Here is a 144,179-nt window from a genome sequence, read left to right as displayed (position 1 = left end):
TGGTAATATTAATATTTAATATTATGAAGATATTTTGTATCTAAACAGATTTTCCCTAAGTTTCCATAATGTAATATGATGTAACTTAACATTATGTAAAACATTGCTATGCTAAATATTTTTTTTAAGACCCTCAAATGGTATTAAAGGAAACACAAATATACAGTATGAAGTTTTGGCTTTTAAAAAAAAAACTTAAGAAATGCTTTAGCAGAATAGCATGACATCACACATCTCATATTTCAATATTAAACAGGTCTTGCGGTACAGCAAGTTTTAGTTCGTCACTAAGAAGCCTACAGGACAGCTTCATTTTATATCTCTCTCACAAGAAGGCTTGCCTAACATAGTGGCTTTGAACAAGAATCAGCACATAGGAACGATAGCAAAATAGCCCCCAGTGACAGCAGGCTTGCTTTTGAAATAAAGGATAACTCTGTTTTACACTTGTAACAGTGCCATTTCTGGGCTTATAATAAGATTGAAAATCGTCCAATTTATTCCCTGCGCATAAAACATGGACTTTTAACAACAGCCAACCAGAAGACTTAAAAGCCTCAAAGGAACACACACAGACAATGTTTATAATGGCTTCTCGGCACAATTGTGTTGTCCATGTGGAGGCATTCATCTCTTGATTGTCGGCTACTATTTGAGCGCTAAGGTAGCAAGGTACTTTAAAGTATATGGATTATACATATGGTATTCTATAGTGTCAGAAAAACAAAATCAGCTGACATCCTTTTGATATTGTAGTGATTTCTTCAAATGTTCCTTCTAGTTTCGTGTTGATATTCAAAGTGGAAACAGGGCATTTAGAAATCAATGCAAAATGATGCAATCAAAATGCAAAAAAAAAAACAAATACAACCCTAAGAAAAAGGTAGATTATTGTTTTTACATTTTATAAAGTATCTCATCGAAACTTTAAGATCTTCATTGAGTAAGAAGGCTTTCTCATTTTTTCTTAAGGTTGTGGTTTTATGCAGTTAAACTGTTTTCAGGGTGATCAACAGGTTCATAATGGTGAGTTTTGTAAGAAATATTTGTTTCACCACTTGCAAATAAGATTTTAATTTTTCCAACACACTACTGAATTTTTGAACATGTTAAAGTTTTAATATAATTTTCAAACTGATTTCTCCATTGCCAAGTGCTGAACAAATCAGAAACAGAGTGAAAGTAACATTAACAATAGGAATATAGGTAGTGATTTGTTCAGGTTGTGATTAATCTGGATGGCTGTTATACAGTACATTTCAGTTCCAAGTGTGGAATTCTTTCCATGCGGTGCAAGTATCCCTGGACACAATGTGTCTTTTTGTATTCAAGGTGGAAAACCTTACCTTTCAGGGTGCAGTGCTAGCCAAGGTCTGCTACAGTCTAGACAGCCAATAAATGTAGTCTACTATTCCATATCAGATTAGATGTTTTCAATCAGCCTAAGCCAGAATATTTTAGAGCAAACCTAATGCACTTATTTAAAAGCATTTTAAGCCTTTTTAAAACGGAGTGCCTTTAAAAAAGTACAGCACAGCAGAAATGTTTATTCATTGGTACTGGACACTGAGTTCAAACCAAAACATTGTAGCTTTCCCGTGCTCCCATTTACAGAGGTTTAAGGTTTGGTCTTAACTTTTCATCTACTGCTCCATCGTTTTGAATTTCCTGCCTAAAGAAAGCCATACACTATCAGGACAAACCGTTCCTGCATTTTAATAAATTTTCTAGAAACCTACTGTAAATCAAGTGTGTTTGGATTCACATAGACGTCAGCTAAGAGCCCAAAGAAAGTGCTTCCCTAGGCCTGAGTACGTGAATTTGTTGTTAGTCAGAAAGACCCTCTTTCAAAACCTTATGCTTAAATCCACAGCCTGCTGGGGGTTGGGGTTTTTATTTTTTTACAAGGATGTGTGATTTACTTCAGGTCACTCTGAGTAATGTGGTTTCCCGGTGATGCCTCTCAGGGAACATAATAGAGGAGTAGGTGTTTCCATAGAGCTCTCCCAAATCTGGCTGTTATTATCCAAGCTGAACGCACTCTAAGATTGGAGAAGGCTTTAAAACACTTCGTGGGATTGCTGTGAGTCTGTAGTTTATTAAACTTTGAGAATGTGAATGGAACTTTCTATTAAGTAGTTCTTTTTGAACAGAATAATCATTCTGTGAAATTTTTAAAAGGGCATTTTATTTTTTTTAAATAAATGTATTTGATTAAAACTTGCACTGCTTTCCAAAATATATAAACCACAAAAGTAAAACTCTAACCCATCAGAATCTCTTAGTTGCATAAAAATACTGTGATTACAAATTCTTTTTGAAATCATTATTCAAAGATAATCACGGGGGTGGGGAGCAATTTAAATATACAATTGCACGTGCATAGATATATTCCAGAACAGTAATCCTATGATCCGTAGTAATATTATCCATTAATATTGTACAGTACATTCATTATGTCAGGCGTGTTTGTAGAGGAACCCTGCAAAGCCTTTGTCTTTTGGGCTGCTCAGGGAAAGTGAAATTGAGAACAATCACAGTCTTCAGTCTGACAGGCTTGAATCCACAGCAAGCGGTGACTTGTTCCCATGATGTGTCTGAGAGGTATCGGTTCTGCTATATAAGGAAAGGGGTTTGCATCGCAGAGAAAGGGAATGTTTAATAAAGACCCATAAAAATGTCTGCTACAGTCTTGCCTTTTTACCACTGACTTACGAAACTGTATGGTTTTACAAAGATTGAAACAGCTCTGTTACGCTCTGTTTGAAAGCAATGGTTTTGCTATTGTACTTCTTTAGTGTTTGTGTGTTTGTACTGTATATACATATGAAAACAATAATGCAAAAGAACTGCTTTGGAAAAATGACTGTTGTGGATTATTGTTTGCTTATCTGCTGATCATCATGAAGCTTAGGCAACTTATTTGCTTTTTTGCTTTATAGAAAAGATAAAAATGCAGAATTGATTTAGGTGTGCAAAAGTAAAACAGAGGACAGAAATGATGCCTGGTAGAGTTGGAAAACAAGAGGATCCTCATACTTTCCAAATAGAAAGTTTAAAACCTAAAGTGTTCCATGACACCAAAAAAACCTTTTTAAATCCTTTTGGAGGTTTGTGACAGATGTTTGGTGGAGCCGTACAGTAGAGCCTTACTACAGATAGAAGAGTCGATATTCTTGTTTCTCTGGGGTCTAAAATATTCTTGTGTCTGTAATCTTACTAATATAACATTTTCTTTAAGACTATTTTTGTGCCCTTTTATAAATGTGAATGGGGTTTGTATTGATTGCATAACTAATTATTAGCTTTGGTTTTTATTTAAGAAATGTAGCACTTTTCTTTCAAATTCTTTTACTGAAGTTTTACAAGGCAAACAATATTTCAAGATAAACAACAAAGTTTCCAAGTTGTAAATCCCCTAGAAATTTTGCATTTTAACAAAATTTTTCTTTTAACTTTTCCTTTGATTGAAGAACCTTCTTTCCCTTTCATGTTAGGACAAATAATATTCACACTGGCTGTTGCTCTTGGAAGTACAGAAGCTTCAATATTGAAGTGAAAAACAGTTGTATTTTCTGAGAAAATAATCTAACAAAATTATACTTGTTTTCATCACACACAAAATATTCAATATCGCTTGGTTAACCAGCTGCCTAACTGTGATTTAATTAACTACTTTTTTAAATGAATGTTTTATGTTTTCTGAATGAATGCATTGTTGGTGTAAAACCTCCTTTAAAGCAAATCTCTTTCAGCTTAAATCCTTTATACTTCAGCCAGGAAACCTCAGTTGAGCAGCTCACGATCAGCTCAAGGATAATATAGTAATGTTCTCTAAGTCTGAATTGAGAAGACCACCCTTTTAAAATCAGTTGGCATTTCATCTTATTCAATCCAGACGCCTTTTAAGTAAAAGCTGGCAACAGTTTAATAAACTATGCCAGTGTTTTAGAAGTATCTGTTTCTAAAAATGTTTCTTATTAAAATCACAACCCAGTAGTATTAAATTTAGTTTTGAATTATGCAGTGGACGTTTATAAGGAGACTGACTTTAACTAAACTAGGCCTTATTAATTTTGCTCAGACCAGGAAGAAAAAAGTTTTCGGAACATTATTTTGCCAAAACGCTGAAATAAGGATTAGTTTTAAAATAATAATTCAAATTAGGTAGTTCTTTATTTTTAAACATTTATAACCCCAAATCAGATAACAGCGGTGATGAATGTTCCAAGATCGCCACTGTTTCACGTGATGATGTAACCGAAGGTTTTGTTTGCCTCTTGTCCTTGAAGAACTTGAATTGCCATGTTTCTGTCGCTTCTGACAAGAGCACGTCCAGAAGAACTGCATACCAGTGCCGCTGTTTAGAAACCGGGGTCTTCCAAATGGCTCAGCAACATGATGAACACAAGCCGGGGAGTTACTGCATACTGCAGACCGTACCCCACAGTGATACTGCAGTGGTCAGCTGTCTGTCTGTCCTTCCCAGGCTCTGTGCCTGGGAACGCTGAGCTACGCTTGAGGAGAGGGGCCTGGGAGTTGGCCCCTTCGACACCAGGGGGTGCCAAGGCAGTTGGTCCTTTTCTCTAACAGTCTGCCACAATAATCTGCTGAAATGAAGAAAGCTGCCACGTTATAAGTCAACATCACCCATTCTCCACTGATGTCAGCCATTCCGTTGGCACGCGAGCGGGGCATCCTGTTTTTGGTAACAGCGACTTTTGTTTTTCAGTGCAAAGGCCTGTACAGCCATGAAACGTCGATACATTAAATCATAGAATCTCTCATTCGTACCCGGAAGACTCTAGAGCAGTTTGCCGTTGTGCTTCCGGTCTGGGCCTTGCTCAGCCTCTGACTCCAGAGCGCATGTAGTCTGCTGTCTCCTAGCAGTGAGGGGGAGCAGAAACCGTCGCTTTCCCAGTCACGGGGCATTTTCACAGCGCCTTGCAAAACCAAAACTCACTTTCTGTGTCGACATGCAGTAGAACAGGGATGGGCATTCCTGCTCTTGGAGAGCCGGTGTAGATTTTCATTCCAACTCTGCCCTCAACGACTTACCTGTAAATCAGCGCATGTCTGGCTTGCAATTTATCAGCTTCTCCCAGCTGGTGCTTTGAAGAGACTTAGAAAACCCGCAGAAGCACAGATCCCCCAGGACCAGGACCAGGACTGCCCATCCCTGACCCAGACCATGTTTGGCGTCACCCAGACATTTTATTATTAATCCCACCCACTGACAGCAAGAATCAAAGGCGGACTGGAAAGTGGAGAAAGGCAGGCAGTGTGCCATATCTTGTACTTTTGCGAGAGACCTTGATTGAATGAGTCATTCAAGGTTCCTAGTAGAACAGTACATTTGAAAACTATTTTTATTTAATACATTTCCATAATTGTGCATGGCAGTTAGAAATTCTATCTGCACATAATGAAAAGCATGTGAAATCATCGCATGAAATGTATTCCAAAACTCTATAAAGCTGAAATGAAACATGCTCAAACTAAAGGCTTGACATTCTGGAAATAGGTATGAGATATAGTTATGATGAATTATGATTGTTCAGAAACTCTTTCATCTTCTCAAAAGCTATCAAAATGACTGTTTCTTTGATTTTTCTTCCAAAGAGGCAGCAAACAGAAACCTGCAGGCTTCATTTTAAAGAAGGATACACAGCATAGTACATGTATGTTGCTTGTGGGACTTACTGTACTGTATATAACATGTCTGGAGTGATTGAAGACCCCTGCACTTCTTTTTCCTTTTATTTTTAACTGCCTTTCAAGAACTTACAGAAAAACAAAAACCTCAAATCAAACATTTGTATATGAACAAGGAGCATGAAACAAAGCTTTCTGGCACAGTGTACCTCCCAAGACATGATGAAATTTAAAACTTGGCAATGAGCAATCTATAGCCTTTTCATCAAGGTTCAGTCTAATCTAAGGATCTAATGATCTGAGGCCATAGCTGTTAACCTTTCCCTTGCCTGAGTATGTTCTACAATGGAGTGCTTCTATTCCATGTTACCTTCTATTAATGCGACTTGTATCCTCTGCCTTTGTAAGCGTATCAACAGGATATGTACAGTACATACTTAACAAGATTGCAGTAACGAATGACTATCCTGTATAGAAGGTTGTACAATATGCTCATGCTTCTTTTACTGTTCTGCTGTAAACATGTTTTTCATGATTCACTCAGTCAAATAAATGGTAAGGCATACTGCACCTTTGTATAAGCAGATCATGCTTTACAGGCTAAATATTTTAATAGACCTTTTGAAGAAATATAACTGCAAGACAGGGAGAATAAATGAGGAGCACATAATGAGATGTGTTCAATCTGTTTTATATGTATAGTTATTTATATTTATATGAATGAAAACTGTGCAAAATCCAAAACAAGTTATTTTAATGAGCAATGAAAATGAAGTGCTCTTTATGGCTCTCAACTTCACTCATGCAGTTACACAGAGAGACAGACAGATCTCCCAGAAGCCTTATTACATTTATTCTGTTTGCCATTTTTTATTTTATCCACATGATTTCTCTGGCTATGTTTTGGCAGAGAAGGCAAATTCTTTCTTTCCTTGCTTTGACTTCTTTTCTTCAGAGGTGAAAAGCGTCTTGATCAGGTCATCATTGTAAATGAGAATTTGTTTTTCAGCAGGCAAAATCCTGACCAGGTCTAGTGCAAACGATCACACCTATCCTGGAGTCCTTGCACTGGCTTCCGGTCAGATTCTGTGTAGACGTTAAAATCCTCATGCTCACCTATAAGGCTCTGCATGGCTTGGCACCTCGGTACCTCTCTGAACTATTATCGCCCTACTCCCCACCTCGCAACCTTCGCTCTTCTAATTCTGGTCTCCTAACTGTCCCCCAAGCCCGTCTACACTCTAGGGGTGACAGGGCCTTCTCCTGTTATGCCCCCAAGCTCTGGAACTCTCTGCCCAAGGATATCAGAGAGTCACCTTCTCTAAACTCCTTCAAATCCAGACTCAAAACCCTCTTCTTCAGAAAACCCTTTACTGAACTGGTTCCGTTCTTCACCCCTCTGCTCTTCTTAGTACCACCTTCCACAGTCTCCTCTATATATTGTAATTGTGTTTTATCTTGTGTATTCTTTTTATTTATTGTTGTCATTCTGTAAAGCGCTTTGAGAAGCCACCTTTAAAGGTGCTATATAAAATAAAGTTTATTATTATTATTATTTGTTTCTAATTAATTTGTCAGGTAAATAAATCTTTATGGCAACAGTTTTTCTTTCTTTGTATTTTTAAATTAATGCAAGTTTTTCCTTAGTAATCCCATATTGCATGATGGATTCCAAACACTGCAAACATTATAGATTGGCCAAACTACTGAAATGTGATTTGGATAAAGTAAGGGGAACACATCTGAAGCTTTTCTGAGCAAAACAGATATGCTCATACAGTACTTCATCAAGAGCTGAAGCCATGAAAGCCAAAAATGCTGATTGAAAAACACTGCAACAAGCCTCAGAAAAATGTAGGACAATATCCACTACAGAGTTTCCTTGGTGTACTTGAAAGCGTTCCAGCATCAGGAGGAGGAAGGCAAGAAAAATTAAAGCAAGGTGACAACAATGCTCAGATCAACCAGTCCTTGTTTTACTTTCGCTTTTTTCTCTTTACTCAGCTTGTTCAACATTTCAGAGGTCTGAGAAATGCCAAGGATAGTTTTCGCTGACAAACATCACAAGCAGCCGAAAGGGATAATTAACTTTTTTGCCCTATTTCTTTTTCATATCTGACAAAGGGGGTCTTCTGTTCAGATTAGATTATTATCAGTTCCACTGTTTTTTTCTAAAATAATTTTGAGTAAGGATTATTAACAATCATAGTATGAGTCAAAACGTTAAACTCACAGATGAGACATGAGGCATTAATAATTCATTTCCTCCTATTCATTGGTAAGGAATTTTTTGTAGGTGGGTTTCACTTGTGGGTTTAGTGGTAAATGGCATTTGGCTGTATGCGGTAAAAAAACAGCTGATAATAATAATCAACACAAAGAAAACAGCAAATGGTAAAAATGTAATCATTAATTCACAGTTACTTACGATAACTTTTGTAAAGATGATGAGCCCATGCTGAATGTTTGTTTTTCTGAAATACTGTATGAAACTATTCTCGGTGATGCCGGATAGTATGAAAAATAACCTAAAAAAAAGCGTGAACCTCGAAAAAGCTCTTTATTAAAAACGCAAGCTCTCTAAAAGGAGACGGCGAGTCGCGGGCTCTCATTCCCCTGCCCTTTCTGCAGGCTGGCCCGTTAGAGATTGGCAGAGAGGAGAGAAAAGGCGCTGCAGGAAGTTGTCTACAAGAGAAAACTGGAAATCTGACAAAACTGAAAGCTGTTAAAACACTAGGAGCATTTCTTGAGTTGCTTTATAAAACACATTGTTTTAATGTTGCTTTAAAAGTAATCTGCCTGATGTCATAATATACAGAAGTCCTGTTAGAAATGCTTAGCTTGACATTTCAAGCTGCTTCTGAGAGCTCAGAATTGGCTTCTATTGCTGTTACATTTTTATATCACTTTAATTCATTCAGCTAATCCAGGCAGAAACTCAGTGTGTGCCGTCTAGCAGAATTTATTTTGGCTGTCTGTCACAGGAAATGAAATTGCATTTTGGGGCTTCATGTTATCATTAACATTTAAAGAAAAAGGCTGATTTTTTATTGATGTTGAGTGAAAAGAATGATTTTAAAGGAACAGGGCGAGTTGTGTATGTCTTTCAGTTTTTTTCATCCAAAAAGTCCAACTCAGGAAATTTCCAGATGGGAGATCTGTGAAAATATCACTGCATGAGAATGGGCACATGTTGTATAACATCAACAACAGCAAAAAATATCATTTTTAATTAGGATCCGAATGGGTCATTGAGCAAGAATAGAAACTCCTAGTGTGAGATGCGATTAATACAGTATATCAAAAAGTGTCAACCTAGTTAGGTCATCTGAAGAAGGAAAATTGGGCATTCCATCAAGAGCATCTTGTGGAATGTAGGAGGAATGATCTCATGTTGGTGTTTTCCTTTTGTTATCAGCTTCGGTTACTTCTAATCATTAATATGTATTGAAACAACCACACAACCAAATATTTTTTACAGTAATGTTAAGGAGTGGATGAACAGAGGTAGGGAAGTATTTCGGCACTGTACGGGGACAACAGAAATGTTTGTGTGGTGTGGTTCTGCCATTCTTACAAGAGAACCGAGCTGGCTCTTTTGAAACAGTGATGTGACCATTGGATTTATTTAGTTGGCACTAAGTCCATAGTGCAAAAGTTACACTTTCCTTTGTGATTGCCTCATTAGCATTAGTATCCATTGTGTTTTGCTTAAATTACTTGAAAAGTAAAAGAAGAAGCACAAATTTTGTCAATACCGTAGGTTGAAAGGAACTGTGGCAAAGTACTGTAGAATCCCTTAAATTCAATATTAAATAGACGTTTCATAGTACCAAGAAATACTGCTCTGTGTACTGTACAATGTTTCATTCTTTCTGATACCAGCTCTGAAATGTACAGCACTCAGCACACAGCTGCCTTTTCTGGACAGGTTCCGAAAGACAACAACCATTTTTGTGATAAATTCCAAATCTGATTGGAGCGCAAATTGAAGGTCTATAAATAATATATGAGCACTGCCTTTCTGTATTCTTTTCATTTACTTTAAGCACAGAGAATGGTCCGGCTCTGAAAAATAAATGATTCTGGCCTGAAAGGTACTGTATAGTAGGCTTCCATTTTTACGAATCTTGCTCTGCTCAGTCTTGAGCTTTTTTGCACTGCCACAGGTCGAGCCAAGAAAGGGGTTGTTTGTCTTTGCCTGAAGGATCTTCGGTTTATCTTTCATTGCCAGAGCGTGTGAACTTGCTTTTTGTTTTAGTGGAAGCTCTTAAGAAATGAACACATGTTGTTTGGCAACTCTTAGAGCTAACGTGTAAGTGCCAGTAAGTGCCTCCATGAGCCAGCCACTCAGAAGAATAGGCCTGTGTTGCAGCAGTGATCATTATCTTGGTTTCCAGTAGAGGCCTGTCTGTAACAGCAGCCTACAGTATGCTGTGCTTTGATTTGATTAAAATAAATCTGGGAGAATAAAGGCAACACCAAAGTAAGCCTACATTACAATACTTTGATTCATCTTTCCTCTGTTGAGTCTGGGGGCGTGAAAGAGATTTATGACACTTGCAAGTATGACAAATGATAACAGATTTTTCTTTTCATTTTATGAGTCTACTTCCCATTCCTGAGAAATACACTCCGTCCCCCCAGAAAGATGCCCCCGACACTCAGAGGGTCTGGAGGGGATACATGCATTGTGGAGAAATATGGTGCTTTCAGATGAGAGGCATCTAGGACTCAATGCAAAATGTGAAGAAAAAAAACATCTCAAAAATGGAAATTTCAGTACACATACAGTGATAATGCAATAATAGAGTGTATTGTAAAGTATGCAATCCCTTGCAAAGCTTTCACATTATGTTGCTATAAAGCCGACTGTAAGCCGACTTTGAAATAGCAGTTAATACTTGTTTTGCACACAAGCTACTCCATACTGTATGATAAGAGCAAAAATCAAAAAGAAGTATAGATATAATTGTTACGAAGGAAAAATGTAAAAGTCCTGATTGCATACTGTATGTATTCAAATGCTTTGCTGTGTTAGATTTAAATTAATTTAGGTGCACAAAATTATATTAAGGAGCACCACAATTAGTTGAGTGGCTTCTGTGCCCGGTAATAGTGGATCTCATTTTTGATTTCTGAATGAACATACTTCTCTTTCTGATCTCCCTTGATCAGCTAGTGAATTTCACGGAGAGATTCAGCCATGAAGACCAAGGAGCTTTTCACACAACTCAAAGATAACATTGTATAAAGGCAACGAGCAGAAGATGGGGACAAAAACAACGCCAGGTTTTCTCTGAGCCTTCTGGTCTGGTTTTGGACTTGAATAACAGAAGGGTGAACTCTGTTCTTCTCCAGAACATGAAGATAGATGTCTGAGACAGTATTCAGAAAGACACTTAAAAGTCCAGATGTGTCCTGTATAAAGAGTTAAACAATCAGAATTTTAAACAATATCAGTTACTGTAACTTAACTAATTTTACAACACATTACAACCTCTACCATAGCCTTTTAATATTTAATAAAGAAGGCCTCATCTAATCCAGTGTGACCCACTTTATGGAACACAGTCACTGCCTTTGATGATTGTCTTTTAGCTGAGCCCAGGTCTTACACTGATTCTCTGGGAAAGGGTACATTTCACTTGGTAGAAACAGAGACTGTTAGGGGCTTTGAGAAACAGAGCCGGGATTAAAGAACAGAGAAGTTCACACAAAAGACAGCACTGTGTCTTTTCTATAAAGAGCGGACAAAAACAAAGGTAGCATTTTTATAGCTTCATTTTATAATGTTTTTAGATGGATACAAAATTTAGTTCACAAAATGTAGTTACTTCGGTTAAATTTAGTTAAAGCAGTTACATCACAGCCTTTAAAAGAGTTGTTTTCTCTACAAAGCTAGGAATGCTTATGTAATGTTTTTTGACATATTATTCATACAATAAGACAATGTTTGACATCCGGCATTTAGCTTTACAATCATATTCTTGTGTACAATATGCCCTGCTTATAGAGAAAATACCTACCGCTAAACAACACTTGTCAACCTGTCAACTTCGCTATCCAATCCACTTTCTCTGTCTTTCTATGCTGAAAAGATTGAGGAGCACAGGTTTAACAAAAATAATCTGAAGTGTGTATTTTAGTAATAGATGTTTTTCCTCTCTTGGAAATGAAGGCTAAATGTGTCCTGCAAAGTCAGAATTGCTCATTGAGTGTTAAACGAGCAGCTTCTCTTATAAGAGTTTGTGTGCCTTTCCAATTATAATGTCAAAAGCAATATTCATCCACATGTGCAATGCAGATAACAAGGTCTGACCCATAGATTCTCCAGTGACTGTAATAAACATACAATGAGGAGGCCTGTTCCACTGCACTTCAAGTAACCCCTGCAGTCTGCAGCTCTAGCTGGGATCACAGTGACTCAGTTACTCTGAATCCTTTTAGCACTCTACCTGGATAGCTAACATCGATAATACCTGGAAAATCCTACAGCCCCCATGTTATTGCAACAGCAAAATCGCCTTTAATGGGACAGTATGTCACGTTAGATCAGCTCTTATGAGGCTAATAAATTAAAAGACTCCTAGTGGAAGTGGCTGAATTAGGGCTGACTGAATGACTAGACGCCTCTCGTGTCTCACAGCCCTGTTGCAGAATACAACAGCTGAGGAGGAAGACCTGTCAGGGAGCGGTCTGAAACACACGCGTATGTGACAGACATGCACGTCACCCAGTGAAGCATGTTGCCTGCTGATAATGATAATGCACACCTGCATGTAGCGGCTATCATCAGGCATTATCTCAAACGTACACCACTAAAGAGAATGAATTAGCCATTCCACCCTTAGTCATGTCTGTACATCACTGATCATGCGTGTAAAAACAGAGGAAGTCAGGCTTTAAAAAAATGCCCCTGCCTTTGTGCTACTTTTGTAATGGCTTTAAATGTGTTTCGTTCTAAGAATCATAATGCACAATTTCCCACAGGCTAAAACTAAATTGAAGCAATTACTGTATATATCCAATACGTGTAGCAGCTAAGAAATTTTCATTTCTTGTCATAATGGATAGTGGGTTATTTAAATGAAACTCCTCAGGCGTTCCTAGAAAAATAACTCTTAATTTGGAATTATGGTTGAAAATATGCTGTTTTGACCATTGTTAAGCTGCCTGTCATGTCTAATGTGCGTTATTGACCAGCTGTGGGCTAAGAGCAGCTACTTGCCATCAGCGCGCTCTTGAAGAGCCCCTGAAGAGAGATGCCGTGCCACATCTGGGGTAGCAACAGAGAAATGACTGACCTAACAGATGATGAATCAGGACCATCGCCATGGCGTTCTCTGAATCAGATCATCTCCATCTAGAGTATCAAAACAAATTCAGATATTAAGATTAGGTTATTTAAATGCATCAAATAGCATAACATGTCCTTCAGTGTTTTTATTTCTTCTCTAATACAGTGATCAGATGGTGCTTTCATGCGTAACCCTACTTATGTTATTTATATTAAATAAGCCTATATTAGTGGGGCCTTGAGAGAAGATCTTACCTGGGAGATGACAAAATCTTCAGAATCCTTATTATTATTCTGTCATGCTTGCCCCAGTTAAAAATTCAGGTAAAGGCTTAATGAAGACCTTAGTCTACCTTATGCTGCTAACAAGATGTATTGAAAAATGATATTTTTCATCTTCATTATTTTCTGAAGAGTAGACTATTGTTTAGACTGCAAATTATACAAATATCCGCTAAACCAACAAACATGGAGTAATATCTAACTATGCATTTTAATTATTTTTTTATTATATCGTCTGATTCGACACGTAATGTACTGATATCCTGAACACATTTCAGGCTTTCCTCTTGAAATGTCATCATTTTGTGACCCGGTGGGGAGGGTGCATTTGCGAAAGAAAGTCACCGTTGTGAGGGAAATAACGGAACAAGCAACAGTATATAATAACGTCTCTGATAAATATCACTGTGGCCGAGTCAGCACTTCACAAGCGGGCAGTGGGTTTTGATTGATTGATCTAAACAAGATTCTGCCTTTGCCAACTTGATGCCAACACTTTAAACCAGGTAAATAAAAAAACATGAAAGAAAGAGTCTGTTTTGTTGTCAGTGACCCCCTTAAATTTAAGATGCCTGGGCACATGTGCTTTTTCCATAAAGCGCAAAAGCAAATGACCGAGCCCGTGGATGAGCACATTCTCCAGTCCCAGCCGGAGTGAGGTGTGGAGGTGGCACGGCTCACTGGCACGCAGCCTGTTACGGACGTGCTGGACAGGGTCGCCTTCTCCCGCGTCAGGAGAGCTGGCCTGGCGTGGCAGGGGCAGCGGGGTGGCAGCTGTCTCGGGGGGGCCAGGGTGCGGTGCTCAGCTGACCCCGATCACATCCCTGCAGGGCAGAGCAGGCCTGCTCCCTCCACAGACGCGCAGGACGTCTGTCTCGGGGGAAGGAGCTCCAGGGAGCGGAAGTAGGTGCAGCAGTGGCCGTGTTTACGCCAGGAGGAGCTGGCGCTGAGGCAGGGAAACAGAGGTGGTCAGGCCCAGCCGGAGTCCGGGTTGACTTACCTGGGGGTAGCTCTGGATATGTGAAGCTTTACGAGCTGTTGGGATTCTCTGATTTATAGACAGCCTGGTGAGTCAGCAGGGGGGCCTCATTCAGGCCACATTTTAAAACAGATGAAGTAAAATATTGCAGTGCTATTTGTGATGCAAAATGTGTTTCCAATAAACACAAAGAGCTCTGTCATCTTGAGAACTAGGGAGTTCTAAATCTGAGGCATGGAAGCATTTAAACAGTCACACAACTTGTAAAAAAAAAGGCACTGTATTTCAAAATGCTGTTATGAAAAAACAAAATCGGTGTAGATTTGTGCTCTGTTGAATTTCCTGTATGCTGTTGTGAAAGTTTAAAGGTGCAAATATTCTAATAAACATTTTTTATATATATTTTATAGAGCTTTTAGAAACAAGTTGGAATTTATAATGGAAAGGACAGAAGTTTTTGGAAAGAGCAACACTGGAAACTGTTATATTTATTTGTAATCGTGTGGGTTCTTGTTACATATTTCCTGGTTTTCGCGTGCTCCTTTAATGACAATAATTGTGTCCAACCAAAGAATACAACTCACTTAATAATGTATTTTTGACATTTTTTGCAACAATTTTCATTTTAATGCTTCCCAAGAATACAGATTTTATCTAGAAAACAAGCACTCCTGCAGCAGAAAGGAAATGAAAAGTTCTCTCAGAACTTCTGGTGGTTTTACTCTGGATTTTATACACTTTCATAGGTGAAAAGCAAAAGATAGAACGGTATAGAGACACCTAGCAATTTAATCTATAGTGATTTACTTTGCTTTAACTGCTTTTTTGTGTGAATTTAAATTAAGTTTGTGTGAATTCAGTTGGTGTTTAACATGAGAAAAAGCATTATTAGAGTCTATATAAACTATTCAGATATATGTAATTATATGACCTTATATTGACCTTATATATTAAACCTTAACTGGCAGGCATCACAATTAATTACATATATAGATACATGAAAGTAATAAAATGAAAAAGGAAAATAAATGCATTTGAAATCATAATTAACGTAGGTCTACATTTCTATTAAATATCCTTATTGCAATTAAAAAATGTATGTTTCCATATAGCTGTGCTTCCTTCAACATAATTCAATACCAGTTATAGATCCTTTTCTATTGTAAGTAGAATGGCCCGGGGCACATTTTGAGAGCAGCCAGATGTTTTAAGGCATGCATGTTTTTTTTTCCTTTGTGCAATGACAGACATGCTTTACGAGCACACAGTTTGAAAGGCGGGGGATTGCCATTGAAGATCAGGAAATTTAATTTGTTTTCTCCAAGGCAGTGCCCGTGGGCAAAGCCTGTAAATTCACTACATAAACTTGAGGCTTTCTTTTATTATTTACCGAGACTGTCAGTCCTAATCTGCACTTCCTCGGCGTTGGAAATTTAAGCTAACACAGGTCTTCCCAGAAAGAACTCCTGCCAGAAATGCTCCGTCCATCCATTACGAGAAAGACACTCATGTCTGGTGAGGGTTGCAGGAAGCTGGAACGAGACCCAAGGTAAAAGACAGGGCAGCACCCTGGACAGGAAACTAGTCCATTGTAGGCCACTCAGACAGACAAAGACACAGTGTCACGATTATAGTCCCCCCTCCTTAAGGGTGCTCCAGCCCTTTCACTAAAGACTTCATTCTGTGCACCTGATCCCTTTTACCTAGCCCACCTTAAAAGCCAGGCGCTGACGCTCATCCGGGCTCTGCACCTGATTTCCATATCGTGCGAGTCCGGGACCAGGAAGCGCCTGGTCCCGTTAAGGTTTTAACCTCGGTTCCCGTTCCTGTTCCCCGTCCGCCGGTTCCGACCCGGCCTTCGTGGTTTTTAATTCCTTCCTCTGATGGATCTCCTGGTTTTGGACTTACCCTTGCGTTTTGGATTTTCCCTAAGGATTACTCTCGGATTGTTCGCCTCGGCCACACCTCCCCCGTGCACCAGCGCACCTTGGACACGCCCCCCTGTCTTCAGCCCCGTATCCCTGCATGACGTTTCCTCAGTGTTTCCCCACTCCGTCTGACTGTGTCGTCCGCATAGGGTCCGGAAAGAACTGTTCGTTACACACAGGACATTTAACAGACCGCGATCAAATTATCCCACATGCCTCTGGATAGTGAAAAGAAGCCCAAGCACCAGGAGACCATAGAGACTCCACACAGATGGTGGTTCAGTCTGGAAGCTACAATGCTGCCACAGTGCTCACCAGATATGCTGAAAAAACATTTTCTGTCTTTGCCACCACATGCACTGTAGGTGACACCAGACTGCAGGTCTTCTTTTAATAGCTTTAATTCCAAGAAGTATTCAATGGTCATGAAGTTAATCAGAGCAGCCTGAGGTAAATCAGCTTAAGAAAAGAGCATAAACACCCTTTGCATATTCAGGGGCTTTTTGCTGTTCAGTGTGTCTTCCTGCTTCAATAGTGGCAGCTGACTTCTTGTCCTGTAGTCTATAGTCTAGTGCGTGTGGAGTCACTCAGTCCTTCCTGCCCTTGGCTGTGAACCCTCAAATGTCATCTTACAAATAACCACTATTTACAGAAAACACATTAAATACATTGAAGCTTTTCTGTTAGCACTAACTCTTCTTTTAGACAAAAATAGCTATTTGGATGCAGTGATAAATGCTTTTAAGCGCTTTGGTTAACAAATGTAGATCTTGCAAAATATGGTTTTCCCTTTTGCAAGTTTTACATTCCTGCTTATTAATTCATAATTATTTATCACACTGTGTCCAACTAACAAACCCTTTGTACTTAGTGAGCAGTTTGTGTGCTAGCTTTCTGTGATTCCCTTGAGAGAATTCTGACTCAATTTTTACGTTGTTTTTATGAAGAAAGATTTCACAACATGTTTTCCTAGTTATTCAGTTAGACAAATCCAACACGAATGAACGTTACATCACTGGGCTTGTTTCATTCTGGTAAAAAATTCAATGGACTGCTGTGGAGAAAACAAATGACTGTCAAGACATTGCAGCTCAGTCTCCTTATCTAGGCTTTTTCTGAGACATCCTAAAAACTCAGGTAGGTAGCAGCATCAGCATGCAAAGGAACGAGTAAAGGTTTATTCCATGCTGAAAAGAGAAGAAAGAAAACACAACGTTTCGGCTGTGGAGCCTTCTTCGGGTGTGAAGATATCTCCTGAAAGTGTCTTCTAATGTGAGTTGTACCCACATGATGTTATGCTTTAGAATAGAGGTTCCCAACCCTGGTCATGGAGGAATACTACGTCTGCTGGTTTTTATCCACCTCTAAATCCCCACTGCTAGATAATGACTTAATTGATTTTCTTGCTTGTTTAGACTCTTATTTCACTTGTTAAATAGTAAACAGTCAGTCGTGATCCTGCAGTACTTAACCTACCATTTCAAACACTTTCAGAACTGTACACAGCCTCTCCTCAACTCGCTTTCTGTTAGTACAGGGTTGATACCAATTACAGATCCTGTTTGACCTTTTAAGAGTTGAAAGCAAATATACAAATCTGCTACAAACGGAAAACTGAAATCAATTAGCCTGTGATTAAAAACTTGGCTGGAGCTCAAGCCAGTAGAGACCAGGGCAGGGAACTGCTGCATTAGAAGACACCATGCATCTAAAGATAGCACAGTTATCACCAATTACATTCGGTTTTGTTTCATCATACACTTTAACTGAGCTGCTCTTGAGCTAACTAGGCAATTTAATACAGATGACATTGTTTATTCTATTCCACCAATTCTGAAATTGAATCACTACTCATTGCAAGCCCACTTTTTATCCACTCTATTTTTCCCTTTCAATTGAAATATTGCTATTTTTTGTACAGGCACACACCAATGAACTGCAGGAGCAATCAGACTTTTCTTTGTTCAAATAGTTATCCAAGGATAAAAAATATTTCCAGGTTTGTTTGTGATGGACCCATGTAATTTGTATCTAGAAAAAAAAATCTAGGTTCTTTAGCCTGTTATTTTACTGCATTTTAGATGTATGAAAATGCATGACGTATTATATTTATTAGTCAGAGTGTAGATGCTTGAGTTTTTTTTATTTTTGTGGAAAACTACTGGAACTCTTAATGTCAGCAGGTAATTGATTCCAGACAGAAGCATATGGGAAAATGGCAGGAGGTCTGTGCTGTAAGATTCTGTGTACTTTGTGACTTACTGCAAGGAAAAGCGCTGTTTACGAATGTGTCTCTTGCACTGAAATAGTTTGTGGGTATAGCTTGACCTTAATGGCAATTTAGCTTGGAAAATAAGATCTGAAGAGAGGCGCATTTATTTATTGTGACATATTCTGAACAGCACAGCACATTCCATTTTGACAGATCAGGGACAGAAGATTGCACAAAAAAGCTATGTAAGTGTCAGTGACTATAAGTTTGCACTGAATGGCCAGTGGCTCCTCTAAGGTGGTGCATTTGTCTTCCCTTGTGTTGAGCTTCCCATTGATCTAAGGTCCTCCGCCCAGGCACTCAGTTCAGAGGTGACCTGTGGGACTGAGAGGCAGGTCTGACTGGGCCGCAGCTCTGGACCAGGGTTCGAATACACAGAGCAATGTTACACCTGCTCCTCGATGAGCCCTGAGCAGTTCGCTCTGCACACACCCAGGACATCAAGGGACACGTCCACCCCCATGAAGCTGGTGGTGGTGGTGGTGGGGGGAGGCACAGTGCAGTGTTGGACCGAGGAGAGGGCTCAGACACCTGGCACCCCAATTTTGTCTCCCCCACCCCACCCCACCCTACCTGAAGCCACAACCCAAGACCCCAGAGTTTCATCCCTTCCTTTAGTGTAGTGGACAGAGCCACACCAGGTCACTGACTGGCTCTGGTTTCAGAGAATAATGCAGCTGGACTTTTCCTCTGGTCCGCTGGTCCGCTGGCTTTGGTAACGGGGGTCTGTATGGTTCTTGTACTGTTCTGTGAGAAAGTGCCTTTGGTGGTTCTGCGTGTTGGGTGGGCAGTTATAGAAACGGGTCCTGTGTGATGGGTAGAGTGATGAACTCTAATAAAAAGTGTAATTATGCAGGATGACTGTCTCGTCTGCTCTGTGAGTGCACTGGTGGTCCAGGGAGATATAAAGAGCCTGTTATGTGGGGAAAAGGGTCCTAGTATGCTGAAAATGTCTAGGTGGAGAAGTCGGCTACAAAACTTATTTTTAAAGCAGTTCCTGCATTTAGGGGTCAACATCTGTGACATAACCAAGATGCAAAATAGCCTAGCCAAACAATTAATGTGTATTTTAGAAAGCTTCATATATTTTATTGAATAATGGTAACAAGCTCAATACCATATCTACTTCCTATGGTAAAGATTTTCACATTTAAAATTGACATTAAAATATACTGTAGGTAAAATACTGTGCTTACCAACACACAGTTTTGAACTGCTAATACGTTTATCTCGTTAGAATAATATCTTTTTAGGAGTACTGAAAAAATGTTCATCTTATTTTAATAAATGTATCTTTGTTTTGGGAGAAATCTATGGCAGAGAGAACATGCAAGAAAATATCTAAGCAAACAGATTCCACATGTCCGTGCTGAATCGATTTCCTCTGTGGTATATAAACCTTACTTCATTGTGGTTTGGATCGCAACGGCTGACAAGATTTTAACTATGTTTTGTTTTTTTAAATATATGTAAAATATGTGGGACCAGTGCAAGCATGAACAAATTAAAGCACAAGAAGATAAAGTATACACAGAATTTTTATTTCTGATTTTATTGCGTGACAGTAATATAACCAGTTTGATCAATTCAAACTTGTCACCTGTGAGCAAATGTTGATCCAAATCAGTATTCCTCAGTCTTTTCTGCCCCAAGATACACTCATTCCTCATTAACATAAAGACTCTGCAACTCATTGCCCCTCTCAACACACTTAACACACACCTCACTGGCTGAACACATTGTTATTATTAATATTAAAAGCAGAACATATTTCCTCAAACTGTATAGTAGTCTTATCCAGGCAGGAATCGATGGCGATATATCTCAGGCACTCTGCCGGTGCAGCTAGACCAAGTTCTAGCTCAGACCCTCTCAGACATTTTTCGGTTTTGGGTTTGTGATGTCTGGCGAACTTGGAAAACCAAAGTCGCAGTACCGTACAGTGTACAGTGTTGGAACTTGGCCTCCGTCTCGCGCGTTTGTTCCTCACATGCAACACGACACTGGTTACTCCACAAAACCGGTATAGATCGTATAAAAAACGTTTCTTATTTTCCCAAATTCCATGGAACCCTTGTTAATATCCGAAGGTGCGTCGGTTGAGAAATTCCAAATTTAAGCCCGATACACGGGGGAAATCTTTTCCCTTACTATGCATCTAGCCAGTGTCTTTAACTGTGCCCCAGATAGTGACCTATGGCTTCTGATTTTGGGTAATAGCTTTTCCGTAATCTGGCAGACTGGGGTTTTGTGAACACTCACTGCTACTGTGGTGGGAGTGAGATATTCTTCGTTTTTGGTATAATATTGCACCAGAATAACTGGAATTTAAATAGAACTGATGAGGTTCTGCCATTATTGAGCCTGATCTGGTCGGATGTCAGAAGCTCAGCAAGGCTCTGGGCCTGGTCAGTACTGGGGTGGGCGACCTCCAAAACCTGGATGTTTCTGATCGTAATAATCCCGACCAGCAGGTGCCCTCTTTCCTCTGGACCAGAACCCCCCCACATGGTGCCTGAATATGCTTTAGGAGGTGCCTCCCCTTGGATGAGGCATTAAACTGAGGTCCTAACAACCTGGTTGTTACAGAACAGTGTCCTCACTGAGCACTGAGACCCTAGCCTGGCAAAAGCCCTCTCTCAGGGAAACTGGTGATGGGAATTCCTCACTCTTTCATCTGAACCACTGTGCAGCTGGGATGTTGACTCCTTTCAATCATTTCGAAAGTCTCAAATATAAACTTAGGGCAGCATGGTGGGGCCACACAATGCAGGGGCCCTGGGTTCAATTCCAGACCTGGGGTGCTCCAGTTTGTCCAGAGACATAATAAACTTTATTTTATATATAGTTTCTTTAAAAAAGTAGTTTTTCAGTGCACTTAACAGTAGGGAAAAAAAAGATAATATACTGTACTGTAGATACTAGTAGGTAATTTGGCTTCTGGGCAGATTGGCCCTACAGTAGGTGTGAGTGTGTGCATGCCTGTACTTGCTGTATGTGTGTGCCCTGAAAAGAGCTGGCGTCCCATCCAGGGTGTATCCTGCCTTGTGCCCATTGCTTGCTGGGATAGGCTCCGCCTCCGCCTTGAGCCTGAATTGGATGGAGCAGTTTGAAAATACACAGATCGTTCCTATACTGTTGAAAATGAAGCTGGCTTTGACGTCCTGAGAACAACCATGAATGAAGAGACACATGAAGAGTCAGAGTTTGTTTTTGTCTTGGTTTAATATAAGAACGAATGTCTGGGTTTCTTTATGTTTTATTGTTACAAAGTACAAAGTCATCATGGGCCTTTCATGTCTGCTTCAGATATTTTTTTGTGCGGTTACCTTTAATGTAATGAGGTAGAGAGCGGATCCTTAAAAATATGTAAGGAGTCAGCAGTTGTAAAAACATTTAACATCATAAGAATAGAGACAAAAAACATCACTAACACCCTGCAAAGTTTGTCTGTTTGTGGTTTAATTTCTGGAAGAGGTACAAAAGAGATTTTAATTTATTTTGTCCCTTATGAAGCATAGATTGTGTATTTTCAAGGTCACTGAGTTTATACCCATGTGAAGTAGTATATATTCTCATTTTCCTCTAAGGGGGTTTAGCCTCATGCCAGATTCTAGATTACCATTGCATAAATACTTGACCAAGTACATTTTAATCAGTCCATCTGTTACAGTCATTGACCAAACCTTGTTATCACAGTCAGTCTGACATAGCAATAGAGGCAGATTTGAAAAGATAATAACCCATATTGTTTTCCTGTTCTAGGTGATGAGTACTTACTTCTTTAGCTAGCGTAGAATAATATATCCATCCTGCTTTTTGGGGGTAAGCTACCCTCACACCTCAGAACAAAAAAGCACTGTTTCTGGATAATAAAGCACAAACCTGCTGCTATGGAGTTTTCTCCCCAGTTCTTGCAATTAAACCCTGCATAGCAATTATTTTCTACCAAGAAGCAAATGTAATCAATATGAACATTTCAACTAGTGACACCCTCTGCTTTGCAGCTGTAACATCCAGCCAAACATCCACCCATCCAGTTTCTAATTGCTTTATCCAATGAAGAGTCTTAAGGAAGCCAGAAACTATGTTGGCAAGCAACTGGAGGAAAGTGAGATACACCCTAGATGGAACGCCAATCCATCACAGGGCAGACACAGACACAAATATGCGCACACTGTCACCAGGGCCAGCTTTCTCAGAAGCTGATGAATAACAGTGGGTCATTGTCATACTGCATGACGAAACGCCACTCAGTAAGCAAGGAAGCGTTTGCTTCTACATACATGAAATGTTTCAGGAATCTTTAGGTTTCATGCTGCTACAGCCATCATTACAGACCAGTGAGCCTGTTCCTCAGGCAGGCCATGACATGACCTCCCCCAGGCTTCACAGGTGAGGTGGTGTCCTTTGGAGAATCTGCAGCTGCTTTCTTTCTTTACACTTGACCCTTTTCCATCTCTCTGGTATTGGTTTACTTTGGTCTCAAATGTCCATACAATTTTGTTCCACATCCTCTCTAAGTGTATCTTTGTGCAGCTGACCAAATTCTGAAGCAAGGTTTCATGACATGGGCAATGATGCCATTGATGATGGCAATATATTTGCCTCTTTCTGAAAAGGGGTGATTTTAGTTTGTCTTTATTTTTTGGATGGTGAATTTCTTAGTAATCATTTCGGTCCATTGTATTTTTTAAATCTCCATCACAATTGTTAACATCACTTTGCTTTCACTTTCACTGAAGACATTCTTTGCTGCATATACCAATTCTTACTCTCCCAATCCTAGGCCCTGTTAGAATGTGATATATTGATCAGAATTGGTGGAAAGTTGGTGATGATCAAGACAAGAAAAATTGTACTCGGCAAAATTGGATTGGTTGATTGACTTAATCTTTTTTCTTTACCTGTCATAATGCCCCTAGGAAAATAAAAATGACATGTGTTTATATAAGGAGTGCACTATCATTAAGTCATTAAGTACACTTTGGCAGTAACTTTAAAGTTTAATCTTCCATAAATCCCACATCAACAGCTGCTAGCAGAGCTGCTCTTTGAAACTGAACTTTTATAGAATTTATAGCTCAATGATATTGAACCTCACTTAATGAATAGTTGGGCAATTCATCTTTTTTCTGTTACATCTGGCAGATAAACATTAATTTTCTTTTTGAGAGAATTTCAAATTGGTTAATTATATGTAAGAGTATACAATTATAATATATGAGGATATACTCTCTAATGGTCAGGTTATTGTGTTATCTGCCAAATAAATATATTATTGCTGTATTTGCACAAAAAAACAGTATTTTTATACAGAATAAAAACATAACAGCTGAAGAGCTCAGGGTTTATTAAATATGTATTTTTTCTGAGCAACTGAAAACAAGGAAAATATCCATGTCTTCATTTTTTGTTGAGCTTGGTCCCATTAAATTACATTCACAATTTAATTTTTGAAAGTGCAATGCTGCATGAGAGAATGAGGAACTGTGTGCAGACTAGATGTTAATTTCATACAGAGAAGTAAAAGGAAAATAGAGTCTTATTTAGGTGTGTGAAGGAGGAAAGGAGCAGAAATATAAAGCAGAGGGACAGAGAAGGAAGACAAAAGAAGGATATACTGTATGGGAATGGAGAGAGGGAGGTGGAATTGGGGTTAAGAGATGAACATCTGGACGACAGATCACAGGAGACGTCTGAAAGCCAGCCACCTCTAAATTGACAGATTGGGACGAGATGAGTTCGTTATTAAGCACTGCAAGGGAATGTGTGAAGTACTTTTAAGGATCCTTCAGGATTCTGATGTAAGTAGAAGTCTTTGAATTCCTGCAAAAGGACAAAGAGAAGGTGTGAATGTAATCGTGGCTGGAAGAAATAAAGTGGGGGTCTATGTTCTTGGAGAGATCTTTGATCTTTAAGTGTTTCTCTCTGTCTTTCTATTTCTTCCTTTTAGGTAAAATTCCAGGAAACTGGACTGATCTGGTAGCACAAGATGTTCACTACAATTACTGAATTAGTTAAAAAGGTTGTAATCATACACTACAACTTAGACACCCTGTAATCCTGTCAAATAAAGATAGAGGAATTGTGCTCTTGCCTCTGTATCACATCTTCTACACTATGAATTAAATCTTGGGCTACTATCTAAATATTATACTGTGGTGAATTCATTTAATCACTGATTACAAACTGTGGCTAAAGTGTACTGTATGTGCTTTGCAATGTAACACTCAATCTAAATACAAGGCACAACATAAAGCATCATATCTTTGTGAATAAGGAAGTCAGTCAGAACTGTCCTTCATTGTACCCCAGCACCAGTGAGATTAACACCTATTCCAGACTTTTCCAGTCATTTCTTCAGGTTATTTTCATCTGAACATGAAACCAACTTTCATTCAGTTTTAACTGTTAGACTAAACATCAGATTTATGCACCTTTGTGCTTCAAATCTGTTTATACTGTACCTTTAAGTATAATAAAATGTTGTACTTCAGTCATGTTCTGAATCTGAGAAACCTTAGGATGGAAGCATATTACAAGTATGTTTTTATCTTGTTGGTCTAGTTTTACAGGTTTCCATAGGAGCTAAGCAGTGCGGGTGCGGATGTATTTAATAAATTTTACTGCACTGTTTCCGGGAATCTATTTTTGCCTCTTTTAATGCTAAACCATTTTTGCACACACTGCACTGTGATTACATAAAGATCCCTTTACTTCTGTGGCCCGAATGCAAAAAACGCTAAATGAAAAAGAGACTGTTATGGTGACATTATTCTTAGAAATGTTGGAATGTTCTGTCCAAGAGAAAACACACGTTATTTGGCAGAGTGGACTCATTGTTCATTGGACGTGATGAGCAGAAGTCTGTGGCCTTCTTTGTGCTTGTATTTGTATCTTACCTCACTGCCACAACATTGCATGCGGATGGGAGAAAGGGCAGGTGAAAAACTGTTGCTCTACCCATTTGAAATTAATTCAAAGGCCAAGTAAACAAGAACATCGCACTATAGACAGTCACAGCACCTTCGCTCACAGCTCTTGGTAGGATCATTCTTTCTCATCCTGAGTTCCCCCTCCACGGCTCTGAAGCAGCGGCATTTCCACCTGTGCTTAGTGAACAGAAAAATAACAGGTATTGCTCAGCTCGAAAGAGATCAGTTGTAAACTTACAGGAGAGTTGTGGTTCTCTTTATACAAGGGATTTGTTTTTTTTTAATTTATTTTATTTATTTTTTTATACAAGGGATTGGTATGTCCTCTATTTTCTCTAGGTTCCCTCCAGGCAGCTATCAAGTCCTTTATCTCTGGGGTGGACTATCTGGTTTAACAGTTCTCATAAATGTGCATCATTTTTAGAAAGCCTGTGGCATATTTTTGTTGTATGAAAGCTGTTTTACCTCGGTTTTCAGTCATATTTCTGTTAATTTGCAATAAGGTTGGGCTGTCTTTGAGAGAGTGAGTTAAGGTAGCTTTCCAATGTAGAAAACCAGGACTCGAGGACTTGTAGTCTTTGCAAAAAATTGTAAACAGAAGTTTATGCATTAGGTTGTGATTAAGTGCTGAAAATAAATATCTGACTTTTAAGTTTGTGTCTCATCCTTGCCTCACCATGTCACAGTGCCAGAGAAAGAAAGAAAACATATGATGCTCTTGGTCAGTTTGCATTACAGACTATAACAGGTGTGTTTCCTGATATCTGATATTTTTTTTTTCTTTTACCTTAATGCACCCCCTCGTGTTTTGTAGCAATATAGACAAGAATGTTTCTGAAAATCCTGTACTCATTAAAGGTTTGCTCCCCAAAATAATTTGTAAGTAATTGTTCCATGTGATTGCAAGGTGTTTAGATTTAGTTATATTATTATATTATTTAGTTAAATATTATTTATCTCTATTGTTACTGACAATTTGTTAAAACACTCCCTGTCAATGACAAATTACTCACTTGATATATCTTTTATAGCACCTCTTGCAGAGAATGTCCGAACCATTTACAACGGCCAATCATTTACAACGGACCTAACTCCTGTGTCAGGGAATATGCCAGAGCAGTGAAAATCAAAGATAAGATCAGGTCACTTTATTGACCCTTTACAATTTCTTGCATTAGGAATTAATCTTTACACATACCCCAGCTTGCTCTCCATGAGACACACAGACAGGGAGACTGAATGAGAAGCTTGGGGTCAGAGCACAGGGTCAGCCGTTGTACAGCACCCCTGGAGCAGCTGGGGTTAAGGGTTCTTGCTCAGGGGCCCACCAGAGTAGGATTCCTCTACCAGCTGCAGGATTTGAACCAGCAACCTTCCAGCCACAGGCACAGATCCTGAGCCACAGGGCCACCGCTCCACCCCACTGTCCCCTTGTCAGATTGCTCCAAGCTGACAGTTACCAATTTCAGCAGCCATTATTTCACTGAACTTTCTGGCTTGGTCTTTTTACAAACATTTACAGATTCCCCTCCCAGAAAACACCAGCCACAGCTCTTCAGAAGTCCTTCTTCAATATATCCATCTCCTTGGACCACAGTTCTCTTTCCCATTCCCTCTCTCTTCTTCTTACTGTCTTTCCTTTCTTCTCCTTACCATTTCCATTGCTTCACATCTCTGCTCTCTCCCCTGCTCTTCTAGACATGTGGAGAGGCTCCACAAATGAAACAACAAACTTTTTTTCTTCTTTCCTTTTACTTTTCCATGTGGCATCACCCTGTACTTGTTCCTCTGCAACTTGTACACTGACTCAACTCCCCATTCCAGCCCAAGAAAGCATCCTTTTCAGTGTAGAGTATTAATAATTACTCAACCTGATCAGAGACATTTATGGTTGTGAGTGATGCATTGTGCAACGTACAGTAAACTGAGATCACCACGCATTCAGAAGTCATGAGAACTGAAGCTGATGGATTTAGGGCATATTTTCTTCATAGCATAGTGGAAAATGAGTAAGGGTAGAACATGTCTATTTGAATTTACCTTCTCATATATTTATTTCCATTTTAATATGTTTCAGAAAATGCAATCTGAACTGTTACCATGTATAAAACTTTGCATTGGATAGCAATAGCCTTGTTATGAATTGCTGGAGACAGCTGAGTGCTGGCATTAGTACTGCGGATGCATTGCTTAACAGGCCATGTCATAGGGGTGTTTACGGTAATTGCCTAAGTGGCAATTACACTGCAGATATAAAACTAAGGTGTTTATAAACCTTTTTCTAAGTCTTTTAATGAAGCTGAGAAAGGATTAGCGGAAAACATTAATTACTGTAAAAAAACATTCTCTCAGTCTAGTGCAACTTGGTCCACAATACACGCACTGACTCTAGTTAAAAGTGAAGGCAGGACACACATAGGGCTTGTACAGTTTTTAGAAACTGTGATCGTGATATAACAGCCGTTCAAGTGCAAACTCTAGTTCAGGCCTACGTTCTGAACTGCAGAGGAAATGCTCTTTAAAAATGCAGCACTGAAGGGCTAAATCACACCAAACGCCAAAAGTTGTTGATGAAACAATTATAATATAAACACATTTGCAACTTGTGATTGTTAACAGAAAATCTGCATGAACTGTAACTATTTCTAGAAAGGAACATAAAGCATGTGTGCTTGAGTTTCGTCATGGCCAGGGTGGGAAAAGAATTGCTCAATCCCAACCGTGCTGCATGTTGACTAGAATGTCTCTCTCTCACCAAGTGGAACACACCTTTGAGAAGAGCTGTTGTTCTTTTCATCAAAAGGCAAATCCAACACTGACTGCAAACCGGCTGTATCATCAAGTGACAGGTCCTCAACACGTGTGTTCTAGCCCTGAGCACGCTTGAGTCCCTGTGGCCTCTCACACAGTTTCAGTTTTGCGGAGAGGTGATTTATGTGTGTGTTGTGCACCACGAGAAGCCACAATCTCACAGGCCATGAGCTGTAAAATAGAGAGGAAAGTGAGAAAAACAAATTCTGATCATTTTTGGCAGGCAATAAAAAAACATTGGCAATAAAAAAACACCTCTTTGTTTTTTTTGAGCCTTTACCAGGTCTGTTGAAGTACCTCTTGTTTCAAAAACTTGCTTATAGGCTTATAGAAAAGAAACACACACACACAGGGCTTATGAACCTGACTCCAGGTCTGAGCCTGCAAACACCCCACCTTCTCTGGCCTGTGGAACTGTCTGCGTTAGGGAATTAAGAGTGTGGAAACAACTGTATCTTAATGCTTCCTCCGTTTCTGCATGTAGTCCTGATATCTGTCTTACATCTGACGATTGCTTACTTCATTTATGTGTCCCTGCTGCAACTGTGTCTTGATTTTCATGAAGCTGAATGAACTCCCTGACGTCCTATTACTGTCTTCCTGTTTGTTGTTACTGGGATGCTGAAGCCCAGAGCCTTCTCCCAATGCAGTTCTGGAGCTGAATCACTACTGTTACTGCTTAATGACAGGCTGCATTTGTCCAAAAACATTCCAGCGCAAAGTCTCATTTTCCAGACATCACAAAAATTAAATGTTTTGACGTATGCTTTGACTATTGTACTAGTCAGTGCTGGGATAGCCATGCTGCCCTCAATGTGTGAATCTCTGCTTGCATGCAATTGATGACAACAGCAGGAGATCCCAAATGCCACTGCATTTGGCTCCCAGAAACACTGGCTCTCCCCAAAAGCATAAACCTCTGTGCCCAGAGACACTGGACACAGCTACAGTACAAGCAGATAGAGGAGCTTGCTCGGAACATCCTGAGCTTTCACAGGTCAACAGCAACAATAAACAACTGTGATTTGCAACAAAATCCTCAGAAACCCAAACCAGGGCACTCATGTAGAAACTGTGATGAAGTGCATTTAAAATTGAGAACAGGGGGCACTTCTTCACTGAAAGGGCTGTAGAAGTATAGAAGGGTTGTGGGAGTGTGAGACATGGAGCTCCCCATCCATGTAGTTGAAGCTGATACTCTCAATATCGTAATCCTTCCTCTTAACGGCGCTCCAGCTCTTTCTTATTTTGCTAATTATATGCTCCTGCCCTCAATCCTGCCCCTCCTTATTTAAACTGGGCCCTCTCGCTATTCCTGGCTCTGCATCGGAAGACGGACGCCCTCCTACCACCAGGTCACCCTACGCCCACGGCTTGAGGGCACAGGCCTCCTATCAGCATCCTGATCCAGCTGAGTCCGGGGCTCAGAGCGCCTGGCCTCGTCACCCGTTTTTATTTCCCTGTCCCTGTACCGGATCCCATTCCAGTTTTTGACTCTTGTCTTGTTTTTGTCGCGGATGGATCACTTGGATTAGGACCTTGAACTTCTCCCCGGACTCCCTTGGACTTGTTTGCCACGGCTACGCCCCCCGAGCACCAGGTCACCATCGACACGCCCCCCTGTCTGTCAACCTGCCCTGATCCTCGTCGTCTGATCCCCGTTGTCCTAGTCCACTCACTTCCAGATTATACCGTCTGCATAGGGTCCAGGACTACACATTGTAACAGATATCCTGATTTTTTTAAATAATTAGCTGGATGAGATATTACAGTACTAACTACCAAATGGGTCAGATGAGCTGAGAGGCCTCGTAGTGTTTATAACCTTTCTCATGCTCCAGTGATGCTTCTTTCATCAATTTGCATTGTCCTGTCAGGGGAGCAGATTAAGTCTGGGCCTCACTCTACTGAGTAAACCTGCTTGAAATAGTTTTCTAGCCTGCTCCCTTTGTGATACATGTTGTGAGAAAATACCTGGGATACTAAAGAATCAGTATTTCCTAAAAACAATCATAAAATAGTACACGATTATAAAAAAAGCTCTGTGGTTTTTTGCTTGCATTACCATTATAAATAAAAAAATGCAATTCTGTCACAAAATATACAGGGAAACGCTGTTTTTGAAAGTGACATAAAGCATTGCTATGGGCATATACAGCATACATTTTCTGCCAAATAATAGTCTGAATTAAAACTCACAACCCTTTTCATAGTCTGACATCTTAATGCTTAGCTAACTCCCATTATCTTAAATGAAGCAGCATTTCTTCAGGGGTTAACATTCCACTATGTTCTTACTCACTGATCACAGATGCCATAAATATAGCAGAATGAAATACTGATGACAGATCATATTGTGAGAATTCAAATCTCCAGTCAGAGAAAATTTATTTTTCTTTCCTTTGTTGTAATTATACGCTATTGACTGCGACCTCCTGGCTAGAAACAATTGACTGTTTTTACTCTGATGCCGTGCCTGCAGCACAGTGAGGAAACCCCCTGTAGAAGAGATCCTGGGGAGAGTGTGCAGAGCTGTCAGTCTCAGAGCTCCTCGCTGTGACAGCACTTGCCACTCGATCATGATCAGAACTCCTAAAGACATTCAGAGGACTAGTTTGATCTTCTTTGGCAAGATGTCCTTGGCCACTGGCTTTCAAAAGACTTAATTAATCCTCACTAACGCCAGAAAACAAGCAACATACGTTTATCTTTGCAGCAGGTATGAATGCATTCAGAATCTGCATGTTTTAAAGCTACCATCAAGGCTGAAATAGATGCACACACACGGACATGCTTGCTTTCCCAACACTATTCATCTGATCATTAAAGCCTTTGCTGTTCTCTGCAAAGCTTAAACTCAACAGCAAAGGCGTTAGCCTTCTCTTTCACCACAAGGAAGTGCACGTGTTGCATTCCATTAAGATGTTTGGCATAAAAAAAAGGTTATACGTCATGTGTATTTGTGTACTTCATTCTGTGTAAATGATACCTTTTTATTAAGGACACTTTTTCTGTTGTGTTTGTTTTTCTGAGTACAACACGAGGATGGCTGAATGCTTTTTGAACCAGCTTAAATAAATCTGCCCCTCTGTTAATGTAAGACTATGCAAATTCCATTAAAATGCATGTAAATGAAGAATATAAAGAGACTGAGCTCTGTTCAAATTTGCTCCCTCTTTGCAGGACAGTGTTGATTTTGTGGCCTTATTGGTTTGCACCGTGCCCCTAATGCCCATAATACTCGTGACACCCTGGTTAGCAAAAGAGACAAAAAAGTGTGGGCAATGAATTCACAGTCTTTCTACTGTATGGTTCCATTTTTTTGCACTTCCTGGTAAATGTACACCCCTGGACCAGGGAAAAAAAAGCTTGATGAGCACCACCAGCTGACAAAGGGTTTTTGACAAAGTTCATCCATCCATCCATCATCTCAAAGCTGCTTATTCCCGATATGGGTTGTGGCAACCTTGAGATTATCCCAGAAACGGGATTAGATAAGAGGGACCGGAGCCTGGAAGGGACACTAGAGGAGCACATGGAATGAATGCATACGCATACAGGTACAGGATGCAGACACCTATTAATCCAGCCAGCAGTACTGTACTGTATAGTGAGGATAGATTTTATCATGTTCTGGCAACTGTGGTTAAACAGACAGAGAAATATTCAAATTCAGTATGAGTGCCAGCTGGCACACATTCTCTCGGCAATAATAATGACATTTATTAGAAGTGTCTCTAATGTGTCTACATTCAACACACACCCGAAGAAGGCTCCACATCTGAAACATTGCGTTTCTTTTCTTCTCTTTTCAGCAGGGAACAAACCTTTACTTGCTGCTTTATGTTCAACATGAACAGACAGAATGCCCAAGTGAATCTTATGCAAACTTTTAGAAAAATCACTCAATAACCGATTTTTCGATGTAACAGATGTAATTGAATGCATCTTTATTCAGGCAAGATACAACTTCTTCTTTTTGGTAAGAAATAAAAATAATAAAGCATTATAAGATTAAGACCTTGTGCGTTTGATTCTGTTGACGTTTCATTCCTTGCTTGGCCTACTGTATTGTCAAGAAGCCAAATAATGCTGCTGAACTGCAAGGCAACTGTAACGAACAGTTCTTTCCGGGCCCTATGCGGACGACACAATCCAGAATAGTGAAGACACAAGGGGAAAAATAGTCATGCAGGAAAAGGGTCTGGAGACGGGGGGCGTGTCCATGGAGTGCAGGTGTCCAGGGGAAGTGAGTCCAGGCGAACAATCCATGTAGGAAATCCAAAAGAGTAATCCGAGACAAAGGGTAGAGTCCAAGGCCATGGGGATCCATCCAGGGAGTTAAAACACGAACCGGGTCAGAACCGGCGAGGGGAACCAGGAACTAGGAACGGAAAGTTAAAAGCATAGCGGAGCCAGCCGCAGCAAGACCCCCCCGAGCTCTCATGATGTGGAAATCAATGAGGAACCAGGAGTGAGGTCCGCGTCTGGCTTTTAAGGGGGAACGGGAATAGGGATCAGGCGCAAACAATGTGAGGGAACGAGGAAGGGCTGGAGCTCCCTTAAGAGGAGGGGTTAGCGATCGTGACAGCAACTGATTATGCTTTCATGTGCTTACATCAGTATCAGGGGCACCATTTGCTGAGAAGAGTGTCACAATTGACTGCCGTGGAACAACCGGAGCCCTCCGATGTCAGATGGTGACGTACGGTAATGGTTAAATATGAGAGGATCTCCAAATTATGAAGTTTGCTCCCCCTCTAGCACATATTTTGTGTAGTGGAGATCCCCCCCTGCAGGGAAGACTTCTGCATGAACCAGGACAGGTGGGGCACTGCAGAGAAGAGAAATCTGGAGGTCTTTGACGTTCCTCAATAAGACATTCAGTTCGTGTTTATTTTAAAAGTATGAAACAAAGACCAAGCTATATTTTGTAGATAATGTGGGACAACATGTGCAGACAGGATGTTCACATAGGAAAATAAAAGAGTAGTATTTAAGTCGGGGGATGTTGTGTTAAAATTTACATCAGTATGGTGACTCCCAAAATTTGTATCGGAAAAAAAAACCCAAAGACAATTGCACAGCCCGGAATATTGTATACAGTTTTGGTCACCACTTTATGGTAAAGATATTTCTGCTGTGGAATCAGTTTGGAGAAGAGCAACCAGAAATACTGCAGAACTTAACTGTATATCCTACACTGAAACTGTAAAAGAACCCAACTATTTCAGCCTTGACCAGAGAAGATTGCAAGGGGACCTGATACAAGCATGCAAAATACTCTAAGCCAGGGTTCTTAACCTGGGGGTACCAGGGTGGTCATACTGTATAAAGACTTGAAAATGAATTGTCCTAACAAAAAACAGAAAATACTTTTGATGAGTGTGTACAAGTTTTTTTTTCTATTACAATGGCACCCTGCATGTCATGTAATGTCGTCGATTAATTTCTATTGGGTGAGCCACGCTTGCATTTGTATTTGTAGCACTTTTTTTCTTCTGAGCCAGGTAGTCGCGATTAGCCCGGCAATGGAGCGTTTTTTTTTAAATAGGTGGCACCGGAAGAGTGAGAGCTGAAGATAATGTGGAGAAACGCACAGCATTATAAAACACAGAAAACTCTGAACAGAAAAAAATAAGACGAAAAGTACCTAAAGCACGGAGAGGATGCACGACCGCTGTGTGTGGTTTGTGGCGAAGTGTTGGCCAAGGAAAGCCTCAAGCCCTCAAACTGCTACACCACTCGCAGACCAGACTCGCCCTTGCAGTCTAAACCTGTTGACTTTCTTTGAACGAAAGCTACAGGAGCTAAGAGGCCAGCAATTCACCCTCCAAAAAAGCCGCCACTCTGAACCAGAAGGCGCTTCAGGTGTCTTTCGTCACAGCCAGAATTGGATCGCCAAAACTGGGAAGCCACACACGTTAGGTGAGACTTTTTTCTTGCTGTGCGCTGAGGAAACGGTTTCAATCAGGTGTGGGAAAAGCGCTGCAGAGCAGCTGGCACTGATACCAGTGTCAAATGACACCGTGTCTCACCGCGTAGGGCGTATGGCAAGAGACGTGGAAGAGCAGGTGATCACTAGTGTGTATTTTTCTCTACAACTTGACGAGACCACTAATGTCTCAGGAGATGCACACATGCTTGTTTACGCCAGATTTGTTGAAGAGGGAGAAATTAATGAGATTTTTTTGTTGTTCTGTCGTCATCCTCCCGGGCGTGCGCCACTGGCGATCAGCTTTTCGTTTTGCTGGACACATGCGGTCTGTACAGTACGTGAGCATGAAACGGACTGGAACAGGCGTGTGGGAACCTGCTCAGACGGTAAACGAGCTCCAGTACAAACACAGTGGGCTGGTCACGAAAGTACAGGCCTTTGCAACGTTCGCCTTGTGGACGCATTTCATGATTCATAGGCAAGCCCTCGCACCTGAGAAAATGCCCCCCCCCCCCCCCGGCCACAAACTCAAACAAGTAATGGATGAAGCTTTTCGTACTGTAAACGCCATCAATGCCAGTGCAACAAGCGCACGGACTTTCTCTTGATTCTCTTTCAAGAGTTGCGAGCAGAACATCCTCAGCTGTTGTACCACAGCGAAGTCCGGCGGCTGTCCGGGTATCGCGCACTGAGCCGCCTTTACGAGCTCCGAGCTGAGGGGAGAGCATTTCTGTTGGAGAAAAACTCCCCGCTGGCTGCTTAATCTTCCGATGACAAATGGCTCGCCCCTGCTGGCCTATCTGGCTGACATTTTCAATCATGCGGGACAACAAGGGAAAGACGCATCCGTCTTCTCTCTCTCTGGCAAAAGTGAAGCTTGGATCAGAAAGCCATGCTTGTGTCAAACCAAACTCGGCTGCTTGTTTGAAGGACAGCACTGTTTTAAAGGCTGGCCTGTGTGCGCGTATTCGGGCTCATCTTGATCGAATGGCAACACAGTTTCGGGACTATTTTTCAGAAAACGGGGCAGTGTCTGCGACAGGCGAATGGATAAGGAATCCTTGCTCTGCAAAGCCAACAGGAATTGCTCTTGAAATAGAGGAGGCGTTGATTGATCTGACCACGGATATGGCCCTGAACCAACGGTTCATGGAGAGGCTTCTGGCTGACTTCTGGATTTCAGTACAAACTGAATTTCCAAGACTGAGTACTTTGGCACTGAAAAAAAAAAAGTGTCCTCTTCGCATCGACTTTTCTTTGCGAGTCTGGATTTTCTGCACTTAACTCAAAATCAGATACAGAGCCCGTCTCAGTGTAAAGATGATTTGCGATTCTTTCTGAGCTCTACTAGGCCGTGTCTGGAAGACCTCTGTGCCTCAATGCAGGCCCAACCATCCCATTAAGTGAGGAGGCTTACAATTTATACAACGTGATGATTTTTAAATCTCTCTGTGTGTGTGTGGGTGGGCGCGAAATATTTTTAACCCCCCAAAAGGGTCGCACTCTCAAAAAGGTTAAGACCCCTGCTCTAAGCCATTAACAACGTGAATCCTGTTTTCAGAATAATCAGTGAAACACAGACAGGAAGTGCACACTAAGGGGAAGTAAATGGAGAAGAGAGGGTCCTTTAGCCAGAAGCGTTTGTGAATCTGGAACATGCCGCCTAGCTATGTTGTGGAAAACAGTACTGTTGCTGCTTTCAAGAAGGCTGAATGGAATCTAGCCTTGGATCAATCAGCTACCAAAAAGTCAGATTGGGTCAAATGTCTTTAAACTTTCTTGCGTTCTTGTGCTCAGGTCAACAAAGACAATGCACACACTGTACTTTTACAAGCTTGTTTTACGGGTAAACTGATGAACGATCACCTCCAGACAAACAGCAGATTTTGTATAACCTCCGCATGCCTTTTCATATCTGAATTGTTGTGCTGACTACATGAAGTGAGAGTGCCTGCAGATTTAGCTTATGTTGTCATCTTAAAAGGAATATAAGTTGGTTCATTGTAGAAACGTTTTGTATTAAGAATACATTTGAAGCCATAATTTCATGGCCTGTAACGTATATATACAGTATATTGCTGAGCACACAGTCCTTTCTTACTGTTAAGGACAAAGGAAGCCTGCAGCCCAGTGTTGAGAAGCTAATGAGAATATGCCCGTTTTGTGGTGTGGTGTGGTGTTCAACATCAGCCAGCACACTGACAAGATTTAAATGCATTTGAAAAGGGGAAGAATAGGGTTCCAGTGCGAGAAAATGGCGAAGCTGAAACTGGACATTAACAAGGCTGCTGTATATAAATAATTTAGCACATTCTGCTAGAATGAGCATAAAGAAAATATCTTTAGTTTTTCTTTAAGCGCTTCTTCTGCTTGTACCATCAGTGTTATTTCACTGCTGAAAATCTTCAGTATTGTGACGCCCAAAATTTGGTTCGGGAAAAAAAAACAAGCCAAATACACATTTAAAGTCTGACCCAGAAAACTCTGTTTACTTTTAATACAATTGTGCTCTTAGTTTGGGTAAACATTAAACATCCATAACGAATTCCCTTCCCTCTGAAATATTTTTATCTCCATATAATCCAATAAAATAAATCATGCATAATATGCTGTGACATAGCTGCCTTTTTTTCTTTAAATTTAATTTTACATGATGAAACGTCATTATTATGACAGAAAGCATCACTAAGCGGTTGCCCTCGAGGGCTGTCTCGTTGTGTCACAGATTGCCTTCAAAGAAGCTATAACCTCAATATTTTTGTTTTGCTGGCTCATAAGTCATGTCAGGATCACTCAGATCATACCAAATATCTCAGTTCTCAGAAACAAAAAAAAACACATATTCTAAGATGCTGTAATGACATAAACATGAGCCTTACATTTCACATGGAAGCCCAGTGTGATGGCCTTCTCTTGCAGGTCTGTAAAAACCATTACATCAATTCTTGACATTGAAATGCATAATAAAATCCTTCCGCGTGCGGCATCTCTTTCTAACACAATTGCTCAGAGAGCTAATAAACCAGCAGTGGCAAGTCCTCTTTAATCACCGTGGACTGGAGGCCAAATCAACAGAGCTCTGAAAAGCGCGACAGGGCATGGTGCTTCCGTGACAGCTGTCCGAGCAGCGTGCACCTATTGTTCACAGACGCCAGCAGATCAGTGACTAACCTCGGGCACATACTGCACAGTGGAGTCTAGTCAGACATACAACAGGAGGTACTGCAGGTAGCCCAGGGAGCCTGCCAGCGTGTGCCTCCAATCCAGGGATTGTTGCAGATTTCGGATTGCAGGTCCGTCTCCCCTCTTGTGGAGAAGGATGACAGTACTTAAGTAAAACGTATTTTCCAAGATTTCAGAGAAAAGCTATAATTTTTTATCTCAATTTTAGTTTAGCAATTTATTTATTGAGAGCTGTTAAAAACCCTTGGGGGAATACATTTGTGCAATCTAGCAGTAATGACTAATGGAGAAAAGAAAGGTTTTTGGTGAACAGTGGGTATTTTTTGCCAAGATGGTATGGCATATTGACTTCTGCAGGTTTTTTAAGGATATTAAATAGATAGCAGGAAAAACTGTTAATTTTTTTTTCTGTTTATACTGTTTAAACTGTTTTTATGTTTATACTGTTTACAACATCTCCTTTGTGATGTTGTACACATGGGGTGAATTGTAGGCCTCAGGTTGGGTTCTGTGTTAATACAGTTCACTATCGCTGTTCCATTAACCTTGTTTACAAAGCTTATCATCTTATTGATAAAAATAAAAGCAGGCGTACTTCTCCACATCTGTCTCCTATTCCACATCTTCTCTTTAGATTTGCTGCAGTGGTCTGGCGTCCTGTCCAGAGTGTACCCTGTCTTGCGTCCCTTGCTTGCTGGGATAGACTCCAGCTCCTCCGTGACCCTGAAAATGGATGGATGGATCTCTCTTAAATTCCTCTAAATGCAGCAGGCATCTTCCCCAGCTCTTTCCCACTAATCTCATATCACATCCACTGAACTGCAAGCACAACTTATAAAAGGCTTCCTACTGAGTTTTACTTTACTTTATTACACTTTGTTGACCAGGGCTCTGCTTATTTTTGGTAGAACAGAAGACCTGCCTGTTTTTATTTTGTGAGTGAATTCTCATGAAGATGTTACCTGTCAGCTGTTGTGCGCTGCGGCATGTCAAACCAAGATTTTGGAAGCAGCAGTTCAAACAAATATCGATACCAGCAGAGTCAGATTTAACAGATTCCCACACATGGTGGAGAACCATGTGCACTGGAAGTAGAATGGAGCACCTGTATTTCACTGATCATTGCATTAACATTTCCTAAACAACAGCTACTGTACATCAATTATATATAATAAAGAATATAGCAATCAACCAACAATTGACATTATTAAAGTATAAACCTATACTGTTTGCAGAGCAGGTGTTACAAACAAGGTCCTGGAGTGTCAGGTTTTCTTTTCAAATGAGCTCTGGACAAGCTGAAGCCTTTCCTTCCTCTTAAGAAGATCAATACATCCTGCTGGACAGGAGCCATGAGGACCAGAGTTGGACACCTCTGTAATAGAGAGTGACACAGTTCAGACGTTGCACAGCGATCTTCTATGGTCTTAAAAACTTCGGGCTGTTAAAAAAAAACCTTGCAGAGAAACAGGAAACCAAAATATGTTGTGTTCATTTTCGTAAAATTGTATGTCAGTGATTTCCAAATAGTTGTTCTATTTATTAAACAGTTCCAGTCTCTAACGACCCTCTGGGTTAAAGAATGTCGCCAGATCACTATCACCAGTCAAGCACTGCAGTGCATCATCACAAGCCTCTGTTTTGTCAAGGCCGGAAACCTCTGGCAAACAAAAACCCATCATCATGGCCCGAGTTTGTAATTTGCCATCGGAGGGTGGATCAGTTTTATCGGTAATTCAGGCCTGTGTCGCAGTGCAGCAGGGATGACCGAAAGCTGTTCAGCCCATCTGGGCACTGATCACCCAGACTGACCCGGGGAAACCGCAGACACGCAAGCATTCTGAGAAAAGTGAGTCAGCGGTGGCCCAAAAAAAAAAATCAGATAATCTCTTCTCTCCCACGGCCCTGCGGTCATCTAATCACGCTCAGCCGGTGTTGTCGGTGGGGTTCCCTGATGATCTCGGAGAAGTAAGGACTGTGCAAGCCAGTGACCGCCTTTCGGCCATGCAGGTGCTGACAGACCCCACTGGAGGATGAGAGTGTCCGGTCTCACAGGCGCCTGCTCTCAGTGTGGAAATCTGGGACTCCAGGGCCAAGTGCACTCCGCCCAAAATAGGTGGTGACCAGCAGGGCCTGAAACCACTTGGCCATAAGACTCATCCTGTGTGGTAAGAGACCTATTTATTTATTTTTTTGTGATTACAGTTGAGGTTCAAAGCTTGGGCTGCAACTGCAGTTTTGTTTTGTTTACAACAAATTCACGGCACTCCTGCTTTTCAGTGATTTCATGCATCTGAGCAACACTGGTAAAGATAGACCTCGAAATATCCCACTATCGATTTTTTCAAAGTGTTTGGTTACATCTTGTTTGCCACCAGATCCATTAAAAATCAGAGACAGTGTGGCGAACTTAAGTTATTAGTCACCTACAGTATGCTCTGTTTTCATACTTATTTTTTCTATTATTTAACTTGACTGATTTCAGAATCTCAGTAACCTGTTTGCAATTCACAATCCTCCTCAGTCTGTTTTTATTATTATTGTATTATGTCTATTGTCTATTAAACATATATATTTGACGCAGCTACCCACCTGAACTATTATACATATATACTAGTAACTATACTATAACTAAAGAAGTAGTATAGTATTGCTTATTTATCGGATTTCTCTAATTAGTGAGTGTCCCTGACAATGGTTTGCCCTGCACATGAAAAATAAAGACTTTGAAATAAAATCCAGAAGTAGATGTCATATTCAGCACTGGAAAAACTGGTCTATGATCTGCAATGATAATACTAATACTGCTAATACGTTTTCATCACTATCTGTATGTGAGCCTATTTTAAAAAAAGACACACTACTCAGAAAATATCTTAATAACAATATATTATGTATTTCTAAACGTACCTCTTACAAAAGGTAGCACCGCTGATGACAGTTTAGGTTTTGATTATTCTTAGCAGTTTTTGCTGATATGCCTCTTCTTTTGCCCATGCAAGTGCTTAGTTTCAGAATGGAAATTCTGCTTAAAAATATTTACTTTTTGAAAAAATGTGCATGCATCATTTGTAATTGAACGAAATGGGCCATCACTGGAAGTAAGGAATACTTTTGCAAGGTGCTCTGAGGCATCTAGAGCCATATTTAGACAATGAGAACATCTCTGCTCAGATGCTCCTTTCCTGAGTCTAGATCTGAGAGAATGCTGTGTCTGTGATGGTGCCGCGGATCACACACAGAATCAACTTCTGCACTGTCAGGTCTCCTTCCACCTCCTGGTAACCAGCCTGAAGTGATACCATTTTACCATTTTAGTGATATCATTTTACAGTCGCTCACGTAACTAGAATTTAGGAAATGGAGTATTTACAGCAACAATGCAGTGTGTGCTATTTACAGCAAGTGTGTTCTTCTCAGTATCTGTACTTTCAATTACCATAAGAAGGGCCTGTTTAAATAAAACACCTCAGTTATGATGAACAAAAAAAAAATAAAAAAGGAAGAGAAGAGTATTTTAGAAACACATTTTAAGTGGGGCAGCACATTAAACTGGTGGTCAGCCCTGCTGCCTCACAGCTGTTGGGACTTGGGTTTGACTCTGGACTGGAGTGGTTTTTTATGTGGAGTTTGCATGTTCTCCCAGGTCCTCACTGACAGCGCCAGCCTGCCTCTCAGGTCCCAGAGACATGCTGTCTGGGTCTCCTGGTGTCTCTAATTTGGGTCTGTGTGCTCCAACGTGTGGTGCACTGTGATGGACTGGCTCAGGTTAGGATTGACCAATTCTAATGATAATGGATGGATGGTTTTCTTTTTTTAAATGATTCTAAACTGGCTTAAATATTTTGTAATTCTACTAAGGTCCACTTACTCAGTAGTAGAAAGGAGAAATAATGAGTCTGGTGATCAGTGTGAAAAGGGGAATCTTAAGTTTGATTAAACTTGACTGCTCTGACACTTACAAAATGCATGGACTATTATTATTTTTAATTTCAAGCTGCTGTTACCAAAGCTGAAATGATAAATGTCTTGATTTTTACATGTTGCACACAAATAACCTATGTAGTTCTGTATTCTCCTGTATGTTCCTGTAGAAATGTTCCTATAACTCTCTACAGAGAACTGAGACATCTATATAAAAAACTATAGGTCATCTTCATAAGGGATCAAGGGGTCATTCAGTATGGCTTATCCAAAACAAACAAGCTCATGCTTAGTTTGTACATAAATGAAAGCTCCTCAATATCCTAATGTTTTCATGTATAAATTCCCAGTCTTAAATGCAATTAATCCCTCAATTGTCAGATTAACAAATGTTGCCAAACAAACTAAAAGCTTGAATTAATCTGTGCTGGAGATCAGCCTCACAGACCTTGACTGTGATCTAATTCAGACAATCCTCACTCATCCCAGACTGGTACATGAGTTGCCAGTGTATTCACAAACACTTTGTTATCAATATAGGGTGGTGGGTCTGGGAAATACAAATCATAATATAGCTCACACTGACAGTCAATGTGTAAGAAGGGGTGTTTGGTGCGAGTGTTATCACCAGTTTTAATAAATATAATGATTAAAGTTAACAAAAGGTCCCCCACTACTGGTCTGGAATATTTCCATGCATGGCCACTTTTTTGTTACAGCAACTTTTAATATAAGAGTAATAAGCAAGAGACAAACATAAAGGACTAAGAAAGGTTTATTACAATGGATATGCAAAATAAAAAACACACATTATCTGAACAATGACCAAGTCTCCGAATCCAGGTCTTCCACAGTCTAAAGCTACCCTCACTAACTGTACCTTTACAGAGATACATCTTTCTGCAAACTGAGACACAGCTGCTCAGAGAGGTGATGCTTGTTCCTACACAACAAAGACCCTCCGCAGGGCAGTCTGGTGTCTAAAACTCATGCCGAACTGGGAGAACTATTTCTATAAATCTCTTAATGCATTCTGGGGATATAAGCCTGCCTGCTGGATATTACAGTACAGCTGGATCTGCAGGAGATTTGACCTGTAGGAAGATGGAGCCCAGCCAAAGCATGCTCACTGTACATCTTTACTGTATTTGCAAAGATGAGAGAGACTGGAAGGGAACCCTACTGAAGAAATAGATCTTGTGTTCCGGTGCATAGCTCCCAAGAGTCCCTACAAAAGCCATCCACACTGGTACATTTTGTGTCCTTAGGAAAGATTGAAATGCCCATTAATTAGTATTTAGGAGCCTAATACATGGTTGTCAAACACAGATTTTTAAACAGCAGGATTTAAACCACCCTGAAGGTCAATTGTAAAAACAATTTGCATGCTTTGATAATTTAAAACGATGAAAAAAAAGGTTCTTTGTTAAAACTGCAATGCCCCACTACAGTACAGAATGTCCAAAATTATTTTATGCTAAAGAAGTAGTTTACCTATAAATTCAACAACACAGCTCGGCCTTAAAGTTTCTCGGAAACGAAAATGACTAATCTTGAACCATTCGTTTCATCATCTCAAAATATCAGAAACTGTTACACTGGATGTAGTACTTTGCTGAATCTATGTAGCTTTTGTGAACAATTTAAAAAATAAAGACTTTTAAATAAAATCCAGCAGTAGATATCATATTCAGTACTTGAAAAAATGCTCTATGATTTGCAACGATACTAGCCTAATACTTTTTTCTTTACTATGTGAGCCTATTTAAAAAAAGACGCACTACTCAGAAAATATATTAATAACAATATATTATGTATTTCTAAACTTACCTCTTACAAAAGGTAGCGCCGCCGATGAATGAGATGAACAGTTTAGTTTTTGATTATTCATAGGAATGTTTGCATTACTCACAGGGGTGCTTATGCCATTAATTTAATGTAAGAACAGTACAACATAAAAAAGATTTTTACCTACACTGTACAGTCAACTGTTTCAAAAGCCATTGAAAGAGCTTTCTGGTGCAGTATTTTGTCCTTCTGAAATGGCAGAAGCTGTAAAACTGTGCCAGTTGCTAATTAAACTTTAAATTTGGGAAACTCAGATTGATTTCATGAAACGCAATATAGAGTCTGAACCCTTGTGGTAATCAGTCACCTGCTTTCACCAGTCATTCTGTGGGAGAGCCGGCGAGGACAGCGCTGGAATGTGCTGCATGCAGTATCGCAGTGCCTGTTGGTCTGTGGAGCAGAGTGAAGGCAGACACTGGGTTAGCCGTAGTATTTCTCTCACCCTGGGTGCACCAGCGGAGCTATGTGAAATAATCTGCACATCGTCTGGTGGAACTGTGTTCAATTTCTTGGATTCTGTTTAAAATCCGTCAACAGTTAGTGATGTCTTTTCAAGGTGGGGCACAGAAAATCATAGGTAGATTTACTGACTGTTCGCCAGATGCAGTCAGTTATCTCAGATATGAATGGAGATAAATTTCAGCTTCCTTACTCGTGATGGGACAGCAGCAGAGAAAAAGCACACTTTTGTTTGCTAGGCTTTCCGCCAGTCATATTAAATGCTCACGGTCAGCCATGATTCACTGGATTTCACAGTAATCATTGCAAATCTTTAATTTGACCAGTGACGTGACAGGGGTGACCTGCACAGTACTGTTCAGAGTGCTGTGTCACCTCTGGGCTAGTAGGCAGTTCCCTGATTTCCCTGAAATGTGTCTTATTATTTCAACATTCAAGTCTGGCTTCCTCATACAGATTTAGAAATGTTTACACTAGGGTATCAGCTAGGTATTATTAACTAGACAGTGCTTAAGCACCATATCGATTAAGATGTGGGATATCCAGTCTCCTATTTTTCATGATCATTAACTCCTCAGAGGCTGTTCTCCCTTCTCTTTTCAAGAGTGGTGTGATTATGGAATTCACATACTGACATGTTTTTTTTAAAGTGAGCATTGCCTTCATTTGTCCAAGCAATATGAGCGTTTGGGCACTTCTGTACCTACTGTACAGAAAAGATCTGCTGTTTTTGCAGAAAAGCTACAAAATGTGGTTTCAGTGCACAGGCAACATCCATGCGAGAGATTCCCAGATGAGAATATATGCTGTGTCAGGTCATTCCCTGCTTTCATTGAAAATGTTTAAGGCTCAGCGTTAGCCTGGTGTACTGCAGCAGTGATTTGTAAGTGTGTACTGCCAAATGATCTAAATTTTTTTCAGTTTTAATTTGGGATGAGCCACCACAAAATGTCCTTATAAATGCCAGTGGTGTGTTGGTACATCCTTTGAAGCGAACAGTATTAAACTAAAGAATAAATATGTACTTAAACCCAGGGTATTAAATGAATCTACCAAACCCAATTAATTGTAGATCATGGATGAAAACAGACAAAGAAATCAGATTACTATAATCTGGATGTCAAATTGGGATCCATCCACACGATAAACTCTTTTTAAACAATCTTACAGCACAAGTTAACATTTTTCATGAAATAAAGGTCGTCATGTTTGACAAAGCCAAACATGATATTTCCCAACTGCTTGCTTCATCGGGAGTCAACAGGAGAGCACCTCCACTCTATGCCAACTTGATTTCTGACCCTGGTTTGTGGATTTCTGGTCCATCACCGAAGTGCGTGGCCCGACTCCAGTTCTTTGGGCAGAGGTCACCAGGCAGGAAGAAATTATCGGAATGTACACAGGCCCCACGGCCATAAGGGAAATAGATGTGCTTGTGGTCCGATTCCTTGCATAACAGTGTAACAGAAAGATCCAAAATGTCCAAAATGACCTGGGTGCCCCAAAGCTCTCTCTCAATGGATGTGAAACTTTGCCCCATTTTTGCCGGATCCAGGCAGCGTCTGGGTGTCACGATGCTGTACAGTGCACTTGCTCACAGGGGTATATAAGAAGGGAGAACACTACAAAATCTTTTTGCACTCTTTTCCTGATCTTTGTGTAATTTTGTGCACCTGTATTCATTAAATTTTACCACAGAAAAGGGTTTGAATATTTATCCAATCTTAGCTTTTCTATTTTTCTTTTATATTAATGATCTTTGTGTTTTTTTTTCTTTGTATTTTTTTATGTGTGAGGCACATTGTGTATATACTATAACAAATATTTATCGCAATTCCAAAGTGTCGTTTCTGCACGATTTAAAGCAACAAAATATAGAAACTGCAAGGGTCTGAATACTTTTGCAGGGAAAATTGTAAATGTCGAAGACATGCACATAGGAAATGACATAACAAAACCGAAGTTTTATACAAATGTATTTGATTGAATTCCTTACATTTATGTGTCTAGGATCGTTCTGACTGTCAATGAGACATTCCATTTTTAACACCATAATTGTGGGTTTAAATGAGACCATGACGCAATATTTTGCAGCCAGAAAACAGACAAAATACAAATTCCCTGTTTTATTCTGAGCTTTCAGGCCTTGGAGTTAGACTCATGGGTATTTAACCAAGCTGCTGCTAGTCGGGCAATGCTAAATAACCATATTACACACAGAAATATATTTAGCTATTGTAAAAGTTTCAAATGTCCAAAGTTCAAAGCCAATTTTTTATAACCCTGGCTCGTCCAGAGACAAAGAAATTCATTATGGCAGTGTATGGCTCCAATTTCACATGAATCTTTATGAGCTTTAGGAACAGGGACGCATGAGTCATGGGAAAATTGCTCGTTATTTTCTTTAAACAAGACAAGTTGTTTGCAATTATTCCTGATAAAATGTTTCCTGCAACACTACAGAAACAAATTAACGACTGTTTTGTTCACTTACAGTGGTCTGCTTTGCCCCCAGCATTATTCCAAATTGTAGAATTCAATTAGGAATTTCAAAATGCAATCAGTTGTCTCGGTCAGATATTGGATTACACTTAAATGTGGTTCATAAAACATTGAAAAAAACTACCAGGAGGTTTCTTAATGATGTTGCATTGTACAAGCTAATGAATGTAAGTTCTAACAAATGCTGCACATTACCAGTGAACTGTATGGCATCTTCATAATGATAGCCCTCCTCATTCAGCATTTCAAGAAAATGGTTTGAAAGAAGAAGATGAAATGAGAGATCAGCTTGTTATTGCATGTTCATTTTCTTTTGCGTCTCTCGTTTCAAATATAAAATTAGGGCAGCACGATGTAGTCCGTAGCATCGCTGCCTCACAGCACTGGGGCCCTGCGGTCGATTCCTGAGCTGCCATCTGTGTGGAGTTTGCATGTTCTCTTCATGTTCATGTGGAACGTGTAGAAAACACAAACATTTACGGTTTTATGAACAGAATGCGTATTTTTTGGGAAAGCATTTAACAGTGGCAGTTTTTAAATAATAATAATAATAATAATAATAATAATAATAATAATTGCTTACATTTATATAGCGCTTTTCTGGACACTCCACTCAAAGCGCTTTACAGGTCATGGGGATCCCCTCCAGCACCCCCAGTGTGCAGCCCCACCTGGATGATGCTCCAGAACGCTCCCCCCACACTAGCTCTCAGTGGGGAGGAGAGCAGCGTGATGAAGCCCGTTCAGACGGGAACAGGAAGCCACGAGTTGCAGGGCAATATGGCTGCTATATTGTTTCTTATTTAAATTTGCTGAGAATGCAATAGATATGTTTGGCGGGCTAAGTTTAATTTAGTGGTTGACACAAAGGATATGAAACCAGGAGCTTCCTGGTTCAGCTCCAGAGCCACCCAGTGATATCTGAAAGCACGCACGTACTGTAGGTCCTGTGACTTGTTTTGTTATTGTGGCCATTTTGTTTCATTTTACGATTTTAGATGTCTTGACAGAAATTATTTTTTTTAATCTTAAATATTTTTCTCTTTGAAGAACATAACATAGAGTACAGTACAGCTCTTTCATAATGTACAATATTTTTTGCTTTCATGCTATGGTCTTTATCCAGTACAGTGTCACAGGGGAGCCCATCCCAGCAAGGGACAGGCACAAGGCAGGGTGCACCCTGGACAGCACGCCGGTCGGTCCATCACAGAGCAGACAGAGACACACACCCACGCGGGTCCATCACAGAGCAGACACAGAGACACACACCCACGCCGGTCCATCACAGTGCAGACACAGAGACACACACCCATGTGGGTCCATCACAGAGCAGACACAGAGACACACACCCACGCCGGTCCATCACAGAGCAGACACAGAGACACACACCCACGCCGGTCCATCACAGAGCAGACACAGGGACACACACCCACACAGCAGGGCCACTTTTCCCAGAAGCCAATTCAACTTTGGACTAGTAGCCAATTAGCCTTTGGACTGTGGGAGGACACCAGAGCACCTGGACATTAGATCATATGGACTCCACACAGGCAGCACCCCAGGCCCCAGCACTGTGGGGCAGCAGTGGTAACCACTGCATCATCACGTCGACCTTACAGGACTTCACGAATAAGTTAAATATGTTGAACTTTATAGATTGACGGCAACACACAGATGACCGGTTTGTGTCTCTGTGAAAGATATCGTTGTGCCGTGTTTTAATTGAGAGCTCTTGGGTATTTTGTCAGAAAAACACACTGGAGCTGATGAAATAACGCGGATCTGTTTAGAAACTGGATATGCTATTGACGCAGCAGCAATCTATCAGAGCCGTACAGCAAGAGACAGGGGCACCGTCTCTCAGTCTCTCAGCTATGTGGGGGCGTTCTGGCCCATTATTAAGTGTAAATTGAATATACATCTGTTACGATCCGATTTCACAGCCTGTCGGGGCCAATTTAAACGCAGGTAACATAAACTAAAGCACACATTTATCCAAATATAGCGCACATATCATCACCAGCTGAGGTAAATTGAGAAACTAAAGACTAAAGGGGAAAGCCTCGAATTTATAGGGCATATGCACCAAGTTATTATATTTCCCCAGCGTAAAAAAAATATTTAAATAAAGTAAATAAAATTAGAACACCTGACTTTCTCAATCCGCGATTCCTCTGGCACTTCAATGATCTAATTAGGTATGCAAAACAACTCCCTGTATTGCTGGAGCGATAAAAATAATATATCCACAGAAATAATCTAAGCAATCAGTTCCTTCACATTAGATTTGAATCTGGTTTAATCCTGCTAATCCTATATTGTTTCCTTTTAATACCGTACAGTACGAGAAAAATGACGTCAATTCGTAGACGTGCGGGTATTAAGCGTCAATGCACGCTTTTTAATACTTGGGGAAATTGCAGCACTGACAGATAGACAGACGATCAAACCACATTTACGAAAAAAAAAATACAGATGATTCTATTATGATCAGAATGAACCCACCACAGCGCCCACGCCACTCTTGTATGACCTTTTGTTGGTATCTACAGTTTTATTTCTGCTTCAATTGGGATTTGCAGTTCGTGATTTTTCTGTCACCGCAAAATTACAACCGTATCGCAGCATGCAGTTTTCCTCGAATTGGTAAACGCTGCCTGCTAATCTAAACCGCGCAGTTTACCGGCAGGCTGCGTTTCCCTGCCGCGACCTCACCAAGATGGCCGCCGCGCCGGGACACCCGCCTCCCACGCCCATGCCCCGCCCCCCGACGTCCAGGCGTGCGTCAGCGTCATCGGGGCCGGGACGCAATGCTTGGGCGTGTGTAACCTGGGTCCGTCCAGCTCGCAAAAAGCGACATTGATTCGCGCACAGGGGGGAAGGAGAGAGGGAGAGACCAGTCTGCTGGCAGGGAGGAGGGGACGCAGGAACCCGAAGCAGCAGCAGCGTGCGGATTCAGAGAGTCGGCCCGATCCTTCGGAGCAAGAACAGGAGAAGGGAGGAGAGGGGGAGGGGAGGAAAGCTCAGGTGGTGCCCCTGTCTCGAGACACCTGGCCGCGGGAGAGCGCCCGGCAGCCGTCACGTGCGGGAGAGGGGAGCGCGCGTGGAGAGGAGAGAGCGGCTCGAGCTGGGGGGCGCGAGGAGCCCGGGCGCGTCAGTTGCGCGGTTACAGCCCGTCTCGGTTGCGTCAGGCGCTCCGGCGAGCACCAAGTTCACGGTCTTACTGCGGTGACCTTTTTCTCTTTTCCTTTTTCCGTCGCTGGAGGAGGAGGACGACGACGACAGGAGGGAGGTTTGACAGGGTTTCCCGCGACGGGACATGGTTCTTAGCAGAAAATCGCCCCTCTTGATCGCCACCTCGATCCTGTCGAGGACACCCTGCTTATTTTTGTGAAAGGCGAAGTGCCGTCGTCGTCGTTGTTGGTTGTCATTGATTTTTTTATTTTTTTTTGGAGGGGAGGAGGGAGGGATTGTGGGATCTATAACCTTGATACCAACGCCACCAGCAGCAGCGGCAGCGGCGACAGCGATAAGGGCCGTGAAGCGAAAGGGAATTTCGTGTCCTGCCGAGAGACCAGGATGAGCAACAGTACGAGCAGCATTTACGCGAGTCGGAAGAGGAGAAAGCCCGTGCAGAAGAGGTAGGACCCTCCGCAAGCACGCCTATGCATCCGAAAGAAAGAAAGAAAGAACCCCCCCCCCCCCCAAAACGATCTTCCAAACACGTCGGACGGTCTTGCCGGCTTTTCTTTTCAAATAGGTGCGCGTCTCGCGTGTTTGATTCGTGTTGCGGCAGCCGGAGGTCTCCGTGGCGTTGCTCGCTCGGAGATTAGGAGGATTTTTTTCTTTTCGTTTTTTTTATCCGGGGGGGGTGAAATACTTATGTGTTGTTGTTGTTGTCGTTGTAGCAAAGTAGAACCCCCCCCCCCCCCAGCAAACCCAAAGCCTCCTTAACGTTTCGCATTGGTCCGGGAGGCCGGAGACGCCGCCGCCGCAGCCCTGCGGCCGGAGTGGCCTTTACGCAGCCGGTGCGACAGGCCTGGAGACGCCGTGTGTCTGTTCGTGAGGGGTCGGGGCGCAACACCTGCAGGACCGCCGTGTCCTCCAGCCGGGCAGGGGAGGGGGGGGGGATGTGAAATGGGAGAGATGGTATTCGGACCCCTGGCGGCCGGTGACGCACCCAGCCCGTCTGTGCTAGCATCTGGAACCGTTCGCGGCTTTGCTCGCCCACTTCGCCCTGGCGGGGTCCGTGCGGAGGACAGGCGCCCTGAAGCCGTGCCCTGCCCGCCCGCCCTGGGACACGGCTCTGCCCCTGGCCGTGCACAAGCCCCATCCGTGCCCCGGGCTGGGCGGATGCACGGCCTCGGTCCGGTCGCTTTCCGCTAAGCCTGCTGGCTCGGCACTGATCCACGGAGACCCGCACAGGCCGGGCGACGGTCCCCGCCTCGGAGCGGCGACAGGACGGCGTGTCTGGTGTGCACGGCGAGACAGACCCCCTCCAGTTCCCGGTGCCACGCTTTCCGCGCTTTTGCCGTCTGCTTGCATGTACATGCTGTAGATATCCGACTTGCATCGGGCTTAGAGCTGTGCAGACAGTGGCGAGCAGAGACCTGGAAAGCTCATCAACGCCTCCTAATGACGCAGCTAAATGGTCGGATGAAGTCGCCCGGAGCTCGGCTTGCACTGGAAAGCCCAAATTGTATCCCGACTTTTGCAGGGCTTGAGTTCCCCCAAAAAGTAACCGAATGCTGGCCATCTCCAGAGCTATTAAAATATTCATGTGGAAAGATCAGGCCTGGGAGGAATATTTGGTGCACTTCACCTTTCTTCATAGCTGCAGGGCAGCCAGCACCAGCATTGTCTAGTGCCGGTGTGCGGCGGGGTGGGAACAGAGTTACCGACGCGTGTGGATTCACATGAGAAAGGGATACACATATGAATATGATGATGTGACACGTTCTGCGGCATCTGCTGTTCTGCACCCGAGGGGTTGCGGAGACGTGTTATCCGCGGCTTGAACGCATTTCCACAAGTCGGTTTAGCAAAACCTTAAATCGGTTCAGAAATGAGTCGAACGCAACTCATCCGTGCCCACGGTGCCCTTTTATTAGCATTAGCATTAGGGAAAGGGAAGGCATCGCAGATCCCTGCATATTATGATTGATGAGAAATACAGCGCTTTACTTGGGCTCTCTTAGAGAACAGTCAAACTCTTAACACGGGCGAGACATTAAAGCTTGAAACATACTTTTGGAGTTGTGCTCATCGCTCATTAGTGGGATTGAATGTTAAGTTACATTCAGCGTTCTTTGACGTACCTGAAACTCTAACCCATAGATTAAACCACAACCTCAACCCAAAGCCTCTCTTTCAAACACCAAAAGATTTTTTTAAGATTAGGTTTTTTTTTTTAAAAAAAACGGTACAAATGATTCAGATTCCTTTCATATGGCCAGTGAAATCTTGGCTCTATCCGGGCAGTGTAGCCTGTTTGGAATAGTTTGGCCCAAATGAAAACTTTAACACCCCCGTGAGTCACAGATTCTAAAATGAGACCTTTTCTGCTGGATGGGCCTCTTGCCGGTGCCTTGTGCAGTTTTTAAAAGGGTAGAGTCCCTATTGTTTAGACGGCATCAAAGCTATTTTGGTAGAAGAGGACAAGTCAAGCAATGCGCTGCTTTCCATAACTCCATTAAGCAGCAGGGTTTTAAGAATGAATCAAAGGGCTTGTTGATAAGTCAAAATAGTGCACAGAATGTGCCATTCTGTGCCTGAGAGTACGTGACCTGTTTGTTTACAGCACTTCCACATTAAGCACTTAGAGAGAGAGACCTCGGCATTAGATCAACGTACTGAACTGACATCTTAAGAATTTGCATCCGAGTCAGTCTTCATTTCCACAACAGTCAGACCAGATAGATTTTCAAGTGACGCATAGAGTATTATCCTGTCGTGTGCTCATTTTCTTAGTGGCATTTGCATGCTGCACTTTTGCTGTTACTTGTGTTTTTTAGTGTTGTGGACAGTTGCTTGAGGACTACCAGGGGAAGAAAAACCAGTCGTGTCAAAGCTCACAGAGAAAAATAATCATCTCCATTAATTGGATTTTGCCTGTGTAATCTGCCTTTATCATTCTATCACACAATGCAGGAAAAAGCATTTACTGTGCTACACTTCACAAGGCAAATGTAATCAATATGGCATTTTGGAAAAAAGATACATTGATAAATGTAGATTACCTTGCACTTTGCAGGAAACATAGACTTTGTTTATAATGATAATAGATCATTGTTTTTTTAATACATCTTTAAAAATGTAATTTAACTTGCTGCATTGCACTTTAGTGCATCATGAGCTGTTTGTTTATTTCTTCTACTTTCAGGGAAAAAAGAAACTGCTGATTTTAAAAAAAAATTGGGCCACAGCTTAAATGTTTACAAAGTTTTTAGGCTGCAGCCTGAATAAATATAACAATGGCTCAGATTTAGTTGTCCTTAATAATTTGTAGTAGTTTAATATCACTATGAGCTAGCTGATGTTAGTATCACACTGCTAATTTTATGGTATGTGAACTACCTGCTCCAATGGCATGTACCGTAGAAGTCCAGACTTTGGCATTTTGTACCCCCCTCTTCACTTTCTGAGCTAATAGGGAATTATCTTGCGTGTGTTTGGTGAGCCTTGGGGCGCTAATTTTTGCAAGTCATGTACAGTCAGTGATTCATGAGGTCGTCGCCTCTGATTGTCTCCAGCAGGACCTGACGCCCGTGCTGTCAGTGGGGACGCAGTGATTTGTGAGCTGCGTGTTATAGAGCGTTCCAAGATGGTGCAGCCAGCTGCCCGAGAGCCAAGCCTGGAGTCTGAAACGCCAGCACAAGGGAAATGGCCAGACTTGCTCTTCCCTTTGACTCGGTTATGGAATGGTCTAGGAGGGGGGGCGTGTTGCCTTCGCGACTCTGTCCTCGGGCCAGGTTTTCAAGGAGAAGGGCCCCAGCAGCCTGCAGAGGACAGGGCGAGGAACGCGTTAATGAGGGAGCTGGGGAGCCGATGACAAGAGCGGGCAGCTGTGCGCTCGCCCGGCCCGGTGCAGCACTCGTGTGCAGCAGGAAGATCATGGTGTTGGTTGTCTGTGCTTTGGCCCCTCCTCTCGGAGGTCACTGGCTGCCACTGGCTAAGCAACAGAGCAGTAAATAAACCTAGCATGCTTTAAACTTGAGATTTCATAGAAAACACAGACTGCGCACTTATTTTTATTCAATTCCAGATATCACAGTAAGAGTCTGGTGGAGGTGAAGCACTACAGGATGTAGTACTCAAATTTAAAGGTATCAGAGTGACCGAAAGGAACAAATCCGCTGCTTTTTAACATGCATTGTGTAGCTTTCTGAGTTTTGACGATCTGTTCTTGAAAATGTTGTTTTTTAAACTGCTGAGGGAGATATTGGTCTATTTACTGGCAGACAAAAATGACGTGAGGCATTACTGTAATGGGTCATGTGACAGGAATTACTGTAGCATAACATGCAGTGACATCATATACACTGAATTTAACCCCAAGTATACAGTGCGATATGGCCATGGAATGATGGAACTTCTTCCTTATAAATGGCGGATACAAGTTACGGTGTTTATTGGGCAGTGGATTTTAAGGGCCTGTGTAGAAAAAGAAAGCCACGCGTTTCCCTGAATTTTGAATGCTTCTACAATACTTTTTCTGACTTAATTTAGTGTAGTTTTATAATGAAGAGGACTGTCTTAAGGGAAGTGAGGAGACACATGAAAATGTCACACCCTGAAGCAGTCGTCGATAGCAGAGTATGCGAGAACATTTTAGATGCCAAAACAAGCATTCTTTCATCACGTTCTGCTTATATTCTGTTTTCCCATGCAGACTTTGCATGCCATTTCAGTTCTGTCTTAAAATAAAAGAAGAAAAAAAGATAATTAAATCTGTTATTAGAAATATTCGATTTTTGGCATAAATGTTCAATCAGCCAGTGTCTGATTTGGCTGTCAGCTGACTCTGTCCCAGGATGGATATGGCATTTGATCTCCCAATACCCTTTCAAGAAAAGAAAGTGGCTCCTTATGTCCTTCTTGTCCAGTATGGATGTGCAGAGTTTTTTTCAGATATTATTGTTTTCATGGGATGTAATCCTGATTTAAAAAAAATATATATTCCTATTTTTTAGCAAAGCACTAAGCCTGAAATTTAGTGAAAAGGAATCCAAATGCTTTTAAAATGTTTACTTTGTATGCTTTTAATTCCTGGAGAATTGAGCTTGCATGTTTTCTTTGTCCTGCAGAAATTAAAATATTGACCTCAGTCATACTGTTATTGAGCATTTTACGCTTCATAAATAAACAAATTTTTCACTAACTTGGAACATGAAAGCTGTGAAAAATAGATCCTGTATTGTGTTGCACTAAAGCTCTATTACTTCTTGTTCTAGAATATATAATGCATTTAGTGATCTCATCTTAAGTAAGTACAGTTAACAGAAAAGTAAACAGGTGAAATAAAATAAAATACAATCTTATCAGCTCTGAAATTAAGGTGGGATCTTGTGTAAACATGTTACAGTATCTATAAATAAAAAAAAAAACTTTACTTCACAGATGGTAAATAGACATGAATTATAAGGAAGAAATAGAATATTGTTGAAAAGTAGGGTTTACAGCACAGCACAGTGTCCGTGGTCCCCATCTGGGGACAGTGGATTGGAAATTCTGGCCCAGGGGGAGTATCGTCACCTGATGGCACTGCTGGACCAGCAGACGTCCCCCAGCCTGGCAGTGCTTGGCTTCTGTGACCTGAGACGCTGGGGCTGTGGAAATACTATGAATTTTGTCTCTTTACAGATCGATCAATATGTTGTCCCTGTTTCTTTTTCCATCCGTAGTACGAAGCCGGCCCCTCCCGAAGGAGCCAAGTCCAATCCCTCCAAAAGGCACCGTGACCGCCTGAATGCAGAGCTGGAGCGGTTAGCCAACCTGCTGCCCTTTCCCCAGGATGTTATCTCCAAACTGGACAAGCTCTCCGTGCTGAGGCTCAGTGTCAGCTACCTGAGGGCTAAGAGCTTCTTCAGTGGTAAGTCTGGGGCAGTCTCTTCAACTTTGAATGTGGTTGTCTCTGTGTATCCCTACCTGCGCCACAGCCTGTGCCTGTGAGTTTCCAGTGGCGGTCCTTCACGCAGTCGTGGGGAAACGGGCTGCGTCATCAGTCTTCTAAAGAGCCTGATTGCAGACCTCCATGAAGCCCATTTTTTCATCTTTGATTTTGATTTTACGTACATCTGCTTTTTGCCAATTTTATTCATCTTTACAGAAATGGCTTCCTAAAGTTATTAAAAGGTTACAGTGCATAAAAAGCCCTATAATGCAGCTCAGTAATTATTGCAATTATACATTATTGTGAATTTCTTACTACAAACAACTGTATATTGTGGTGCTTTTTTTTTTAATAGTGGTTGGTTAGACTCAAGTATTGTTTGTTTCGTCTTCATTCAAACAAATTAGAAATTAGAACTATAAAAGGGTTTTTCTGTTTATATCATCACAGTACATTATGAAGTTGCTGACTGGGACTCCTGTTTTACCTAATAGTCCAGACATAGCCTGGATATTTCAGGATATTTTAACTTTGTCCAACTACTTTATAAATGGCTAAATCTTAAGGCTGTTTTTTATATGATGGCCTGTTGTTGGGTTTTTAGTTCACACTGCAACCTGGGTACCAAAGAGACACTGAAACGAAATGCATCAGCAGAGTATTTATAGCCACCAGCCCAGTGCTTTAAAATGACGCATTAAGGAAGTTCAGTGGTACTTCAGTTACTTTCACTGCAGTTCATATGAATGCTCAGATTTTTTTCTCAGTTTCCAGAGGTCTGTATTAGGAACAGCAAGGGATACTTCATGAATGAAGATTGGAGTCCAAACTTTAAGTCTGTTTGATTATGTATTTACAGTTTTCAGTAATGTTTAAGACAAAGGGTTATCTGTACAAGACTGTTTAATAATTGTAGCACACAAAACATTATGTGTGCTTTTAGTCAGTGCTTAATGAACCTAAGTTTTAACTATTCTTTTTGACACTAGAAGTGCCTGTTCTGTGAATTCATGTGGGTTGTGCCTCAAGTTTGATTGACAGCTGAACTGACAGTCACTGGGAATCCAGAGCACTGGATTGCTGTGGTCTGACTATATAAAATTATGTCTCTGTAAGGGTTTTTGTTTCTTCTCATTTCCAAAACTGTTGGTGTTCAATGAATGGATAGCTTGGAAACCTCAGACTGCAAACATACATGGGTACAGATCTGCCTTTACTTTTGTGACAAAATTGGAGTAGTGCATCAACCTAGATGGCAGACTCACCCTTTCAATGTCATTTTCTTACAAACTGTAGTGCCAATTAACTTGAAAGCTTTGCATATTTCAACAACCAGTGCTTTGATGCATTTCCATGTAAAAAGGTACTACGTTAGTTTGTAGTAGTTACTAGTTAGTTAATACGTTAGAAATGTGGTTCATCAAGCATTGTACTCCTGCTCAAGAACTGGTTGGCCAAGCAAGTCCAAACCTTTAGGTGAAATTCTAGTACCAGCAGGATGAATCTGTGTGGAAATGGGACAATATGGCCACCTCACTGCCATTTCTGTTCCTTTGTTTTGAATGCACATACTATACTTATAGTTTCCCTTGTTTAAAAAAATGTTTCCAATTAAATCCAAACAGGGTAAGTATTATTGTTGTGTACGCACCATTAACATCTTATACATACACCCACATGCCTGATCTGGGAACTTCTGCCGAGATTCAGTTGCAACTTGAAAAAGTCTATACACAACCATCTGGGCTGGTTTTGCACCTTGAGATGTAATATTTATCAAGCATGCAGTGCTCACGGTGTGGCAAAATGCAGGCTCTTACTGCTTTTGGTCAGGAACTGTAGACTGTAACTCCAGACTTGAAGAAATACAGCAGGTTCTTGCCCATACTAGGTTGGCTGCCTGACCACTATTATTTTGTATTTTTAACCATCGTTCCATACTGTAAACTACTCCTGAGCTCAACCTGTTTGAGCAATTAAGTCCAGACTTACTCCCTGTATTATTCTAGTTTAATTACCTCACAGTACTTTCAGCCCGCTAAAGTGAGAAGGCAAATGGCTTGGAAGACTTCAAAACTACTTCCAGTTATTACTTAAGATAGGAGGGTGAAGGTTTCAAACAGCACTGCCCATTTTAGTCTTCCAGGAGTCTTTAGTCTTCCTCAATTTCACGGATTTTCTAGATATCTTAATGATCTAGACTTAGAAACAAAAGTATGTCTATAATCAATGTACAATGGCTCTGCTTGTATTGTCCAGAGGGGTTTCTACACAATCTCCATCTTAAAGAGACTGTTCATTTTCTTACTGTTACTTAGGAAGATGTTAGCACTGAGATGATTAAGAACAGAGTTTTAAAAAACGGTGCAGAGCAAAGCAGAATTTTTCAGGTTTGGGTTCTGTGGATGAATATTCCTGTTTCACTATGTTGAGAGGCTCAGTTAATCTGTGTGAAGCTCACAGTGATCAGTTTCCAGGGGCAAATGTGTGACTAATCTTTTAGCATTACTATCCAAAAAGTTGCTTTTAGTTTTAGAGCCCTTTTTATATATTGTAACACTGTAGTCTTCAAACAGTGCAGTAGCACAGTTTGTGATGAGCAGCGTTAATTCCATTGGAAGTGTTAAGGCCCTTATTTGATGGTCAGACTACAGCAGAGATTTTTATGTGCGTTCAAATGGTAAAAACAGAAGGCGCGTTCCTCGTCTAAGTATTATGATGAAATGTGCTGGAGGCCTGTTACTGTAGACTAGATGTAGTGAACTAAAGTAAGGGGAAACTCTTTGTGAATAACAGGATGCAAACAGGGGGTGTGTTCATTCCTCCGGAAGGTGAAGTATACATGTGTAATCATATGATCTTGTTTGAAAAGGAAGCCTGAGTTGCACTTGAACAATAGATATTTTTCAAAGAAAATAGATGCATTTTGTCCTTTTTAATAAAACCAACAAGAGTGAAATGTTATCCTTAAATAGGGAATACTATAGCAAAAGTATGACTTTCTGCTTCTATTCTTTTTTATCTCCGTTGAACGTTTTATTAAACATTAAAAAGAAGAAAGGATTAGTCCACTTTTACATATCAAGATATAATATTCTTGATTGTAAAAAGCTGGAGAGTTAGAAATCTTCATAATAAAAAAAATACCTTTTATAATGTTCTCCATGGCTGTGAATATCCAGAAGTGAATTAATGAACTGTTATGACTTAAAGCCTGACTCCATCAGTAACTGGTCATAAGCATAGATTATGCCAAAGTTATGCCAAAGGCCTGTGGCTTTGGAAGCAACACACCCTAAGCCACATCCTCTGGAAATATTGGCTGATGTAGCTTCCTCCTGCCCCCCCCCCCCAGTCATTATTATACACTATTGCTGCCAGGACTCAAAAGGATTTCTGTACGTGTTATTAGTAAAGCCTCTGATTATTGCAGACATACTTCATTACCTGCGTGGAAAAAAGGGGATGACACTCACAGACCTCTTATAATGTGGGGATACGTTCCAGAGAAGCTAAGAGCTCTTAGAAACAAAGAAGTCTTTGTGCCGGTGTTCCTGGAAGTGGTGTTTATTTACCTGTGGTCGATATACAAGGGCGTCCTGGGCTCATTGCTAACGGCTCTGACTTTCAGATGTGCTTAAACCCTGTGAAAATAAGACGGGAGCTTAGCATTGATGCAGTCAAAGTGAGCTCGACTACCTCACACTCCCTCCTCTCGTTCTCGTTCGATGAGCGCCTACTCTGTAAAATATGATGCGTTTTTCTCACAGATATTTCAACCATCTTACTCTTTTTGTTTGTCTGGAAAAGAGTGTAGTACCTGCCGACGCATTCTTCAATTTATGCCTGTATAAGATTTAATCCTTCATGGAATTTGTCTCTTTCCATGTGGAGTGGGTTCCTGTGCCCAGGAATCACGCGGGATTCTGTCACGGCAGCAGGTATACAACACAATTTGCACAGCAGCCGGGGACAATGATTTTCACCTTTTGAGCCTATTGCTCGAACAGAATTTAGAATTTTTTAAAGTCTTCAGTGATTATTCTTCAGAGTACTTGTGCTGGTGAACATCACGGTGCATGCTGATGACATTGGACTGAAAAATAATTGAAGATGTGAGAAAAGTTAGCATTTACATTTTGGGGGGGGCTTGGACTTTTTGCATGTTTTTTATTTCCATTTCCTTCCTGTCGTTGAGCAATTTGTATAAATATAGGCACATATAACTGGAAGCAAGTGAGAAAAGAGCTGTCAGCATGTTCCTCAGAGGCAGTTGCTCAAGCATGGTCGAGCTTGGGACAATGAATCCAGCATGATCCCATCTACAGTATGTTCAAATGAAGTCTCGGGACAAGAGCTTGTCGAGATAATGTCCTGGTTATTTCTAATAATGCCAGCAAAGTGTAGACATTAATAACAGTTTATGTTCAGTAGAAAAATTGCAGAAGATTAACATGTTTTGGGTGACCATCCCTGTTCTTAAACCCTTGACTGATTTGATCTTCCATCATGTAGTGCATTGCAGTAGGTTTGAATAAGTTCTTGCTTTCACAAATAGGCATAAACAGACAATGGTCTACACTGAAACTTAAGCCCCATACTTCCAGAATTGCAATGAATGTTGATTAATCCAGAAAGAAGTGCTGTTATTTTAAGTTTAACGTGGTCTTATTTTTAACCTTGGCCATGTGTCTGCTGTTTACAAAGAACATTTAATAGGATGCAATGAACAGTTAAACTCTATTAGCCACAATTTATGTGAAATATGGATAGTATAATGCTCACTTCTGTTCATTACTAGTTATTTTTTTCACTGTCCTCACAACAGAGACAAAATCGAGAGATAAGGTGCTAGAAAGTGGATATTTAGTCTATTTTAATTAAACTGATTCTGCAATTGGTTTCAGAACATGGTTAAGAATGTTTGAACTGAGCCATTTTGACTGTTTATATTGTCTCTAGGGATAACTAAAGACTTTTTCCGGATTAACTGAGCAAAGTCTAATCAGTTGATTTATTGAGATGTGACCTTGTACATTTTAAAGAAAGATAAGCATGAAAGTGTTTAGTCATTTCCTTAACAAATGTGCAATACATATATATAGTCTGCACAAATATCCTGAATTCCTAATTAAAAGTGCATGACAGTGGCCATTAAAAATAGCTGTATCTCTAGTAAAACAGAGATACAAACTCTTGCTGTGACACAGAAGATCTCTCCTGGAGGCTTTTTTAAAATTAGCTGATTTGCTTTAAGCGTTAATCCCCCCCTTTGCAAACATACTGTGTGGTATTCATAATGTGAATACAGCTCTGCAGATCATCTTGCATCTTGGTCCTTTCTATTTCTACCCTTTCATCATATAGAAATGTCTCGAAGGACTTCATTCATATTACTATAGGATCAAAAGTAACGACGAAGAAATTGGAATGCTAAGTGTTTTCTAAATCTTTTTTTCTCTCTCCAATTTTATCCAGTTTTGTTATTCACAAAGTTCTTATTCTGGTCTTAAAAATGTATGATGTTTTTCCGGATTTAATTTCCATGTTCCAGTCTACGTCATCAAATGTCTTAAAATTTGGTGGTTAGAGAGGCTTCGTGAAGCAAAAAGAGATGAGCTGTCTCATGTGCGGTCTACCATGGACTTGACTTCCTGGGGTGTTTGACTGGGGAGCAGGGCGGCCTGGCGGGGCAGGCACTAGCATTGCTGTCTCGCTGTACCGGAGCCCTGGCTTTGTGGCTGTGGAGTGCTACCTGCATGGCGTTTGTGTGTGTGTTTCTTCTGGGCGTTCCAGTTTCCTCGCGCGGATCAAAGACGTACTGAGAGGTTACTTGGCTTGGCGCGAATTGCCCAGGTGTGAGAGTGTGTTTGTCCGTGCCTGTGTGTTCCCTGCCACGGAATACCACCTTGTCCAGGATGTGTCTTTCACTGTGCCCTGTTGCTTTCCGGGACAGTCTCCGGTTTCCTGTCGACCCTGAACTGGATGGAATCATTAGGAAATGAATGGATGGATTGGTAGCACTCTGTCCCAGAGAGTGGTGTTAAGTCTTTCCCTGTCTCTCCTGCCCGTGATTTTATTAGTAATAGGTTAAAATCCATTTGTACAGGTGGGAACTCAGTGTGTTGTCTCAATTGTTGACATTGTCATTACTAATGGATAATTGCAGAAAGAGGTACATGATTTTCTTCGTGAGTGAACAGTGGTACATTTCATAATTAAAATGCTCCAGGATCCCCCTGCAAATGTAAACTCCCAAGCCGTCAGGCCAATTTTACATGCTTCATATCTCTGTATTTAATCTTTATCTGTTTTATTGGCACTTTCCCACCAAAGACTTGCCACATTCAAAAATAGTCAGATGCAGATCCCCTGTTGGAAAAAGCCTAGACGTCTGTGCAGCAACTTTAATGAGTATTTTGATTTTTTTTTGTTCTGGGATATTCATTATAGGTCCAAAACCATTTTCACTCATTGTTTTTGTTATAGTTGGTAGTGTTTTTCACTGAAGTATTCATCAACCATCCAATTTGATGGTACACGTTGGGCCTTTCCACTTAGTTCAGGAGTTATTGTGATTCTAACTGATTTACTGGTAGGGGTGTGCTAAAGAAAACCCTTGTGGCTAGTTGCGATTTGGATTTTTATAGCAGCTATCAATAGATTAGCATGACCTCCCACTTCATACCTTTGAGGCAACAACGAAGTTATTTGCCTGGTGATGAATGATAAATGAATTAGGATATGTGAGAAGGGGCCTGTGTGGAAAGACACCATCTAGGCTCAAATCAGGAACTGATGTTGTGGCTAATGGCTTCTGAAAGGGACTCGAAGAAACGGGTCTCATTAGATACACCAGTTTTTAGTGTGGTGTATCTAATACTCAGAAGAATGAGTGGAATTTAACAAGAGGAAAAAATACTAATTGGGATAGACCATTGTGGAATTTGCCACCCTCTGAGTAATTAAGTATTTTAGATAGTGACTCTCTTCATCAGGCAGCTGTGCACTTGTTTTCCAACGGAGTAGGAACAAGACATCAGACTGGCAGCTGCCATTTCAGGAATGCCATTTTTGAGGATTAGCTGGGAGGGTGAGAGAGGGGTTTGTAGCTAGGAGATCTTGTGCACTGGCTAGCTGTGGCACAGCTTGTTAAAAATACAGCAAATGCTGTATTAAGGGGAGGACACAGGTCTGGAAAGCTTGGTTGGGTGGTAGCCTGTTTGTCAGGCCCAGTGGTGCAGATGTACAGTTTTAAGGAACAGCAGTGACTTGCTGGAACAAGGCTGAATGGTTGGCTTTAGCAACCCAAGGAGGGAGATGCTTCCTGGTCGAGTAACAGCCTGTCGTCTTTTTACTGCTTGTTTTATGGAGATTAACGATGTCAGGAGTCTAGGCAGCTGCTCTTGTGGATCAAATCCTAATAAATACATAAAGATTTCAGTTTTGAAACTCCCAGGCCAGTGCACGTTTGGTAGTCATGATTATTACGTTCTGCACAGTAATATGAAAGAGGGTATGTGAAAGACAAATGAGCTGTTTGTAGTTGGGGGTTCTGATGGCTGTTGAGACTGAGAAGTGGTATGTATGTGGTATTTTGCACACATGTTCATTTTGTTTTGTATTTTGTGACAGATTTTGGCCATTTTAAATTAATAAACATGTTTTTGGTGGTGCTCCAGGGCTCTTAATTCGGCATGTAAACTTCAGATGGTTGTAAAAAAAAAAAACAATTCTTTGGTAGCTTATGCTTCTAAATGTGTAGGTCTCACCCACTTGTGGCGCAGAGGCCGTTATGAATAGGATGTTGTAGATGAGTTTGGCTTTGTGGCTGCCCTGCTATGGGTTAATGGTTTGAAGCCTGGCATACACTAATCTATGGAAAGTGGTGGGGGCATATGGGTGTAGATTTACAGACCCGATAGAGAAAACTAACTGACTTCCTTCCTCAAAAGAGATCATAGAAGTCGCACTCTGAAACACTTTCGTTTCATTTCTTCTTTTTTGCTTTTTTATTAATTTTGGTGACAAAAGGCATAGCTACTGATATGTTAAATTTAGAGAGGTTTAGGCTTATTTTGTAAGATCAAAAGTTTACACTTGGTCATTCTGACAGTCTCTGCACTGAATGTGTTAAATGTCTTATTCATAACATTAAAAAGAGGAAAGGCTTAAAATGTATGTAGAGTAAAATATATAGACTACATTCAGCTGAATGTAAAATATATAGGAGTTATTTGCATGTTCTAATTAATAATATGCAAACTGTTATGCATTTATAAGGCATCGTGTATTTAAGTTGCAAAATTCTCTTGTCAAGGTCAAAATGTTGACTTTGTGGGCAACTACATGAACTTTTGTATCTGTGCGAGACGAGGTGGTTTTCCTCCTCAGACGCTTAACTTCCTGTCGGTGAGATTAAGGTTATGTTTGGGAAAGTTTGTCACAATTTTAAATTTACATGTGGGGTTTCCACTCTGTAGCAGATTTCATTGTCACAGTGAATCATGACTAGACATCTACAATTCAGTATTTCCTGTTATTGTGATACTTTTCACAAGAAATGTTTAAATTTTTTCATGTTCTATGTGTGCGCTTGTTTTTGTAAAAGACCATCAGTCTGCTTTCTGCTGAAATCTGTGTGCAGTTGATTTGTGTTTGTGGTTGTTGCTGGTAGACATCGGAGAGAATGATCTTAATTTGGGTTGATACAATTCAATGCTACAGTAAGGCATGCATGAACGCCTTACAGAGGCAGTTCTAGCTGCCCCTTGCCTTTTATCAAAGTCAGTGTAAAACCAAAAGAGGAAGCAGAGTAGGCTGTCTAATTATTATTTTTAGTACCTTTAGTTTAATAGTTCAGCTCTGTGCTTCTGTTGACTTTTCAGTTCTCAGGTTTCTTTTCACGACTTGAAGATGTGCTGTTGCACGGGCTGTTCTGGTTATGACTACTGCAATGCAAATGACAAAACCAGAAAAAATTGCAGTGCGTTGGATGGGCTTCCTGATGATGATAATAATAATAATTGCTTACACTTATATAGTGCTTTTCTAGACAGTCCACTCAAAGCGCTTTACAGGTAATGGAGACTCCCCTCCACCACCACCAGTGTGCAGCCCCACCTGGATGATGTGATGGCGGCCATAGTGCGCCAGAACACTCACCACTCATCAGCTCTCAGTGGGGAGGAGAGCAGAGTAATGAAGCCAGTTCATAGATGGGGATTATTAGGAGGCCATGATTGGTAAGGGCCAATGGGAAATTTGGCCAGGACGCCGAGGACCCCTATTCCTTTCAAGAAACAACCTGGGATTTTTAATGACCACAGAGAGTCAGGACCTTGGCTTTACGGCTCATCCCAAGGACGGCGCCTATTTACAGTATAGAGTCCCGATCACTATACTGGGGCATTAGGGCCCACATGGTCCGCAGGGTGAGCGCCCCCTGCTGGCCCCACTAACACCTCTTCCAGCAGCATCCTTAGTTTTTTCCAGGAGGTCTCCTATCCAGGTACTGACCAGGCTCACACCTGCTGGGCTCCAGTGGGCTGCCAGTTGTGAGTTGCAGGGTGATATGGCTGCTGATGTCCTGACAATCAGGCGTTTTTATGCTCCGTTTGCTTGTAGAGATTTGAACAAAACAGACCCCATTGCTTTACTTTGTGTAAAAATAGTGAATTCATTTTCTTGATTAATCTTGATTAAAAGTGTGCAGGGAATCTTTTGAGTGCCTCTGTCTTTAACGCCTGTGTCTGCCTTTGGAATAACAGGATTTGAGCCAAAAAACACTGCAATCTTTAGCTTTCTTTTTTGTTTATGATCTGCCTATAGTTTCAAAAGTGCTATTAAAGGTTATTAAGGGTGAAGTAGGAAGACACAAAACTGTGGTATAATCTGAAGAGGTTAAGAAATGTTTGCCTCTAGTATTACTTCCAGCGGGCAATAACTTTGAACATCAGGAATGTTGTGTATGATAGTTTGCCATTTGGCCCATCTGACTTTTTTGGTTGTTAATACTTTAGTCATTTGAGGGTCTCATCCAGTTGTTCCTTAAATGAAAGCAGCCTATTGACTTTGCCAGCATGGCTGTGTTGCTATTTTCAGAAAAAGTTTTCCATTTAATTGACTTTCAAAGTGCTTTTGTGAATTAATACTTGAAGGGAACATTTGTAGTCTTCCCTGTTTAATATTTGATCCCTGGCTGATTGTAATACAGCAATATTTTCTTAAGGTGATGACTAAAATTTTACTTTTGCATTCTACAATTTAAATATAACATTCTATACTTCTTACTGAGCCTGCAGTTTGCTTTATTGTTTTCCCACATCGTCTAGAAGATGTATTTTTTCCTGACGTGTAATCTTCTTAAAAAGTATTTTAATCTTAGGTTACAATTGTGTGTTCAACATCTTCTGCCAGGTGTTTATCTGGTCTTGAATAATACCTATATTTTTAAATGTATTGCTTTTACAGTGTTGTCTGCCGTCTTATTGTTATACAAAATCAAGAACGTGGATATCAATCAGAAAGAGTAGTGGACCTTATACTAATCCTTGCAGTACTCCACTTATTACATCACCCCCAATTAACAATTGGCTCTTATCTTTTCCCACCGCTTCCCTTCCATTAACCAAGTTTTAATCCAAGTGCGTGTGCATTATCTTAACAACTGCTTGTAATTTTAGTGCTCTTCTTTTGTGAGGAACCTTATGAAAAATGTGAGTAGAGCTTACCATGTACTCTGCCCATGCCTGTCTTGGGCTCAAGTTTTTTAGACATTTTGCATGCACTTGTCTATCTGTCTACTTACACTTCTGCCATACTGATCTTGCCTCCTTGCCCCACGTTTGGATAATGCTATGTGTATTAAAGAACTAAACCAGGCACGTTCCATACAGAACAAATGAGCATGTGTCACCATTTAACCTTTTCGCAATGGCTTTGAGCTGTAAATATTGAGTCATGCGCCCACGAACGTTAATCTGCAACATTTTCATATTTGTACATAGCAGAGTTAATTTTAATCAAAACAGTTTGTATTTTTGTTTTGGTTTATTTCAACTGTCAGTAAGAAATAGTTGCCAAATGACTTGTCAAGATCCAACAATGGTTTCTCTGCGCTTATAAGAGGCAGGCCGAGGTACAGTCATGCAGAAGCAAAACATTGCAACAGCTTTGGAATTCGACTCAAACTTCTCTTTTCATTGTGACCAGGATATCATAAGAGTGGTCTACATGTCTGCCAAACGAAGAGACTTGGAACATGAAATCACTGTATGAGTTTAGAGCCCAATTGTGGTTTACAGCTACGGGTGGCTGGAATATGAGTCTTTTTCACTTTGGACTAAGCTGTTTTCAAGACTGAAGTGCCTAAGTGTTTTGAGGTACTGCTGTTGCTATCCAAGAATATCCCATTAGCTTCCACAGTCTGACAGTCTCTGGGATGTGGGAGGCACAATATTCCAGTAAGCTGGGAGACCTCCAGGAGATCTAAGAACTGGCTAGTCAGAGAAGTGGTAAGTGTTGCAGTGCCTCACGGCCACCTTAGGGAGTTTGTACTGTCACTCATTCAGAGGGGGAACACATTGCAGCTCGGACCATTGTCTCGTGTGGGAGAAAACGCAGCAGCGTTCCTACCCAGACAATCTGAAAGCGCAACATGTAGGCCTGTACTGGGCTTCAGCATTGGTAGAATGGAGTAAGTGAAGTGAAATTAAGTAGGTTTACCTGTGCAGTGCTGCTGTTTCTTAATTCAGTTATCTGAATGAACAGCTCATATGGAATAAGTATTTTCTTAGGAAAAATACAGTGTGATCCATATCTAACTACAGTCTTCATTTGGTCACGGGCTGGAATGAAGTACATTGTTGTGCAGAATTAGGCTTTATGCAGTTTAGTTGCCTTCTTGAAAAGTCATATTTACTTAAATTCAAAGAAATCACAGAAGGTAACGTTCTTCAGTTGAACAGACTGTATAAGAAGAGCTTAAGATTAACCAGAAAAATAGAATCTTTGTGAGGTGCGCGTGTATGTCCTGTTGCCATTTACTTCATGAACATCGTGCCTTAAATCTGAACCAGATCAAATCTGGTCTTACTCCAGGACATCCTACTGTTTTACTGGCTGAGCTCTTGTCTTTGTGTTGTATCTGTGAACCTGCTTGTTGTTCCTCTGCCCAGAGGTCCCATTTCAGCTTGCAGAGGGAGCCGACCAAATATTAGGTCGACTGCTCTACCCTCTATATGCAGTATAAGAATCTTCTAATATGAGCTTCTCACCCCCCCTGATCGTGGCAGCACTCCCCGCCCTTGCTGGGATTTGATCTTGGGTCGCCCGTGTTCTCCATGCGTGCCCAGCGCCATTCCTGTGACAGCGCATGAGACCGCAGTTTTACACCGTCCAGCTATCGGGGGGGTGACAACACTTCTGTAACTGTAACTGTTTGTGACCGCTTCTCCGCAAGTCTCTCCGATGATTCTCGAGTTTGCACATGATCCCATAAATCCCAGAGTTGAAGAGCTACCAGCAAGGCATAAGACACTTTCTCCCTCTTTACCCGTTAACTCATCTTATGAGATGTATCTCTTCCAGGAACTATTTAGTAAAATCCCTTTGATTACCTGTCCCCCAGATTAGTTCTGGTGCTTGTTTTGTAGCTCGACTACCGAAGCTTGAATGATACCTGTGTGCGTTTAATAGCTTTATTGTGTTTAGATTTAAGACCTCGAGCTGTAAATATTTGAATATTTGGAGGTCATAAAATACTATGCAAACCTCAGATCCCAAGCCACAGAGCTGTAGTACATTTGATCTGCTAAAAGCATTTACTTTCCTTTGAGACATTTGATGTTTTTCTGTTTCAGTTTAATTACAATGAATGGTTCAGTCAGCCCTGTGGCAGAGTTTGGAGAATGGAAATAAAATGCATTGTAATACGTTTTGACAGAAAGCTTGAGTCTGGGTACTTGAGTCTGGTGAAAGGATCTGGAACAGTCTGACCTTCGTTCTTAATCCAGGTTTTTGTTGACTTGGATCTCATGCAGAAAAGAAAAATCCAAAATGTTAATAAAAAATTCAGATATGATTCATTTTAACTGTCCACTCATTTAATCTCCAGGGTTTTACAGTAAAGCTAATATAGTGGGAAGCAACACATGGGGGAGAATTGTCATGTTTCTGCAGTAGTGCTTCATCTTCAAGGGCATTGACAAAATCGACACCTGAACCACAGGGCACCACTGGAAACTGAGTGGAAGTGCATTTTAAACTGGTACTGGTACTCAAAGGGTGATGGCAGTCTGGAACCAGCCACCCAGCCATGTTGTTGAAACCGATACACTGACTTCTTTGAAGAAACAGCTGGATAAAATCCTGGATAAATTATCTCCTACAACAAAACAGGCTAAATGGATTGAAAGACCTCTCCTTTTGAAATGTTTTTTTATGTTTCCCGGAGGCAAACATATTAGTTCAGCTGGGAAAAACAGCAGCCCTTCACAAACATACAAAGGGTGAGGAAGGACTCCTCTGCATTATAATTATCTTCACCTTATTAAAATTTCCATCATTTATTCTCTACGTGTGCAGTAGGTCTCTGATTTATCACCAGACTTACAGATTTTTCATTTCGGGAACCTGTTGGACAAGCTGAAATGTGGAGATCATTTGTGAAGTGTAGCTACCAAAGGCCCGTTTCTGGATTCTGGCAGTGTTCCTTAACTGTAGTTCCACAAGGTCACCTGGTTCTAATTCCACTTGATCTCTTAATTAGGCCATTGAATCAATTATTCACGTTATTGGACTAGTTCATCTAGTTTTTCCCCGACACATGCAGCGATTTAAAGAAGTGCTTTAATATCCCATGACCCTTAGGGGGCTGAGCTGAGTAACAGTGATCAATGTTGGATCCAGCCAACAGCAGCATAACCTGTCACAGGTGAAAGAAGGAGTGTTTTGGGGTTACTGCGTTCATGACAGTTATCAGTCATAAATCTGTAATCTAATCTAGAAGACTCTGCTTCAACGGGTTGATTTGCACATTTTTAATATTATTTCGAGGCGGCTACTAGCACCGCTGCATATACTCTTTATATGAATTTTAGAGGAGCACAACATTCTTTTCTTTGCTCTAATTTTCTCAATGAATTTTGAAAGCAATTTTAAATATGATTTTTTTTTATGTTTCAAGATTGAAGTCAGTTTCCACAGCTTGATATTCCCTCTGTTTCAAGTCTTTGTGGAGTAGCACGATTGGAAAGGAGCTCAGAGAAATGAGGCTCATGAAATACCCATCCAGAGTCCCAAAAGAACAAACTGTACCATAAAGGCTGCTAGTGGACATCTTTCCTGGACACCTGCTACATTAGAAAGAAGGACCAATTCCGTTGATTCGGTTACCATCTGGCATTATTAATGAAAACCAGGAATGATGCGTTTTAATGAGGTGCTTAGGTAATGTCAAAATCGGTTATCGGTTTTTAAATTTGAATACATTTCTTTCATCGGGAAAGGGTGATGAAAATGTTGCTAATACTAAAAACTACAGACACATGGCTAACATTTGGGAGGAATATTTTATTAATTGTGTAGGAAGGGGCGGAAGACTGTGTTCCGGTCATGTTGTGGTTCATGGGCATTTTCCTCTTACTTTGATTGAGTGCACATTGTTTGCTGTAATTTATTTAATACCTTTTTAAAATAAGTAAAAAAGAAGCACAACTTTTCAGTTGTATTTCTCTGTTGTATTGCTTTTATCTGTGAGGGTGATTCAAGAGTTGTGCTAATTAGAACAAGCTGTTCTAAAAGATGTGTTCTCACATTACAGTACCTCTTCCTCATCCGGTTATACTGCTTTTGATATATTGCACCCTTTTATTAAACTGCCTGACAAACATTTGAACAAGGAGGACAGATGCTTTGAAAAAAGAACTTTACAATAATAGATGTCGTAAGGAGAACTCGAGTAAAACATTTTTAAAAGATGAAGTCAGTGACAAAATAAGTGTAATAAAGTGCAAATGTACCATTATGCGTGGAATTCGAGATCAGTTAGGTTCTGATTTTTCATTTTTCAAATGTTCAAAATAGTGTAGAGAACAGGAATCTGTTCTCCTTCACAGGAATAGACTCAGCTGGGTGGTTTGAATGTGTAACACATCCTGTAACACTTAATGTATGGTGTGTCGTACACGTATTGAGTCAAGTGTTTATAGATTGAGCTGAGGATAGCATAGTACTTGCCTGCAATATGAATTTAACATTTTCATAAAACAAAATGCTGTACTGCATAATATATTTTTCTGCCAGTATGTTTGGTTTCCACAATAAATGGGCTGTGCTGTTTTTGTTTTGTAGTGTAGTTTTTTGTGCTCATTGAATAATTAAGACTACAGCAATTTTTTTTATTTGGATGCTTGTAGTTGTGTAAAGAATTTTTAATTTTTTCCTGCAGAAATGCTATCACCATAGTCTGTCTAATTTAAAACAGATTACTTATTGTTTGATGTTTCGGGATCATTTGGATGGTGAGGTTTTTGACACCTGCTGATGTTTTGAAAAGGATCTTAAACCTCTTAGTTTAACTGCCCATAGCCCGATTTTATCATGTAATTGTTTTGTAGTGCAGAGCTATAAAAAAGGTCAGGGAATTAAGGGACCCTTTTCTTTCGATCTTCACTGATGGGGGGTGAGATTTAAACGTCATTCCTAAAGAGCCGTTCTTTATCTTGATCTGTATAGTACTGTATATTAGTATACATTAGTTCTGCATGCAAAGATGCAGTATATGTGACACGTACTTGTATAAAGAGCTTTCAGGGTGTTTGTTTAGAAGTAACTGAATGTTTCTGTGGAAAAGAAAGTGGTGGTGGTGTTACATGCATTACTCGTCATTGTGGTGTGAAGTACAGTGGCGATCCCTGATAATTTGACTGCTTTAGAACCCGAGGAGGAGAGGAGTTTGTGTTAATATGGCTGATGAAAAGTAACTCTGATGGATAAGGAATGACAACGGAGTAGTATTGAGAAAGGAATATTGAGAAATATTCCCTGTCTTCCCAGTGAGACCTATGGGATAATGGATTTCAGACATTCGTAGATTCATCAAACGTCTGTACACTGGCATGGCTTGGGTGTGTGGCTGGGTTGGTTTAGGCAGAACGGGTAAAGACTGCTGGACGTCATTTGTGTGTACTCTTTTGCACCATATATTTCAGCACAATAAAAGGAGCATTAACGCATGCAAAAATGAACTCTGTGCAATAGTTTACTCTTAAATTTACATGATTAAAACTTCAAATAGATAACAGTTATCGCAATAAATTACCTATGTATATGAAAATGCTTAAAAAGCAAAATGCAGCTAAATTAACTGATATAAGTCCTAGACCCTTGAGTTTTTCTTTTCCCCAATATGATATCTTGGTTCAGTATGAATAATACCGACTTGAAGAATATTGTATCTTTTGATTTTTATTAAACTTTCCTCACTACTTACAAGATACGTGTAGGATGTCTCAGTTGTAAAGCAGAAGGGCATTTTTTAAACTGTCTTATGCAATACATTGGAACTATCCTTATCTCTACTGTTTGTGTTTAGTTGAAGTCTGAATATTATACAGCATGCTGGGTGCCAACATAAACTGCCTGCATTATTGATGCCCTTAATCCTGATCAATTATTAATGTGGCAGCATTAGGTTAGGGCCTGGATTAGGTATATTCTATTTCTGTTTATAACACTGTGAAATCGAAGCCAAGAATAGTTAGCTTTGTTACATTACTAATCTAATTTCTTTATTTAACTTAAAGTGTGGTTAAAAAATAAGTAATTTTTTGTGAATTTCAACTGGCATGTGCCTAAACATGTCCACAGTGATGTTAAGATGGTGTGGCTAGATGAACTGGAGTGTCCGCGTGACCTCCCCTCGAGATTGTTTGATCTCTGGCATTATTCTCCAAACTGTCCTACTGATTAAAACCCACGTCCAGTTCAAAATTAGGAGCGTTTTACCCACCAAACCGCTCCAGCATCTTGAATGAGAAAATGTAAAGTGAGCCCATTTGTCCTGGATCACAAGAAAGCAAAGAAATGGCTAATGTAAGAAATGTAATAAGCCATTGTGTCCTGTCGTGTTCCCTGGAGATTTATATCCTGAATATAGTTTCATGTCATATATATATTTTTTTTTCTTTCAAGATTTTTGTTGTTCCAGTGATTGCTTTAGCAAAGCAAAAAATTAAGGCAGTAAAGGCACATAAACAGAACAGTTTTAATGTCTATATTTTCACTCTTGGCCTTGTGCAGAAAATGCTGTTAGTAGACATTTACTTTCTTTGTTTATTTCTTTTAAGCATTTTACCTTTTGTGAATACGCCTTATTGTGGTCATGTCATAAAAATTGTCAGTCTATCGGTAAGCAAGAGCTTTTTTTGTTGATGTGATTTTTTTAAAAAGTAATGCAGGTTTTGCTTTAGTTATGTATTGGAAATTGCCAGAAGGAAAGAAAATTGAGATTTTTAAACCATATTTCTGACTAATGATACATCAGGATTACTAGTGCTTGTTATATACCATGCCCCCAAATGGTAGGGCTATTTAATATTATGTGATTGAGGCTTTTTATACTGAAATAAAATTTGCAGTGTGCAGCAAAGCCCAAAACTCTTGGCACCCTTCATTTGAAATGGAACAGGCTGTCCTGGAGTTTGTGGCACTCCAGCCCCGCCCAGGGGTACGGGGAACAAGGCAGGTTTTAGCTGAGAGGAGGTCATTCTGCCCAGCTAGCCCATCTAGTACTTAAAGCCTAGATGATCCAATTACATGGTTGGGCAGCTTGTTCCACACTCACAACCTTTGGGTCAACCTACAAGAGCTGTGATGTGACCCTCTGTGACACCCTTCTCTCATCGCAGATCCTTCTAGTTGACTATTCTTAATTGCTTATCAATGGTGTCTTTTCAGGGCTGATGAGAAACTCATTCTTACCCTTATGACTTTGCTTTTTCTCTCAAGCTTTTTTTTTTAATTTTCTTCCACCATCTATGAATCTGATAAGGTTGTATCCTGTCCCAAGGTCCAACTGGACAGTTAAAGTAGGAGCGGGTGGGCGCCAGTCCCTTGCGGTCAAAAACGTTTGATTTGGTCAAGTGAGGGGCGACCCGCCAGCTGTGGGGGAGGTATCTTTCCTTCAGTAAAGCTTGGGACCAGGCTCCTGCGACGCCTGTTTCTGCCAGTACTGCAGTTCATGGCGAGACGGCCTGGGTTTGCCTGGAGGAGAATTGTAAACAGATCAGTGCTGGTGAGGACTTCAGCCCGCGCTTGATGAAATACTGCATAGTGCTAGAAACTGCAGTTTAGTTTGTTATATTATTACAACGTTAAACATGCGTTCCATTTAATTTGAGGAGTTGCAGCTGTGCTTGCTTCCCCTGTGAGGCCTCCTCTGGGCACAACTTAAAAACCACATGAGATAATGCTGATTAAATCGGAGATGTTGATGGGCATCGAAAGAGCAAAAACTAAAAACATATACTGCTGGAGAGTGACCACAATATTGCTTTTCAGAGATTGTTTTCTGTATGTATTTCGGCACGTCTCACATGAAGAGGGTTGTTGTCATTTGTGCTGAATTGCATCGTAAGTAGTTTTTATTACCCTGTACAAATTGTCACCGATTCATTTCAGTACAGGACACCTAGAATTAAATAGGTGCACTTGATAGACTTATGGTTAGGACTCATGACTTGAATTAAAACTGGTCTTAAAAAGCAAGAGGTTTTATATACCCATGCAGAATTTTTTTGCAAGCGCAGTGGTGTGTGAACTAGAAGAAAACAATTAAGAGTTTGTGAATGTGAATAAATGAACCTCTAGTTTATTTTAAACAAGTTAAAAAGTAAATCAGGTGGGTAACAAGTGAAAAGGGACAGAGTTAGGGCAGACCTGTCCTATGTAACGGTCAGAACTTTTCACGTTCACCATACAGGTTATTGGAAGGATAATCCACCATGGTCAAAAGAGATCATGGAGAAATTCACAAAAAGTAGTTGATCCTCATCAGTCACTGGAGAGCGTTGCAAAACCATGTCTAAGCATCCGGGTTTCCATCCATCCAGTGTCACACCAGCAGTCTACACTCTAGACTGGTCTTCCATTCTCCCAAAGAGCGGCACTGAAAATCGCCCAGGAAGGGAAGAGAGAGCCCCAGAGTAACTGCTAAAGATCGGCAGGCCCCTCTCGATGCAGCTCCTCCTAGTGTTCATGCCTCAGCCATCATGGAATGGTTTTCATGGTAGGATAGCCAGGAAGAAATCATTGCTTTCTAAAAATAAGATTGCCACCCGCATCACGTTTGCCGAAGAGCGCTTGGACGATCCACAGTTCGCAGACTTAAATACACTTCCATAAAATTTGCAACTGTGTCCTCAGGTTCATTTCTCACTATTCATTGTAAGTCTGCTGGGTAAACTTTGTCAATGCCTTGGAGGAGTTAGAATTCTTGAATGTGGTCCCTTCATTTAGAAAAGGTTAATTTTATTCAGCCTGTCAAACTTGTGCGTTCGCTTAAGCCCTGGCATGTACAACAGCAATATCTTTTGTTTTGTTTTTTTGTGTGGTCACCAAAATTATACACCACATTCATCTTATTGACATAACATCCCTTGATTTAAATTCTACACTTCTAAGTGTGTATCCAAAACATTTTTTTGTGTTTTTATTCATTTAACCAAGAAAAGAATGAATTGGAAACACCTAATTATTTCTCTTAAGTCATGCTTTTGCAAGACTTGCATAGCTGGATAAACTAAGTAGTATGTTTCTAGTGATTGAATAGTGTTCAGAATCAAGAGAAGAATCATTATTGCAGATGTTAATGTTTGAATTGTCTATTGCTTAGACTAGTTTAGATGTCTGTGAAAGGAGGATGTGTACCTGGACCAGAGAAAACAAGGCGAAATTACGTGCAAGACTGAGATCAGGAAACACTTCAGTGAGTTCTGGGAGTGTGGAACAAACTTCCCAGCCATGTTGCTGAAGCTACAGTAGTGCCCTGTTTTCTTTCAAGAAACCCTCAGATCGAATAACTTCTCACTACCAAAGGGGCTTGATGGGCAGAATGGCCTGAACTTGATTGCAGGCCGTTTTCTCTTCTAGTGAAAGGGGCTCATGAGAGGAAGTCAGTGTGTAAGTGGGCAAGTTTCCTGATTTGTGTGTTGTTGTCAGCTAAAGGTAGGGATAGATGAGTGTAACAGCACGATTATAACACAAAGTTCTTAGTCAGTCTCATTTAAGGTATCTTTTTTTATTATTATTATTTAAAACGGTTAAAATGTCTCCAATAGGATGGAGGCACACAACACCAAATGAATTAGTATTAGTTACTGAAGTATTAAAGTCGGATTGAAAAGTTCATGCTTTAGATATAAGTACTCATTAGACTAAAGGTATATTTGTAGAGGGAAGTCTGTTGTGTGGCCTTCTGAAACTTGTTCGTTAGACGAAACAGGGCCTGGGAGTGTATCAGAGGGCTGCGCTTCAGAAGCGCGGTGCTATAAATCACCAGGCCAAGACAAGATCCTGGCCTGGTCTGCTGCTTTTCCGTCTCCAGTTGAATTACGCTCTGCGGGCCTGGAAGGCCAGGGCTTTACCAGAAATCACGCTGTACACTTGCTGGAGGTTTTTTTTTCTTTTTCCTTAATTTAAACTCGTAAATAATCAAGGGTACTCTTCAGAACAGAACGCTAGCAAAGCAGCAGACTAAAAGGGCAATGTATCTGCCGAATTTGATTTGCTAAAAAAAGTAGAGATTTGACATGTTTTCCATTTTTATCACATTTTATTTAAGGCTGAAATATTTGAGGGATGCGAAGTTAAAAATTTCAAAATACAGAAAGTCAATATTGAAGTTGGAAAAACAATACAGGCTGTCCTCCCAAAATGCAATTGAATTGTGTGTTATTAAATATTTCCTACATACTCTACACATTCAGTAGTAGCCTCACGGTAGCTCGGCTGACTGTGCAGTAATGGAACAGCCATGTTGAATTAAAATCCAAGATGCACTGGAGTCAAATTAAGAGACGAGAGAGTGCATTTGACCACCTGGTCTTCAGCTGCATTACCTCCACTATTATTAATTCATTCTGATTACTTCCCCTGCTTGTTGATTATGTACATATCTATGTGCTTATTTAATGAAAGCTCTCTGTAATTGGTTGCTTTAAATCCCTTTATTCTTATCAGTTATGTACATTGTGAGTAAACCAATGGCTACACTTGGAATCCAGTTTTGTTTACATGGGACGGCTGGTTTTGTAGTGAAGACTGCTAATGGAGTAACAGTGTGTAGCAGCTCTTCCAAGGTTTGTTTCTAGCATTGCTGCAGTTTCCAGTCCTCAGTTATAACTCGTCCATGCATTAAAAACAAAGATGTACAAAAATATCGTTGTGAATATCATTTAAGGATTTTTTAGGAAAGGAAAAATGGAAGAAGTGTGTCTGTAACAAAAATTGTGCAGCGGTGCAAACGGTTTAAAAATAATGCGATGCAAAAATAGAATACTTCTTTCCCACTAGTTACCATTCGCAAATGATAGGGTCAAGCTTTAACTGAGCTGCAAGACTTCAGCCCTGCAGTGTTCTGAATCAGGATTGACACCAAAAGTCATGGTGGTGCTGCAGTAGAACGAGCAGGGGGAGGAGATGGAAACCAACGATGATAAAGAATGGAAAGTGCAGCCTTGGGACACCAGTGAAGTACCAACCGCTAGACTCTCCAGACAGAGCTGGCAGCGGGTGCATGGAACGGTTCTTCTTGTGTGCTGCCTCGGGATGATCTCGGGAGTGTCTGTGCAGTTCACTGAGCAGGATTCGCAGCAGTTGCAACTCTTGGATATCCACTCTCTTGTGAGGTCGTATCTGGATTCGTCATCTCCGAGGTCGTCGGCAGTCGCTCCGCTCTGCTCACATTGATGAGCCTTGCAAGGTGGGAATTGAAGTGGCTTTCTGTATTGTCCTAGGATTTGCTTCCTGTCAGGTTTCATGAAATGTAGCTTTGCAGAGAGTGAAATTTCTCCTTTGACTTTTGTTTTCACACCTCTGTACTCAATGACAGTTAACCTCTAAGGAGTTTGCAGTGCATACTGACTGAAGAGCATGTAATTGCATGTGCTGTGCATTAAGCTCAACTATTATCTCTGAAAATCCTCTGTCCCTGTTTACTTGGACAATCCAACCTGTTTGTCAACATGCCATGTGCACTTCAACACTGTTGTGTTAATAGCATATGTACCTGTGTTGCTTCTTTTTGCTGGAGGGTTTACAAAGGCAAACAGAAGGTGTGTCATCTTTGAAGTCTACTTATAGCTTATTTAGCTTATTTGCACCACACCATAATCATGAAACATGATGTTCAAATAAAGACTTGAAGTCTTTATGAACTAAAAAATACACAAACTGTAACATATATCGCTCTACATCATTGGCTGTATCACCCCTTATATTGAGCCGAGAGGATCCTTTTAACTTCAAGGACACCGTTACTGCCACCAGTTGAGGTACATTAGTGGTATCTTTTCTTTTTTGAGGGTTCCATTTCAGGGTCACCTGAGAAACTGGAACGCTTCTTGAAATTTGAGAACACTGATGGAAATTTCCTTTCCTGTCCATAACTCTGCTTGTGACAGAACATGTTGGATTCATTAATGTCCGTTCCTCATGGTGAAATCTGATTATTTACTATTGAAATGGGGATTTTCTTGGTAATCTTACAAGCACTTGAAAAAAAGCCAGCTCCCAAAGTTTTGCCTCTTTGTTGTTTTAAATTAATCATGTCCTCAATGTTTCTGAGTGCACTAGGCATGTTCTCCAGTACTCTCTTGAATCAACAGTGTAATTGTGTTGTCACATGCTGTCCATGCACAAATTAAGTTACTTGTCATGTGATGTATGGTCCGTCACTCTCTTAGAGTTATCAGTTTTGGCCAGTGTTTCATGAGTAAACTGTAAATAGCCTTTTATTTTTACATACAGCACCACAGGCCCTTGAGGGTATCTGGAGTTGTTGCATTACCCACTGTGAAAAGTGAGGTTTTAAATATCTCTAAAGCTGTAAATCCAAGTATGAGGGATTTTTTTTGTCTTTAAAATATTTTTGGTAGAAGTTGAGAGTGGTGGTAAATCATGGTTACTTTGTCAAGTGGATTTTTTCTTTTCCTCCTTAACAACCCTGTTCCAGCAGCACTTTGCAGAGGCACGGAATAGGCTAGCTGGTTCCTCTGCTTCAAGGGCTGGTGATTATATAGACTCCCAGGAGGGGAAGGGACTTGGTTGCGTGAGTAATCTAGAACAGACTTGTTGAACTCTTGACTCTACTAGAGGGGTTATGAAACAGTTTGATAGTTGTTGGCTCAAACTACAAACTTTGACCTGTTTGGCTGAATAGTGGGAGTCCTGCCAAGCGTTGATACAAACCAGCGCTGGGGAAATTCTTCAGGGCTGTGTTCCGGGGTTGCATGTGAACAGTGCTAAGATTCTGTTTAAGATATTATCTTAATGTTTTGCTTGCACAAACTGCTAAAGCAATAAGGAGTGATTAGCCAGGTTGGGAGGAAAAAAACACCTCGTCATTGCAAAGTTGGAGGTTTGGGCCAATCCGGTACCTTAACGACACTGCATATCTTTAACTGTCAATTTGGGTGGGGGGGAGGGCAGAGAGTGGGGTTTCCACTTTGAGGTTGTAATGTGTTCTAAGGGTAAACTGGAAGTGCTGTCTGGCCACAGTGTGTCCAGTCCACACAGTCTGCCCTGTGATTTTGTCAATAGGTTTATACTGTTGTGACGCTCTGTTTGATCAGGTAGCCTCATCCTGTCAGAGTCGAGGAAAGAGGTTGCCTTCTCGTTGGGCACTTGGCTTGACATTGTTGTTGATATCGTGTGATAGTTTTTTTTTTTAAACGGTAAGTACTTCAGATGAGTGCTCTGTATTAAATTCTCATTTGCCCGGAGCTGTGTTAATATCACAAACCAGTTGGCATCTGAATGGCATGGACTCTGTTCCCTGCTGCGATGGGATTTCTTTAAAAATCTACCACTCATCTCTTCACTTTGTCCACACCAAGTAGGTTTGTGCATGGGGTACTGCACATTGGCATTTTAATGTACCAACCACAGAATGTGGGAACCAAAGGAAACTATAGAAACTGAAAAAACTAAAATATTTTTTTAAAAATCCTTTTTGTGGTATACGTTTATGTAGTGTCTATTGCTTTTCAGAGCATACATAGAAGCTTCTTTGATATGGATCCAAACCTTCATAATAAGAAACATAGCTCATTTGGTTCAAATGTCATTGTTTAGAATTAGTTCAAAGCTCAGGAATGAATACTAGCTAATGTTGGACATATAACTGATAATGAAGCAAACAGCATTGGAGTCTTTTGTCCATTATGAAAAATAATTCTAAAACTCCCTAAAAGTGTTATTCCTGCACTGATGTATATTTTGGCAGTATGTGTATGAAGGTTTCAAGGAATAACACCATAGGCATCTTAATAATAATAATAATTATTATTATAATTGCTTACACTTATATAGCACTTTTCTGGACACTCCACTCAAAGCGCTTTACAGGTAATGGGAACTCCCCTCCACCACAACCAATGTGTAGCATCCACCTGGAGGAGAGCAGAGTAATGAAGCCAATTCATAGATGGGGATTATTAGGAGGCCATGATTGTTAAGGGCCAATTGGAAATTTGGCCAGGACACCCCTACTCTTTTCGAGAAACGCCCTGGGATTTTAATGACCACAGAGTCAGGACCTCGGTTTTACGTCTCATTCAAAGGACGGCGCCTATTTACGGTGTAGTGTCCCCATCACTATACTGGGGCATTATGAGCCCCCCTGCTGGCACCACTAACACCTCTTCCAGCAGCAACCTTAGATTTTCCCAGGAGGTCTCCCATCCAGGTACTGACCAGATTCACACCAGCTGAGCTTCAGTGGGTTGCCAGTTGTGAGTTGCAAGGTGATATGGCTGCTGCAGAAGGGTGATCTTCTACTGCCTTATGTTTAATAATTATAAAGCTGTTTATTTGATATTTAAAATTGTGTTGCACTGTCTAAATAATAGACATCTTTGTTATGTTGTGACCAAAACTGTACTCAATATTCAAAACGAGGTTGTACTAGTCCATTATACATTTAATATAAATCATTTTGAATTAGCTTTGCAGCTTCTGAAGTGTTTGCTTATATTCTCATTTTAGTATAATCTGTAAAATTCACTAGTTCACTAACTGCAGTTCATCACAGATAAAGATTAAGAAGAGCAGTGGTCTTAATACAGATACCTGTGGCACTCCACTAATTACATCAGGCCAGATCACCCCAATCTGAGCATTTTCCTCTCGCCTGTACTCTTGTATCCATTACAAGTGTAAAATAAGTGTGAGTAGCTTTATCAAAAGCCTTCTGCAAATCTAAATATTGTACAGTAGGGCCTCCACATCTACAAATTTAACATTCATAAATTTGTGTATTAATGATTTTTCCTGGTCCTCGTGGTCTTGTGTGGAAGAAGAGAAGCGCTGGGTGAAACTGAGCACAGCTTTGAAATGAGCCGCACGACAGACTAGGCTGGTGAGACGTATCTAGCTAGCAAGCCTGTCCCTGCCGCCTGCCCAAGTACCCACTGCCCAGCATCGGCATCTCAGCGTGGTCGCGTTTCTGTATCGTAATGAACGTTCCTGGTTCTGTCGGCGGCATGGGGAACGACAGGCTGGAGACGAATTTACAGGCCCACCGACAGTTTTGTTTCCCGTTTCATTACAGTAGAGTGAGCTAATCACGGAGGCAGAGACAGAGTGCAGGCTGGACACAGAGGAGGGATTCATGTTGTTTCATGAAGGTGATCACTAGAAGTTTGTGATTACTGTTGTTTGTGATACTGGTGTGATTTTAATTTAAAACTAGTGTATTAATACTTTAATTATCCTATAAAGGAGGGTTCCTTGTTTTTTAACTATTCATTCTGTATACTGTAGTACATTATCCAGTAGTCTAGTCTAGGGGTGGACTTGGTTGTATGCGAACTCGTCTAATTGCAAAGGTTCTCTGCACCAAAACCCTTGTAAGTGTTGAGTACTGTATACTCTGAGATACGGTCTATTACTGTTGTTCCTCAAAGAGCTCTTAAATTAATCAACACCTACATTATCTAATGCCATTTTGACTATCCCCTAGGGCTCTGTTTTGAAGTGGGTGATCCTCTGGTGTAATTATACGGAAATCTGGTTGGTCTGGATGTTACTGGTCCTTGAGGTATCCATGGCCTTTTAATCCTAGGGGATTACGGAGGGAGCTTAATGAACAAGGAAACCCTGAGGTACTGAAATCATGAGGCCTTTTCCAACTTATTTTTGGCCTTAGGTTTGGTAAAACCTCTGGCTTTTAGATTGCACAAACTGTACTGTTAGGTTGCTAAAAGGAGTGATGACATCAACTGGGTTGAAATTGTGTGGACATTCTGTATGGATCTTTAGCAGACGGATCCACTGAATAGTTTAGGTTCTGTAAAACATAATGCTACAAGTAGAATATAGTTCACTATACATACTGTTGGAAAAGTAACATCATAAAAATAAATTCAGAATTTCCCCTCAAGATTTAATGCCGTGACCTAGAGCTGTTAGTCTATAAATAACATGCAGTTTTTTCGTCATCCAGCACTTTGAAGGTGTGCATAATGCCCTTGTACATACGCTTATCAGACTTGTGACTTAAGCAGTGTTTATACAGGGAATTGAATTATACTTGGACTGGGCAGATATTTTCCTCCCTTGTTTACACCAGCATGGAGGCTGAGGGAGTGCTGTTGTTGAATTGTAAACTGCATGCACACTGGAGCTCAGTTTAGTCTTTTTCCCTGTGAATCCATAGAGCAAAGGCACTACAAGTAGAAGCTTGTCCTTTGAACCCGATAAGCAACCTATAGGTTATTTAACTTCTAGCCCTTCGGCAGCTCTTAACAGGGTCATTCTAGTTGGTGCCGACCTTTGAATCTCATCTCACACCCATATTAATCTCCCTGTACAAAACTGCTGTTCAGAGGGTGCAAATTCAGTGTTTCTGTGTTGGTGGTTTTTGTTTTCGTGGTACATTCTAATGGTTCAGAATGAAGAAAGTTCATTGTATGCAGTGATTTCCCAAATTGACGTTTTGCCAGAAATGTGGGTTTCAGGGAATGAGAACGATTGGGTTGTTCGCTGCCTGTTCCCTTCTGCCACATCGAATCGCTTGAAGACGCACTTCCCTGTTCTGTAATCCACATCTCTCTCTCTCTGCCTCCAAAGCTTATCTCTGAATTTTCCATCCTGATTATAGCTACTGTAAAGAAACAAGTTTCACTTGATATTTGTGAGAAATATTGCATGGTTTGGCAGCAAAGAGAAGTGACAAGCAAACTCACCGGTGAATACAGCATCTTACCAGAGGTTGTTTTTTCTTCTGTACAGCTCCATAGTCCCGGTCCGTCAATGATCCATTTTAAAAAAGGTTGATTTTTTTTAGTACGAAAGTATTAGCTGTTAGACACCGTAATTTAAGAAATTAAATACAATTTAGATATTTTTTTTTAACATGCAGATGTGCTGTTTTAGTATCTTGGACTCGGGGGAAAGACTGATCAGTTTTAAGTCAAGCCCAGGTGTTCCCATTATGCCACTATTGTATTTTCTCACAGTTGAAATGTGCTAATCTCTAAGAAAATATTAGATCTGCTTATTCAAGCCAGGATAGGCTCCAGCTTCCCCTGCGACCCTGAATTGGAAGAAGCCGTTTGAAAATGGAAGGATTGATGTTGACACAAATTGATAACTTTCTTTTAAATAAGACACGCATAAAGGGTGCATTATATTTTTTAAGCATAATACACATTTTTTGGTTTTGTGCCAAAAGTGAGCTTTTGTGGTCTTTTGCACAGACCCCCCAGATGTTTGTAACTCGTTTGTAAATTATTTGCTGTTGTTCTCAACCAAAACTGTATTACTGAAACTGAGTCGGTATACTGTTTTTGAAAGGGATCCGTGTTCTCCCTCCTGTATTTTTTTTTGGACTCTGAAATGAAACTTGAGGCTGTTTTTGCTCCACTGTGCAGCACTGCTGCTCAGTTCCCCCGTAGATCCTGTGTTGAATCAACAGTGGTGAAAAGTGGAACACAAACAGCGATCGGGAAGCTGTGCTGGCTGTTCTGCTTCCTCTGTGGCTGCAAGAGGAAATCGGTCCCTGATTGTACCTCAGCCACCTTGTTCACATTGTCTGGAGTGGGCCTCCCCAGGTTTCATGCAGGCCCTCAGCGGCAGGCTCATTCGGGGAAGTGATTCAGAGGGCATTGTGTTTGTTGAACTTGATCTGAGGAGAGCAGCGCAGGAGAGGTAATGAAGACGGGAACACAATGTGTAATCTAAGCCGGTTCTGTGAGAAGGGCAGCTCGCAGCTCAGTTCACTTACTAGACCGTAACGTTTCAGAACGGAATCTGCATGATAAAACCTCTTCTGTGCAATAAGCTGCCCTGCAGTTTAAAGTGTCTATTACTCTATTCTTCTTCAGTGTACCTTTCCAACTCAAAAGTGTGAAGATACATTACCCTAAGGGCAATAAAAGGTGTGAGTGGCTGATGATATTTAATTCACCTTGGATAAAATGAGAATAAAAGCATTAGTAATTACCCTTTTGTGCCTTGTCATTTCCTTTTCATTTTATTATATAAGTGAAATCATCCTTTTCCATACTAAAGTCATCGAGGCATGTTTTTATTTAGTTAACAACAGCCTTTTGTTTGTATGACATTCCTGTTTGACATGATTGATAGATATTAGCTGGAGTAAAGTTAGACATAGCACTGCCTTGCTGAGGTTTTGCAAAATGTATTTTTGCCCAGTAATAAACTGAAGTGCTCACAGGAGACAGACGACCTTTTGTCACATACTGTACAGTATATAATCTCTGCTTTTCCACTTTCTCATCAGGTGTACGGTTATTTTCATACAATGTTTAAAAGGTTCCCCAGTACTGACCAAGAACATATAACCCAACTCATTGGTCTCAGAAGTAAGATTGATTGTTTAAACTGAAGGGCTTTGTACGGGTCGCTACCACAAGCTTAGTGCGGCATAAGTTTGCCCTGTTAAACCTAGCTAACCGACTAGAGTGTTGCTTTGGCCAGCGCTGTCAGTTTAGATTGAAATTGCTCCGACAGTGTGCTGAATGCTCTCACTCCGGCTCTCAGTAGGCCAGGGTGTTTACTGTAAACTCAGTAATTACCTTTTTTATCGAGGGACGTATGCTTCAGCAGCCCTGCTTTTTTGTTTCCAAGTTAAGTCTATTTTTGTCAGTTGAACTCCTGCCATCTAAATGCACAAACAGACTGTTAAATATGTTAATTAATTAGTCCACAGTAGGCACACCCTGACATTTAACCTACGCTGAGGAAATAATTGATTTGTATCTGGTCTAAACTTCCATGTTTTACCCAGTTATGCAGGAACAGTAAAGCTCAAATTATTTTCCTGAAGCAAAAAAAAATGCTTTGATTTTGTTGAAAGTGATAATACTGCGAAAATATGTGGCGATAAAGATTCAAATTATCAACAAGCTGTGATAAATTGCTTCAAGCCCTGAAGGAATTTTATTCTCACTGCACGTTATATAAAGAGCTTTTTTGTTTTGGTACAAAATTGATTGAGCATCTTTGGTCCGTCATTATAATTAATATTTCATATACATTATTTTAACATATGTGCATTACCTGTGACTAATAATAATGTTTCCTTGTAGAGTTTCTTTAAGTTTTATAAATTATTGTACAATGCAAATATACCTTTGTACATACAAATGTACCTCTGTAAGTGTTAGATGTTTTAGTATTAACAAACTGCTACTAAAAATATTTGAGAAATTCCTTAAGGCACCGCCTTTTGTATTCCCGTTTGATATCATCATACAGTATACAGTATTAATGTTTCTGGCTAATTTCAGATGAACTGTTTTAAATATATACATATTTTTATGTATATATATTCTATTGCTGTTCTTTTCCCCTACAGTAGTTTGGCTATTTTCAGCCATTCATTTTTAAAAATGATTGGATCAAAATGCGTTTGTTCTCCTCAGAGGTCCTAACCGTTCCTGAGGCCCACATGTCCTGGTTCAGTGTGGTAATCGTGTGCTCTGAGCTCCAGACGACACTGCCATTTTCCCTCATTCCTGTCAGCGGTGGTGTTCTGTGTGGTGATTCTTGTCCTCGGTGTCTTGCAGCAGCTCTGAAGCCCAACGGCGGCAGGAAACCAGATGGCAATGGGCTCCATGACCTGAAGCACTCCACGGACGAGCTCCTGGAGGGGGAGCTGCTCCTGCAGGTGAGCTCTGCGCGGCGTGGATTCAGACGCCAACACGGGTGGGAGTGTGCAGTCCGTACAGAGGCAGGAGAAAGCCAAGATCGGTAGAAGAGCAGACTGATACTGCCAGTAATTCAGCGAGAGGTGGCGTTTAAGAATACGCCTTAAACCCCCAAAAATTCCTGCACTGTTTTTTTTGTTCTGCTGGATGTAAAGAAATTCCCTGGGTTTATCATTGGGGCTTCACCCTCCTGAATCCATCTGCAGTTCCTTCTTGAGAAGACCTCTGCAGTGCCAGCCTTCGAGCTTTCGAGCAACCTTCACTGCTGCAGAGCTGATCGCCCCATATTATAAATGATCAGCAAAACAAAAACGTGCATTAACATGTTTAAATGTTTGGATCTGTGAGTTGTTTAACAATCTTCAGTAAAGAATAAGCAAGTCAAAATGGTGCAGTGCTATAAACTCCACATACTCATGCTTCTTACAGTGGTCTGGCAAAAGCTGACATAAGGAATGCACTGCAGTTAAAAGGACCGATTGGGACATGGCTGAACAAGAATTTCCATTAGTATATCCAAGATTTTGTACTTCAGAGAAAACTAGGTTTGCAACGTACGTTGATTACACTACTGCTCGGTTTTCCTTGTGGGTTTACTGGTTGTCTACAGCAGGCAATAGCACCTCTACATTCCGAAAATTTTTAATTTAAATCATTAAGCATGGAAACATTTCTGAATTACAGCTTATATGGGGAAGCTTTTTTCACGTGTTCAAAGATTTTTTTTTTACCCTTCCCTTTCAAAGCAATTTCTTTAGGAAAGCAGCCTCAGAAACGTAGCTGAATGTTGAGTGTTCAACAGTGAAGTGAGAAGTTATGCATTGCACCTAGAACTGCTTGTAAATGTAGAGCATCTACTGACATTCAGGCAGGGAGCTTCAGTGGGATGTGTTTTTGTTAAGTAGATACAATATTTTTGAACCTGCAAGAGGTAACCTTCACCAATGCAAGAGCATCTTGTCTGGAAATAATTAAAAACCAATTTTCAGGTGATGGACAACCCGAAGCTCATCACGGTTTCAGGATCGTCATTGTTCTAGTGATTGTGGTGTGGCTACAGCTGCACGTAATGGAGTATACTGAACGCTCAGAGGCCTAAGGTTTCCGTTTGAGTTTACATTGCAAAATACAAGACAAATGAATCTCCTCGTGGATCTGAGTTTAGGTTTGCTGGAGTAGACCTTCATGACAGTGGCTCTTATAATGGCACAGCGCTGTATGGCTTCGAGCCTGTGCCATGAGCAAGGGCAAGTGAAACATGAGCATAGTGACAAAGTGATTATTATATCTAGTGCTTTTCATCCTTAAGGATCCAAATCTGTTCACATATAGGAGGGCACACACTTTACTCAGTAATGTGTGTGTGGGGGACAGTTCTTCGACTAAAACAAAGTAAGGAAATCGCTTAAACGCTCATTGTTTGAGAGCTTCATTGAGAAAATTCCTAGCAGCTGTCTCTTTAATAAATGTATGGTAATTGCTGTATGTTTTAGGAATGCCTACAGGCATGTGACTGCTTTCTGAAGTGCGTGGGGTTGCTTTCTGAAGTAATTTGCTGGTACAGAAAACGCCAGCACATGAGTTCGGGTTGTTGGAACAGCTTTACATTGTCACCTCTTTCTGCTTTAAAAGTGTAGTTAACTGTTGTGGCAGCATCAACAAATGTTTGGAAGTGTAAGAAGAAAAGAAAAATAGACATCTTTATATTACTCACCTTTTTAAAATACGAGTACCAACCCACATGTTTGCTGCAAAGTTGTATGGGAATATCTGGCTGCCTTAAACAGATCAGAGAAAGCCAGCCCCTGCAGTGGAGCTTTAATCTAGTAAAAGTGAAACCCAGCTCTTTCCTTTTGCCAAGTCTCAAATGTTGTATTTGCTATCACAACAAGCACTATGAGCTCTATTGATTTTCAGCGCAGATAAATGCTCTTTGCGTGACTTATCAAGACGGAGACGCTTTGTCTAGCAGCTTGTGATGAGGGAAATCTCTTCCAAAACATTGTTTGATTGTGACGATGAAGCAGTTGTAGCAGATTTTTAAAAATAATTACTGCTAATTGTTTGGCGACATATTATACATATTTCATAACTTGCCGGATATGGGTTTGGTACGTGCCTGAGAAAACCCCCCCTCTGTTTAAAAATAACTCCCCTGCACTCGTTGTGCTGGATGCTAGAAGGACACTTTTAAAACTAAACAACTCGGTTTAAATACTGGTAAACCTGGTCATGTGATGAGATTTATTGTGTCGAAGTAAAAGTAAAACAGTCAAATGTGGATGGTATTGCTTTTTAGAATTGTCATGTTTTAATTTTGTGATTTGCAATTTAATGAAATTCCATTTCTGTTATGACTTCATATCTATTTTGCTTTTGCTTCAAATTGACTTTTTTATTTACGATTGGATTCTGCAGTTCTTTATAATGTGTAATTCCGCAAAAGATATAGTGACAGTTTATTCCCTTTTAAGTATGTCATTGGTATTTTGTTTGCTACTTATTTCATTTACTAGTAATTATGATTTGGCATATAACTTTGATGTCAAGTATAGTTAATGTACATTTTTAAGTTACACAAAGTATTAAATCCATAATTAAATTTACTTAATGTCGGCAATAATAAGGGTTTTGAATGCTGCAGTTTGCTTAGTACAGAAAAGCTGCACTGATTTAAGTGATTTGTAAAATACAGGAAATGTATTTTACTATAGTAGTCACGTTTTTTCATTTAGAATCAATTCTGAAACTACAAATGTACTACTACTCCTACACACCCTCCCAAACTATAACACATTCGTCTTGGATACTAAAATAAAACATCTGGTGTTCACCATGGTACAGTGATATTTGATAGAAATAAATCGTTTCTTAGACATTTAAACTGAATAATGGTGATAATGGTACAATCATCATGGAAATTATCCATGTGGAAGAAAAACAAAATAAAAATAAGACCAACTCTTATTGGTCATAAATGGGGGGGGGGGTATTTTTTAGAATCTAATTATTTTTGTTGTGCTCTGATGGTTCTGAGCAAATTGTGTTTCCAGCAGGTGAACCCTGTGACTGCACACAGGGGAGAAAGAGGAAGTTCTGCCTGACTAGTCCCGCCCACCCACTTTCTAGCCAATCACTTTTTCACAATGTCACAGGCAGTCCCGCCCCATACGGGAAGTTCACTGACAGTGCCACTAGCCTATAAGCACCAGGGCAGCCGCTGAGTTGTTGAGACCCAGCAGGGTCCTGGCTGGCTCATTCCTCTCTGTACTTTACTAGCCAACAATGACCAGGATTTGCCTAGCTCTGGCACATGGTTATGTCGTTCATCCTGCGCTAAAATGAGTACCTTTACCTGGTGAGCCGCTCTGGAAGTTTTCTTTTAAATACCTCCAGAGAGCATCTTGGAGAACTGCTTCGCATAAAGGGCGGGAAACGGAAAGCTATTTCGGCTTGCTGGCACCGGTCTTGAAACTAAATCATAAATAAATAAAAATGTTAAGGGCTGTTGGAGTCGGTCTCAATGTTGGAGTAAAAGTACGTTATCAAACTTATATTCCAATTTTATGTTGACAGCTCTGCCGTCTAACAGAAGGCATATTATCGCTTCAAAAATCATTAATAAAATAAATATATTGTCATTTTTTAGTATATTACTGTACAGTACCCTTATAATTTTGAATACGTGAAATAAATGCTTGCTGGCAGGTTCTTATCGTGTTGTATAAGATCGATTCTGTACATTGATAAGATATCGATACTGTACATCGCGTCTGTCTGACGGTTGGGCTCATGTAGGCTGACGGTTTCCTTTTCTGTGGAAGTCTTTCACATCTGGTTGCATGAAGTACTTTCTGTCTGCACATAATTATACCTTTTTTGGGTGCTGAGACTAGAACTCTCTAGAAATTGCTTGTTTCAATGAAGATGTGTTATTGATTTCTGCTGAAATGTGATTCCCTTGTACTTCTATTGGAATGGATTCAGTCGTACGGACATGCGCTCATTGGCCAACACTGGAGTTTCTATCAGTCATTTAATTTAAAATGAAAGGTGTACGCCTGGTTGCCTTTCTTTATGATTGAGGATAATTGTAACTGTTTGGATCTCTTAGTGACCTACAGTATAATACATGGAGAGAAATGGATCGCTCATCTTTTATTGAGATAATTCACATTTAATCGTCTGTTTTGTAAACCAACCTGCAAGCATGAATTATTTAAAAAAAAAACATTTTTGTTTGGATGGTTTTACTAAAGAGAAGCTTGGTACTGCCACTATTTGATACTTGGTTGTTGGTTCTGATGAAAATTGAAATAATGACCACATCAGATTGTCATCAGATTCATAAGGCTGGTTATGGACAATAATAAAGTTTATTTAGGGCTTTAATGTGATTTGTTGTCTGTGTAAAACAAGCTGGTTTTGTTTCATGAAATGGTTGGAAAAGATTAAATCGGTTACATTCAAAATCGGAAGGATTTAGCATTTTTAATGTGGAGATTTTTCATTCTGTCCTGTGAACCTGCAGTCTGTTCACTCTCTTTGAGATGTTATCTGTTACAAGACATTAACTTTCCTGCTCTTATCACTTAGGATATTTCACTAAAAATTCCTTTCCACTGGCAAATTCCTGCTCGCATTCCATTCTAATTGTATCCACATTGCCTTTTGTGAAGAGCACCACTTACTGTACTAAGATCTCCTCTTTAATATTGAATCTGGCTTGAAATTAAGTAATTAGACTACAAAGGAATATAGAATATAGTGAAGGAAAAAATCATTGAGACATTCTGATTTTGTTTTAGAAATCTTTTTATCAATCTTTTTCCATACTTCCATTGATTTATTTTTCAGGTTCTGAATGGCTTTGTTTTGGTGGTTACTGCTGAGGGTGCTGTCTTCTATGCATCATCTACAATACAGGACTACCTTGGATTTAATCAGGTAAGCATTCCTTTCCTGCCACAGAGTAGTATTTCTTGATCTTGTTTCTCGACTCGCACTTTGTTCAAATAGGCGACAATTGCGTGAGAAATTCAAGTTCCGAGAACATGATTGCTGTGGTATTTCCTTAATGTTGGCGGACACTGAGATGCTATTTTATGCCAAGTAAAATATTTTTTTTGGTCTTTGGCCTTTAACTTTGCAAAGGAAGAATTTGAATGGTTTTGTAAAACAAAGCTGTAGCTAACGAAATATTTTTCATTTTTAAAACTTATACGTGTGTGTATGGTACAGTACAATAGATGCGTGTGTTCTCAGGATTTGAGGTCTGTTGCTCAGTTTTGTAAAAATCTTTTGTGTCAATGTACATTTGGACACCCTTGGTGCTTGGTTGAGTGCTCTCCATTTTATTTCTAATACTGATCATGTGTTGTCGGTATTTCATTAATTGCCTAAAAAAAAACCCTGAATTCAAGTTCCTGTCTTTCTAATTTAAATTAGTGTTGTAGTTGTGTAATAGATTTTTGACTTCAACAGAATATTCTCAGAATATCACGATGATGTGTTTAATGTCTTTTGTTAGTGTGCTTTATAATAACACAGTGGAATTTTAACTGACTCCTAATTAAGTTTTCCCTAAATATTGATCCTCAGTGTCTTCTGGCTGCACACCGAGTACAACAGTGACCTCTTGTAGAGCATTTTCCCAATAATGTTGTGTTTATAAAACACTTTTAAAACTGAGGGTCTTTATTTAGACATTTGTTTTTCACAACCAGTACAGTATACAGAAATGTCTATACTGGATAGCAAGAATGTGCTTGATTTCCTTTAATGCCATATAGCTTGACACTCTGTAGGCTTCATAGTACAACAGAGATAACAGATGCAGTCGTGTCTTTCCTGTTATTTGTAACAGCCAAGTTCTTGAAAAATAAGTCTATCCTTTTCCATTCAATTAAAAAATGACCTTTTCTGCGTTTGGAAGGCTTTGTTCCTCCATGTTCAGTTGAAATTATTTCTATGCAAAGTATAAAAAACCCAAAACAACTAAAGTAAACATTCACAGTAGCTCTAGATATAAATGGAAAAGAAAAGCAAGGCAAATTGAAACCTTTTCCCTGAGAGAGAGATACTAGAAAAGGCTTGGCAACAAAGTATATTATGACAAAGCTATGAAATGGAAAATTATACTGTAAACTCACGGATTAGCAACATATGTAAGGCTCACACAAGATCAACTACAAGACAGAATTAATCTGCTTATAAACTCTCCTATTTGCTTATCTGTAAATAAACATCGCAGCTACAGTAACAAGCTGAAGACATGAAATAGTGAAGGTTTTTGGCGGGAGAATTATCAGCAAGTAAACCCCGTGTTTTCAGCAGTTACTCTATGGGGACTACAGTGGATGCTTGCTTTAAATTTTTTTTGCAGCAAAGTATGCCGTGCACAGCAGAGATTTCAGCTTCATATGAAGATTACAAAGGTTGCCAAATGCCAAAAACCTTAAAGGTCATTTGTAATAAATAGATATTCTTTTATTTTTTAATTTATTTTAGAGCTCAGCTTTTACAAGGAAGGGAGAGACGTTACTGTGTTTCCCCTTGTGTTGTGTGAAGAGGTCGGAAACCAGCTGTCACCTGCTGAGGGAGGCGGAGCTTTGCCTGCTGAAGGGATATTTTATTTTCGCCTGGTTATTTCATTCTTTATGATCCCTGCAATGAACCTCCAACCTTTTAGGCTTTCTGCAGGTATATCTATTTAAATCCTTTTCCACAATGGATTATGCATAATGCATTTTTAGTGGGATAACATCTGAAATAAAATTAATGTAATTTCCCACTTTTCTCAGCTTGATGAAGTGTGCTGTTTCAGTATCATAGACTCAAATCTCTTGAGATTGTTTCCAGTATGTAAATTAATCTTCAAACTTACACTGGCATTTGCCTGGTTGTGCCCTGATTAATTTGATGTAACCAGTTGTATAGCACATATTGCATTCCTAAATTTAATTACTCATAAATGTCTGGAGGGCTCCTGAGTCATGGCATTTGTCGCAATTTCTTACGACTTGTAACGGGCTCACAAGGCCAGCATTTTCAGCTAGAGTATACTGTACATCGTGGATGTACAGAAAGCAAGAGACTTCCTGACCACAACTGGAAAGTTGGTAGCGGTTTTCAGGGCTGTTAAACTATGGAGTTTTGTGACCCTTTCTTTCTTTTCTAACCTCTTTAGTGCACACACTACACTACTTACTTGTTGCACACAATTCCCTGTCTTTGATGATAAAACATAGAACAAGAACACAGTTCCTTGAAGAACATGACATTTGATGGGGAGGTAGAGAGCCAGAGAAGGGCATTAACTGAACGCTGAGCCACGAGGTTTAGGCTTTCTGGCACTATCTGCGCCGTGACAGCCAGCAGGTGGTGGCTCTTCTAAAGCCGTATCGTGCTGTAGAACCGGGTGAGGTAGAAGCAACAGCAGCGCATCGGGAAGACGCCACCGTACGGGACTGGATCTGTCTAAAGCAGAAACCAGAATTGCAGCAAAAAGCAGATGTCCTGAAGTAATAAGCCATTTGGAACGGGCGCTGTTGGCCGATGAGTAGAGCTCAAGAATGCGGCAGTCTAAATGTACGCGGTGTGCTTTACTATGTAATGCAATTTCCTGATTGTCTTCAAGAATGATCACACATGTGCTTGCTTAAAAACTTAAAGTATAAAAAAACTGCGCACAGCTGACCACCCATATAATAGAGTCATGGACTTAGTCACATAAACACAATTAGCGTCTGCCTAGAAGCAACCTTTCCTAGTGCCCGTAGCCCGAAATGCCTGATGGAAAAGTTAATCTAAAAGAACAGACTTTCCGTTTCAATGACACATTATAGTTTTGATCCAAGTGTATCTTACAGATTTAAAGGTCAGTGAGGTATGAGTAATTTGTTTTTCACCATGATCTTCCAAGAGACTTAACCATTTATTTTCCAGCACTGCCCAATACTGGGTTTTATTGAAAACAATGAAAAATTGTTTTCACTAAATACTGTATATATAGGAATGCATTAGATGGAGCAATTGAAGATGGATATGCATGCACATCCATTTGTATGTATTACGTGGCAAAGCCATGCCTGACAAACAATTAATATTTTTTGCTTTTCTATCCAAGTAACATTTGTTCTGTTCTCTGGACAAGAGTCTAATAATTGAGTGAATTGTTGGTAAAAGGAAGAAGAAGAATGGGCTAGATGGGCCGATGGCCTCCTTTTGTTTGTAACCTTATTTATTTAGGAAGTATAGTCATCGGTGAATTCTTCCCCTCGTTTGGAAAAGAGAAATAACCATTGTGAAAGTAGTTGTAGTCGGCCTGGGAGAAGCACAAAACTGCCAGTAGTCTGTATATAAATATTTCTTACTGCATTTTTCAGCAGCAATGTTAGACACTTGATGCCTTATTCTGAGAGTTGTTGTTCTTAGTCTCGTGATGCCAACCTATATCTACCTATATTCACTACATGTATACACATCACCCTGGTTAGCATAAACCCCTAAATCTGGCCTTAAATACATATTTTCAAGCAAGAGTTAAAATCTTATCATGTGAAGGAATTTGCAATTGATAGGTTTCGGCAATTGAGATTAATGGACACAGTGAGAAATGACATATTCGGAGCTGCTCAGATTTATTAAAAAAAAATTTATACTTTGTAACAAAACAAACTGTAAATGAGCCAGTCTTGAATTCCTCACCCCTGAGAGAGCATGTTTAGGATGGAAGCAATTAGGCTAAATGGCCACTTTGGTCCTGAATGAATGTCTGATTCACAGTAAGTGCTGAATAAAGCAATGTGTCAGTTCACAGACTGAAGGGCTTTAGAGAAATGGGCAGCAAAGCTGTGTGCAAAATATATGTACACATTCATTTTGGTAAATGAGGGATAAATCATTATTTTAAAACCTGATTATCTATTACAAGATGACTAAAGTAAATCTGTATTGTCTAATCAAATTATACGCAGGGGAAATCCCTTCTTTCTCACTTCTTGTTCTCAAGATCTCAGCATTGAACAGCTTTAGAAAAAACATTACAGGAGGCGACGAGCAACAGCTTGTTTTTCTCAACGGGTGTACAAAATAAACTGAAAGATAACTTCAAGGGGGTAAAGTACTAAGAGTTACCTTCAACTGGGAAAACATTGGGCTGTGCTATACGTGATTCACCATTGAGCTTAAACTCCTGGGTGCTATTGCTATTGGAGTATTTACATTGCATGAAATCATCCTTCAGCCAGTTAAGCCACATTGTTTTCCCTGGCAGTTTAAATATTTATTGCAAAAGAGGTTAGCTTAAGAGACTGCCTGTACAACGAAACCTTTTGCTCAGTCTCATGAAACAAGGAAACTGTTGAAAGCAGCCTTTTTATTAACGCTTAGAAGACAAGAACAACTCATTTCAGATTTGTGGAAAGCCCCGTATGTCATTCTAAAAAATAATGTGCTGTTAAAACTTTCAGAAAGGGACCATTTTCATTTCACATTTAATCGTAAAATACTACAGATATACTTCATTGATTTTTCTGAGAACACATCATGTAAATTGACAGACTGTAAAATATTTTTTTGTAGAATGAAGCATAAGTGTAAGCAATTATTAAATCATTATTATACGATGGAGGTTCTTTTACCGTGCTGTGGCAGTGCTCGGTTCTCCGCATGCTAGACTATATAGACTTATTGCCAATTGTGTTTTTTTTAGCTTTTTTTAAATGACAAATGTATTTGCATTAACTTGTATTTATTTTAAAAACTGGCAATATGTTGAGAGAAGAGACTGTAAAATAATACTTGATTAATACCCCATAAAAAGTCTTCAGAGCTATGGTTTGGAACATGTTAGAGCAAAATACAGGCAAAAGTCTAGAGGGGATTAATAAATTGAAGTGGAAATTAATACAGTTTGTGTAGCATTTCATAAGAAGTGTTTACTTCAAATTTATAATAGATGAAAACTTGCCTTAAGCATGTTGACTGCTGTAACATAATACTGTGAGTTAAGTATAGGAGGACAAGGGATATTTCCCTTGGGGGTTAAGGAAAGACTATTGAAGACTGACAGTTTTTTTTTATAGTACAGTTTTGTATGGATTTGCCATTATTTTAAGGACATCAACATGAAAAAAAACATGATCGTGAATTAGTGCATGTATATTTATTGTATATACTGTATATAAAAACACGTAATTCAAAGAAATTTCTCTGCTCTACAGGTGCCTTCTGTTAGATATAGCCTCTAAGTAGCAGTCTTCAACATTTCAACATTGATATTTCTATTGCGTTAAGTAATGTGCAGTTTCAGGTTATCACACGACATAGAAGCATGCAGGCATTTATCTACCACAGAGGTTAAAAGCTGCCCTAAGAGGATACAGTGGTATACCCTCATGCAAAACCACTTTTTGATCGCTATTTTTGTACTTTTACAGTGAAGAGCTAATAAAAGAGCTTATAGGCTAAATAAATCTTTTTTTTCATTTGTGCTAAAACAGTGCAGACTAAAGGGCAATACTATTTAAGATTCTTGCTGTTAAATGTGCTATAGTATATAAATGATTATTTTATAGAATTGGTATACTCCAGTACAGCCTTAATTCTCTTCTTTTTGCCATGAACACAAATTTAAATTAAAACTAAACTTTGTCTAAACTAAACATACTTTCAAACAAGCCTTTTTGGTAGTTTGTACTAAACAGATTCAATTGATCTCATCCTGTCATTTCATTTCCTTACGGATGAGCACTAGACATTGTCCACCCATCCCTGGTGCTGGTGGTGGTACTGCCATTGTCTTGAGCAGTTGTCAGTGGCTTCCAGATATCATCTTTTGTTTCTCTTAAGTACAGTTTGAACAGGGCCTTCAACACTTCATCCTCTTGTGTGTTGATTTTAATACAGAAATACAGAATGGTCATTGTGCTGCCTGAAGCCTGTTGTTGACTTCTTCCTTAGTGAACACCTGAGTGAAGAACTTCAACTGCATCATCCATTTCCTTTTCATGGTCTAAACGTTTCCCCTTACAATCCTCGATGCATTTTATTTTATCCTTATGCAGTTATTTTGCAGTTATAGTTCTGAAATAACCCCTTTTAGGCTTTATTGCATTATTCCTTTTCATCTCTCTTTTTGAGATTTGTTTATAATATAATTTGTTGAATTATATGGGATACTCTTTTGGTTTTTGGTTTGTTCTCTCTTGGAATAAACTTTACACTGATTATGATTATAATGGTTCTTTCACTTCTGTTTGCCTCACTGCCTTCATATACAAACATTTCTTCTTAAAGGTACTCCAAGTAACTTGGTAGCAGTCTTCAGCCCTGTCTGCCTTTTCATTTTCTACTGTTGACATTTCTATGGGTTTTTCCCAGTCTGTGGAAAAAGCTGAAGTCTCCCATACACACTACAGTATATCTTCTCTTACGCAAGTTAAATTATAATTATTAGTTAAAATTAAAATATGCATTTAGTTGGTTTGTAGCATTATCCAAAAAGTATACCTTTAGAACGTTTTTTTCCGAGTTTGGACCGATTCTGAGACTTTTGATTTCTCTCTGTTAAGTTCCTGAGTTTGAATTCTCTTTTTAATATGTAACAGTACACCTCACCCTTTTTCCAGTATCTGTGCTTTTGAATGACACGCTCTAAACGTGACCAGTAAGCTTGTACGTATGCTTTTATCACCCAGAAAGATATGAAACCAGTTTGAAAGCTTTGGTCCTTGGAATTTTTAAGGCCGGTTTAAGTTTTTTTTTTTCCCAGTCTGACAGCAATTTGAGCACTTACAGACTCAAAGAAGAGTTTGTGTTTTCCAGCATATGTGTTTTGAATCAGTCGGCAACGAGTGGCTTCTTTCACTTATATTAGCTTGCACTTTATTTTAAAGCTATTTCTGCGTGTTTGTTTCTTTCAGTCAGATGTTATTCATCAGAGTGTTTACGACCTCATTCACACCGAAGACAGGGCAGAATTTCAGCGGCAGCTTCACTGGGCTCTGAATCCCCAGATGCCTCCAGATTCGAGACAAGGTGAGCCTTGTGCACTGTGTGTGATTGCTATCAGTGTCACTCCGCGTGTCCCTGACCTTAACTCCGGAGTACAACATTCCAGCACTGGTCATTTATCCAAACAACAATGTGCCCCCCCCATTGTAACAGTACAGCCAACAAATGTGACGGGGTGCGTTGTGTAATGCTGTAAAATATTTATAGGGCAGTATTTTTTAACTTAGCTTCTGGCTCATTAATGCAAAATACTGTGTGTGGGTTGAGGCATGTGTGTTTTCCTTAAAAAAAAAAGGAGAGAAAGTGTCAGAAATGCAGTTGCCTGTAATTATTACAACTAAGAGATAGTGTACGAACTGTTGCCATTGTTTTGTTAAATGTGACTGTCAAAGTCATACTTTAAAGCAAGCAGCAGTGTTCATCTTGGAATGTGTTTTCCTTTTACACAAGCACAACCTGATTTGATTTTCTTTATTTATGCTCTTAGATTGGTTTTATGCTGGATGAGCATTGATTTATTTGAATTTGTTTCTATCCACTGGACTTATTTGCCTTTAGTTCTCTTGTACAGCTCTTTTTCACTTTAGATTAATGACATTGTCATTTTAAAGGCCATTACAATGATTTTGTTGAAGAAACTAGTACTCCCATTGTTGGGCATTAAACATCCAAACACGTTGCATTGATGCCTTTGTTATTCAGTCTTTAAAAATAAACAGTAAAGTATCTCACTCTTAACACAAGTATTGTGCAAAGAGTGTGCCACTAAAAAAATCTATCTAGTGCATTGTACAGTTATAGAAATAGAAGTGTTAAAACAACTGTAAATGCTATCTCAGCTGTTGTCTGATCGTGTGTAAAGGCACTAGTTTATTATTAAACTCCTTTTTTAACAGTTTATTTTGTCTTTCACCAATTTGCAGCAAAGATGTCACATAGTCTCTTTCAGTCTTATGTGCATTGTATAATTACTTCATTACTTACAGTATCTATGTTCTTTTTCTAATTGGAACAGCATTGAATTGGTCCTACATATTTTCATTATACTTAATATTCAAAACAATTTCTTAACAAAAAATGTAAGAAAACAATGAAACATCGGGTACATAAACTGAAGCACATCTTAATACTTTTAGCTTTACCATGACTTGACAGAAAAATGCCAGTGGGATTAATTGTGAAACCATTGATGGCAATATTCATCTTCCTATCAACCACTACAAGCATCTCCTTTGTTCTATTAAGTGTGCAAGAATGTGCAATGACTGTACAGTGTTTATTCTGAAATCTTGAACATGAGCAGACTTGAGATGGCTCTCCTGAAGTAAAGCGATGCAAATGTTTATGTGCTTTATAAAATCTGAACATGGGTGAATCCAACCTGTGCATGTTCCAGAAATTAACATTATAAGTTGTCATTCCAAGATATTTAAATCACATCATTCGGTGACAACCTGTTCTGTGAGAGCTGGACGTGTAATACAGCAACAAGTAGATGAGAAAGAAGTGAGCACGGTATGCTCTTCTGGAGTCCTTAATCATCATCCTTTTGCAGACCTGCACTGTATTTTGTAAAAATCTGTTAGCTAGTTTTGCAGACAGAAATCAGAATTGTACAGTAAACCCTTGATGTCGCTTTAGCAAAATCCCCTGGAGGGGAATTTTGTCTGTAAAATCAGAAATACCAAACTTTCCCTGCAATAACAGAGAAATGCATATGTAATAAATCAAGGTAAAAATTAATACTGCATAGTTTTACAATGATCAGTTATACCCTATAGGAGTAAATTGGTTGCTTACAATGGGAGATGTATATTTTTCATATGCTTTAGCGAATTTTATACAGCATGTTTGACGCATGAAATAAAGAGCTTGTATATTTAGGTTAAAAAAAGAAAATGAAACAATTTTCATAAACTTTGTTTAGTGCAATTCTTAAAATAAAGTATATATTTCTCATATTAAAATGAATGGGCTCGAAAAACTACCCACATGAGTTATCAGACAATATCAGCAATAATGGACAGCTCTTTCCAGTCTGTTAAACTGAGGTTTTGCTTTATTTAAGTTGATATGCTTTTTTAAACTGCTTTTTAGAAAGTGGTTAAATACCAAAAATTTGAATAAAAAACTGCAAAACTATTTCTATTTACAGTATATAAATCACTGTCTTTGGTGACATGACGAACAGTCTATGTAAAACTCCCATTGTAATGCAAATAGCTATAAGCATTAAAGTAGAATCTTAAATTATGGTTAAATAACTTGAAGACTGTGAAATTATTTAAACACAATTACATACCAAACAGGCAGCAGTCTCTGGCTTTAATTATTGATAAAATATTTAAAATTGCAAAGGTTAAAAGGTTAAATAAAATAAATCGCATACCTGGTGTTTAGATTCCATTAATTAAGACTGCAAATATTCTTACAGTAGGTTTGCACATTTACTTGTACAAAAGAGCTCCATAAACTGCCAGACATGCTTCCCAGGGGTGTTAAGTGTTTGGCAGTATACCAAGCTCGCATATGACGTGGGTCGCAACAATAGTGGAAGATTCCCTTTTGTTTGATGAGCTTGAAAATTAAGCAGAATTTCAGATCTAGGTCCATCGTCGAGAGTTTCAGTGTAAAAAAATAATTACATGACCAAGACTGCGTCTGGTCCGTACCAAGATGGGAGGTTTCCAAGGAAAATCTGTTTCCATTAAGATTGTGATATTGGTGGACCAGCAGGGGGCACTATTCCCTCTGGTCCACAGTTTTCAGGTCGCTTAAAAGTATGGTTAGTGAGGACTCTGTATTGTAGGAGGTACCGTCTTTTGGACAAGGTCATTAATTAACATCCTAATCATTCTAGGGTGCTGTTCTGAGGTTTTAAGCTGTTAACCTGATACCTGGCTAAACTGCGCTCTAGGCTTGTTTAATCTAGGCATACTGGATTGAGGGATTTTCTCATAGTGGCTGCAGCACTCCGCCCAGGTGGAGCTGCACTTTGGCTGCTCCTTACCTCCGCCAGCTTTGCGGCCCCGGGATACGAACCGGCAACCTTCCAGCCACAGGCGCAGATCCTGAGCCACAGAGCCACCGCTCCGCCCTTATGGCATAGTTTGAATCGAGCTTTTCTGGGTTAATTGTGCACAGTGAAAGATCACTTGTCAAGCACATCAGGGCCTGTCTCACCCCAGGGCCAGGTTCCTGTGTTACATTCTCTTTTTAAGGGCCTTGGATACAACCACCCACTTCATCGTTTAACAGTATTTAATTTCAGACATTTCTGGATTGATTTTGAGACGAGATCTGTGCCAAGACGTCGGACCCTTCTGCAGCAGTTACTGCAGATACTGGCCTGAGCGAGGGCCTGGTAGGCGGGGCTGTTTGAGAGGCGGGGGCATGTGTGGAGTCCAGAGGGAGCTGGCTGGCCTGGAAAGAGTGCACATGGTGGACAGTAGGAGGAGTGTGAGCTGAATATATCGGAAGGAAAAATCCCTTGCGTTGAAGGCTTCCAAGGTCCCATGGGCTGTGCAAATTATCAGCCACCACCCTAGGGCATTTGAATTGTCACCTGTAGCAGTCTATCACTGCATTTCCCTGAGGTTACAGCGTAAAGGAAGTAAACCTCATATTAATCCTTGTTTTTAGACAATGGGCCAAGTGACACCAGGTCATATAAACCTAAATTCATGCTCCTCTCAGAATGACTCACAATTAGTGTTCCTGCTGTTCAGAGGCCCTGTTCCTTTACAGAGTCACTTGTTGTTTTTTTTTTACTCCAGCACCAGATCATCTTACATTGCCCATCTGAAGACATGCTACATGACTCACAGTTTACTGTCTGAACTTTATTTAGCAAACAGCTGTTATCAAGAGACATATCTGTGGTGTGTAATTTATCCCGAAGAAAGATGGTATTCCAAAGTCATTAAAACAAAAGTCTTTTCAGCCTATCACAGAAAAATAATTTGTAAACTTATGATCCCGAAGATGCTTTATGCCTATGCCATCAGACAATTGTTTCATTTTTTAAAATGCTTTTTAGCAGAAATTGCCCTCCGGGCACTTAAAGTGTTTAATTTCTAGAAGCGGTCATCTTTTTTTCCTAGTGTTCATTTGCATTGCTTTCAAATGCTTAAGATGGTGATGAAACATAATGATCCTACTGTGGTGGTGTCTTACAAGTCCTACCCATGACATTTAACAGTGTTAACAGTATCACTCTGATACAGCAAAGAAATGTGCATTGTTAGTTGTTATACTGTATGTAGGCTTACAAATTTAGTAGATTTGTTTCCAGGGTTTTGTTTATATATTAGTTATGGGGGGTGATTTGTGAGTACAATATAGTGTGTATTCTTTTCAGATCGGTGTTGTATGAGATTGATCTTTAGTATGAGAATGGTTTCATTTCTCTAATTTTAACAGTGTAGGCTTTTGCTATTTGGTGTTAAGCCATATGTTCTCTACATAACATAGCTGTTGATAGTCAAATAGGAATTAGAATATTTAGCATTCTAAAACTGTGAGCTTCCTCTTAAGCCCATTGAAATATGAGAAGTGCAGCTTAGACACTCCAGGGGTGTGAAATTCACGTTTAAAACATTGTTGACGTGGCACCTGATGTTAAGAATATAATTTAGGCTTCAAAAGCATGATGTTCACTAAATTGCATACTCTGTAGCCCTCTTGTAGTAAGGGGGATATATGCATCTGTGACTGATATATATATATATCAAGTACTTTTTAAAATGTCAAATCATTGTCATTTCCCCCCCCCCCTAAGACAGGAATTTCTGAACTCATTATGGTGACTTGCTACACTGCGTTGTGGGATGAGAAGTTTTTAAAAAAATCCTTTCTGCTCCTGGACCTTCTGGCAAGGTTAAAGTTCCCCCTTAATTGATCTGAAGTAATTTCTCGCTTCTCCTGATCTCCTGTGTAGTTGGCCTGCTGGTGCACAATGGCTGCCATGCAGAGGTGGGTGCTGCACTTCAGTGGTGGGTGAATTGGGTCCACAGCTATATGTAAATCACTTTGGAATCCTTTGGGTTGAAACCACTATATAAATGCAAAGCTTTTTAATGAACACCCAAGTCACCAGGTCTAAGCTGCTTGACTGTAATCACTGTAACGAGTTGCAGTTGTGACATTGTAAAACACTCTTGAGAAGGTTTTATCGGTTGTATTTTACTGTTCACACTTGTTAAAAGTTAATGTGTATTAAATGAACTGATAAAAGAATGTTTTCTTTCAGCTGCAGACAACGAACCAGCTCTCCCTCTTACCTACTACAGTCCAGAGCATCTGCCTCCAGAGAATTCTACGTTCTTAGAACGAAACTTTGTCTGCAGACTACGATGCCTTTTGGATAACTCCTCAGGATTTCTTGTGAGTAGAAAAAAAATACTGTGAAGATGGATTCTTAAAAAGAACCTGAATCGGCGTTAAGTAAATGTTCATGAAAGTTCAGTTATTTTAAGTCCACAGGGAACAAAGTTCCCTTTAGTTTGCTTTCTGTATCAGTTTCTTTGATTATTAAATGCAGCTGAGGGTTAAAAATTCAACACATTCCGGTTGAACCCAAGAGGATGGTGTGTTAAATGAGAGGTTTCTTCTCTGCTGCCGTTTTCTCAGGGTCAGCTAAGGGTCACCCTTCTGCATATCGGGAACAGGAAGTCATCTTGCCGATAGCTTTGCATGCAAGCTCTCAGCAAAATAAAAAAAAGACACCAAATTCACTTCTTCAGAGCCTAATGCACTTCACTGTAATCTCATAATTCTGGTGGATCTCAAAGTCTGCTTTTCTTGATCAGTGAAAGCAGAGTGTGATTTGAATTTCTCACACACAAGCTTGTTGAGGCTTGCCTACAGAAGCACTGCTTTGCTCCTATCTGTTTTTAGTCTTATGGCTACCAGTGGTAACAGGTAATAACATAATCATTAAACACTGCAGCTTATTGTTTGTGATGCCTGATTTCTCCTGCAGTTCTGCTCTCAGCCTTGTAAGGTGCTCTGTTAAGCTGTTTTCATAAAATGACAGGTCTCTGAATAACCTTGTAATTCCAAAAAGATACAATATTTGTTTGTTTAAATTGTTCTGGCATGTATGCTGCGGGTATATTACCTTAAGCAAATATTTATATATTTTTTTAATTCTTGCTCTTTCATTTGCTGTTATTTAGTTGATACTTTATAGAATAGAATTTACAAAATATCAAAATATCTAAAAATGTTCTAGCCAGTTTTCTCCGATTATGTGGACATTCCTAAAAATGGAATGTCAATCCATTCAATCAAGATGAATTAAGTTGCGTCAAATACATCATAGAAACCAAAGCAAACACAATTGGCACTACGTAAAATGAGTTTCCTATTGTTATTTTATACGTTTTTAAAATCATTTTATTAATACTTTTATCAATAGCAGTTTAACATTTGTAACCATTTATGCAGCTGGGTATTTAGGTTGAGTAATGCGATTGATGTTCCTTGCTGAAAAAAGTCCAACCTAGGAATTTTACCCACAACCTTACATTTACAAGACCTGAGCCCTAAACACCGCTCCACACCGCTGCCCTTAAATTGCACTTTTAATGTATCTTACCCTGTTGTGAATCCTTTTCACAACTAGTCTATTAAAAGCAGGAAACAATTTATAGTTGCAGATGCAGTTGCAAATTTATAATCTGCAGATGTCGCCTAGGTCTTGATTTAGTCTCCCAATAATAATTTTCAGATGGTGCAAAATATTGATGGATATAGATAGATAAGACTTTATTGATCCCGAAGGGAAATTGATGAAATGCTGATGTGTTGATGGCATTACTTTGTCAGTGTTTTATGTTTGAATTTGAAGGTGTAATGTTCATGTATTGGTTTCTTCTTTACAAGTCAGTTTAAAAGGTGGAAACAAAACATTCATTTTGCTATGTCTCGTGTACTGATTGATTTATTACCCTGCGTTCTTTAGGCAATGAACTTTCAGGGTCGCCTGAAGTTTCTACATGGACAGAACAGGAAGTCGAAGGACGGATCAGCCATCCCCCCTCAGCTGGCCCTGTTTGCCTTGGCTGCCCCTCTGCAGCCTCCTTCCATTCTCGAGATTCGCACCAAAAACTTCATCTTCAGAACCAAGCACAAGCTGGACTTCACCCCCACAGCTTGCGATGCCAAGTGAGTACAAATTCTGGGATCGAGCCCGATGATCCCAACTCATTTTTACATCTTCGCCATTTTGTTCCTCCACAGTAAAAACGAGCTTAAAATAAACCACTTGAGTTTCCCCCAACATTATACATGGTTATACACTGTGTGTGAGTAAGTTGATGTGATTTGTAATACATTCCTAGACAAACTGTTACGTTAGTAAGTTCTGGGAATAGTACAATGTAAACAGTCTTATTGCCCAAAACATAATAAAAATAAGGCAGCAGTACAGCTTGTAGAAAACTACCATATCCTAGTGGAGATAGAGCCCCAGCCTGCCAAACGAACTTCATTTGTTTTAAAACAAAATTACCAGCTTGTCATAGAAGGCTCATTCTCTTAATAAACACTAGAGCTGATCACTTTTAAAATAAAGTAAAACAAATCAAGCCATGTAAGTTCACAAATGTATTTTCATGTTCTTGGCAGCATTGTAATGTGGCAGTTTTCCCTGCTTGACTCACTGCTCCCAGGTCCTGGGTTCAGTTCCGGTCTTGCGTGACTCGGCACACTTTCCAGTGTCCTCCCACTGCTCAGAAACTCGCTGGTGGTTCTGAACAGCCCCTTGCTCAGTGGCCCAGTGATGCACTGCTGTCTCACACGGGAGGGAGCTTTCGTGTGACCCCAGTGCTACCCTTGGCCCTGAAACAAGGCTCCAGCCTGCCTTGGGCCTAGCCGGGATATGAGGGAATCTAGGTGCTGGATTTCTCTTTACTTAGGATTTGAAAAATGAAAATTCGTCAATAAAGGACAAGCCCCATGTCTGTCGTCATTTGTCTTCTGCAAATGGATTTCTAGGCCTGCTTCTCATGAATTTAATTGTAAGAATTCCTAAGTTGAATGTATGTGCAGCCAGATGTTTAGCAGAACTCTTGAGAGCGATTCGCACAACTGCGCAAGACTGGGAGGGGTGACAGATCCAGTACTCGTCTCGGCACATACGCCGTTGGTCAGCTCTGTTTCCCAACCAGTTCCAGTGAGGTCCTGGCCTGCCTCTGTCAGCTGCTGTGCTTGTGCGAGACTGATGTGGGTGCTCACGAGCCCTGGCTGCCATCAGGCCCATCTGACAGGTAGCCCTGTTAAAGAGCCGTCTTGACATTTGAATCTCCTGAAAGAAAGTAGACGGGCAGTTTGTTTGGAAAGATGCTGGAGACTTGGCAAGCAAGCAAGCATCTGTGACGCGTTTCCCCTCGATTTTTCTGTGTTTTGATGTTTCGGAGATTTACAAATGCTTACATTAAGAGGCCAACAGAAATGTCACATGATGGTAATTTGTTTGTGTTTATTCTTTTCCCCCCCCCCCCTTCCCACAGAGGGAAGATTGTGCTGGGCTACACAGAAGCAGAGTTGTGCTATCGTGGAACGGGGTATCAGTTCATTCATGCTGCCGACATGCTGTATTGTGCAGAAAACCATATCCGGAGTGAGTCTGATGTTCCATGTCCATCGTCTCTTCAAAATTATGATTAAAAAAAAGCCATTTAATACACCACAGATATTTATCGCATGAATTGGGTTCTAATAATTATTTGTCGCATTTTCTAATGTCACATAACAATTTATTAAGTTCCCTAATGTCTCAGACATGATTTATACACAGTATGTGATGAGCCTGTACAATTTAATAGATAGCAATGTAAATAGATTAACAATATAAAAATGGTTTTATAGGAGAAGAGCTCATTCACTCCATCTGTCCCAAAATGTAGTTATTAGTTAATTGATCAGGGATCTGATTCAACTGTTTTTTTAAACAAGCCAGGTATTAACTACACGGCTTGGTAACTTGTTCCATATTCCCACAACCCAGAGGTTCTTCTGTGATTAAAGATATTATGAGGGCGTGTTTGAATGTGGCAAGGTGGTCTTTCTCCCCATTTACTCTGTAGACAGCTAATGATTTGAGAAGCATATTCAGCGGGTAATTACTATTTTCGAGTTATTTATCTTTTTTGAAATATGTTTCCTTTTTAATTAAGTGTTTCCAAAGTGTTAGTATTAGGTAACATGGTTGACCCGTCATAGTTATCAAAGCACCTGTTGAAAAGAACTGTGAACTCTGAGGTCTTGAAGAAAGCGTCTTTGAACAGTCGCAAGACTTCACTGTGAAGCCCTCTCCTACTCGCACGTCATGGTGCCAACTTGGACAACAGCTGCTGCTTTGTGTTCACAGAGACCAGCTTTTGAAAGTATAATGCCGCTTTGTTTTTAATTTCAGGAAGAAAAGTTATTTTTCTATCTTTTTGCAGGGCTGGAGTAGTTGTAATAAATGGATAAAAAATTACCCATTCTTTGAATTCTGCAGGTCTGATTTTAATGAGTGGTAAACGATGTACATACAGTACAAAGGTTTGAATTCCACGTCGATGCTAATGGGTAGTGTGGTATCTTCCCCCCCTTTTAAATGGTAATATACTCCATTTTAATAGCAAAATTTTCTCTCCTGCAGTGATCAAGACAGGAGAAAGTGGAATGACAGTCTTCAGGCTCCTAACCAAAAAGAACAGATGGACCTGGGTCCAGGCAAACGCACGTCTGGTGTACAAAAATGGAAGACCAGATTACATAATAGCAACACAACGCGCTCTCACGTATGTTTAGAAATGTATACTATTGGCATATCATGAAATCATTTTCATATCTTCGCTTATAAAAAAGCTGACGTTTACTTTGATTGTTCTGTATTTTTTAAAGCTTTGTTTAACTAGCATTTTCATTGCTTCCTCCTCAGCGATGAAGAGGGTTTGGAAAACTTTAAGAAACGAAATCTGAAGTTGCCTTTCAGCTTTGCTACTGGGGAGGCTGTGCTGTACGAGACAACCTTCTCAATGTCTCTAAATGACCCCACATTAGGAAAAGCCAAAACCTCGCTCACGGTGGGAGGTTCATTGAAAATAACAGAACAGGAATCCTTGGATCCAAACTCCCTTTTAGGTGCCATGCTGAAACAAGACGAGTCTGTTTACGTCTGCTCCCCGGCACAAAACACACTCTCTTTGGAGTCGAGCATATTCGGTGACACCAGAGAAGATCTGAATGACATCCTGTCCAGAAACTGGCAGGACAGCCTCTTGTCAGTCTCCAGAAACAATCTGCAAACGCAGCAGCCAGATGACAGCTCTTTGGACAGCAAAAGCAGCGATCTGTTCAGTTTCATGAAAAACCTGGATATTTGCATGGAAGACCTTGAGATCCTGCAGCAGGATGAGGAGTTCCTGAAAGTTGATTGGGACGAGCCTGGAGATATTACAAACGTTGCGGATGAGATCCTCTCCTATGTGCAGGAATCGCTCAATAAAAAGTCTGATTGCATGTACTCCAGTTGCGCTCAGCAGAAGCTGCCGGTCCCAAACCCCAGCTGTATGCTTCAGCAGCTCCCTCAGCCGCCGCTGCAGCTGCAGCTGCCACTGCAACAGCAGAGCCCCCAGTACCTGCAGCCGCAGCCGCAGCCACGGCAGTATCCCCCACCGCCGCAGCTCCCTCAGCCTCAGCCTCAGCCTCAGCCGCATCCCCTGCAGCAGCAGAACGCACAGTACCTGCAGCAGCAGCAGCTCTGCCAGAAACTGAGACACATGCAAGTCAACGGCATGCACGCGGCTTGGGCGCAGCCCGCCGGCGCCCCCTCCGCCAGCTGCCAGCAGCAGCCTGCCCCGCTCCATCTGCAGCAGCACAATCATCAGTACAGCCCCTACGGGCTAGAAAGCACTGTTTCGGATTACCCCTACAAAAGTGAGATCAGCATACTCCCCACTGCCTGTAATCAGGACTTTATGCCTTACAAGCCAGCAGTTCCTGCAGGTGGACAACCTCAGCCAGCGAACCTCGCAAATGTGTCCTGTCCAGTAACTGAACTCAACACCCAGGAGCTAGAGGATTTCCTGGAAAGTTTGGAGCCACTCCCAAAGGATCAGGAGTGTATAATAAGTCCACAGACATGTTATACAGGTGCAATGTCAATGTACCAGTATCTGCCAGAAAGTCAGTCCAACTGCACTAGTGACCCGAATATGGTGAATCAAATGTTGTTCAGCCCTCTGGGACAGCAGCCATTCTTGGCAAAGGTAAGCGATATCATGCGTGATGCAAGTGTTTAACTTGTGTGCCATACACCCATGCCGTGTTCCTTAGTTGCGTTCCTTATATTTGCTTTAATGTATTTTTTATGACAAAGATAACAATGTGCTACTTATTTGATCTATATGTAGGAGATGGAAGACTTTGTAATCCTCTAGAAGTGCATTATTTCCATAATGATAAAGCTGTATTGTCACTTTTTTCCATTATGGAAGATATGAATATTAATTTGTATTGAAGCTGCTAGTTAAGGATTGTTGTGCACTTGCACAGTGTAAATCAACTTTATTTTTTGCCGCAACTGTCTGTATCGTTTTAAAAATTGCACCTTATGTTTTTTTTTCCTGTTTCAGTTTCAAAATGAAAATGATGGCAGCAGCAGCAGTGATGCCTATCCAGAATCCTTTGGGATGATGGACTGCTCTCAACCAACACAGCCTCTCCACCATCACTGAGACCTGACTGAGGGGGGTGGGGGGCGTGATTCTTGTAACTCTGAGCCCAGTGCTTATTCCTGTGCATCTGTCTGGAGTGGTGCTGCCTTTGAAGGACAGTTTCATTTTAGAGGAGTGTGAAGGGCTTCTGTGAGCCATGAAAGACAAGAACAGGGGCTGTTTGCGTTGTGCATAATGCTGTTCCTTGTACAAGGTCAGTTTGCTTTCTTGCACATTTTGTGAAAGTGTAGTATTGACCTGTAATGTAAAAATAAGAAATCTTCGTTTTGGCTTACTTTTTGGAAAAAAAAATGGATTTGAAACATAATACGTGGTAATAAAATGCACTAGATTAGCAGCCCCAAATCTTTTAACTGCACTATCTAAGAGTCCTTCATTTGTAGAGCAGAAGCAGGCATAGAAGACTGTTGCTGTCTGTGATTTTATTTGAATATTGTTTGTTGATCAAAACTACAAGAATATATATTTTATATATAAAGTGAAGTTTGAACTAACTTTTTTCTTTCATTTACAAGACCCCTGACCAATGATAACTAATGTTACAATTCCATTTTCAAATGGAGACTTTGTACAGTGATATAATTGCACCTGTCTGTATTTAATTACTGTGCTAACTACTAAATTGTCTCTTGTATTTACTTCATTGTACAATGTTAAGCAACAACCCTGTTTCAACAGTATTTTATATCTACACTTTTTTTGAACTTCAGAAAAAAGCAATATTAATAATTTGTTTATGGGCCCTATCAGGATCCAGGTTGTACGTTTTTGTTGATTGTAAGCATTTTGTTGTATAATTAATTAAGGTGGTCATTTAAAGATCAATCTGAAGTGATGTTACTTGTTCTTTTACATGCTTCATCTTGTTAAGAAATAGGCTTTGATACCTTTAGCCAGTTCTATGCAGCTCTTCATCAATGTGTTCAAATTCAAGCCAGTTGCAAGTAGGAGTGTTTACATGTGTATGGTTCCGAACTGGATCCTCCCTCCAATGAGGTAATATTAATCGATGTATCTTGTTGGGGTATGAAAGTATCTGTTTCAGAAAATTTAAGACCAAGGTTGGCATTGAGTCGAACACTTCTTTGTTATTGCACTCTTAAGGGATTGAATAATCAGAAACCCTTAGCACTTCAACTTTATTATAAACTTAGCTGGTCATCACTCATAGAGTGTGACAGGAGCCATCTGCCTCGTGCATTTCTAAACAAGATCGCTCCTATAAAAGAAATATTCAGACATTTTAAAATTAGAATTGTGATATCCTGCAGAAATTTAAAAAAAGCTGTTTTTATAGTTTTGATACAGAAATATGTTTTGTCTCCTACAAAATGTATTTAAAAATGAACATCAAAGATTTTCTATGTCGTATTTTGTGTGTACAATGTAATTTATGTGTAATTAACGTTTTATTGAAAAATTGCTTTCTAAAAACATTTATTTGATGCTTTTGTAAACTGCCATTTGTAGCTTAAAGTGTTTGACATTTTCAGATTTGTTAATTTAGTACAAGAAGTAGCATTGGCAGAGAATGCTGTTCAGACAGGCCTGCTTTTCTGTTGTGCTTTAACAGTGTGTTGACAATCATTCGACAGTACTACAGGGTGGGGGAGGGTTAGAGCAATCTCTGATGGACAGTTGAAAGGTGAAGTTATTTCCCCGTCTATGCAGCAATGGTTACGTTCTTTGTGACTTTGTGACTTCATAGCAGAAAAACAAGCCACTACTGTAACTGTTCGGGTTTTTAGGGATTCACAGATTCTCCTAATGCCCCATTTCCACCACCTACATTAGCTATGGCTGCACTGGGCTGAGGACTTTGTGTTTCAGTGCAGCTACCCTTGGCCTTGACACTAGGCGGACCTGGACATACTGTGCCTGATGTGACCGCAGTGGTCTGCACAGGCCTGGCTACGTGGAAACCTTTTATCCCTTGTAATAGTATGCCAAAAGGACATACAGTGCACAGAGCAGCAAGTTCATCTTGGGGGGAAAAAAAAAGTAATGATCAGGAAAAATACTATTTTTTTACAGGAATGTATCTAGGCTGCCTAAATAAAATTAAAAAAAGGAATTGGAAATCCTGGGGGACAGTGATTGATTTGTCCTCTTTATCATTGTCAATAGAAGTGCAGCTACTCAGGTCCAGCTCAGCTACAGCTAAACGTTTGGTCGTAGAGACAAGGGCATGGTGTAGTCTGGTGTGATTTCTGTGCATTTTGTAACGAACCACATTTTAGGAAACAGTCCTCCACCTTTATTTAAGCCTGGAGATTCAATTTTATGAAGCTACTTATGATGCTGTTCGTAAAGTAAAACTGCAAAAGTTTTTCCAGCCACAAGGTGTGGAAGTGAAAACTGATTCAGCGTAGTAATTTTTTTTGTATTCTGTTTGAACAGGATGTTTGATCTTATTTATTTATACTTTTAAATTGTAAAAGTGACCTTTTTTTAAAGAAATTAATTAGGTTTTCCTGCCTTGGTATTATGTTCTATACATTTTTTGGCACTAAGTTTTTTATTTTTAGTTTGTTTAGAATTCCTTACCATTTCTGAAACAATATTGAGCTTGTTTCACGTCAGCCTTATTTGCAGTACTTAGATGAGATGAGGTTTGGCTTGTCTGTGCGAATTGTATTTCATTACTCACAGTGCAGGTGACTTGGAAATTAAGCCCTGACTTCTAAGGTGGTAGGCCAGGACTTGCTCCAGCTGGGTTTGTCTGCCGGCCATGGCTCAGGGAGGCTTGACAGGCGTACCAGTGGTACTGCACCTCGGGGAACCCGTTCCTTTGGGCAGCAGTATCATCCAAGTGCACGCTGTTTTCCACCTCGCGTTCTCCCATCTCGGACAACTCGAGGCCACACTGAGCCGATTCCACACCCTCTGGTGTGAACCTGTTAGCTGGTGGAAGTGTGGAACAAAATGTACCCAGTCGTGTTGTTGAAACTGGAGCCCTGGTGTCTTTCAAGATCTGACTGGATGGGATGTTCGGATGAGTTTGCTGCTGGCTCTCAGACGGGCTAGGTGCACCCAATGGCCTCCTCTTGTCGGCAGTGTTCCTGACCATGTTCTTGTCGATGGCAGTGTGTTCGCCGTGCTTGCGGTGCTCTGGGGTCACACGCGGCCTGCACGCTGCAGCAGCACAGTTTACCTCTATTAGCACCCTGTGCTGTCTGCCATCGTGTGAAAACACTCTAGCGTACACTAGTGCAGAAAGGGGTAATCACCGTGGACACCACACCACACCGAGTGTATGTCACAGGAATGTACCTCGTTCATATGCTCCTAAAAAACCAACCATCAGAAATGCACCGTATACTGCAAAAATTAGCTCAGAATTGATCATGCATCTATAATGATTCTCTAATTAATATCATGAAGAGTTAACATAGGAATCAGAATGAAACGTGTATCGAAAATATTTTAGAAGTAATGTTAATGGCGGGGGAATAATTTTTTTTGGACTGTTTTTGTAGAACGAATGCTGAGGCTGGTTTTGGACAAGCTACAGTAGGTCCCGTTTTCCATGACCCAGAAATCCCGTAGTGTCCAAACTGAGTGCGATGGCTGCTATTACTCGGGTAATGCAGTAGCAAACATTCCCGGGATGTGGTGTCCCTTTTTGCAGCGGACATTGTGCTGCTGTTATATGTGGCTGATGTCAATATTTTTTCCATTCTGTTAGCTTTATGCTTCCAGGCCATTTTTTAACACAGTGGCACATTTGTTCATTTTCCCCCTTCAGATACATTTTATTTTTGTAGGTCGGTCATAATGTCATTCTCCTTGTGGAATACTCTTTCTTCCCTGTAGACATTTTTCTCTCCATTTCATCTAATGGCTTTCAAATGCATTTCACCCATTTTCGCACACAAAGACCTTGTTTCCAAACTAGAATCTTTTATGTGTTGAAGATTAAATGTAATAGGTTTGTGAACAACAGGAATGTGTTTGTGTGAAAAATAACAGAATAAGTCCTGTTTTCACCAAGCAAATTTAAGATTTAGTGAATGAGGCCATTGTATATCTGTGCTTAGGTATGCTTAGTTATTCCTAGTTTAAACTTGTAGCCACATAAAGATTGTATGTCTGGCAACTACAGTTGCATAAAAAGACCTCGTCAACATTTTTATGAAAATGGTTGCAGTGGTGACTACAGATTTGTGCTGACTAGAGATTTAAACTTGGCTTTTCATAATGTTAGCATTGTAAAAGTAATGAGCTGAACTTTTCAGCTGCTCCCCACTTCTTTGCCTTTTAGCAAGCTTTGTCAGTACACATCTTATGTATTTTTGCCATAATTTATTTTCCAAACATATTAAAATGAGTTCAACACTATAGCCAGAGTAGTATTTTTCTAAGAAGTTGGCTATGATATTTTGACTTCATAAATCCAGATCATGCCCATTTTTTATTTCAATGTATTCAATTACTTTAAAGGCCAGTTTAATCTATAAAGCAGGCAAATATATAACATTAAACTGTCATCTTAATATGCACTATATTGACAAGTCTGTGTTGTGTTAGATGGTGCAGAATAGTTCTGTAGAACTCTCACTTCCACACCTTCCTGAGAGGGAAACTTAGTCCTTTAAGGCTGTTGATTAAAAGTGAATTTGGTGACATGTAGCGTAGGTGTTAGATGCGAAATGTATACGTTAAATATTGTGAATGTGATTATAGTTTGTTCTTGAGATCACTGTAAAGAAAAAAGGTTCAAAGGGAAAATGGAATATGGCATATATACAGAATACAGTATGTATATATTATGTATATATTGAGTACAATATATATATAGCTCTAGATAATCAAACTTACTAAGCCAAACACAATGCCCACATCACTAAGTGCCATGCATGCAGTACGACCAGTGTACTGTTTAATTGTAAGAGTATAATTTAAATTGCAAGATGTACAGACACCTTGTTTGTGATTTTATGCAGTAGCTGTGCTTCAGCAGAGACCGTGTTTTGTTGCACTGTTGGTAGTGTCTGCGTCTGACAAGGTTTGACTCGGATCGTTCTGTGTTCTTATTTCCTTCCTTGGGTGAAGTACAGGATCTGTCTCATCATTATGGCTCCCCTGAGGCCATGATTAGGTTGCTGGCCAGAGAATGCCTTGTCTCCCATGTAATTAAGACGCCTTCTTTTTTCCAATGGAATGGTATGGTTATAACAATGAATACTTTGGTCAGGGTTGAGACCTGTATAACCTAGTGTTACCAGTATTACTGCACATGTTATGTTTATGTAAAAGCATTTTGAGTTTTGCTGCCAATTTAGCTTCCTTCACAGAACTGCTTCACATACCATGCCTGCTCCTTTCGTGGTGTGGTTTGTAGTATTCTCACTGAGCTTCAGTGAAATTTGTAAAACTTAATATATTCTAATAAATCATCACTGAATGTAACACTGTCTGCTTGTCCTTACTGTGCCAGGAGTTCTGAGTGTATTGAGTGCTGTAGTTGTTTGAATGTGATTAAAATGGCACTCATACAGTTCAAGAAGACATTTTCTCTTATGTGCAAGAAAATGTGCAAACCTACTGTACTATTCAAATACCCCTTTATTTGCAATCTCACTTGCCTCACCCTAACTATCAGCTCCCCCCCTTTCCCTTTTAACTTTTGCAAGGATTGCATTGCAGAGTGCAATTTTAAATGTTTTAGAATTTATTAAAACCAGATGTTGAGTCTGCTGTCTGATGTGTACTGTACGTTATTGTGTTTCAATATTTCAATATGACCTTCAGGTTATTTTGCTAAAATTAGTATCTCCAATTTCAGGAGAAAATATTTACCTTCCCCCCCCTGCTGCCAAGTCAGGTAGCGGGCTCTCTGGCAGGCCTCAGCTGGAGACTCCACTTTCTCCTGCAGGGTCTCACCTGGGTAATTACAGTACCATGACAGCGCTGTGTACATATAATCACACATGTAATGCGTCTTCCATTAACTGTGGACCTTGCTCCCTCCTTTCTCACCTTCTGCTTCCTGCTGTGTCCTGCACTGACAGGCTGAAGGCACTGGACCTTGATCTGATCTTGAACAGAGGCGGTGACGGCTGAATGCAAGAATTCAAAAGTCAGCCCAGCGGGTTTCTCCAGAATGAACAGCGAAGCACGAATCAGGGGGTAAAAGTGGAACCTTGTGGTCCCGTATATTGGAAGTGCATTTAAAATTGAGGACAGGAGGCCCAAAGGCTTGTGGGAATATAGAACAAGCTGCTCAGGTTTCTTTTTCCAAGGTTGCTTTTGTAGTAGTAACTACAACAATAGTAATTCTTCACGTTAAGTTGTATTAATCACCAGTCTGTGCTGATGATAGATAATTCAATGCTTTTGGTGTCGTTTCTGGACATCGCAAGGCTTAAGCTCTGGCTCCAGATAAAACTTGCAACTCTGTCTTCGCCAAATGCTTTCAGACACCAGATTCACTTAATGGGAAGTGGGAAATAATCGTACTAAAAGTGTTAGGTTTTTTAATTAGAAAACACTGTTCTATTTTTCGTTTCTCCATTTTTGCAAAACTTTTTTTAGTCACTTCTATGTTTCTGGTCTTATCTGATTACACCCCAGTTCTGATCTTATTTGACACGGTTTCAGACATATCTTGTGTTAAACACTAATCTGTCTTTAAACACGGCCTTCTTAAACCATTCTACTGAAGGTTTGAAACTCGAATGATAGATTGGCTAACTCTCACTTTGGCAATTTACTAAATTCTGTATTGGGGGCAGCTGTACTGCTCCTACGATAAATCAGAACAGAAAATACAACCGTGTGTATTTCTCAGAAACTAAAGTTGTGTAGTCAAAAAGAACTAATTAAAAAGTAACATCCAGCAGAGCAGGCCTTTGAAAAGTGAATTCAAAAACCTCACCAGTGTTATATGCAAAACAAGACAGATGTATAACAAAACATGCCAAATGCCCTAGTCAGTTATTTGTACTGGTACTACAAGATGAGCATTGTCTGCCGAGGACAGTACAGCTACTTTTTTTAACCCAGGGTGGATTACTGAACTTTTCTAAGATTTCTTTTGACACACTTCAGGAGTCATAACAATCTTCACCAAGCTCCAGGAATTCCTGAACCTACAGAAACTGCCTCAGTTAACTCCTGAATGGTCTGAAACTGGGCAGGAGTTAAAGGCAGCTGCTTAATCTTTGCAGAAGGAGAAATTTCCTTTTTTTTTTATGACATCCACCTGTTGGCTTAGATGGGTATGTTGCTGTAAGTGTCTTAAAAGGTCTGACACAACAATACTGGCTCTGGTTTTGCTTCTTCTTAATGGTGAAAAAGAGCCGGTAGAACACTCAAGCTATAGACGGATATTATATAGTATGTGTTGTCACAAGAAGAGATGGGCTTCTTGAACTGTGGGCTTCTGGTACTCCAGTTTCTCTGCTGCACTCTGGAACTGGCCCTTCATCAGCTCTCCTCTGGTGATGTGCTTCCTTTAAATACAAACAAGGCATTGAATTACCAGAAACAGAACGGAGTTTAGAAGTATCCTCTGGGAAGGCGATAATCCTCATCCTCTACAAAACATGCTAATTAATGGACTTAGCTGATCCATAGCAACTTAGTTTTGTACAATTTAGGCAGCAGGGCATTTTACTGAGCAATCTCAGTGAAGTAGAAGAGCACTTCCCCTTCTGTGACTTGAAACTACAACCTCTCAGTTGAGTCCAGAGCTTAAACACTACTCCATGCAGCTTACTCACCTTCCACACTGATCCAATTTTTTTATGCCTACTGTAGCTCCCACCATTTCTCTTTGGAAATATAGGTTTCTTCCAAATTAATCACTTGGTCTGCTCCATATCCTCCTTCCCTTATGATCTCCTTAAATTTGTCTGGGAAACAAATTCGCGTCATAAAAACACTCCCTGCCTCTCCCTTCGCATGTAAGAGCAGCACATTACCACACTTGTTAAAATGCTCACTCCAGCCCAGACTGGCTTTAACTCTTTCTTGGCAACGTTGAAGATGCTTCTCCGTCTTCGTCATCCGTGAAGTTTGGCTTCTTCCCGAATCATGATCAGATTCAGTGGACTACGGCGCTATATATATTTTTTTTAATCCACAAACTGAGGATTTTCTGTCTTCTCGATCGGCTTAAGTTACAAGCAATGTTGTATCTAATGCTCTCACTCCAGCCCAGACTGGCTTTAACTCTTTCTTGGCAACGTTGAAGATGCTTCTCCGTCTTCGTCATCCGTGAAGTTTGGCTTCTTCCCGAATCATGATCAGATTCAGTGGACTACGGCACTATATATATTTTTTTTAATCCACAAACTCAGGATTTTCTGTCTTCTCGATCGGCTTAAGTTACAAGCAATGTTGTATCTAATGCTCTTGTCTCTGCGCTTGTCTTTATTTTGTCAGTCTGGTTGAGGATGGCCCATTTTAGTACGCGAAGCAGAGGCAGTGTGCCACGTCATCACCCTTCTCAGGAATTTTCACAAACGTCATCATATCAAGAGCTCTCTAAAGACCTCTCAACACACATTGGGCCAGAGGGCCGCCACCTCTCTCTGTAAAACCTGAATAATGAGTTAAATCCATTATTTGCACATTCACACAACTCTTTGATCTGTCAGAAAGGCTTAATATTTCATCAAATATTTATATGCAGAAGGACAGATTGCATGTGATTCTGTTCTGATGAATAATTGAATATTAAATAATAATATTGAATAATAATTTGTGCATCCTAAATTGTAAGAATTGTTTGGTCAAAAATTCAGAAAATTGTCTTACATTTAGCATTTGACATGGTATGGACAGAACGTATTGATGTTGTCCTTTGGCTTAACAAGAGAACATCACGTAAAAAAATGGGTACAGGTTTACGATTTATCAGAATTCATCAGAAATAATCACAGAAATGAATAATAAATCAGATTGAAATCTGATTTAGGATTTACAGTACACTTCTCTTTAATACATAATATCCATATTGAAAAAGAATATATTAATCCCAGAAAAGCTATTTGAGGCTAAACCTAAGTCCAGCTGTCTGTCATCCTTGAGATGAGAGAAATAGCTTTTGCAGTCTTTATTGGCATAATAACAATTGGCATAATTTTTAAAGCAAAATATTGTGTAGAGATGCTGAACAGTATAAGTGTCTAAGAAGCAAGAGGTCTATACTTTTATTAAAAAATAGTTGTGTGGTCAAAAACATGGAGAATAACCACAGAAGGAAAATGGTTTCAATAAATTCCAGTTGTGCTATTGAAATATCAGAAAGATTCAGCCTTCTGAAATAAAAAAAAATGACATTACATGTATCAAAAGAAACAATGACATCCAAGAATAATTTTGTCATTTCTACGAATGGAGTCAGACGCATCCTTTATGACTCACAGACTTCCTTGTCCATTTTGAAATAGGCTCCTAGAATCTCCCCTGCGACTCTCTCTGTCTTTGGAGAGCCACAGGGCCTTCTGCTTTTTATAACAACAGAATGACTACATTCGATCAATCGGTGGCTTGATTAGGAAATTAGGAGTCAACGCGTTTTTCAGGTCTGTGCTAACTGGCCAGTTAATGCTGCCAGTAATACCATAAAATACTATACTTCATCATATAAGTTATAATACAGTGTACAATACATTGTTTACTTTATAATTAAGTATTTATGTAGTAGTTTAGTATATAGCTATACTATAAATTAAAGTGTTCTAGAACAGGGGGCTGGCCTAGGCATTTTTAAGAAACTACTGGATGGCATTTTAGATGAATTTACTTACTAAATTAGCAGATGAGGTTAACGGGCCAGATACTGTAGCTCCCTTTTGTTTCAAGACCTTTCTTGTGTTCTTAGGGCTGGTACTGTTCACTTTGGTTTTCACTTTAAATGAAGCAGTTTTCAAGTCATTCCGCAGTTTTTGGCTGGTATTCCAGTCTGGGAAAGTCAATGGTCTCTCGATTTTTTTAGTGTGAATTCTGTTTGGCAAAAGACAAATTCTACTCTCACTTAAATACAAAACGTCTGTCCTATAAACCTTCTTCTCCTTGGGTAACACCCAAGAAGCATAAAAAATTATTGATATGTTTCAACATTCATTGATCCAAAATATACAAAAGTAAAGGTCAGCATAAATCAGGCATCAGAATGAATCATGAAACAATGTTATTGAGATTCCTTTTCTTTATTCCTCCCAGACAGTATTGCTTTCCTGCTGAAAAACATTTGATCATAAACTTATCTTGACGAAAACATCAAACTTCTTCACAAATTCAATGGGCAGCTGCCATCGTGTTCTTGTGCTGTTCTTTCTTTCTAAAATAAAACTCAAAGACTTTGCTCAGGGTTAAGTTCTGATTTTGCCTGTCAGTTCTATAATTGCTTTAGAGTTCCTTGTCAATTAGAGATCAGATCACTTTATTGGTAATATACAATTTCTTGTATTAGTAATTTGTCTTTCCACATACCCCAACTTGCTTTCCATGAGAGCACACTGACAGGGAGAGAAGCTTGGGGTCAGAGCACAGGGTCAGCCATTGTACAGCGCCCCTGGAGCAGTTGGGGGTGAAGGGCCTTGCTCAGGGGCCCAACAGAGTAGGATTCCTCTGCCGGCCACAGGATTCGAACCCGTCACCTTCCAGCCACAGGCACAGAGCCATTACACTGCTGTGATCAGTTCGTGTTCCGTTCTGCGCTGCTCCGTTCTTGAGTCCTGTTGCAGCAGTTTCTGTTCTGAGATTGTTAGCAGTAGCGCACGGTTATTTCCTCCACCTTTTTGCATTTACTTGCTTTTCAGAGCTTTCGCCTGCTCTTTGCCACTACCACTCTTTTTTCTTTTGTGGCGCTTTTCCCCTCCTCGGCGTTGCCTCAGACCTGCTCGTGAGCTCAGTTTTTACTTCATCGCATCACGGCTACGTATACCTTCATCTTCAATTGGCCGTAGTGCTGCCATTATGAGGTCATCGCCACATTCTTTAAGTGCAGCCCTTTCAATGACTTTTTGAATCACAAATGTCTAACTTTTTCAGCACTTGTGAACTATGTTTCTCTTTCAGCTACAGTAAATGTCAAGAAATGGTTTTCAATCATTTTAAATTCTGTTTCGGTAATTCATAACAGTGCTGCAACAAATCATTTGCCAAATACAACGTGTTTGTCGGCATATGAAATTGTATACATTACTTTTGAATGTTATGAAATGTATTTCATTGTAAGGCCAAAGACCTCATATCCTTCTATCAAAAGAACAATTAGAAATGACACAAATAATTTTTAACTGCCCAGATATGTATTTGTATATCTAACAGATATTTCCTGTATGTTATTTCATGTTCATATACTAAGTGTATTTTTATGAACATGTTTAACTGTACATACCTAGCTCGTGCAATATAATGCTAACCCTTATTCTGCATACGAATCAGCTGTCGAGGGTCACGGCTTAATAGTTCTGGTAGAATGAAGCTCACATGCTGGGAGTTTCCTACCAAGTTGGAATGAAAAAGAGCAGGCAGTAAAGTGATATTGTGGAATATTGTTCAAGGACCTCCTTAGAAAGTTAATACTTCTCATGCTGCTCTCCCTAAAGAATTCAACAAGTGAACATTCATTTCCTGAACAATGCTGTCAGTGTGAGAAGAAAAAGGCTGTTGTCAAAAGTGTTCAGGAAACCCAAAACATTCTACAAGAAGGCCAGAACAGCTAACCTGTTACTATATAAGGGAAAACCAATGTCCTTATTTTTAAAAATCCTTACTTTTTACCATTAATATTGTGGTACAAGAATGACATATTATGCCTCAACTGTTGTGTTAGTGCAATGGTCTTTATCAATTGGATAAAGCTGGCAAGAACTGCTGTTAGCCTATCTAGTTATTACATCAAAAGGAAAATGAGAATGGTAACTTAAACCCAATCTGGTTCTCACAACACTTTTCATTAAATTTGGCAACGCATAAGGACTTAGCAGAACTTGACATTCAAAGCTCTGAAACCTCAGACGAGCAGGTGAAGTGATTATTCACAAGAGGGTAAGCTGGCTTGATATCTTCTCTTTTACTTCAGTCTGTTTCGGGAGGCCCGGGCCAGATTGCACTGGAACACGTGGCTTGTGACTGACCTGGTCACGAGTAGAGCCAGCTGTGGCACTCTGCTTGAGACGCCCAGTGCAGTTTGCTCACAGCCAGACACTCTGCTTGAGACACCCAGTGCAGTTTGTTCACAGCCAGACACTCTGCTTGAGACGCCCAGTGCAGTTTGCTCACAGCCAGACACTCTGCTTGAGACGCCCAGTGCAGTTTGCTCACAGCCAGACACTCTGCTTGAGACGCCCAGTGCAGTTTGCTCACAGCCAGACACTCTGATTGAGGCGCCCAGTGCAGTTTGCTCACAGCCAGACACTCTGCTTGAGGCGCCCAGTGCAGTTTGCTCACAGCCAGACACTCTGCTTGAGACGCCCAGTGCAGTTTGCTCACAGCCAGACACTCTGCTTGAGGCGCCCAGGGCAGTTTGCTCACAGCCAGACACTTTGCTTGAGGCGCCCAGTGCAGTTTGCTCACAGCCAGACACTCTGCTTGAGACGCCCAGTGCAGTTTGCTCACAGCCAGACACTCTGCTTGAGAAGCCCAGTCCAGTTTGCTCACCGCCAGACACTCTGCTTGAGACGCCCAGTGCAGTTTGCTCACCGCCAGACACTCTGCTTGAGACGCCCAGTGCAGTTTGCTCACCGCCAGACACTCTGCTTGAGACGCCCAGTGCAGTTTGCTCACAGCCAGTGACCTAGGCCAGCTAAGAGTAACCAAATGGATTGCTATAATCACCTGTTATGTACACATTGTGTGCTATAATTCATGGTCTTTAATGCAAATAACCTTATTTATATACTGTACATTATTGTGTACTTTTAGGCAAAAAAAAATCATTTGTAATAAATGGGCATTATCACCAGATGATAAACTTCACACATGTCCTTACATACAGTATTCTAAGAAGATCTTCACTTACATATCCAAGTGGACACTAAAATGTTTTTAAAGCCATTCAGGAGGAGAAGAGTCAGGGTACAAAGACGTGTTTTTGGTGTGTTGAAACCAGCAATGCACAGTGTAGCTCTCCAAGCCTGGCACTTCAGTGGTGGCACCAAGGTTTAAGTGGTGGTACTGGAACAGCTTGGGGCCCAACCAGCATCCTGACATTATGAGGGGCAGCCATATCCTAGTGAACTGTGTGACTGCGCTGAAGAGTTATATGTTCTTTTCAAACATATGGTTCATAATTCACAATTTCTCAATACATATCGTCCTACCTGTCTGTACAACATATGGAATTCATCCAAGCATTTTAATTAAAAAAATGACTTTCAAATAAAAACAAATTTTTGCTTTTCAGTAGAAATGCCCTCTGGGTGAGACTTTACAATCTGTCCATGTTGTTAAAGTAAATTCACATGAAGTAATTGGTGTTGGGAAAGGTTACATTAAAAAAAACATTACAAATTACTTGTGCCAGAGATCACTTTTTAAAATGAACGAGGAGATAGGGGAAATATTTTTAAACAGTAATGTATGTAATGTTACTTTTCTCAGAACAGATTACCCATGTTTCCCCCTTTGTTCATGTATTAATAACAAAGTGTTTTACATTTAACTTACTGGTCAGACTCATTTCAAGCGTTTGATTTCAGCTGCTTTCTGTCCTCCAGGTCTCGTCAGGGTAATATTTTAGGGTAACCTTTTTTCCTCTGTGCTTAGCTGGGCTCCTAACAGTTAAAACATGGTGGGTGGAGAGTAGCCAAGCATCTGCAGCTGAGACTACTTGGAATCTGTTACCCAAAGTGCCGGTAAATAGTTCATTTGTTTTAATACATCGGTAACCAAAGCAGATGACCTAACCTGGTTTGAAAGGCTGACCATTTGCCAGTGAAACAACTTTCCGTAACTAAGAAACATTTACAAAAGAATTTATGGGGGAGATTAGAGGTAACAATCAGCTCAGTCAAAAGATCATAAAAGAAAGTACCAAGTCCCACTGGGTCCCAACTGAAGCCTGATGATGGAAAAGCTCAGGGCAGAATTTCACTCTGCTGCTTTAAAACAAATGATTCACAGCACGGCCCTTTACCTCTTTAATCTTTTAGCCACTTATTATTTGCAAAAGGAACTGTTGTAGTTAAAAACTGTTCTTTGCCATTATTGCAGAATGTCACTGGATATCTTAGCCTCCTTCACCGCCCATTGAAAGCTCTCATCCCACCTCAATTAAGTCCATTAGAAAGCAAAAAATAAATGTGTGTTTTCTAGTTTAGTTTTCAATCATTAGACCGCTCCTATATAAAATGTCATTGTCCCATCTTGAATCCTCTGGTTCTCACAGCAACACCACATGAGGACAATGAGGTAGTGCAGACTCGATCTGTGCATTGACCTGTTCCTCTTTCGGCATGCTTCACCCTCCACAGTGAACTGCAGGAGAGTCTGTGCTGATGGGAGGAGAGAGGGGCCCATCCCTCAGAGACATCACCACAAACCTGCAGGCACCCAGGAAGTTGCAAAGGTAGCTGTTTCTCTTGCACACAAGAGAGCCCTGAAAACTAGTCCCAGGTCAGCCCCTGCAAGAACCCTGGTCACCGCTGGCCAGAGTCACAATTGCAAGAAGTATGATTCCCACTGATGTGAAGTGCATCACCAACAAATGATGGTTCTCCCTGCAGCCTGATTTCCTTAGTTCCACGGTTACATCAGATTTCACAGGTAATTCCATGTAGCTATAAAATACCTCTGGAGACTATGTCGTAACATGCTTTCTCAAAAACTACAAGAGATGTTGTATTCAGTTAAGAAATTAAGAGCTTTGTTCGTATATATTTCAAAACTAACGAAGGCTGTTAGCTGGAATAATAGGCTATTTTGTCCAGAAGCTTAGTCATTTGGTGCCAGTAATCAATTCAATCTAAATTGCATATTGCACGTGTCAATGTATACCTGCTGTACTAGCATATGAATTTCATCTGCCCTAAATACATAATGCTCATGTGTACATTTGGTGTAATACTCTTTTATATTACACCAAATAATAACCTTAGAAACTCCTTTATCTTTGAAATGAGTACCATTTTAATGTCAGGCTGTATGGTGTAACTAAGCACAGTAGAATGAGATACACTGAATTATTCTTTAGCTATCCTCACAAATTAAAAGCTATTTTCTGTCATAAACTGCTGTTGACTTCCTTTAACAACCTGGTCGTTGCCAATTGCTTATTCCTCTGGTAGCTTCTTTTCCAGGATATTCCCTATAGCTGGTTGTACGATGCCCGATCTCACTGCAATGGTTCTGATCTGAATTTATTTTTCTCTTCACAGTTGCCTCCTATTCCATCACAGACACCTCTCTGGTTTTCACCTTGGTTTATGCCTTTCGAACTCAGGAGCCAGACAGAAAACGTAAACTCCACAGGTTGGAATCAATCACTCAGTCAAAATAGTTCTTTTCCTGAGAAGTTAACACCTGTCAATCATTTGTTTCCATACGCGTGCTCGACTGAAATGGGCTGATTGACCACAACTAATGACATTGTTCTGACACAGCATGTTCCATCATGTACAGTATGCAACATTATACACAAACTCAAGAGCATGAAATTAAATAGTTTTGCCTCGTGGAAATCTTTTGATCTAATATACACATTTCAATACTACACAGCACAAATGACACATTTGACTTCACTGTCTTAATACTCAAGCTTTTCTCTGTGTATATACTGTACATAGAGTTAACTATGCAGAATAAAGAATGTGCTCAAAATGTTATAAGATGAGTTTCTGTGTAAAATGTTACTGTTGAACCCTTGAGCAAAGTATTTCTCTCAAGTTGCTCCAGTAAATTGTCTGCCACAAACTTGGTTCCACAGGACTTCATTGCAAATGAGAATACTTTCTCAAATCGCATACATGATAGAATAGGGGACTAATAAAACGTCTGATCAAAGCACAACTTTAGAGTTGCAAAGAGGTACAGTAAGTAGTGCAACGCTAGAATATTAATTGGCACAATAAAAAGTTGAGCAGGAGTAAAAATGCAGTAAGAAACACAGTCATCAGAACACAAATGGTCACTGGCCATGATTAGCTCACATTTTGATCAAATCTGGCTAAATAGGATATGTCTTGTTTTAAAAATATGTATGTTAGACTGACCTCTGATCAAAGTTTTAAGTTTAGAAGGACATAACCCAAGAAGTATGTCAAACATATCAGATGATAGGTTCGGTACACAGATAAAATCTCAAGTACAAAGACCTATTGTTTTAGACTGAGAAACCTACACATGTTGCATCATGCTGACCTACTGGAACAGCACATGTAGCCTATTAATAAAGGACTGAATGTTACCTCAGTAAGACTTTAAAAGGTTCTTTACATTACAACGTGAAGCAAAAATCAGGAATTTACTATAGCTTTCAAGATTTAGACAAATAACACCTACACACAAGAGTGAGCTTTAGTGAAAATGCTGTAAAGATGTAATAATGTACCAGCACCGCTACCCAAGCATTCAATAGAATATTAGTTTGAATTTCAATTGTCTTGGGAACTATAAAAGAAAAGCTAAAAAGATATTTGTTTTGGACAATCACTACCCCCAGTACAATATACCCACTTCTAAATTGGTGGTTATTTGAAATTGGAATTTGTGACTAAAAACGTGTTTATGGACGTAAGAACAGAAGGCAGGCTACAAGGCAGGGGCTTGATGCACTCATTCGAAGCCATAAGACACGTGCAGTGTTTTAGCTATCGCCCATAAGCTGGTCCGTTTGGCAGCTTGGAACTCACTGATCCGAGGATCCTACCCAGCCTTTTCCTGAAGGAAGCAGCGTGTCAGCTTCCACGGCACTTCTCGGATGCTAATCCCAGACTCCCACAAGGCTTGGAAACTTCTGAACCTAGTTCCTTTTCATGATGCACTATAAGATTATCATGTTGCTAATTATGTTAATTCACCCAGTGCTTTGCCTTTAAGTCTCCATCTATATTTAATATAGGAAATCTTAGTTTATGGAAAGCATCTGGTAAATATTAAATTACTGAGTAGTATAATTTAATATGATGGGCTCAGCATTAAACAGCAAATGATTTATTGTGTGGCTTTTATTCCAGTGCACATATTCCAAAGCTTTTAAAATCCTGTGAGGCATCAAACACTTTTATGTCATTTCATCATCCAGAATCTTAAATTGATAGCATATTGCATATTGAAAATGTAATTCTTCTGTTACAATCCCTAGTGTAATCCTTTCATTTTTAAGTATAGACGTTTTTTCCTTATCTTGTCTCGATGAAAAATCTGGTTAGTCTCTGATTACACCTTATCCCATGTGCAGGTACTGTATGTATCTTATATAGTGACATTATTAACTTTGCAGGAGGAAGCTAGATGAGGTTAAGAAAATACAGAAACACAGACCACAACCAGATGCTACTACTGGTTAAGGGGTTTTGCACTCCTGATTAGAGCTCTAACTATTTGTAGGACATCGAGCAAGCTCAAATAATAATATAAATATGAAGATATGCATAAGCACAGAGCACACATCTAGCTAGTCTGCTGTACAGCACAGGACTCTGGAGAGCATAAGTGCTTGATAAATGGATGATAAAAGTTTCTTTCATAGCTGCAGAACAGTGATGAATAGATACAAACCTTTGGATTAGTAATTATTGGACACCCTCACCAGTGCATCTCGCAGAAAGCATTTTGTTTCATGCTTTTACTGTAAAAGGCACAGCTCACAGCTGGTGAACACCAGAAAAAAACCCACTTGATCTGAGGCTGTGCGTTAAGGATGGATGGGTCCCAGTACAGTGTACTTTGGCAGTATTCCTTGAAAAAAGCAAACCTCTCTCTGATTACTGGATTTGAGGGACATAAAGGGGCTCGTTGTCTGAATGGGGAAACAGCTGACAGCTTTGAAGAGCACGACTGCAACGCCTCACGTGACAGCCAGGTGCAAGTGTTCAGTCACAGACGGCGTTTTCCTCCCTTCTGCGCTCAGGAGGAGCAGGGCGTCCTGCTCTGTTGGTGTACTGGATTGGGATAAGTCTCACTCTCAGGGCTGAGGGCTCAGGGCTCCACGCGTTCGAAGCGCCTCTCTTCTGTGAAGCCCGCAGTCTGTGGGATGAAAGAGAAGTGGAATAAGGAAATCTGGATGAATGGAACCTGCAGCCGCTGGGGACTAAAACAGTTTCCCACACAACAGCCCAGCTACTGCAGACCCCCAGACTCCATTGTGGAGTGGCTTTGAGCCAGCAGAGACACTGGTTCACATCTAACAAGTGCTGTTAGAAAAGTGCACTCCTGAGCAGAGAGATCGGGAGTGTGTTGCCATTGGGTTTCTGCATTTAAGCACATACCACCTTTGTAGGGAATTGTTTATGTCAATGACCTCCAAGTACACAGCTTCCTTAGTGCTAAAATATACTGCAGCACTTAAGAATGAAAGAAACACTGCTAAGAGGTTTCATGTAGTAGAAGGAGCAGGTGGCAGTGTTTACACTTTCTAATCAAAGACATTGTTTGGTTTGGGAAGGAAGCACAAACGGATTTCATACAGATGATGTTGTCCCCTTAAAAGCCTTGGTGGTAATTCAGCAAAAGCCTTTCTTTTGCTGTTTAATCATATAATTTGAACTTGCAGTAAATGTAATGCTGTCTGTACTGTGCTGTTAGTAATAACTGCATGACATCAGTCGTGGGACTGCTGAGGAACTGCCATGAAAAATAATCTCTGTTCATTGCACAAGGTTAAATTAAAAATAGTTTTTTTTTTTAGGAGTAAATGGTTTCCACAGTGTAAGTATTCTACATTTTGCCAGCAATTACTATTTTGAAATAGGATCTTTGGACTGAATAATATATTTAACACTTAATATATCTTATTTATCTATTTTAAACAGTGTTTAAATAGTAATAATGTGCGGTGAAGGGTAATGCTATTGCTTTAATGAACTACATACTAATAATATATAATGTAAAAGTGTAAAGAAGGTAGATTTTTTTCAAGTCTTAGACCATAAGCCTTAAATGTTATTCTGAATATTTCATGTAGTTATCTTAAAACAAATCATTAACATTAACAAATGTTTTATTTCTTGTTTAGTCACTGATGTGTTTAAGTTCGTATAACCATAAGCTTTTCTATTTCGGTTATAGTTTTGTTGGATTGAAGTCTGAAAGTAATAAAACTGAAACAGTAATCATCTGTTTTTGTTTGAAACTGCCTATTAATGGTTAACAAATATGTTTATTGCGAATAAGTAACAGGAGAACAAGGAAACGCTGTACTGACATCCTGTTAGAGAGAAGAGCTCTGGACGAGTCCCACAGAAGTTAAAGGTACAAACAATGTGATACTGAGAGTTAATCCTCCAGGGTATTTTACTCTTTTCCATGGCTGCACAGAGAGACCAGACATGTGTGCCTTTAGAAACAGTACAATGTGTTTCTGCCATGGTCACTGTCGTTCATGTGAATCAGAATGACTATTTCTTCTTTAGGATTACTCATTACTACTGATGAAAAAAATCACTGATTGTTTCTCATGAGACATTTGCAAATGCATCAGAAAAGAATTACTGAAAACTGTTCCTTTCTGTCTGTATTTACCAGTTCTATATCATTAGGAATGAATGCACTAATAATACAGCATATTCGATAGGTGTAGATTCAAAGGAGAATATCTGAATATATTTACTGCATCACTGGAAAAGCGCCTTTTTTTAGTAATTACCATTTCAGCAATTCAGCTGAATCCTAATCAAGGCGACAGATGTATGACAATGATGAATGTTTTTTTGTTGTTCCCCTTCTTCACAAGGAATGAGCCAGGGAGCTGCAGCGAGGGTGAGGATGGGGAGGAGGATGTGCTGCGTGAAAGAAGCACAGAGCAGGGCTTGGCAGGGGAGACGTTTTTGACTAGGAGAGCACGATATTGGAGGAGATGACATTATCAGGATTCCTAAACGAGCAGGGGAGAAGCCGGCACTAATTGAAGAAGGCATCGGGCGCTGAAGTCAGCTTTGCTAGCATCGACCCGGCGGTGGAAGCACAGAGCGGGCGTCAGGGTGAACGCGGGGAGCCGTAGCGAGAAGAGGTCCCCACCCTGGCGTGGGGTGGGTGACCGACAGTCGGACCATGGGGAAGCCGGAGAACGGGAGCGCGTGCTGGGGCTCAGTGACGAGCGAAGGAGAAATGCAGGAACGACAAAGACATGAGAGGAAACGTCTAGTTGCGCAGAGTGTGAGAAGCTCCATCTCTGAAGAAACGGGGACGCCGAAAGCGAGAAAGAAGAGCAAATGAGGTGCGCACCGGGCGATGTATTCATGCAAAGCAAAGCAGAAGTCAGTGAGATTACAATATGCTCTCCTCCTGAACGTCTGCTGGAAAAACATTATTCATTCAAATATCCAGCATAACATTTCATGTTTTACTGCATAGAAAGTAATTTTATCTCAAGAACATGAATATGGAGCAGTTAGCTAAATGGTTGAGGGATTGGTAACAATTACACACAGTTTATATATTGTCAGTTTAAAATGTCATCGCTAACAAAGTGAAGGTAAATCCAGATACTTTGAGGTATTGCAACACTAACCCAGCCCTTAACTCCAATCACTGGCCTTGAATTAGAAATCTATTTTAATGAAAAATACAGTCTGTGGATTAACAGGACTTAATATGTTGTTTCTTAGAGGTTCTACTTTGTGAAGCACCGTGTTAATCTCAACAAGAATCTTCCTGGCAACCCAAAAATAAACAACCTTCATTTCTTTATGGTACCACCTCAGAGGTTAACGAGAGCTCCAACACTTTCCTCTTGCCTCTCACAGAATTCATTTCCTTCGGTGCGCCATATCACCCGTAATCCTGCAGGTCCCACAGGGAGATTTCTCAGCCCCTGATCGTTGACTAGGGATCACCATCTGGGTGAAGAAAACAGAGGCCTGGGCATTTTTCAAAGTGCACTTGTGATAGGAGGAAGGGCAGATCGCGATTCACTGATTAGCGTAGTAACCCTTGGAAGAAGATGATCAAATCAGGGTCAGTTTTAATGATCAAAACTGCGATGCTTTCAGTCACACTGCTAATTTTTCACAAGAAGCAATGTGAATTTCAAGGCACTGCTGCCGGTCTTTCTCACGTTTGGTCTTAGTTTCTGATCCAACACTAATGTCGGTACTGCTGGGTACTTTTATTAACTTTCCCTGTAAAAGAGACACTGGAACTGTGTTGTACTGGCTGTTGTACAGCTTTTGATTTTGCGTAAATTACCCAGCAACCCAGTATCAGAACTCAGCCTCTCCCTTGGAAATGGTTGCTGCCATCCAGAGCCTAAAATGGAAGCAAAGGGCAGGAGGTGGAGCTGCACACTAGGTGGTATGCCAGGACATTGCAGGGCATGCGCTCATAGCACACGCAGGGCCGATTTAGAGTTACCAGCTAACCTCACCACACGTCCAGAATCCAGAATCTCATGGCCCAAGTGCTGTGAGGCAGCTCTGCTCATCTTTTTTTAGTAGTTCGAGTAGGCAGCTGCGTCAGCATGCATAGGCTGCAAAGGAACAACTAATAGGTTTATTCCCTGCTGGAAAGAGAAGAAAGGAAACACCACATTTCGGCTGTGGAGTCTTCTTCGGGTGTTTTAGGCCGAGCCCGAAGAAGGCTCCACAGCCGAAACGTTGTTTTTTGCTTCTCCTCTTCTCAGCAGGGAATAATGTTTATCTGCCCTTAATTCCATATTTTAGTGGGAGCAATAACTTAAATTCCTCCGAATAAAATATTCTCCCTAAATAGTCTTTGCTAATATTCCTAATATATTCTCTGTATGCTTAATAATTATTGAAAATAATTAGATTTTAACACTAAATTGAAACATAATTACCTGGTCTGCACACTTGGTAGAGAAAAGATACAGTATTTCTCTTGGTAGAGAAATAATACGAGCCACAGTTCACAGGCTGCTTCACTCCCGAGTTACAAAGTTCCATTGTTCTGGTGTGATAGGTGTAATCATCGAAGAATGTATTAAAGTGGGCGTGCTGAAGAACAGACTATTAGACAAAACTGTAAAACCACCACATAACGGTAGTAAAACCTATTCGTCATAGTGATTTATATGCGTCTATTGGTATTTTATCCTTTTATTATTGCAAGATTTTACATGAAGTGACCTTTCAGACTTTTACACTTCACTTCAAAGTCTTCAGAGCCTGGCCTTTATATAAACACATGCAGGGTAACCCAGTGCTGCAGGAATATTTCAAAAAATAAATAGAAAACACAACAAGAGCTAATTCCCTTTGGAAAGCTAATGTCTATTCATTGTCCTACAGAATGAAGGTCAGGCACCAGATGTGCGAAAAGCTCGCAAATAAGTCTTGCAAACTAGTCTAGACTCTGCCCAGAGATCAGGCAGAAAGCAGCCCGAGGGTGTTCTGAAGGGAGGGTCCAGAGACACCGATAAGGCAGTAGTGACATCTGTTGGTTAAAGTAGGAACAGCAGCCCTTCCCTCTGGATTGTGCAGAGGCTGGGCTGGGGGAATTAAGATCACTGGCCATATACCAATTTCTTGTATTAGGAATTTGGCTTCTCATATACACCAACTTGCTCTCCATGAGACACACAGACAGGGAGAGAAGCTGGGGGTCAGAGCGCAGGGTCAGCCATTTATACAGCACCCCTGGAGCAGCTGGGGTTAAGGGCCTTGCTCAGGGGCCCAACGGAGTAGGATTCCTCCGCCGGCCGTGGGATTCAAACCAGCAACCTTCCAGCCACGGGCGCAGATCATGAGCCGCTGCCCCTCTAATTGCATCTCTCATAAACTGTTGCATTAGAATAAACAGTGAGCTGATAATTATGAATCTGTCCATCCGTTATCGGAGAGCCACAGCCTCTGAGGCTGGAAGGCGGACGTCTGCCCTGGATTGGCTGCCGGTCCATCACAGGGCACACATGCAGGGACAGTCTGCAGACAGCAGGTAACAGCAAACTGCACACAACCCCACCGAGTATCCCAGAGCAGCGAGGCAGCAGTGCGAATTGCTACACCCCCGTGCCACCCACCAGCGAGAATCATTTACATGGTTTTATTTAGCCCTGATAAATCTCTCCGTTGATGCAATCAATCCTTGTTATTCACAAAACCAAGAGTACATACGGTACATGATTCATAGCTTACAATGTACCGTAAAGGTTTTGTACATCTTAGCAGAATTGGAGCCACATTTCTGTGTGAATGCCAAGGAGTCACGGCTGTAGGGAACTCCAAGGTCACAGAGGCAATGTGGCTTGCCAATGAGTAAAACACATCTCGCAGTAGATTTTAAGAACCAGGAGACAGAAGATGAGTCTGAAGAAGAGTCTGGCCACTTACATGCAGCAATATAGCAGTCGAAAATGTTCAGTGCCTGGAAACCTATTGACAACAGCTCATGCGTTAGTAATAAAAAGTGGCAGCACTTCCCAATTAACCTACAAACAAGCAACAGTGGTAGTAATGGTTAATAAAATAGCAGTGGGGGTTGTCACACAGCAAGCAATGTATGGAGCATTAAAAATGAAGAAAGGAGTTGTTACTGGACATTTTTTAAAGCAAATATTTTAAATACTGTAGATGTCCTTTGTTGAGACTGTGTTGATCCAAACCACATGGTGGTGTGCACAGCAGATGTGTCAGATTGTGTTTTTGATGTGGAGAAATATGCATTTGATATAATAAACAAAAAAGCAAACAAGCAAACAAAAAACAGAGTAAACTCTGAGCAAGAACATTTCAGAAATCAAGAAGAAGAAAAAAAAGAGCAGCTGGAAAAGAGTAAATATAACCATCTTCCTTACACTACAAAAATAATAGACATCTTCTTTCAGCTGTCTGTGAATATGTTTTTGTTAGTTTGATTTCAGTTGATAAGAGTACAGTAGTTTTCATTTTCCCTGCTGTTTTAAATTTGGCAAATGAGGGAGTAAGGGTGGACGTTCTGCTAAGAGCATCTGTCTGCAGCATGAGGACAGTCTGCTACGCTGGGGGTTGCAGGTACTCAGACACACTGGCCTGCAGATGGTCAGTCCATTGCAACAGGGATGCCCAGCACTGAGCTTATACCCGGTCAACTTGACTTTTCCATACTAGAAAAGGAGTGGCTGCACATGATTGGAAGAGTTTGAGATCGGTTTGTTCGGGAAAGGCCATGGAAAGCTGTACACGATCAAATTCGATATTTACGATTCCAAGCTGGCGTTTAGAAAGGTGAGCAATAAGGATAATACAGAACCTGAAGCCTGGATTTTTGTGCTGTATACAATATCTGATAGACCCACTGGGAAGTCGTGACCAGGATCTGGTAGCTCTTTGGTACACTTCTGATCTTTAAAGCTAGAGTCTAAAATTAAGGTTTATAATTCTGAAAAGGCAGACAGAGAAGGCACGAAGCAGAGCGATGGGGAGATGAAATGGGCACAGAATCAAACAGAATCAATAGAAGAAGGAGGGTTATACTTCAAAAACACAGTGTAAGAGACTCAAATCTATTTAATCCCAAAAAACAAATAAATCTACATCAGTGAAAATATGACCTAAGTGGTTTAATGGAAAAATAAAGAAAAAAAAAACAGAAGGAAGAGAGGAGTTCCAAGGGAACATGAAAGGGATCTGTGTGTTTATGTAGATTCCTCCATGTCCTCATTAGGATGATGTGGGAAAACAAAAAACACACACAGTGCTTGAGAGCATAGTATAAAATGTGTGACATTTAAATCAAGAGAATTTATGTTTAAAATTAAAACACATTAGTAATGCCTCATTTAGACTATTATGTTTAGTCTTGATTACCTTATTAAAAAAGGGATATTGAAGCTTTAGGAAGAATTCCATGAAGATCGTAAAGAATGATTCTGGGTCTCAGCGGACTGCTACATATTGTCACAAAACCGGAAAAAGACTCATAACAGCTAAATCCCTCTAGTCTTGGTCAATAGAAATTGGGACGCGATTCTATTCAAGTATATCATTTATTTTGGTTTCAGCTGTTTAGATCTAATGAGGGTTCATCAATTTCACACCCTGTATGATATGAAGAATACAGGATCGCTGATGGAAAGGGTGAACAGGGAATGCTTCCTGAGGCAAAGGGTTATTGGTATCGGGCACTGGCTGCCCAGAGAAGATACTGAGGCCCAAGCTCTGGGCCCCTTCAGGACTGGGAAGAAACTTTAGATTCAACAGGTACTGAACCAGCAAGAAATGCTGCTCTGATTCACGGCCCTTTTCTGTTCTTGCTCTGCATGTTCTTTACCCCTCTGCCCCCTTACACTGCAAAACTATTGTGAAAAAATACTGATGAGGATGTCCGTCTGGCGGTGTGATATCAGTATCAATGTGAGTTTCTAAATGAGAAATTGAGCGTTTAGAATAGTTTATTTTTTTAACTCAGCAGTTCAGAGTACGTCTTGCACGCATCTGTCATTGTTTTCTGCTGACGGGAGATGAGTGTCTGGTCTGCATTGGTTCCCAGCAGCGGCTGTACAAACCTGCAACAGCCAAAACACATTTCACTCTCTGCAGAAGCTGCTCATGATGAAATCTATGGGGGAGAAATCCTAATAATATGTTCTTGTTTTTTCCATAAATATTTGCCAATTTTTGCCTCATGTTACTAGAAAACAATCACTAACGCAGTACTTATTGACATGAAATCAACCGTCTAAATGTACACTATACTGTATACACAGGCAATAAAACACATTTTTTACTTTTCATGCCCCCAATTTATGAAGAGCTACAGTATATGAATTCCCTTTCTCGTTAGGTTTAGGTTTTGTGAATAAAAACAATAAAGTTACCAGAAGCGTAGTTGTATACTGTAGCTATGCCTGATCTTTAAACTTAAGAGCAATCTTTTGGCTCTGGTTTGGGCTTCTTCTCCCAGAGAGCACAAAATAATATTGTGTGGGGTAGAAGGGTCTGAAAGGAAGCTTGTTGTTTCAAGGGAACATCTGGGACTGACAAGGGAAAGAACTGTTTCTTCTTTCTTAGATTATGTGGTTTCCTCCTAGCATTCTAATTTTCAAACTAAAACACTGCTTCATGGAGAAAACCAAAATGGTATTGACACAGCTCTTCATATTTCACAGTTCAAAGCACAACGCTGGAAAATTGTTACAGGCAATGTTTCTGTTTGATTTTGTGAAATTTAATGTATTGGACACAGCCTTAAAAAAAGAAAAAAAAACTCCTCTCTCAGCAATGGTCAAATACACTGGTAAACATAGTATGTTTTTCTTATCTAACAATGTTTTTGTTTTTTATCTAGCAAAGTGGATGTGTGTGGTTTTATTAGTATTGTATTCGTATTGGCAGATATGTTTTAGATGGAAATCTCCAGCAAGGTGGAGCCAGTGTGACTACAAAACTTTTTACACTCTGCTGGTGAGCTCAGTCCAGCTGGTCCATTCTTTACAGTAAAATAAGATACAATTGTCTCCAGCTCATTGACTGTTCTATTGTCCACAGGCTTTCATCCACAGGTAGGATCCTCAGGCCTTTACCATTAGTGTCTTTGCACGTATGGTCTCAGGCTCTGTGGTCTGTTTTACCACCACCTCTCCTCTGGCCCTCCCAGGACATCACGTCTGCTTGCATTCTTTCTTCCTTCTCTTCAAACTGATTCTTCTGCTCATGGCGATTTTCCAAACCCCTGCTGCGCCAGGCCTCGCTCTAGACAGGAGGCTCATCAAACTCATGGACAGCAAACACATTGTGCAGCAGAGACTTTATTCAACAAAATCTTTCGGTCACACTAGACAAAGACTTTAACTTGTACCAATGATGACCAAGAGCCCCCTTATGTACCAAACAGCCTAAATTAACCTCACATGAAAATGCGACAATTAGCCCACAAATTAAATTTTCAAACAGACAATACAACTCATGTTAACCTACAGTACACACACACAACAGAGTCGAATTCAAATTCTAAGAGCTTTATTGGCATGACCAATGAGTCACCATGTTGCCAAAGCAGATACAATTTACACCACAGTTGCAATGGATGGATACAAACATCCATTTGTACATGGATTTGTACACGCATCACATAAAGCATTACTGTGAGACAGGCTCACTGTCCATTCCTCAGGCTATGACAGATCACATACAGTACAGGGCTGCCCCTCTGCTGAGTTTCCTCCCCCAGTAGCATTGGAAGCTGTTCCGATCTGGGCAGGTGTGGGAATTCTGGGACTGGATTTGTTATTTGAGTGGACGGTGGCAGGTCAGGTGCTGCCGCTATCCTCACTACAGCTGGGCAGCCACACCTGCCTTCACTGGCTTCCTGTGACACACATGGATTCACCCTCCAGGTGTTTCTCCTCGCACCTACTCCCTTCTGTGCCCGTCCCTTCTGTGCATCTCAGAGTGGGTAGACTTCCTTAACTCCAGTTCAGCCAATCACCAGTCCCAGTGTCCTCCCCCAGTCCTGCTCTTCTGCGCTCATACAGTCAACTCCAAATGAGAAATCTGTGCAATGAACAGATCAGAACCGTGAAGAGGTCTCAGTCGTTATTATTGGAGTCTCTTCAAAGCCTTAGGCATTCTTTCAAATAGTATTGGATATTTCAAAATTCTCCCTTTCTGACGGTAATGTCAGCCTGTCACCAGCCCACTGTACAGTACATCTCGCAGCAGGGTGGGGACAGTAACCTAACCACCATCATTGTGTGGCAGATCTCAAAGAACCAAACCGTAACTCTGGTGTACAGTGAGATGAAATTCCTAATTACTTGTGGTGCTTGAGAACTGCATCTATAAAATAAGAATTAATAATGAACTGTATTCATACCGCGCTTTTTATCATAAAGCACCCCAAAGTGTATCGCCCATAGGAGGGCAATTACTTAATCTAGCACTGAAGTCTCACTGTGGTGCAGCGCTGTGCGGTGAATAGGATTCGACATGGAGAGCAGAGACATTTAGTACATCTTCCGAACTGCTACCCTGATGTAGAGGGAAATAGAGAACTGCCCATGAGCCCAGAAAGATGCCCATGAGCTACAGTAGTTAACAGAAAAATACAACACAAAGCATATAAAAATGAAAACCAAGTGCAGAAATATAAACAATAGAAAACGGGCTGCATGTCCCAGCATTTAATTTTTAATGACTGTGTTCTTTTAAATTCGCATTCCGAGGTTTATTGCTGTAATACGCCCCTACTGGCCCTACCAAGGCTGCTGATCACCACATCCTTGTCTGAAACCCAGCCTACCATCCCTTCCCACACTGAGCAACTGCAGAAGCCATCAGGATCGCGGGCCAGCTCTGGAGAAGAGACAGGTTAGTTGCTTGGCATCACATGGATCTGCGGGTGTCCCTCTTGTTACACACAGGCTTGCCAGCCTCACAGCGCCAACAGGAATCCTGACTGCAGACAGCTGGTGTCCAAGCCAAGATTCAGACTCCCTGTCTGCATATCTGGGGGCCCATCCTGCGCTCCCAGAGGAGTCTCCTTTTCCACGAGCCTGATAGAAGAACAGTACGGCAGCTGGTGCATTATAACGAGCAAGAACAGAGAGATGTGACTGTCGTTTCAAAGTGTAATCACTCATTTGGTGAATAATTGGTAATTTAATCACAAACAAATGTGATTAAAATTAAAAGTGATATTTACTGTGCATTTAAAATAAAGGTGAATAATGTTTAGATAATATTAACAATATAGACAACAACATGAGCTGCAAATGACATTTTATTGAAACCATTCCATTGGTATGTTTGATTTACAAGCTTCCTAAACCAGTTGCCTCTTTGATTTCAGGTGCACCTCAAGGCTAGAAGCATACCGTATGTACAGTACTTCATTTTATTCTTCTGACAGAAAAAAAAAAGATAAACAACAGAGGATCCAGCTCTGTACGAGCCACAGTGGGTTCACACGGCACACATTTCTGGGGAAATGGAAATGAGATCATGGCAGAGATTGGGCTCATGAAAGGAGCGGGACTCTCGGAGAGATGATGACAGAGGCGGCAGGTTCCACTCTGAAGTGTAAACACTGCCTTTCAAGTGCTTCCACACACGGAGACGGCGCTGCTCCGTCCCAGCCCGGCTCGGCCCCTCGCTGAGAGACAGGCGCACACCTGAAAGCAGGGACGAAATAAAGGCTGATTGTTTTTCAGTGGCCTGCGCCAGCACTAGAAACCCTACACTCCCTCTACTCCGCTAGTCCTCTTGTTTACACTGCGCCCCCAGAGCTCTGGCACGGCTGTGGCGCTGGGGCCAGGCGAGGACCTCTGGTGTGCGAGGTCACTGTTGTTTTCCTTCTCTAGCACGCGAAGCGAGAGAGCGGCACTGGTTTCTGTGGAGAAACTCCTCCCTCCCAGGAGCTGTGAGAACGGATCTCTTTTTCCATGCCGCTGGCAGCCGAGGAGCCAGGTAGGATTAAAGGGAGGTTTGGCAGGGAGAGTTTTTACAATTCTAAGGCTTTTCCAAGGCCGAAATTTAAGTTAATGTTTGTGTTCTTCCTTTACAGCATTTTCTTAAAATCTCTTCGATAGATGTGCAAAGTGAGAGGAAAACAAGGAGACAGTGATGGGTGAATGGAAGAGGTACACTACTAAATAAAAGGTAATTGAATTGTCAAAAGGTAATTTCATTATCTTTGTCCTCTGTCTCTCAAATAAACAACCAGTCCTTTCTCTGCCCTTCTTGAGAGCTGTCAGTTGCTGTCTTTGCAAAAGAAAGTTGATACCAAACAGAAGAGGGATATAATCATTAAACAAAAGTATATTTAAAGGCTGTGCACCACCAGAGCTCACTAAAGATCATATTGATATTAAACAAGCACTAGACAAGTAAAAGCCATAATTGCTAAAGCTCACTGTTAAACAAAAAAGAACTCGATTTTTGTATTCACAAAAAGAAATAAAAAATGTTCAAATGTTTATATTCCTTTAGTATTGTCCATTATTATCATTATTATCACTACAAAATCATAATTCGATTTTGGAGGATAAAAGAAAAATCTAATTGGAAGTCGATTCATTTTTCTTTTTTGTTGCTGGCCTCAAAACCAAGCAAAGCAAACAAAGCATTCACGAACTGAGACCCCAGGGCAGGGAGACTGATCAGGGCAGTGAAGCAACAATCCTCCTGAAATACAGTACAGAAAGGAAGAACCAGTAGGAAGCATTCACTAACATTTAATGCAAGCCATGACATTTCTTTTACTGACAATTTCATAATCTCAGCTTCACAAATTGAACAGGACTGAAGCTCCATCTATGAAACTGAGATGTTCCAAGGAAAAGGACCTGCACAGATCTGGAGTTCTGGAGGGGATTACTGGAGACAGCCAGTCCCACTCAACTGAAAAACCCTAGATGCTACCAGAGGTTTCTTTAGGCAACAGGAAAATGTGCTGAATCAATGAATTTCTTCAAGTTTTAAGTCACTACTCAAGACACAGGGATCACTTTCTGCTCTCACTAGAGTACAGTATGTCCAGACATTGAGTAAATTGCTCTAGTTATCTATAGAAATCAAGGAATACTCTTACACTGTTCTGTTATTGACCATAATGCCTGGATGTATTAATGACACTTTAAATTAGGTAATAATTACAAGAAATGATGTTACGAATCATTTTCTCTTTTGTCTTTCCCATTTTAAAAAAGTTGATGGAAACGAAAAATAAACTCTAAAGCTTCTATGGATTGTAAGAAGTGTATAAATACACTAGCAAATCCAACATGTCAAAAGGCATGAGGCATCACTGAAATACATCAGTCCTGACAGACTGGCTTATATACAATAAATTGTCTTTGGCATATATATGCCTCTCTGCTTTAACGACTATTAAATCGAACGCTCGAGTTGAAACCCATATGATGCTGGATTCCCCCCACTGTTGTTGAGGCTACACAGCGGAAACAAACTGAGCACTTGAAGATGGAAGGCATCTGGTTAAAGTCTACCTCAAATAAATTAGTATTTGCTCTCCTCCAGGGATTTTTCTTCATTATCTATCAATCAAAACGAGCCACTGAGCCCATTATCCTGTTCCTGTTCGTATTTTTCCTAACACACCTCACATCGCTCCATGAAATACTTGACTAGGGGTGTCCAGGCTGCACCCCTCCTGCGCACCTTCAGGCCGAAGGTGTGGTGAGAAAGGAGAACACGCTGAGACCTGTAAGCATCTGTAACCAGTGGAGAAGCCACTGTCGATGCCTTTTGTTCAGCAGAATACACTGTGCCCATACTGTAGCACACGGAGAACACTGGAAAAGCCTCATGTCTGCTACATATGGGCAGTAGATCATAAAAGAAAAATGTATTTGTTACGATTCTCCTGGATTATTTTGGAATATGATGTAATCAACACACACCTGTAGAAGCTCCACAGCTTAAACATTGTGTTTCTTTTCTTAATCTTTCAGAATGGAATGAACCTTTACCTGTTCCAAGGATCAGATATGGTATCAGGAAATGCAAAACAAATCATGTTTCCCTTTGTATCACAAACCCAGGAAGGTTTTATGTAACTGGGAGAACATTTGGACTGACATAAGCCACTATTGAGCCAGTGTAGCACACTAAAATAGTATTTTCTGTTAAAGGATCCCAAAAATTGAGCTGAGCCACTCTGAGTCCTGTTGTGCACATGCGCCTTTACATATGTGTGATGTTGATCCTTTGTAGATTTGAAACCTGTAACTGTATCTCACTTGCCACGCCTCTGTCAAGGGATGAAGCATTTCTTCAACAGAGGAAGCCAGTATTAATATTCAGCAGAACTACACAGAAAAATGCAAGAAGGTTAAGAGAGATACTGTATGTCAGCCATTGATTTCAAGGAGGGAGTGTTCAGATTTAAGGTTGCAGATCGTAGCTCTTGGGAGCTGGAGAGGGGTGCCCATGCAGTGGTATCACCTTGCAACCTGCCCAATGCAGCTTTGCTCCCCTTTCGGATTCCTAGAGTTCGTCACACATGGATTTCAAAGACATGAGCGTTTTATGGTTTGAACATACTACTACATTTTTTAATTTAAATTATGCATGTCCTGATCTGTAGAAGAAGAAAATGTTTTATCATTGAAGCTAGCTCGGTGTTTTGCTTGTCCCACAGCAAACCACGTGGTGTCACCCAGGCCAAGACTGCTCAACGGACAAGGCCACAGGCACCACCTACCACTGGTCTGTACACCGACAGGGGAGCAGTGGAAAGGATGTGGAAGTACTTTTAAACCTGGTAGAGGAGGGACTTCATCTTATACAAAGGGCTGTGGGATTCTAGACCAAGCTGTGTAGCAATGTTGTTGGAGCCTCCAACCCTGGTTTCTTTCAAGACAGGGAGGTGAAATACTTGAATCTGTAAATTTTAATCTACTTGTATACAGATTGCAATCAAAGAACACAATGCCTGAGAATCTCTTATTGAAATGCACTCTCTTTTATATAAAAAGTCTAAACTTTCAATCAAAAAATTTCATGAACTATTAAATGCAGGTGGGTGCAGGCTTTTCCTATCTTTCTTTGATAGCTAGCAGCTTCGCAAGCAATAAAATCCCAATAGAGTTTTTAATTGTGTGAATATTAAGAGCACTGTATAATTGCATGTGTAATCATTTTTTTTAGAAACTTGTATTTTGACATATAAGGGTAAATATAACACAATGAATGTGGGTGGGTGAATGTTATTTATTATTTATACAGTATATACCACATAAATGCAGCAGATCCAGAAATCTGAAATGGCTCCCTATTTAATATTGTTTTTTTTCCAGTGTCTTCATAATAAAAAAAAACGACACTGATACCCATCTTTTCAAAAACCTTGGTACTTTGTTTTCACTGGAAAAACTATAAATGAATTAAGGACTGAGAAAACAAGTTCTAAATGGTTTAATGGAGAAATTGTCATCGAAAGGAAGGGAGCGCTCTGGAAGCCCACGATGCAAAGATATACTCTTTGTCCATCGAACTACAGGCTCAGCTGAAAAACAATAACTAAACTGGCAAGAGAGAGACAGAAAATTACAACAAAGGCATAAAACTGCCTTTCAGTACTATAACAGTTTAGGAACTGTGAAACTGAAGTAAATGGTAACTGAAGCAAGCTGGAGAAATGCAAACACAACAAACATTCATAAAACAGTGAACCAGGATACTACAGACAATCCTTCTTTAAAAAAAGGATGACCTACAGTATAAAACTACTGTGCCAAGAAAAAGTTTGTATAATTATAGGAATTTCAATTTCTCACCATGATACCCTTTTTGAATCCAAACTGCTCTTTTCTCATGTAAACTGACAGTCTTTATATTTACCAGTTAAATGTTACTTGAGAGTTTCTTGCGACACAATAGGGTATTTAGTTCAAATGACTAAGTAAGAATTTGTGTATAGTATGTGAAATAAGTGAACCCTTAGTCTACTTAGCAAAAGTAAAGGGACAATTATAATCAGATGTTTAAATAATTGTATAGGACAGTCCATGTGATTGTTACTCACAGTAATTGTCGGAAACTTTGTGAGTCTGGTCGTTACCATACAGGGTAGTGGAAACACATCGCAGCATGATCATAAGAGATTTTGGAAGACTTCAGAGAAAGTAGTTGATCTTCATCACTCTGGAGAGAGTTACAAAACCATTTCCAAACATCTGGGGTCTCATCCATCCAGTTTCTGACAGACCACAGACTTTAAGACCATGGCGATTCTAACTAGAACTGGTGATCCTGCCAAGATCTCCCTAAGGGCAGCCCGGACAATCATCCAGGAAGTCAAAAGACTGCCAGAGTAACATCTAAGGAACGACAGGCCACTCTCAGTGCACACAATTGAGTTCTGGACCTGCGTGGCTTTCGCCAGCATTGATGGAGCCATGAATTTAGAGCTGTAACTGCAAATCCTGAAAGAGAATGTTATTCATCAGCTGAAGGTGATCCAAACATGAGTCATGTAGATCTGTTTATACAGTATGTTTAGGACATGTATTCTAAACAAACAAGCCGGTCGAGAACTGGAAAATTGAAACTTTTAATTGAGAAGGGTAATTTCTTCTACTGCTGTGTTCTAATCAATACACTCCAATAAAAGTAGTGCTAATTCAGTCCGCTGGAGGACTGACTTCAACATGCTTGAGTGAACTATTCAAAATCAGAAAAAAGAAATTCAAAGCTGAAAATGAATTGAGCAGCACCAGAAAACTTGTCTAATTTCAGAACAAGTGAAGACCAGACTGGCTTTGATATGAAGTATTTTCCATCTGGGGAAAACACTGCACAGTTCTTCTGGGAATGCAGATTCCCTTGGGACTTTGATGAGATTCTGGTATCAGTGAATCAAAAGCAACCTGATATGTAATATTAGGAAATTGGCTCTCCCCTGTTTGTTTGCTTTTTGTGATTTTATTAAATGGAAGTCACTCCTCTTGTTTCTCTTTGCAGTACATCGAATAGTTTTCAATACTCTAAAAGGATTCAACTATGAATAACATGTGAGGATGTCCAAACACGCTTTCTACCACAAGATAATTGTCCTAGTCTGTGGTTTTGGCATAACTGATACTGTGCTACATACTACTGCTTAATTGGAAAATCTAAATATTAACATGGCCAAGTTCCACAGCTTTCTGAGAAATGCTGAGGAGTATTTAGTAGCACTCTTTGCAGGCATTTGTGAACTTTTCATTCTGCAATGGAGAAACAAAAACGTATTCAACCCCACTCACAAAAAAAAATATGCTGGAGCAGATTATACTGTATACCTTGAATGAAGTTGAGCTCCAGCAGTTTCTACCTGT

At 40.3% G+C, this 144,179-nt stretch overlaps 1 protein-coding gene and 1 long non-coding RNA gene across 3 annotated transcripts; both read left to right on the top strand.

The window, feature by feature from the left end:
* Positions 1-48,851: 48,851 nt before the first annotated feature.
* On the top strand, positions 48,852-114,754 carry ahr1a (aryl hydrocarbon receptor 1a). 2 transcript variants are annotated; one of them, XM_015357947.2, is made up of 11 exons: positions 48,852-49,663; positions 54,926-55,113; positions 85,455-85,552; positions 90,450-90,539; positions 97,520-97,634; positions 102,862-102,995; positions 104,578-104,780; positions 106,127-106,236; positions 107,263-107,404; positions 107,545-108,874; positions 109,241-114,754. In XM_015357947.2, the coding sequence occupies exons 1-11, from the start codon at positions 49,602-49,604 to the stop codon at positions 109,340-109,342; spliced, it is 2,574 nt and encodes an 857-aa protein (XP_015213433.2). In that variant the 5' UTR covers positions 48,852-49,601; the 3' UTR covers positions 109,343-114,754. The 2 variants fall into 2 exon arrangements, with proteins under 2 accessions (XP_015213433.2, XP_015213432.2); XM_015357946.2 differs by having other exon boundaries at positions 48,853-49,663; positions 85,452-85,552.
* A 23,449-nt stretch (positions 114,755-138,203) lies between these two features.
* Positions 138,204-142,127, top strand: LOC107078673 (uncharacterized). The gene is made up of 3 exons (XR_001479619.2): positions 138,204-138,804; positions 138,902-138,996; positions 141,500-142,127. It is a non-coding gene; the product is annotated as an uncharacterized lncRNA (long non-coding RNA).
* The last annotated feature ends 2,052 nt before the right edge of the window (positions 142,128-144,179 follow it).

The sequence above is a fragment of the Lepisosteus oculatus genome, chromosome 10, assembly GCF_040954835.1.
Source record: "Lepisosteus oculatus isolate fLepOcu1 chromosome 10, fLepOcu1.hap2, whole genome shotgun sequence".
Classification (NCBI taxonomy): domain Eukaryota; kingdom Metazoa; phylum Chordata; class Actinopteri; order Semionotiformes; family Lepisosteidae; genus Lepisosteus; species Lepisosteus oculatus.
Note: the sequence above shows the minus strand (reverse complement) of the source record. Positions and strands in the feature narration are given on the sequence as shown.

Bases quoted from the DNA above. Each gene is read 5' to 3' on its own strand.
- ahr1a (XM_015357946.2), top strand. From the start codon at position 49,602: ATGAGCAACAGTACGAGCAGCATTTACGCGAGTCGGAAGAGGAGAAAG. The intron at 49,664-54,925 runs GTAGGACCCTCC...TTCCATCCGTAG, and splicing joins AGAAAGCCCGTGCAGAAGAG to TACGAAGCCGGCCCCTCCCG. The intron at 85,553-90,449 runs GTGAGCTCTGCG...TTTATTTTTCAG, and splicing joins AGGGGGAGCTGCTCCTGCAG to GTTCTGAATGGCTTTGTTTT.